The sequence below is a fragment of the Solea solea genome, chromosome 17, assembly GCF_958295425.1.
Source record: "Solea solea chromosome 17, fSolSol10.1, whole genome shotgun sequence".
Classification (NCBI taxonomy): domain Eukaryota; kingdom Metazoa; phylum Chordata; class Actinopteri; order Pleuronectiformes; family Soleidae; genus Solea; species Solea solea.
The window spans coordinates 669,820-799,240 of record NC_081150.1 but is presented as its reverse complement, the minus strand read 5'-3'; the positions used below and the strand labels follow the sequence as shown (position 1 = coordinate 799,240).

Here is a 129,421-nt window from a genome sequence, read left to right as displayed (position 1 = left end):
TTCATGAGTAAAAGTTTTAAATAATCTGCAGTAACCTATCTTCCACATAGAGGCAAACAATCATCCACCCTCTCTCTCACACCTATGGTCAATTTACTTACTGCTCTCAATAACTATATTGCATGTTTTTGGACTGTGGGAGGAGTCTCCATGCAGGATGGCCCTTGTTTTCAATTATTATTTGATTATTAAAAATTGTCGACATGGAATTTCCTCTCGACTTAAAATATTACATCTGTCAACTACATTCAACGACTGTAATCCACTACAGGAAGTAGTGGAGGCAGTAGGCATGTTTATACTACTGCACACCAACTGCTTTCTGAACCAACCAAGAATGAAAAAAAAGGAGGTTTATGTGACACATATGAACACCAATTCAGGCCCAGTTTCTTCTTTGTGAATTGCCTTGCACTAATTTATGCTCAGCCTTGTCCTACGATTGACTTCATGTGTAATTGGACCACCTCAAAAATCACTTTGCCACTTTGGCACCAAATGTATTATGAGCAAATAAAGGAAGAATGAAATGTAACATCGCAGATAAAATCCTCATACATTTGCATAAACAGTATTTATGACTCAGTATGTGGCTGTGATCTTTGCAGAATCCACTTCTAGTGTCAGAATCCATCAACTTTATAGTCCTTCCAGAGGAAAAGGATATGCTGCTATTACGTCAGGCCACTAGAAAGATGACTTAAAAGACATAATCTCACCCACTGCTGCTGCTTGCAAATCATTTGGCCCTTTGAGCGCTTCACAGTAATGAAATCAAATAAAACGCTATCAATCCCCATAAATGTGTTCCAGCTCTATCAATCCATGTTATGACACCCTTGTTGAACACTAACAGTGTCCAATATGCCATTAAATGAACATGACAGATATGTTTCTTTTAATCTAATTGATTTATCATGGCCACCCACGACATTCCAGGAGAAATGATAAAAGTCAGCAGGTTTAAACGGCTCGCTGATCCTCAGAGCTGGTCTGCAGAGTCCAGGTGAGCAGTGAACGAGCAGCCTCATAGAAACCCTGACTGACCTGACACCATCCCTCTGCTCCTACTGCTCACAGTCACAGAGGAACGCAATTTTATTCACATTTAGTGTTTCTGTGCACTTAATGACAGAAAACAGCCGAGTGCAGTCCATCCATGCATCTATCTCTTAATTACAACAAAACTATTTTGGAGAAATAAAGGTAGGTTTGGGACCATTATGGACCAAAACCTTTAACCCTGTAATCCCTAAACCTATTTTGTAGGCTTAGGGATTAAAGGGTTAAAGGTCTCAATCCAAATTATTTCTCAGTGTACTTGTAAATATGTTCAGTGCCCTCAATATAAGAGTCAGTGTTTTCAATTTTCAGTAGATCAAATCTGAACAATAATGCCAGTAGAAGCACCTTCCTATAGCTCAGGGAGAAAAGATCAAAATAAGAGATCAAATAAGAAATTAAACCTATCCTGTCAATTAACCGGGCAAATAAAATGAAAGCTAAAAATGGCTAACTATAAAAGGCAGAACCCACTCCAGATCTGGACCGAGACACTTGATCTGTGACCATATATGATTTATAATTTTCACGTTTTGACACGGTATTTATATTCCTGTTTTGCCTTTAATGGTCTGTGCAAATACGTTTGTAAAGAAATATTTAGCAGTCCATGTCATTCGGAATTAACCTTTCCTTTTTTAACGTGAGCCGACATTTTTAGGGGGTCATGGGTAACTGGCTAGCGTCACCTGTCGCTGTGCAGACTGGCGCAGATACGTGCGTCCATACGTCAGGCTTTTCAAAATAAAAGCAACACAGGGTATCTGGACAGGGATGCCCAAAGGGCCGTATGTGGCCCACGGGCCGTAAAATGCCCAGGTCTGCTCCAGGGAGATAAAAAGTCAGGTTTTCCATTACATTTAAATTTATAAATAAAAAGAACTTGCACATTTTTGTGATCAATGTTTGTAAAAGTGAATATTTGTCGTTAGTTCACTGCAATTATCAGCAGGTGCTAAATTCCGTGTCATCACCGAATGGTAAAATGGGGCAAATTGGCTCCCTGTGTGTTTAAGGGTTGAGTTTTAGTTCCTTTTATGGTTTTAATGGTTTGTGGTGTTGCACCTTCTTATCTCGCAGACTTCCTTTTAACCATTTGAACTGTGAGATCCTCCGGCACCAGCCTTTTAACCACTGCCACTACTGAGACTAGAACCCACGCTGAGGCAGCTTTCCAGCAACATGCCCCACGTTAACCCCAAGTACATGAATGAATACACTTGATTTGATTGAATTTCTTGCATTAACGTTAGTCTACATTAGACATGATGGTGTTGCATTTTCTGTTGTCTAGTAAAATGTTTGTGAGATGCTGAGAGCACAAAGCAAACGTAAAACCAGAAAGTCTAAGAAAAGAACACACTGAACCTTCTTCAGAAACTATCTCTGTCTGCTGAGGAAGTTGGAGCTGGAGTCGCCGCTGTGTAGTGTTCCATATGTAATGACAGCAACAGTGTCTCTCCGGTGTCAGTGGGCCACTAGGAGACCCACTATCATTCTTAGTCTGCAACCGCTGGTCGTTCTTGACACGAGATCCCGCCCCGGACACTATCCTCGCACACTATTGATCCACCAGACCAAGAGTTGGAGGAATGCTCCCGTCATACATCAATGCTCTGTCTGAGACCAGCTGATGAGAAACACGCTCTCTCACACCCACCCCCCAATCTGTGTCCATCTGTGAAGACGCGAGCTTGGACACCGGCCTGTCCGCCCCAGCAGTCCTCTGGGCTCCGGCACAGAGAGCGTGTTACTCCTCATCTGTCTTTGTTGGTCGTGCTGCAGAGATCAGGCATTGATTTCACTCATCCATCTTGATCTATCAAGTCCGATGGTAACAGCTGGTAAGTAACCTTCACGCCTCTCAGAGCGGGTGTGAGGCATGATGGCGCCAGATTAAGTTCACCAGTTCCCAGATGAGGCTTGATGTCCAGTCTGCAGACTCCAGCTCGGCCGTCGGGGAATAAAATCTGTAATGAAAACCTTACAGGAGGAATTTCATATAACGTCCGATTGACTTTAGATCAAATTAAACTGATAGTTCAGGTTTGTTGAAGGTGCTTTTATGAAGTATTGACCGAGTCAGCGTCTTACAGCCACAGTTGATTGCACCGTGCAAATTGACGTTTGTGTCACTTTGCAAACCACTTGCTCTTCTGAACCAAATTCCATTGAGAAAATCTCAGTTTACACACAGCAGCTGCTGTTTTACTGCTGACTTGTCTGGTTTGTTTGTCTCATTCAGGGACGACCAGGCAGAGGATCTCAAACATGAATATATAAATGGAGATTTATTTGAATTTTATTGTTGCATACTATTTCCATGTATTTCCTTGTAGTTCCTTCCATTTGCTTTTTTGCCGTTGTTTCTTCCTTGTGGTCTTGGTCTCCCTCAACACTCGTCTAGTGTATTTAGTCTCAGTGCTGTCCAGTCAGTCGTCTTTTGTTTTTTCCTAGTTTCTCTTTTAGTCTTTCTTTAAATTATTAAAAAATAGAAGGACAAGGAAATAGAACAAGGAAATATCCATTTTTACTTTTTCGGTCCTAGATACAAAGCCATAACTGGTTTGAAGGTTGTGTTTCTTATTTTCAGGCTTTTTAAAAGACATGAACACAGGATGTTGTGAGCTCGGTTTCTGGGATGGGTGTAGCATAACGGTAGCTATCTGAAGCCATGTAAATAAAAGTGAAACGTGCTGCTGCCAACTTTCTATTTTGAAAAGGAACTCTGTTGATTCCAGCAGAACAACGGTGCCCAACGTTAAAACTGTTCATGGAGAAAAGAAGCTCAAAGTCAAAAAGAATGAGCGTTAAACGCTTCATGACATGTATTTGTGACCCAAGTGGAAATAACTGAGTCGCCATCTTTAAACATGATCTCCAGTATCAACTTCTCAATAATGCACCTTTGCTTGTTAGAGGACGGAGCATCTCTCAGACTTGATTGATTTCCTTGGCGTCCCGAGTGTCACAACTGGTACTAGTGCAGACACAAGGACGGGCTTTTATGACGAACACACTTTCATAGTAAAATGGTGAAGATCACAGTGACGGGAAGAGAGGAGGCACGTGACCGATAACAGGAGCTTAAATACTGGCAACAAGAACGAGGGTTCACGGAATACACATAAAGAACATGTATTCGACATATAGAATTCATTCTAGAAACAATAAAATAGGCTATAAATATTGTCAAATTCTGCTATAACACAAATAATGAGTGACTTTTTTTAAGTCCAAACAACAATGTGAGAATAAAATGGTCAACAGATGGAGGGAATTTAATGTCGTCCCAGTGAAGGCCAGAAAGTGTCACATTACCAGCACAAAGACGCCTTGCCAAGTGACACTCTCTTCCTATTATTGGAGGAGACAAGAGAGTGTAATTCTATACTTGTTTATACCCACCATTCCAAACCTCGTCTCACATTAGAACAAAATGATTTCACTCCTCCTCAAATTGCCCCGAACCTCCAGTTTCCTCCACTCGACGCTGAAATTAATCAAGGTAATGTCCTCTCTAAGTGAAAAAGAAAATTAATTTCCACCGCCGTACTCATCTAACTAATCACGGGCTACAAGTGAGGAGAAAATGGGAAATCATTACTCAGCGAACATTATCTTCATGATTCGTACCCACTGCTGTGGAGAAATGACGGGGGCAGCCGTGGAGGAAGTGGAGGCCGGAAGCTCCAAGTGTGTCTGACTTTCAATAAGCTCTCAGAGAAGGAATTAAAAAAGGCAAATGACAATTGATTGCTTGCTAACAGCGAAGAAGAGAGGGGGAAAAATGAATGCAACAAATGTTGTTCTTTAAGAGAAAAATGCTGATTCATTCATGCACGTTATTAAAGTCGCCCAACGGAACAGGATATGGAAAGATGGGCTTTTGGCAACTTGAAATCATCACATCTGTGACTTATTAATGTGTGTTTGACGTCCATATATCAAAATGACATGCTATGACAAAGAAAAAAAAAATCTCTCTCCGTGATCAAATATCCCTCAGAGTCACACAGTGAGCATCTGCTCCTCATTGTTCTTTCATTGTTTTCCTCTCACTTTCCGTTCAAACACCATCCGATTGTTTCATAAGGACGTCGTGGCTGCAGCAGCAAACACAGACCTCTCACGTGTGAGGTCTCACGTGTGAGGTCTCACGTGTGAGGTCAACATTTCAGGTCAAATCTGTAAACCATCTGATTCCAAGTATCACAGATACTGATACTCCACACGGAAACAGAATGAAACTAAGAACAAAGAATTCGTTTTTTCCGTAATCATGACATTGTATCAGAAAATATCGTCATCCACACAAAACATCCTCTAAGCGCTGTAGTGTGTATGCCAGGCCTGTAAATGGCGCTGTAGCGCTAATGTGGCATGTACGCCGTGTACATTATTTATTGTTTAGATAAAGCTTTATTCAAATAAGTATACAATCACAGGACAATAAAATATAAGTTATCATAAAGCCACCAGACCAAACAATCTCAAAACACGTGAAGTAGAAAACTACAAGAGCAAGAGAGAAGTAGAATTATGACATCGTTAAACACCAGAGTGGCATTTTCTGCTGATCTGATAAAAACTTTACCGAGATTCACTGAGACTGTTTTTTTTATGTGGACAGTCTCTAAATCTGATGACACTCACTGTCAGTGAGTGAATGATTATATGATTTTTCTATATATTGCATCTTAAAAGCACTTTTACTGTAATTTACTGAACTTGAGCCTGGAATTTGTACATTATTCATAAAATGATTAGTGGGAAACTATGAACTGTATTAAAGCGTGCACTGAAGTTTGCAATGTTTCCATTTAAAGCTGTGAAAGAATTCCCCATGAGCTTCTCTTGCTCTCTGTCATCATGCTGTCACTCACTGCAGCTGTCGGCACGCCCCCGCGGAGTCACATGACATGACAACAACACAGTGTACTGCTTTTGATTCACCCTTTCATGACCATCAAGTAGTATTGTGAGTGCTTCTGCTCCTTTCTGCTTCGTTTTCCAAGACAACATTCACTTTGAATATCTGGCAGTTATTCAACCGTTTAGGAATAAGCTGACGTCACAAACGTGTGACGCGCTGGTGAATCTTAAACATAACAACTACTTAGCTCACCCCAACATTAACCTAACCTTACTGTACAGCTGTTTTTTCACTTGACTGACCAGAATAGAGGCTCAGTGGCTGCGCACTGGTGTATGTTATATTAATGCAGCGGCACTTATTATGACACAACACCAACTCTGAGGAAAAGTCCTTGTGTTCTGATGGAAGTTGTTAGTTTCTCTTCGTCAGCAGCAGGAATAGAAGTGTGTAAAACCAATGATTGATTTATTATTAGCAGTTTGGTGCATGAACAAGGTAAAAGAGCACATTGTTTGAGTGTGCACGTTGTCAGTGAACGGACTTTCAGCTGCTGAATGTCAACACGGACGCTGATGACTCTCTCCAGACTGAATGATGCTCGTGTTTTATGCACAGACCGGTGGAGTGTGTGATATGTCAGGCTTTTAAAGAGCGGTGCAAAAATGAGTGCTCACATTACATTACTAACAGAACGCGGATATATTTACACATTAACATAATGCTCAAAGTGTTTTTAACATTATTCTTCACTTCACTGATTCAAACTTACTTTAACGACAATGTTGGCCTTTTTTACTCTGGAGGGTTTTCCAGCTCTGCTGACGTCCACCTGGACCGACTCAGCATTTCCATCACACACCGTTTGTGTACACTGCAGTCCGTAAGTCTAAGAACGTCTATATCTACTTAATCCCTGAAGTTCAGCGTGTCATCAGCGCAGCAGTTTCCTGCAGGATTATCAGATGTGTTCTTTAATCTACTGCAGACTCTGCTTTGACTTCCTCAGTGCTTCTCTTAATCTGTGTTTAGAGTGTGTGTGTGTGTGTGTGGGGGGGGGGGGTTGTTACATAGCAATATGCTAACCCTACATCTACCTTTTACTCATTATGTCTTTTATTTATAAGTGTTTAACAAATAAAGTTGGATTGGATTGGATTAGCACACAGATATATAGACACTAACATTTCTTTAAAACAATTATTCAACTTCTAAGCCTCTGTTCCCTTTGACCCCATTCAGACCTGGTTTAGATTTTTATCGTGATATATACCGATATATAATGATACTGTATAAAATATATATCATGATAAGAACATTGAAACCAGACTAATCAAACATAAGGTTTGTTCTCATTCTTGTGTGTGCAGTGACTTGTGTGCACTGTATGCCTTATGGACTTGGGATGCATCTTAAAGCCAGGTGTGAACACTTGTACTCCAACTAAACCCCCTTTTTTTTTAACTACGTCCGCCCAATGCCTGATTTCGAAAAATGCCAAGAAGTGGGCTGAGAGCTGAGTGAGGGAGAGTCAAAGTGGTGAAGGGGGCGTGGTCTGATAGTGAAACCTGACTCCGAGTTGCAGCTGTGTGAGGTGCTCAGTGAGGTTAGCCCCTCAACTGAGGCTTATTTAAAAAGGTGACAAATATCATGAGCTGTATTGTAGGTTTCTACCAGATAGTGCAGATAGATAGATAGATAAATGGATAGATAGATAGATAGATAGATAGATAGATAGATAGATAGATAGATAGATAGGTAGATAGATAGATAGATAGATAGATAGATAGATAGATAGATAGATAGATAAATAGATAGATAGATAGATAGATAGATAGATAGATAGATAGATAAATAGATAGATGAATTATAAATCAGAAAGTTAAGAAAATAATGGGATTAGTTTACAGCACAGTGCCACAGTCACAATCTGGCCCTAAAATAACAACACGTCTTGGGAAATGCTTTCATATTTGTTTCACAAGGAAAAAAACATTTGTGCTAAGGCTTATGGAAGTGGATCGATGCTCCCACTGTTTTCTGTTTGGAAGAATTCTTGGGGCAATTAGCAGTCAAGTCTCGGGCAGCGTGAGGAGAATGTCTCACTGAGGATAATGACAGATTTCTTCATCCTCTCAGCAAACAGGCCGTGACCCCCTGCCTGCCAGCGAGCCTCCTCTCTGAGATCCACCTGTATGTCGGCCAGGATTCATGAAACATGACCACAACAAGGCCAGAGGACGCTGGCGCTGCTGCTGCTTTCCATCAAAGTCTTTTAATATCAGTAAATACAGGGTTTCTCATAACTATCGATTGTTCTGTTGAATACGTGTTGAAAAAAAAGGGGATTTATGGAAATAATGAAGAGGACCTGGGGCTTTTCAGTGAGGAAGGGTGATTATTACCATGCACAGGAAATCTATGATCATATATGTGATGAAAGGCAATTACACACAACATGGATATTAAAAGCGCAGCTGTTTGGATTTCAGAACGTGTGACGGTTATCTTGCTGTGCCGCGGCTACAGTGAGTGGAAATGTTCAAAAGACATGAACCAATGAGGTTTAAACTTCACTGTCTCTCTTTCTCTGCAGTTTGTCTTTATTTACGGCACAAGATCGAACAGATCACAGAGGCAATAAGAGGTGACGTTGTTGCCTCAGGTTTCCTTATAGTGCGTGTACTAACAGATGATATTGGGTTGTGTACACTGTGAGGAACAGTCCCAGTTGACACGCCTAACACCTGTTGTGCGTGGCATTTAAATGAAAACTATAGATTATTACGACTTGGCTTCAGATCTGAGAGGCAGAATAAAGAAACACAGGATTACAGAGAAGCCAGGAATAGGAGATTTGACTGAGTCAAGTCAGGCTTGAATCATTCAGCTATAGGGCATGTTTGCAGCGCTCTAATGAACGGGTGAGAGCAAGTAAAGCTTTGAATCTCCAGTTTTCTTTGATTTGTCCCTTGTTTTATGACGTGTATCCACTACACAGTTCTAGCTCAGCTCATTATTATTTTCCATCAGGGATTGTATCTGATAAGAACCTGTACCTGATGCTCTTCTGCTACCTGAGCTGAGTCGACTGCAGACTGCCGGCCACTGAGCGTGACATCGGACACAAGAATCAAACCAAACAATGGTGAACTGCGGATCAGTTAAAATGCCTGAAAACTCTGTTTATCTCCAACATTTAGGAAGGACATTTCTAAAATCTCATGTTAAATGTTCTATCGTCCATGTCATTTTATTGTGAAATTCCCTCTTATTTTGAAGTCTTTTTTTTCCCTTGTCTGTGTGCACTTTACTCTTCCCAACCCGTTTCACCTGTGTCTTGTTGGTCGTCTCCCTGATTCGTCAGTGTATATAACCGCTTCCTCTTCCTTTGTCTGATCGTGAGTTTGTCTTCGTCCGTCGTCAGTGTGACACGTACGTGTCCGTTCTCTCACCGTCCTTTTGGATTATAATTCTGTGGATTATTCTCTGTGCTTTTGTGCTTTTGTTTGAACATGCAGAGGTTAATCAGACGCTCTAAACTGACCATGAGCGTGAGAGTGAATTGTTGCCCCGATGGACAGGTTGTATCCCACCTTTTGCTCCATGTCAGCTGGGATTGGCACCGGCGACCCCATGAGGAGGATAATGAATGAATGAATGAATGAACTTCTAGAACATCTTTGACTTGAGTTATACAAAGATTAAGAGTAGGTTTAAATGTTATCCTATCTGACCAGGTTTTTACCCCTGTGAGTCAGTGTGTCTGAGCAGGTGGGAAAACAGAAGCGTCATGTGCTATGAGAGCAGTCATGGCCTCGTCACTGACAAATGATGAATTCTGAAGTGTGAAGGTTTCAAACAGACAAAGAGCTCCATGGCTCATCTTTGGCTTTTATTGAAGGGTCTTCTGGGGAAACAGGAAATCACAAACATGTGGTTAAGGTAGATTTCAAGGACAATAAAAAACTCTTCTGACACTTGAATACAAAGCATCTCAAATTGAAAAATGAATTGCATGCAAAGCAGGAAGCTGTTTTAGATTCTCCAGCATGCATACCATCATGATAAGCAGGATGCAGAGGTGTGGGATGAAGGGGGAGATCAGCAGGTTCTCCTGCAGGAGCGGACATCAAGCAGGTGAGGGAAAGGGCACGTCTTACCACATGATTGAGGTGAGGCTGGGCGGTCATCGCACGTGAAAGTCATGTATGAGAGATCAGTGGAGAGGCAAAGCACGCTGTCAGCGCCACTATGAATATTTACAGCTTGTTCTGTGTGTGTCTGCAGGAGCGCGGAGCTCCTTCTCCTTCTCCTTCTCCTTCTCCTTCTCCTTCTCCTTCTCCTGCCTGAACCCCACACATACAGCCTGTCATGTATGTGGCTGTGAATATGTGTCCCTAGCAGCGGCTTTAGAAAACACACACGGGTGTTTGATGTCCACGCTGCACGTGGGTGTGTTCACTAAAAGAAAAGAAATTCCTTTTTCATTTTTCAGTGCTGGTACATGATACATTTGCTAAAGATGTCCACAAGTGTAGGACACAACTCCCAGGACACAACTCCCAGGACGGGCTCAGGGAAAATTCATAGTGAATGAAAAGATGCAGAGTCACTGAGCTCAGGGAGGAGTCAATAAGAAAGCCAGCAGGTAATGGTAAAATGTTCTGGCAGCGAGTGGAAAACTGAGGCCTAATCCACATGCAGGATTAGGTGTTTGTTTGTTTGTTTGTTTGTTTGTTTGTTTGTTTTTCCTTCTTTGGTCTTAATAAAAATAATGAGAAGTTCTCAAAAACATTGTTTTTCTGAATTTCTTTCACAGTGAAATCATTTCAAAGGCGTGTGCTATGTCACCATTTTATTTAAGATCATACACTATGTGCAGTTACAAACATTTTATATTAGTTGATACTGCATAATGTGGTGGTGTGATGGCTAGTGTTGTTGTCTCACAGCAAGAAGGTTGCCAGTTTGGATCCCAGTTGGTTCTCTCTAGGTACTCCGGCTTCCTCCCACAGAACAAAGACATGCAGATTGAGGATTAGGTCACTGGACACCCCAAATTGACCAAAGGTGTTGATGTGAGAGTTTAAGGTTGGTTTGGCTTTTTATGCTGACCCTGCGATGTACTGCCGACCTGTCCACGGTGTAACTCCGCCTTTGTCCCTATGGGATGGCATTGGCACTGGGATTGGATCTACCTCCCCCGGCAACCTTTAATACAACCGCAACAATAGGAGGTGAAAAATGGATGGATATTACATAAGAGTCAAAAGAAGGATCACTTTAACCTTATAATTTATTATGATTATTATTATTCATTTTTCTGAATTTCCTTTGCCTCTAATGTTTCCTGATTTGCAAACTGCTGAGATTGTGTTTCCTCAACCTTTTATTTGTTTTCCTGTCTTAATTGTTCTATTGTGGCTTTAGTGTGTGTTTGTTATACGATGTGTTGATGTGTGTGACTGTGTGATGGGTTACACACTGTGTGTGTATGAAAATGACTTTACAAATAAAGTTGAAAACTAAGAGAAAAAACAGAAAAAACTACACAGGAAGAAAACTAAAGATAGAAAAACAGAAACGGAAAAAATCGAAGCCTAACACAAATAATGAAAATTAAAACATTTAAATGCTTCAAAGTCATTCAGGGCTCAGAGTTTATGGACATAACATTCTAATTCAATGGCATTCAATAAGAAATAACTGGACTCTATGGGAATGTGTAAATGTGTGGCTGGAATGTTACAGAAGATTGTTATTGTGTCATTATTATTACTATTATAATATCCTACAGCTCTTTAAAGCAGGACTAGCCAACTCTGGATCGGGTACTGCAGACTCACAGAAGATGTTTTTATTAATATAATTATATTTATTAAATAACACATGATACATCAAATTAATTTGTGATTAATTTATCAAACAAATGGCTGGTTTACCTTATAGTAAGTATAACAGAAAGTGTTTTTGTATGGACAGATTTGTCATCTGTAAAACGTGAGTCTCCATTTCAAACCTTTGGGGAAACACTCATCAACCCTATGCCGAAGAGTGGCCACCGCGGCTAAAAGACACAAATTGCAAGATAATGGCTTTTATTTTTCTTCATTTCCCAGGATTCTCATGACTCAGGTGCATTAAACTCGCCATCATTAGTTGAGCCAAGTGAGATCGAGCAGCAGGGGACCAGTTACTTCTCATTATGCCTCTACACCAGCAACAACTGGAGGCCGAGACCTTGGCCCTCATTTGTCAAACGTGCCTAAAACATTGTGTGTATTCTCATTTCCACGTAAAGATCTGCATTTATCAACGTGGATGTTGGCGTAGCGTACAATCAAATCTCACACCAGCTCTGACCATGTGCAGTGTCGGATTATTGCTATTAGATCATTCTAATGCAATGTTCGTTCACACAGAGGCTTCCAGACTTAGTTAAATAAGATATTGTATGTAAAATGTGGCGTTTTATTATTAATAAATTACATTTTTTTCTACATTCACTCATTCAGGACTATACAGTATATCACTATATATTCCCCAGGCTGTAAGATTAATTCCCCTTCCATTTTGAGACAGACCAGAATACAGGTGACATCATTACAAGCAGTTAACATTAATTCAGAGTAATGGCATCTGCAGTGTGAGGTCAGATGCTTATTATATCAGCTATTTAAACATAAGCTCTGACAGTCATCACACCTTAGCAATGGCTAAGAGTCCCTGCAGGTCTGTGAGACATGAGAACCATTTGAGTAGAGAGACCAGACCACAGGCCACTAGGACCTGATAGGGTCTGCATCTCACCGCCCTCCTTTAGCCAAACCATGCCAACAGTCTTGGCAGCAATCGAGTCCCTTTCCCATCAGTGTATTTAATCCCCATAAATGGATGCTCTGTAAACTGTGATTAAAGGAAATGTTGTGAGATTCCAAATGAGATAGATGTGATTGATGGGCTGAAAGGTTCAAAGGCTGACCATGATGCAATGGGCAAATTTGACCAAATGTGGTTAGTCTCCCCTGTCGTCGACATACTTTTTCCATCAGTGTTGCAGCACTCCGATGCCCTTGAGGGGCATTTATCTCTTTCATTGTGTTGTTTATTTCGACCATTGACCAACACATTTCTTCACCTGTTTTTCCAGGACCTCTTTAGTGATGATCCAGGGTGGAGATGATGGACGAGCATAGGAAACAGAAGACACGGCGCTCGCTCACAGCTGGTGGTCACCTGGCTCTAATGTTATAGAATGTTACTTTGTTCTTCTTTAGGATTCCCTGTAAAATAATGCAATTTTACAATGAAAGTAAAATCAGCAGATGACACATTTAAAGTTATCTCCACAATGATGCCTCATATTTTACAGACATAATGATGATGTCCATGTTGTAGAAACAGAGGGGCGAGGTCTGTAAACGTTCCACCCTTCCATGAATCACACTTGAGATGTGTTTGATAAATGAGGGCCATTGTGTTTTTGGATTACAAATGTCTGGATTACAAATTACAACTCAGGAATGCTGAGAGTGAACGTCTTTAAATTTTAAACTTGGTCTCAAGGTAGGAATGATTAAGATTTGATGGTCAAAGGTTGCTTTTTTGAAATTCTGGCCAGAGTGTCTCGGGAAGACCTTGAGAGAATCCTTCCAAATTTGGAGGACGTGGTCAAACGGCGAGCACATTTTGTGACTAGTGGGTCGTAGCTCAACTTCACTGTTTAATTGGACAACTGTCCTTGCCTCAGTCTATAAGGACTCACGGTCAATCAATTTTTCATTGAAGTGTGTCCACCACGGCTACACTAGGTGGCGACATGCTCCGGTCGACGTATTATGTCGCAGACCAAAACAGCTTTGGCTTAAGAGTGCCAATCTGTGTCTCTCCATCCATTAACTTCAAAATATTGAATTATTTAAGATGACAGCATGAATTCAGTCTCTTTCTCAGTTCAAAAATGCACCAGTCTGCATTTCTCAATGTTTTCTTGCTGTTGTCTCACTCTTTTGTGTTAAAGCCCTGGTTAAGAACTGTAACGTGCTCAGAGAAGCTTGCATGTTTGAATCAGACTAGTTCAGTAATAATTACACTTATTTTAAAAACACATACATGTACTGACTACTGTATGTACCACAACTCTACTTCAAAAACAGGAGAACACACTGTAAAACCGCCATTATTCATTAGTATAATGGCACTGTGTGCTGTGACCTTTTTCTCTTAAACGAACAAAAGGGGATTTGGAAACAACATGCACTGAGCATGTGCACATGTAAATATGCAATTACCAGACACTTGCAGTAAAGACCAAATGCAATTAGAGTGTAAGGCTCTCGGATTGGTTACATGTCCTTCACTCAGGTGGTTGTGGAGAACATAAGTACCTTGTTTCCCTCCTGCAGCGTGGCACTCGTGTGATTCTGAGCGGTGAGTGGTGCTGGCCTCTTGACTGAAGAGGTGGGGGTATTAACCCATTTCCTCCTCACAGATGTTGAGTGTGTTTTAGAGAAGGAGGTGAGTGCGACATCTTCACTGCATCGCCACTTAAATGGAGATCCGTTGTCGCAGTGGTGGTGTACGCCAAGGATGGAGGCGCTCTCGGGGCGATTACACCACAAAACACATACCGTAGCACCCACATTTCTTTATCTTGTTTTGAAAGGATTAGCCACCCCCCCTTCTCTCCCAGAACAAACAAAAAAATTCATCCGACACCACGTGTGATTCTCACAGTCACATCACTTCAACCTTGACAATGTGCAGCTTTGTCGCACGTGAGTGAGACACGGGGAGGAAAATGAAATGAGGAGCATACATCAACCCTAATGCGGGGGATATATTATACGGCAGTATTTGGTAATGGCGTGTATTCATAGCATCAATGGTTGTGCTAAAGCGACAGGAGTTATTCTGCTAAATGACGGCTTTAATCGTGACCCGTGCCATCAGTAAAGCCTCACTCTAATATCACTAATGGCCACGATGGGTAATTGTAGCACATTAAACATCCAAGGATCCACACGATGTCTTTATGACAATGTTTTGTTTTATGGCCTCACGCCGCTTCGTCTTGTCCAACTTTAGTCATTTTCATAATTGTATTTGACACACTCGCGTGTGTGTGTGTGTGTGTGTGTGTGTCTATTAAAATGCTTTAACTGCTTGTTTCTGGATGTGCCAGCAGCTGCTGTGTGCTCAGCATTCACACATAAAAGCTGGATCAGGTGAATAATTTATGATTCTCATCCCTCTCTGTGAAAGCATAACACACTCTGAGTCTGATCTGTAAAAAGGGATCATTTCACGGCTGCAGTAAATTGTGAGCTGGGGCCTGAATTGTGCATCGGTTAGATTCCAGTGTGAAGTTGCCTAACTTGGTGGCATCAGCTCATCCGCCGGCGTCTCTCCGGCACAGGAAGAGGCCGGCGACGTTGTCTTACACATGACAGCTTCAATCTGCTGTGGGACGCTTGAATAATTCAAAGTTCTTGTGCGTCGGACCATCTGGCAGTCAGTCATACGCAGGCAAGGCGGCACAGAGCGTCAGCAAGAGCCAGACAGGGAAGAAGCAGCAGGACGCTCGCACACCAGCAGCGAGACTGAGACTGAGACTGAGCTGCTTACCAGCAGCCTGAAATGTGCTGTGTCAGACTGACAGATATGACAAGAAATCCATTTCAATCCATGCACCGACGGTCAGTCAAGACCCTTATAGACACATTGTTTCATCAGGAGATCACACACCCACAGTTAATGAGACGATGAGTTCAAATTAAAAGAAATAACCAAAGATAAATCTTGAAGGGATAGTTGTAGGAAAACAACATGTAAGAGGATTAGAGCCACATGGGATTTTTTTTTGTAAATAAACAAAAAAATCCACAATTCTGAGATTAAAGTCAGAAAAAAAAAGAAATTCTTGAAAGATCTAAAATCTTCAAAATTCTTCATTATTCAGCAGATGTTTAATTTATGATATTATATCATATATATCCTGTCAAGAAGCCTCCAGATTATTTTGTCACAAGCAATTACTAGTTAAGATAACTTTAATAAGATTTTAAGTCAGTATTAATATTGTTTGTAAATAACTTCCATATAGACGGGACCCTTATCTGAAAAAGAAAAGTCCTAATATTACATTAAATCTCAGATGACGAACTGCAACCTGCAACAAGATGAGGGACATGGAAGTTCTACTTTGGTTTGGCCTTCACAAATAAGAAAATAGACATTTGGATCATCAGCATCAGAGCTTTGAAAAGATTGTGCTAGAAACCGAGGAAAGAATCACACATACTCATACTGCATGATACTTTGAATCTAGAAGGAGTGAAACCTTGGTGAGCGTGTCAGTAGTGGTACGACCCAATTGCAGTACACTGAACCACAGAAGGAGTTGGAAATGTCTTATTTTTGAAAGCAACAGCATGAGCCACACAAATGGCAAAGTTCAGTTCTCTAAACAGGTTCTGCCGCAGGGTTAGACCCAGCGAGCAGGGGAGTCCAGGGAGGTTAACATGCCAAGATCAGAGTCCGCAAACATGCAGGTAAACCAGCACTTGAGTTCATAGACGGAGAACGCTGAGCAGACGAGAAACAGTCGGGGCTGAGACGGAAGGCAGGAGCACGTTTACTGTGGAGCACGTCTGCAACAGGTCAACAATCGGTCCAAAATGTCATAATATAGTATGTTGACGATTAATTTAGTAATGATTAATCATCAACGATTAATCGCTGCAGCCCTGGTTATCATGACAGTTTTATATTAATAGTGCTGACTGTTTAAATGACTGTTGACCATAAAATTCCTAAATAATCAAGACAACGAATAACTGTGTAACCGTGTAGTTTATTATGTGTTTTTAATTTTAAGTATGGAATTTATGTTGTCACCATTAACATATGTTTTTATTATATTACATGTTATTGTTTGATTATGTGTTTAAGTTGTTTGTTAATCTTATTAATGATGTTATTTAGTCTATAATGTTTTATTATCACTTTTAGTCTTTTGTTTTCTTTGCATTGTTAGTTCCGCGTCCCCTTGTTGTGGTGGGGGACCAGGTAAAGGGACGGACATGTTACCTGTGAATTAGAAGACTTAACTTCCTCTTTGTAACACGCAAACCCACGCAAACCCACGGCCCTGGCGCTATCTCGAAGTCTGGATTACAAGTGCAAGTTAAACTAAACTGCTGTTAAGATGAGATGAGATTGTCTTGTAGTGAAGTGGACATCGTGATTTACAGTGGCGTGAAACTGTGAAACTGTGTCTTCATCTCTGTGGAACAAAGCTCCGTGATGTCTCCGTGAATCTGGACACCAACGACTCTGAGGCTTCTCTTGAAACTTCTTTATTTATTTTTATCTCGCCCTCGCGTTGAGCTGAGCATCTTTGCGCATCCCTCCTTCTCCCTCCTTCTCCCCCCTCTCCCCCTCCCTCCCTGCAGGAACACGCCCCAGCTCTCTCCTCTTCTCCTCTTCTCAGCCTCCTTCAGTCAGAGCTCCGCTCATTCACAGTCCGGTGCTGGAGGAGAAGGAGGAGGAGGACAAACGTGGACCTGAGACTGAGAGAGACGCGGTTCCGTCCACGCCGTCAACAGTGGAACCAGAGTCGCGCATTGATTTCTTTCTTTTTATTATTATTATTTTTGTTTCCGCACTTTTGCTGAGCGACAGTGGAGCTTTGGTCCAAACTGGGTCGAGGCTTCTTGACTTCCACACCACCACCATCACCACCTCCGCCGCCGCCGCCGCTGCTGCTGCTGCTGGAGAACCTGGAGAACCTGGAGAACCTGGAGAACCTGAACCCACGAGCTGAGATGAGGAGAGGCGGCGTGACCTCCTCTCCCTGAGCAGCGCGTCCTGCTGAGGATGCTGAACAGGTAAACACGAATGTTGCTTCTACTCTTCTTCTTCTTCTTCTTCTTCTTCTTCTTCTTCTTCTTCGAGAGAGTTGTATAAGATCCAGTCTTTTGCAGATTAGATTCATGGGTCAAAGGATCTGGATCAGTCACAGTTCACTTGTCTTTCCAGCACAGTGTTCAGGTGCTTTTATCTTTTCAATGGAAATCAGTGATTTCTTCAACTTTTTTTTCAATGGGAACATTTTTTTTAAAACATAATTTATGCTTCATTTAAGTAAAAACTAGGTTTACTGTTACATATAATAAGTTGAATAAGACAACCAGGTACTCATAAACAGAGGTACCCATGTGTACCTGAAAGGGTACAAAATGAATGCTTGTGGCTGTTTGTACGTTCACAATACTATGGAAGGCAGAAATGTACCCACTGAATTCTGAGACAAAAAACTTCATTGTCCATATAACTGTTCCATTTTGACCATTTTCTTTCAAATATACACATTAAATACACTTGTGTCACAAATGTTTTCTAAAGGAAGATTTTCTGTCTTTTTTTTACATTTTAAAAGGAAAGTGTGCATACAGTATGTAGCCTTAGGGTGGACAATGCCCAAATGTGTTCCTCCATTTAGTGATAGTCAAAATGAACATTAATCATAAGGAAGTTAAAGAAACCTGCTCTTAAACTTCTTAATGCACAGAAAACTGTGCTAAAAAGAGAAATATGTTACAAAACTGAGGCAAAACATTTAATAGCAACGATGTGCTGCGTCTCCAGGTGTTCTTGCACAGTGCACAAACATGATATTGACATACTGCTGAACCTGTTGTTGAATTGTTATCTAATCTTTAGTGAAAGGCTGGAATTTATTTCAGTATTTATTGACCTGTCACCAATTTATTATGTGTACGTCCCGACCCAGTCTCTGGGACTGACTTGTTTTGATCTACAGTAGATACGACAACAGTCGGCGTGAGATCGTCCTCGTGCTGCAACATCTGCTGCAGCTCAGAGATCAAACATCATGTATTTTTCAAAAGGAAAGAGAAATGTTTACCGGAGCATAGAGCAGTGTTGAATTATTCTCCCTGGATCATGAACTTGACTCCACATCCAGACTTTAATAACACTTTTACATGTTGGCACATTTACAGTCATCTCAATTTCCCTTCTTTGGTAGTTTCAAATGAATGAAGGAATGAAGGAATGGAGAAATGAACAATTGGAGACATTTGTCCTGGGCAGCTGAGAGAACCCACAGCAGTCTCAGTCCCCACAGTTGTGTTTTCTGCCTCTCTCTGTTTAAAGCTCCACTGTGTAACTTCTGTCACCATAACACTGTCACTGTCATGTGATCAGGAGTGTTTGTGCTGAGAATGATACTAGAGATGTGAATCTTTCAGAAACTCACGATTCAATTTCATTCTGATTTTTTCTGATATATATATATATATATATGTATACATTTTTTTATTGGCTTTAAAGTGTATTATGATATATCAGCAAACATGCCAAGATCCACCGATATGACTAATGACTATAAGGAGGAGATTGAATATTTATCTATTTATTTTTGCCCAATAAGGAAAATGTATCTACATCTGCTGTGACGTGATTTTGCTAAATGTTTATGTTAATTTCACTAAATAAGAGACTATATGACCCCTGCATTTGGGCACAGGAAAAAAAAAGAAGTTTATATTGGTATCAGTTATCGGCCCAAGCGCTCAGATATCAGCGAAAAAGTCCAATATCGTGCATCCCTAATATAAACATTTGTCCCTGTGCCCGACTGCAGAGGACAGTTAGTCTCTTATTTTGCATACTTGTGTCACAGCGGACACACTCTATGTGCAAGCATAGAAGTCAATAATAATAATAATAATGATGATTACATTTTATTTATGTAGCGTTTTCATAAACTCTTAAATAAACTCTATCTTGTTCTTATTGTAAAGCAACTTCAGCTTTACAATAAGAACAAGATAATTCATTTCGAGAAGGAGGATTTAAATGAAGAGTAGTCAGAATAGTCACAGACGGGTTGTGAGTTCCAGAGGGAGGGGGCTGCAGTGGAGAAGGTTCTGTCTCCCCAGGGTCTGTGCTTGGTCCTGGGTGGTGTCTGTAGCAGGTTGGAGACTGAGGACTGGAGGTGGTGGGATGGTGTGCAGGGGTGGAGCTGTTCTGTGAGGTAGGAGGGGCCTGGTTATGGAGGGCTCTGAACTGGATGTGTTGTGAGATGAGAAGCCAGTGCAGGTTCTGGAGGACAGCGGTGACGTGACCTCTGAAGCGGGAGCGAGCGAGCGAGCGAGCGAGCAGGCGTGCAGCAGAGTTCTGGAAGTGATGAATGCATGAATCAGGGTTTGAGCAGCAGAGAAGGAGAGTGATGGACGGAGGCGGGCAATTTGTTAGAGGTGTGATTTTCAAAAGTAAAGTGGATGTCTAAGATGACTTTGAGGTTTTAAGTTGAGTTTATTTATGTCATTTCATTCACATGAATGAAAAGGAGCAGAAAGAATAATAATCTTATATATTCTGCCCTTTTATCCCAAATAAAACAAGTAAATATAATAGTCATAGTCCAACACAGCCTCTCACTTTCCTGTTGTTAAGACTAACAAGCAAAAAACATCCATTTGTTAATATGCAAGTTATTCAAATTGAACACATTTCATTGCATTTCCTTAACATAGTGCTTTTAATTGCATTTTAAATGTAATGTTTGATGTAGATTCTTTGGTTTCTTTGTTCAGGTTGTTCCATAGACAGAAATGCAAATGCAAATTCAAATCTTTTCTGGATGTTGATTGGTGGATCTGGGTCCACTGGTGGAGAGTGAGGCAGAAGATTTGGTCCAATTTGGTCTAACATGTCAGATGTACTGTGCTACCCCACACCTCAGGTGATCCTGCACAGCTTTTCAAAAGGACGACTCAGCCGTCTCACTACGTCACCCATGTTTCAGAGAACTGGGATTCATTCTGTAACCTAAAGTCAGCTGCCACCTCCCTTTACTAACGGAGCTGTTATGCAACGACCTTCACGTCATCAGTCGTGTCACAATGTGAAAACACCACTATAGTGAGTCATGTGGAGGTGATTCACCAGGATCACTTGGAACTCGTTCATTAACACTGAGTTTGCCTCTCTGATGCTGTTCTCTGGTTTATGCATTTCATTTGTTCATCGTCTGTTGACCCTGGACAGGTCTCTGGACGGTCCATCGCAGGGTCAACACACAGAGACAAACAACTCTTTTATTCATTCATTTTTTTTGACTGTGGGAGGAAAGCAGGGCTCATGTGGAGAACATGGAAACACAGAAAGGTTCAATGAGCTGGCGACGATGCAACGGCAACAATGCTAGTCACTGTCCTGCCGCATAAGCCATACTACATTATTTATTATTTGATGAAAAATGCTTCCTCAGTCACTTCATCCTGGTGCCAGGTGGCGCTATGTTGCATATAAAACACATACAGTACAGTGTAAAACCTCACAGCTTTCTGGGATGTATACGATTAACCAGCCTTCAATCATATCGTCATATTAGCCAGATTAAAATATAACGCATTCCCCAAGAAATGTAGCAAGGGTTGGAGACGAACATGCTAATCGTAACGTATAATACATTTGATTATTCCATACCAAATACAAATGTAACACAGAAGTACTTTGTTAAGGTGATACGTGGTAATGCTCCAGCATCATGTTTTAAATCTGTCACTGTGACTTTTAAATTGAAGAGTGACCTAAAAATAATGCCGATGAAATTGCAGTAACAATTATAAGGAAAATGGCAGATCAGATATTTTCCCCAAATGGTTCAGGCCTAGTGGTTATCTGTGCTGTCTGCCTGACGGAGAGAATTCATAATCCCTAGTGATTCTGTCCCTGCCTATCTGTGAAGAAACAGGAATCCACATACGACCAAGTGCAATATCCAAATCTAAAGACATGACGTTTAGCTAAAATGATAGTGTGTCTAATGTCACAGTGTCTTCATCCACTCCATTGACTCTAATGCTTTACATTACATGTCATTTAGCAGACGCTTTTGTTTGAGTACAATCAGCCACGGGTCGAACTTGTGACCATTGCGACCATGATGTCTTTCGCACACAGGGTACCGGTCTTAACCACTGAGCCACTCCACCCCGTTCCATGCGTTCCATTTGTAGTCGGAACTTGGAATTTCCAAGGTCATTGGGCTTTCCATACGCAGGAATGTCCCCTGAACCCAGAATCTGAGCAACCTCTGTTTCCCAGAGTCAGGATTCCAAGATGTTTGCCACTGCACAAACAAACACCTCTTCTTTTACCTTTAATAGTCGTCGTACATAATACACAGAGTTTAATTTGTATCTGTAGACATGTCGCTGCACTGTTTGAGTCGAGCTTTGTTATCAACTGTTAGTGCTAACAATAGCTAACAGTGGCTAGCCCGAGATACATTTGAGTGCAGCGAACTCGGGGGTCACGTCGCTCCCAGTTGTGCCATCCGAGTTCCGATGTAAATGGAACGCTGACTTGCTTTGAACAAACATGAGCCCACCACTGTGAGGATCCGGCTGACAGATTCACCGCCTCAGTGCTTCGGCGTTTCTTAACCTCGTTCCCTGGCTTTGTGTCGGAGCACCGTCGGAGCGCCGTCGGAGCACCGTCGTCACTCTTGTCTCTGGGGATTTATCCTCGTCTCGGGCGACAGGTGCTATTTCCAGTGCCACTGCTGCCTGTCGTCATTACTCTGCGTTAACGATGTGAAAAGGGATTTTTGGTGTTGGTGTGTTTAGTAAAGTGCCCAGAGCTGTGTGGCAGAGAAAATGCTAAACGTGTGGAGCCATGAGCCTGATTAGGTGGAGCTGCATGTCACAGCAACATGATCATGTTACTTATGTATAATCCTGGTGATACTTTTGTGCTATACAATCCCTTTTACTTCATCATAAATCAAATATAACACAAGGACAGTTTCCAGGGTAGAGATAGACCGTTAAATGGTCTGACCCCTCATTAGATCCTCACTCGCTCATTGTTTATACACTTTATCCTCATTATGACGTGGGGGCTGTAGACAATCCCAACTGTAGAAAGGTGGTTTACATCCCATACTCACACCTATGGTCAATCTAGAGTCTCCAGTTAACTGTGGCAGGAAGTTAGAGTTCATGGAGAGAACCCAGGTACACCGACTCTAAAACACAGGATTCAGTCCGACCTTCTTGCTGGAAGGCAGAGGTCTCAAATTTGTGATTGCCTTGTTTGAGTTTGAGAGCCCTGCTGAAAGGCAACACGCCGCCATGTGGCCCTCGTTGGATCTTATACATGGCATTTTATTGATGATTGGAATTGTCAATTCCTGTAGCAGATTCAATTATTTGATTTGAAAACATCGACCATAGCACAAAGTGTTGCAATTAAGGAGTAATGGATCACCTGCTTGGGTTCATATGTCAAAATGCCAAATGTCAAACAATTAGTTTGTGTTATAACTTTTTTTCTTCACCTTTTCAGCCATTATTTTCTAACTTGTGTGAAGAAGAGAAACTCTACATACTATAGTATATTATATCATATCAGTATACTGCTGTATGTATCAAAAATCTGCCAAATATGCTACATATCCTTATTTGTAATACACAATACAGCCCAAATGTGCACCCACACCTAAACCCTCCACAAAGGCCCTTATACAAATTAATACTTTTCTTCAAACTTAATCAGTATGAGCTCAAATCCTTGACTTCATGTGTTTTCTTCTAATAACACATTTTTTTTCTGCTCCTGATAATTTACTACCTTAATCGCATAATATAAGTCGTGAGGGGGCTTCAGAATTCACCTCATACTTTAGCCACAATATTCACCTATAAATAAATTCACCTACACCAGGTGAAGCCTGTGACATCTTGATTCTTTCCTATGCGGAGACTTACTCTCCCACACCAAAGGTCTTAGAGAAAATCAGTGGGTTTTACATCACTGAACCAAGGAATGGTTGATCCACAGCTGCCTACATAAGTGAGTTCAAGTGTATTATAAGTCACACAAACAAACAAACAGCAGACGCGAGGCTTCTGTGTCCCCACAAGCTAAAAATGTTGATTTTCTTTATGGCCTTTGGTGCACACACTCCATTCTGTCATTAAGGTCATCTTTCCCCTCAGTTATCTCCTTTCACAATCCTTCACCTCAACCCAAAGACAACTTTTGCATCACCCCAGCATGACACCCATGCATCACAGTCTGTGTGTGTGTGTGTGGCGCTCATCAGACCATAGCAGCAGCAGTAGATGACTTCCTGAAGGACTAATTTGAGTTATCAGAGGTGATGATGGCTCACACCTTGCAGCCGCTGCAGCAGCGGCAGCCAGAAAATGCCATATTGTCCTATTCATCTTAATGACTCTTGTGGGCAGGGTGGAAGCGGACATTGAGGAAAGGGCCTAAAAAACGCTCTTCAGTGACCTTCTGGGATTAACAAATGGAGCGCCTTGTGCCTGGCAGACGGCACAGAACAGCTCGGTGGGGGAGGCTGCCAACTCCAGTAAAAGTGTGAAAAGAAATGAGAGAAGAGGAGAGAGAGAGTGAGTGAATCTACCAATCTGTTTTCACAGCAGCCTCTCCAGAGTGTCCTCATGCCTCAGCCGGCTACTGCATTTCCATCACGTTCGCCTTTGCTGAAGCACTAATTGAATGATTCCAGTATTCGTGTGAAGGCCCACCTCCACGACCTTGGTCGCTGCATCCTGATAACTTTACAGAGCGGGACACTGCCGTGGAAAGCGGTCGCCACGCTTTGTCATCACCTGCCCGCGATGTCTAATTCACAAAGACGTGTTTGGGTAGCGACGACGCGGATTAATTTCAATCTTAGCAAAGCAATCATGGAGGCAGGGGGAGACAGACGCGGCGAGGAGGAGGAGGAGGAGGAGGAGGGTGGCGGCGGCTCTGTGGGACTGAAATCTGAGGATGGTGCAGGAATTTGTCAGCCCCTCCGCGCCACTGACAGACACCCTTATCCAACTCATCTCCTCCGGGATGGTGATATATTACTAAGGTGACCGTAATCATTATTCACAGGCTCGTCTTCCTCTCTCTGCCTGGCACCACTTGCTCCTGTGTCTGATCATGTGCGTTCTATTATCCCACAGTAATGATTTGTGGAGGTCTGTGCGTGCTGCTGTAGCAGCTGAAGGACGACGTGTAGCGGAGCCTTCCAAAACAATACCATAACACACATCCATTAACCATATGGGCTCCATTCTCCAGATTTGCTTGATGCAATTTGGGCGTCCTCGCACAGCGGAGCCTCACAGCAGCCTGGGATTCATTTAATTAGATGCTGTTTCTCACTTCCTCTGTTTTCTACAGCGACACCTTTCCCAAAAACACTTGTTTCAATTAGATTTGCTCCGGGGTTCAGATAAAGGCTGCAGTGTAGTTTAGGTCAGGATTTCACAGCACTTTTGTGGAGTGGAAATGTAGAATAAACGTTACGGTTTACAGAGTTTATTCTTCTCTTTTACAACAAGGGGCTGACAGCCTTTCAATGGTATAATTACGATACAAGAAACCGACAAAATCCAGATATAACAGAAAAGCCAGTTTCTTGTAGTCAGGGCAGGAGCAGGTTGCAAGTCTCAGGCAGGCCACAAGGTGGTCGTCTGTCATTGTGGATCTGTCACAATGACCTGAAAGTTGAGTTCAGATCGGGCTCCAAAAAAACCCCAAGCCAAAAGCTGTAAGTATGAGCCCCAGCCCGATTTAAACCTAGGGGTGCAACGGATCACAAAACTCACAGATCGGATAATTTTTCGATTCAAAACAACACAAAAAGGCAAAGATAACAAGACAAATATAACTTTGCTTTCAGTTTCTTTTCTTATTTTATTTCAAACATGTCCACATCATTATGGATGCTAAATGTATCACATGTGCAAATCTGTGGCCCCAGTCCAGCTTCAATACTGCATTAACTTGGTGTCTCGTACTATCTGTGGTGACTGGGATGTTGCTTTTTGGGCCTCTGTAGCTTCCACTCTAGCTGCTACTGCTCCTGTCAGTACCTGCACCAGATTTGTGCCGGTGTGACTCTCACAGAGGGGGCGTGTCTGCAGCACTGACTCCTCCTCTCCCTCCGCTGTGATGAAGTGAGCTTGTGAGTCCTCCGATAATTCCTCGACAATTTGTATCTTTACTTTTGTGTAAAGTTCTGGTACGATCGTCATAATTAAGTGGTATTTCGTGCTGTGGCTCAAGCACCTTTACCATATTTATAAAGCCTTTGTTCTCCACAACAGAGTATGGACTCATGTTTGCAGCTGTAACCACCCCAATAGCGTCAGTAATGGCTTTAGCCCGGTCTATAGGTGCTAATTCTGGTCTGTGCCAGTGGGAAGAAATAAATGCTCAGACTCCTCTAGATCAAGTTGTGTCCTTGTGTTTATCATCTGCCAGCAAGAAGCAGCTTCATCAACCTGATTCATAACATTAAAAGAAAAGACATCAATTCTTTCAGCTTCTCCATTTAGGGGTCACCACAGTGGATCATCTGATCATCTTGTCCTGTCCCATGTGTCCTCTTCTGTTACACCAACTGTCCTCATGCCCTCCTTCAAAACATCCATAAACCTTATCTGTGGTCTTCCTCTTTTCCTCCTACCTAGTCACTATCCCTTCTCTGCATGCGACCAAACCATCTCAACCTTCACTCTCTTACTTTAACTCCAAACCCTCAAATATGCTAATTTCTAATCTGATCCCTCCTGGTCACTGCCAACTAAAATCTCAGCATCTTCAGCTCTGCCACCTCCAGCTCCACCTCCACCACCACCTGTCTCCAAGCCATACATCAGAGCAGGTCTGCGCTACCGTCTTGTAGACCTTCTCTTTCACTTTTGCTGCTCTCCTTCTGTCACACATCAGCCCTGACACTTGTCTCCACCCCCTCCACCTTGCCTGCACTCTTGCGCAGCGTCCATTGTTTTGAATGGTTGATTCCAGGCTGTCTCATTGTCATTCACACATACTGTACATAGGTTTTCTGTCTTGCTCCTACTGCCCTTCATTCCTCTTCTCTCCAGTGCAGACCTCCACCTCTGCAGGCTCTCTTCCACCTGTCCTGTACTCTTGTTACAGATATAATATCATCTGCAAACCACATAGTCTATGGAGACTCGTGTCTGACCTCATGTGTCAACCTGCCCATCACCATTCAGAGCTGATCCCTGATGTAATCCAACCTTCACCTTGAACCCATCCGTCACTCCACACCTCACCACTGTGTCACTGTCCTCAGTGAGACATTCATCCTCTTTAAGAAGTTTGAGTGGAATTGTTTTCAGTTGCTAAGTTTTGAGATGTAGACTAAGTTTTGTGTTGTTAGTTTTTTCACCAATCTGCTTTCATTCATCTGTAACGGCAAACTTTTTAAAAGGATTTTTGTCCAGAATTCTGTTGCATTGAAAACCCCACAGTTTGAGTCAAAGGTATCCAGCGTATTTGAAGGACTAAAAATGCTTCATAAGAATTTGGAGCTTGTTGTCTGCTGTCTTTTAATTTGTTTGCCTTCAGCGCAGGAGGATGAAATATGAGATCGTTCTCTCTGCAGCACTTGCATATTAAAGCCTTTGACCAAAGTTGTGTATGTGGAACCATATTTATCACCACTGCTGTTTACTCTGTAATTGACTTGTGGACACATAAATAACGATGGCAGTTATGGCTTCTCCTTCTCGTACCTCTTGTCTGTCCATCCTCTGTCCTCGGTCTCACCTCCACCTCCTGTCACAGCAGCCATGGCCTGACAAATGCTAGCAATACATTTGAAACATAGGAATAAACAAAGTCATGGTCCAGGTGGATGAGGTGTCTGGAAATAAAACATCATCTGTCATCTCTCGCATGAATGTTGTTTTCGGGTCTGTGAGACTCAGTGGATTGAGAATGGTGCAGACATGAATTCATTCCAGCAGGGGGTGCTAATGATGTAAACAGCAAGGGTATCAGGAGGTTCTTCTTCTAAGTTAATACTAGAGATGTGATATTGTCTCGTTTAAGGGATTTCTTTTTCTCCCTCTCTAAGGATCATTTGTCCGCATATTTGATTTGGCAGAGATTTTCATGCCGTATTTCCTTCCTGACGCAATCCCCCCATTTATCCGGGCTTCAGACCAGGTCATTTCAGGGTGTCCAATTAAGCAATGGAGATTGGGCACCTTGCTCATAGGTATCCCAGTCCGGATTTGACCTGCCAACCCTCTGGTTACAAGCCAAGTTCCCTTTACACTCTGGCCTTGCTGCCCCATTGTCTCTTTAAAGGGATAGTTAAGGTTCTTTTGAAGTGTGGTTGTGTGTGCACTTCACTAAAACATGGCTGCTCACAGGCAGAAAAGCCTGATGTAATAAAATCTACGGCAGCATTAGCGGCCGTCCAGGTGCAGGGTGTCTTTTTCACGCACAAATACAGTATATTACTTTCTAGGGAGCCACGTGCGCAATGAGAACCCTGGGTGTTCTGGGTGTGGCCAATTTAGATGAAGTGTGCAAGTGCATCTTGTGATACTTGATACCAAATAAGTAGATTCTAACTGGTCTTTGTTGACGCTGAATTAAACCCTGAACCTCACGTGCATCAAGCAGCAAACTGCTGTGGGGGAAATCTTATCATACATTTTGTGTTTATATCATTTTTCTTTTAATGTGTTTTATGTGTTAGTTCAATGATGTTGGTCATCTCAGCAGCTCCTAGATTTTGGTTGCTTAGTAACAATGTAGGTTATAGGAGCGCCTTGGTTAAACACTTCTGCTTCTTCCACAGGTTTAAATCTCGTTTCTTTAGATCGAATATGAATTCAAAGTGTATTGTGTTAAGCTGTGTTACTGAATGAGAGCCATTCAGTGGCGTGGCGTTTCTCTGGGTACTCCAGTTTCCTCCCACAGTCCAAAAACATGCAGTGGTAATTGGGCAATGACCGGAGGTGTGAATGTGAGAGTGAATGGTTGTTTGTTTCTGTGTGTTGGCCCCGCGATGGACTGCTGACCTGTCCAGGATGTCAGCTGGGAATGGCTCCACCGGATTGGCTCCTGCGGCCCAGCGACCCTCATGTGAAGGACAAAATAGTAGACAATGAATGAATGAATGAATGAAAAATACTTAAAGGATACTACACACATAGTCCACTTTTCATTTGGCCAGCTCTTTTACAAGCTAGAATGTCAGGAGTGGGACATTGTGGCTTTATGTCACTGTTGGACAGTCTTTTCTAACTGGAAACTGATGTTTGTGGTACTTTAAAAACACACACTCCCCCACACCAAAGTCCATGGAGAAAACCTGTGTTTTATTTTAGCTCACAGGGACAAAGGAGATAATGGTCTACTCCTGCTACATCTCTGTCTTACTGCTGGTGGCAGTGGATCAACAATTGCTGATTTTCTTTGGAGTGGATCAATATTTCAGCTATTTTCAGTCTATTTCAGCTTTAAGTTATGAATAATCAAACAGTAAACAACAGTAAAACACAGTCCACATAGTGAAAGCAGGTCATGTTAGAGTACAAGCAGCTTCAATTCCTCAGTCTGCGTCGACATAATAAGCTGCATTCAGGCACACAATGAAAACTCGAGATAAGATAAAATAACAATATTTTTCAGCTTGCGTTTAAGTGTATGTGAACTGTTATGTGGCCTGTGTCGGCTCTCCTGATTAAACTGAGCATATCTGCTCTGTCAGATGCAATTTAAACACATTATTAAAAGACGTGGCTGAAAAGTCTCCTGTGTGCACAGTGCATAGGCTTTTTGGCTTTAGATGCCCCAGGGTCCAGTGGCGGCATAACATCTCGGCCAGTTGATAATCCAGCTTTGTATATTCCAATATCTGTGATAAGCTCCAATCTACCACGGTTACATGGCTCAAATCAGTTTGTAGTGACAGGGCTGCAGTGTGGATTTCTCATCACTCTGGATTCAGTGTTGCATGAAGTGCAGCACTGTATTTTAAACATTTCATCACCATAATACCTATAATATCTAATATCGTTCATTTCTCCTGCTATGACTGTCATGTTCGTTAGAAGTCTGCTGTTTTCTTGAACATGTCCTAACCCAGGGTGAGTGTTGGGTCCACCACTTCAAGCCAGAGACAACAATTTAGTCCATGCAGTGGAAATTGTCTGTTGTTGAGGACTTTTTTTGACTATCAGGATGAGAACTCCTTTACCTAGAGCATTCAAGCGCTACAACAGCGATGGAAGAAGTATGTAGACTGCAGGGGAGACTATTTTAAAAGCTCATGGTCAGCATTTGAGCTTTTCAGCTCACCCTCGTATTTTGCATATATCACCATATAATAACTTGACAGATGACCGAGCAACCCCGTCTTCCTCAGTGGGAATTTTGGCTGTTGCTTCCCACCCCAGAGCTCCCTACTTCTGTTGTATCCTGGCTCTCTCTCTCTCTCTCTCTCTCTCTCTCTCTCTCTCTCCCTCTCCCCCTCTCTCTCTCTCTCTCTCTCTCCCTCTCCCTGAGCGTTAGCACGACTGCTGCTGAGACACCTGCAGCTGTTGAAGGGACCCCACCACTCAGGCTTTTATTGACATCCCTGAACATAATGCTGCCATGCTAAATGCAAAAAAGACTCATTCATAATTATATTTCTAGCAGCAGGCTGATTTACTCCAAGTCATTTCAGCAGAGTAATGAGATCTCTAACTAAATGAGAAGCAGGTCCATAAAATTTTGTGGCAAGTGCTTTCCCCTGGGATAATTCAGATTTGGAGCGGGGGGAAGAAGACAAAATGGGACTTTAGTCGGCTGAAATAAAGTCTAAAACAGGAGATAATTATACATGATATTATCTGATGTAAATGGGCCATAGACATGAAAAATGAATTTGGGTAAATATATATGTTTGAGGGGTGAATTTTGGCTTGAAATGCTTCAGGATTGTACCACCATTTGTCCCAGCAGGGCACCCCTACATCTGAGCCTCTGTCTGTCCTCACATGGCTTCTGTCTGACAGTCTGTGCACACACACGGGCGTGATACTTCATGGTCTACAGCTATCATTTAGAGCTTTTATGGGGCGGTACTGTCAGAGTTACCGTGGCAACCAAACGTCTTTGGCAGTGCGTCGCGTCCCCTGCAGAGCCTTGGATGGAGCGCTTGGGAGCAGAGTACATTTAAAAGATTCCAAATCTTGGGTGGTGCCCGGGGACAAAAACAATAAGCATGAAATACTCAGCAGTGTTGGCAGCCTCACGGCCCGTGGACCCACTTTCCTCCGCCTCGCGCAGCCTCACGGCCGTGCTCAAGCTGCAGCTGAGGCTATTTTCAATCTTAACGGATAGCTTTGACAATTTGAGAAAGTTGCAAAAGTGTCTTGCAGGCAGAAGCCGTCATTTACTGGAAGCAAGCCCAGAGTTATGCAGCGTGTACTTAAGAATTATCTCCTCACACACGTTTGCAAGCCGCTTTAGGATTCTGTCGAATAAAATGTCAGAGTTAACAACTTACTATTTCTCTGGGAGACACTTTATGACCAGTCATGACCTGCTCTCTGGAAATATTTGGATTTGGTGATTGTGAGTGAAGACGTGTTGAGACCGGAGCTGCTGAAGTCACGTATTTCTGGACCCAGAAGCACAATTGATTTACAGCAAATGTTGTACGAGGTATCGACACATTGTCAACACTGGCTTTGTGGAGTGTGACGCTGTTTTCTGTGAAGCAGCATGGGAGCCGAGCACTTGCTCTCACTGATGATATTATGGCTTCCAGCAAGAAAGAAAAGTTGAAGACAGATTTTAACATCTTAACAAAAGCTCGCTTAAAGGAACAATGTGTAAAATCTGGATTAGAATAGAACATATTTGCCTTTGGCAAATCATAAAAAAAAGTCATAAAAACCACACACAGTTACAATAAGATAAGCTATAATTAAGAGATACAAATACTACACTGACACGGACAGGGTTAAATGACATTAAAAGCTGGTCTTTACTGCAGGTTTGGTGGTCACTTTGTGAAGTTAAGAGTACATCTTACATGACTTGAGGGAATCCACATTTGGCACACAGACTTGTTCTCTTAAGGCACAAATTCATGGCCAAAGATCAAGGTCACAGGGGTGTGGCTTCTTGAACATTACAATGCTTTTTTTTTGCACATGTTGAGCCTGGAATAAACCTGTGAAGTCTGACATTGTAATTGTAGATGGTATCAGCTGATGAGCAGTGGTCAACCTCAGCCATCCTGTTAGAGGAAGGAAGCATTGAGGAGGTGTGTGGTCAGGACAGACGTCCAGCGGAGCTGATGAGCTGTAACTCGAGCGTCCTTCAGCAGCCTCCTCCTGAGTTATAGCTCTCATCTGATGGAGCACTTAGTCTCCAGTCCAGCTTTGTTTTTCAAGTATTCTTTTACACTTACATCCGATCGATCACTGTTGCCAAGTGTTAATGATGAGTCATACTATTACTTGGGACGACCCGTGGCAGTATTCTGTTACCGTGCTTTCTTGCACAGACCTCAGTTTGATTGAGGTTCAAGCAGATGCAGGTTTGATCTAAAGCTCAGTTCGAATTAAAGCAGTTTTGAGCAGGCGTTCATACTGCGGTGCACTGCTGTTGCACCACATCTCGACACCACATTAGCATTAGCAACGGGGCAAAGCACGATCCCATCAAGCTACCAGAGATGTGGCTTTGCCAAACCATCATGGTGATGCTACATATGTGTTGTTTTTACAAAGATTGATTGATGTCTAATGGCAAAAAAGATGCCATTTTCCAAATTTAAAGGGACAAATCTGAAACACTTCAGCAACAATGATTGTAAAATGGAAATTTTTCTTCTCTGAACATTAGAAGATTTATTCAAACCTGATGGATTGAGAAAAATTAAGTAATACATATTTTACAGTATATAAGTATAAATCTAGACTTCTCAACGAACAGGCTTGTGCATGATAGCACATGGACATGTAGTAGTACCGACATAACTGAATGTAATGCCTTCAGTATCCTTAAAGAGTACCTAATCATGACTAAGTGTTCCTCTTTGCACATGACAAAGTTAGTTATGGATAAACACTAGATCACATGGCAAGCAATGGTATGATCATCATAATCTGCACTAGATTAGCGGCCAAAACGTTCATCACAACAGTGGCTGCGTTGGAGTGAAAGTTACAAAGCTGTACTTCAAATGATTTGAGAGGAATTTTCAGAAAAATATCAGATGTCTGAAGTAGCCTGATATTGGTAGCACTCTCGGGACTACGGATGGGAACTGTTCATTTATTGACTCAGTAGATTTGAACCCAGAAGCACAACACGGAAGCAGGCAAGGTGCAGTTCAGTCAGTTTACGTGCAGCTGTCAGGTTCTCAGGAAGACACAGACAGTCCAAATACAACCGGCAAATCAAGAGGAGGTACACAGCTGGGGAGGAGGTACCGACGCCAGGCGAGGTGATTTCCATCCTCAGGATCAAGACAAGGTCTGAAATGACGACAGAGTTAATAAACCAGTCAACAAGCTGAACGGTTATAGATTGATTATAATTATATGATTATTTGAATGAACACAGTACCGATACAGAAGAAGAACTAAAACAAAACAAGAGACCCTAACCCTGCAGTAAGTTTGAGAGTGTTTGCTTTAGTCGGTGCTGTTGCCTGAGGTGATGAATGTTTCCTATAAACTGATGCTGAGATAAAATACTGCGCTTTGACTGCATGGCAAGATAATATTTTACAGAAATTAACAGTGTGCAGCAGCCATTTTTAATTCACACTGTTTTTTATGTCTTCTGGGAAAATGTGGGGGAAGATATAATGCAGAAGTCTCTGGTCTGACCAATGGGTTTTTACTCTCGTTAATAATAAGCTGTGACAGTATTACATAACAGGCTTCCTGTGCTATTAGTGGCCTTTTTTTAATTTGTCAACGGTGCAGATGAGTGATCTTTTTCAACCTGTATCAGCTGAATGCCAAAGGTCAGTGAAATTCTTCACACTGATGCCACAGGCGACAATAAAAGCTCAGGATGGAGTTGTTTCTGCTGCTGCTGCTGCTGCTGCTGCTGCTGCTCACATGTGGCTCATCTCAGCCACTTTCATTTAATGCCAGACTACATTATTCACGTGATAAGAGCAAATCAAACACTTTTATTGGAATTAGTACTGTCGGGCTGTTATCAGCGCTTGAGAGCCTGCGCGACGTGTTTTAAGGATCGCTTAATTACGGCTGTATTTCATCGTGTGACAGTGGAGTCAAAGAGATCAAGAGGGAGAGATTAAACATGGCAGACTGATGCAGGCAAACAGCAGAGGTCTCTGACCAGGTGTGGACATGGAATGTTGTGGTTCAGGGTCACAGCCAAAACCTGGTCCAGCATCAAAACACTTCTGTTATTTGGATTTTAACGAGCGCTTTTCTAATCGTGGTGACTCAGAGAACGATTTTTCACACACCTGTAATAACAAGGACACATCGGCATGGAACAGGGAATCGAACCCCCGGCCTTCCAACTGAACGACAACTCACTCTACCACTCGTCCACCGTTAAACCTGGTATTTCTGGGTTAAACACTTTAAATGAGGTTGTACATTTAAGTACAGGAAATACTTCATGAGGCAGCTATTTTATATTCCATATAAACCACATTACCCACAATGCTCCAGGAAGTAAACTGGAAGCTGAAATGTTGTGAAGTTAGCGGCCGTTGTTTTTGGTGCTAGCTGCATTTAAGAAGCCGTGTTTTTAAGTCTGTCGTTCTCGTCTCATTCTTGGAAGTATTGTACAACTTCTGTACTTTTCAATGATAGTAAAGTTGAATCTAATCTAATCTAATCTCATTACATTGTAAAAATTAGCATTTTGTGGCAATGCCCCATCATGTTTCTAACCTTTAACACAGTTATACTGAATTAAGTTGAACTTCAAAAAAGGATCAAACACTAAATGACGTTATCTGTCAGTAAAATCCCAGCTTCTGCTCCCAGATCTCCTGCTTTACCTCCCTTTTCTCTCCCTGCACACATAAAGGCGACACAATAATTGAATCATGTGGCTCACTTTGAATATTTGGATCACATTCTGACAATGAGGACAAATGCTTGGAGGAATAATTCACCATCTCTATCCCTGTGTGAGGGAAACACGTGGGTTTTGTTTTAAGATGAACACAGAAGTTGTAACGCAGCCTCCAAACCTCCGTCAAACTCAAGTCTCTCTGTGAGGCCAAACAAAGTTCAGTGAGCACTCAGTTGTATAGTTTATAGACTCTGCACAGTAATGACTGGAGATGCATCCATTATTTATTCACATCTCTGGATTTTTTTTGTGGGCTAGATATTAAAAGATGCTGTTTAAAAAGAATATAATGGATCAAACTGAACTTTTCTCTGTGCCTGTAGGAGGGTGGATAAAAACCTTATATCCATCCATCATCTGCACCCATTTATTCTGTAACTTAATGTGACGTGTATTTGTATGAGGTACTGACACATAGTCGGTACTGACCACCAAGCACTTCCTGAAATGTATAAACTGCTCACTCCCTGCACCAAAGTCCACAGAGAAAACCACCAATTTCACACCGTGGAACACAGGATTTGTTTACTGAGAACCACAATCCCACATCATTGTAATGTCTGTTATTGTGCCCACTTCACTCACAGTGTGAACATGTGCAAGTGCAACATCTGTGCGCACTTTTAAGTCCGTTTTCACGCCCCTCGACTGTCTTTGATTGGTTTTGACCCCCTGACGTCATCCTTGTGGACAGAGATGTTTAGGGAAGATGAAAGTCCTGTGAAATGTAAGATGTGTGCAACCTTAGAGAAAATGTTGTCGCGCTCTCGAGCTCTGTTACTAAACACAAACACAGAGCTGGTTTAGCTACAGTTCTGCTCTCTGTCTCCCTCTTTCTCTATCCGTGGTACTGCAGCCTCAGCGCAGGGGTCTGCTTTTCCTCTGGACTTGGTTTCCTCATCTTTAGGAATTTGAAATAGAGTGGCAGAGCTTTGTGTGTGTGTGTTGTTGCATCGAGGGAAGACATAAACCAAAGGCAGTGGAGAAGGAGCAGTTACTCGCGAGTGAACGGGGGAAACCACTGATAACGTAAACTTAGAGGTTTTCATCATTTTGTGTTAATTCTTGCCTAAAAAGTCCTGAACAAAGACTGGAGAGGAACAGTTTTTATTCTATAATTCAATTAAGTTGTCGGTTTTTTTCACATGTTCTCAGCCACTCAGTCTATCATGTATAAGAGAAGAAGAGGAGCATCTCTGCATTGATGCAGTCTGTGAAGAGGAAAATAATATATCAGAATCATTTCCTTTTGCAAGTGGATTTCTAAGCCTGCATTATTCTCCACCATGATGGTTTGACGGCAGTCCTCCCAGGTTTATTGCACTCCCAGGTCAGGTCTCCAACTCTGCATTCAATTCAGCTTTAAAAGGCTCTGAGGGATTTTAATAAAAGACGTGTCAGAGGCCACGAAGGCTGGAAAACAGCAAATATTCTGCAGTCAAAATATAAAAAAAACCCTTTTTAATATTTAATGTGTTCCACTTTATGGCAGCTGCCTGTGTCAGTAATAATGAGCCGAGCTGTGAGGTGACGGCAGGTTGTCGAGGATGATTGTTCCTAATAGATGTCAACCAGATAAAGGAAAAAAAACATATCAGTGAGTGAATGGAATTTTACTGCATCCAGCACACTGCTGCAATGTGGGTGGGACTAAAGGGGGAAGATATTAACATGTGACTGAACTGTAGACCCCATGTTGTGCTCAACTACTTCTGTGCAAAGAAAAAACTTCTGAAATCGAGTCAAGATGCAATGCATGATTTCAGTTGTCTCTTCACGTAGCTGTGAAGTCACTGTACATTTAAAACATGGGTGGAGTCTAGCTTTACCCCTGAAGCTAATCAGGAAGTAACAATTTATTCAATAGCCACCAGGAAGAAAAAGATCTCTGTTTGAATGGAAGTCTATGGGAAAATGTGCTTCTACTTCTAACTCCATCTGTAACATTAAGAAAACACTTTATTGATTTCAGATTGTCTTCAGTGGAATTATTTCAAATTTCTGTTCCCATTTACATGAAAATAGAGGCTAAAGTTCAGCATGAGCAGGTAACAGCTCGACGTGTGTTTGTGAACCGTCCACGCGACAAACTGCAAATCTCTAAGCTTCAAAATAGGAGTTCAGATTCGTATCAGTGACGTCATTTATGTCGTTACATCCATGTACCAACATAAATGTTTCAATATTTCACACGTCAGTAACAAGTTCATGTAAAAAAAGGACAAATCATGTGTTTATTGCATAATAAACAAGTGTTTGATCACACCCTTCAATAACAGGCAGTGTCTGTGTTCTGCTTTTTCTTGACAAGAGGAAATTGAAATACTTTTGAAGCTGCTACATTAGAACATGGATTTCTTGGGTAAAAGCACTGTGGTGTGTTTGTATGTATTTACCGTATCATTTTAGTATCGTGATGCATCCCTGTTAAGATCACATTTTTCATGCAATAGTGCGTTGTGTGGATGGGTAATACGAGCTCTGCTGCATCACACACACACACACACACACACACACACACACACACACACACACACACATCTGTTGTTCACACCTGGTTCATGTCTCTTGCTCACCTGCTGCTTCAGCTGCACTTTACATAGAATGTGCCTTTTTTTGTACATTTAAAACATTAAATGTACTTTTGAAATATTCCAAATGCTTCTGTGCACTTAAAAAAAAAGAGACCTGGGTTCTTCAGTATGAAGCCACAGATCCATCAGGATGGGGTGGAAAAAAAAGAATGAGGAGAGTGTTTTTACTGTGGACCACCCACAGTCTCATGTCATGCCATTTCCATTTGCCTCTCTTTGATTAATTTCTTTTATAATTCTTATCTTCTACGTTCTACATTTGTGTTCTTTGTAAACTGATGTTTTCGATTTGATGAGCTGAAATTGTTCCTTTACATGTGACACCAGCGTGAGTGAAAATTAGGTTTATTCCCAAATAGAAGAACAGAATCGAGTGACTTTGCTCTACTGTAGGTAGAATTAGGTTTTTTTTGACATTTGTTAAAGAACTTTTTCCCCCAAATTTATTCTCTCCAGAAGTTTTAAGTGCAAGAGGCTGAGACAAATTGAGACCTTGGTTTATAAAGTTGTGAGAAAGTGCAATTTCAAATGCCAGCACTTTCAGCGTTGCTTCTTTTCCTGTGTGAAAAAAAAAGTCAGAAATGTTCAAATAACTCACTCCATTTTCGAAAATCCAGCCAGCTCCAGCTGGATTCCTGTTATCTGGAACAATGAGAACCCAAAGCCTTCCACTGTCAGTCTCCTCCATAACAAGCTGTCAACATTCCACCAAAGAAACCTCCGGTAGGAAAATATTCAGCGTTATGCAGCCGGTAACAATTGAGATTGGAGAAAACAGGTGGGAAGCGTCTGTGTGTCCCCGCAGCGCCAGCTACTCTCCTCACAATCACATGCACATCTGAGTCTTTCTGTCACAGGACGGAATGAGGTGGAAATGTGTTTCAAGGGATGTAACCTAGATGTTTTATCTGCACGGTTCATATCTCTGACTCTCTGCCGCTGCACTCTTGACCTGAGGGAGAGCAAGAGAAGAAGATGGATAGACTGTACATTACTCTGCAGAAAGAAGTGCTGTTTGTTCACACGTGGGGAGGAAGATTTTCACAAGCACCTGGAGACTGATCTGTCCGGACGCTGCTCCTCTCGGGGAAGCTCTAGTTCCATGTTAGGTAGTTTAAAATCTCAGAGATGGCAATTACAACTGCAGAAGGAAACAAAGCTCGTTATTCAGCGCTGTTTTGCTGAGTCTCCCCTTTTGACTTTGCTCTCACCTGCGAAAAGTAAAGCAATGAGCCTCAGTTTTGCCTCCTCAGCACACACACACACACACACACACACACACACACACACACACCGCACTTCATCACCACGCTATAATTCACCACTAAATATATCTAATACACATGTTTTATAATAGTATCATTATTCATGTGTTCCTTGTGAGACAGTGCAGAAAACAAACAGGATTAAAGAAATGTATTTATAGACAAGAAGATGCCGCTTCCTAAAGGTCAAAAGGTCAACTCATGCGTCTGTTTGAGCTGCCATATCTTCATAAGTGTGTGTGTGGTGCACCTCTGGGGATTGAAGCGTCCTGAACTGCAGACCACTCGTTGTGTCAGAAACCATTCCACTCTGCCAACTTGTGATAGTTTAGGTTTTTTAAAAGTGTGGTTGCATGAGATATTGAAAACACAGTGTTCCCCCCAAGAGAGACATGGAGGCTGCCTTTCATTAAAAATATGGCTGCCATCAGTGACACATAGGGGAAAAAAAAGATTTGAAACATTCCACAAAACTCTCGCCTCATAAAATCTACACCTGCTTAACTCGACAATATCTTATTGCCACTTTATGATGCCATTAGACAACGTTTTGTGACTGGAAACTGAAGTTTGTTAATTCTGCTGAGTCTCTGCACCAAGGATTCCAAACACCAAAGTCACTAACTGACATATTGAAACTTGATGAAGGCTGTAGTGAACTCCTGTGTCCACGATGTGAAAAAGTCACTGATTTTCTCTATGGACTTTGGTGAAATAGTGGAACTGTGAGTTTTGTGGTCAGGGGTTTCACAGGGAAACAAGCAGGAGTAACATTGTTCCAGCAAGCATCAGCAAGTACTACTTTCTACTTTGTTATAATCTAAAACCTTGTACAAAAATGACTCATTTAGGAAAAAAGTGACTTGAATTTGTTATTACAGTCTTAATAAATCAACAAATAAACCCACGTCTGTTGCTGCTGCCTTCAGCTCACAATAGTCTGGGAATAATAGAAAATTCCTTATATGGACATCCTGGGTGTGTCTTTTTAGGTCAAATGTTCAGGCTTTACAAATGCATTTCTTCATCCTCTTGAGTAAAAGTTATATATTAATTGTGCAAAAGACCGTTTTTTAAATTTTTATTTCATAAAAACGAGCCAAACAAACTTTGAACTTTGACCTAATTTCACTTCAATTCAGTCCAAAAGTTTTGCTTTTTGCTCAGGTGTGTTTTTTTTTTTCTTCCACTTGCTTATAGGTTGTGCTGGAAAAAAAGAATATTAGGCACTATACTGCACATTCTTATCACTCTGTATATAAGTTTTCTCTGTGTTTTAAGGGTTAATCACCAACTTGTCATTTAAGATACATATGTGTGTAAAATGTAAAGAAAATCTAACAGTTGTAGCAACAGAAATCTCTTTGACTGGGTTCATATTTCTGCAGAATAACGGGCTGCATGTTCCTGACCACCAGTCTATGGTGACGTTGCTGCTTAGATGATAAAAGGGAGGAGATCGTGTTCATCGGGATGAAAGATAACAAACTCATGCAAACTTGCAAAGAAGAGGAAAAGTCATATTAAACATCAAGAAAACGAGGGTCTTTTTTGTCTCGCAGAGAGATAGACCTTCCTGTGTCTCACTTTATATTCAGAACCGGACAGAAAACCGTTGCTTGCTTCCGTTTCACTTCCCCGTTGTTCTACGATGTGATTAGTAAAGTGCTGCAGACGGACAGTTTGAGTCCAGTCCACTGTCCACACACTCAAAGCAAAACAAAGAGCAGTGTTGATACGTGTCATTGCACATCTTTTAGGGGTTCTTTACTCGTGTATGTGGCATAAACCTGGATTTAATGTTGACTTCACCTCTGATTGTTTGTTTATTTCAGGCTGTGTCCTATCGTTGTATCCTCCATACATCGAGTTTGCTGTCACTGTCTCTGAGAGCTTTACTACTGCGTTGGTTGTCATCAACAGCTAGTTTCTCTGGCAAGTTATCAAATTGACAATGACATGGTTAACGATCCTGTCAGATACAATAATATCAGCTCGCGAGTTCATTTGTTTCTGACAGTGACTGTGGCTCAGATTGATGTTTGTGAGTCTGTGTTCTTAATAACGCGTCCCTGCTCCATCCATGCATGCGTTACTGGACCACAGATGTTTTTACTGGGGCTGGGACAACACACAACACTTGTTATACATTAGTGTTTACACCAGTGATATCAAAATCAGTAGGTACAGCCCATGCTGTAGTGCAGGGGTGTCAAACTCAAATGACCTGGGGGCCAATCCGTGTCAAGATTGTGGTCAAGAGGGGGAAAAACACAAGTGTTCAGTAGCGAGTGGGCAAAACAAAAGATATTCATGATGATATTAGACAGCATTGCAAAGTCAAATTGTTTGTTTTGATATGGAATGACGTGTACTTCACAATAAAAACGTATTTATGATGCACAAAAACAGGGAAATAAATAGAAAATGTAGTAAATAATGACAAGGATCACTGTAGTTCATTTAATTTAAGCGAATTACAACTGAATGTCCTATTACTAGTGTAAATATATTGCTAGCAAATATATTTATTCTTATATTCTCTCTATATTCCATCCCCTCACTGGCATCTGTGCCTCAGCCCTGCTGTAGTGTATGTGTATGATCATGTGACAGGATTACAGTGGGCTACATAAAACTAAAGGTTTGGGGTTTTTTTCAAAGCTGAGCAGAATCTCTTCATTTATGTATTTACTGACTTATTTATTTGGCACCGTGATGGATGTGCTCCACCGTGAACACCGTGGTCCCAGTGGTATGATCATTTTCCACTCCACTGATCCGACTTGGGTTTAATGAGGCCGACACCTTCACATAATGAACCCACCTGTGACTTTACTGACTTATGCAGCTTCTGCCAGCAAATGTCTGTGGGAAACATGTGCATCCATCACACTGGACTCACTATTAGGGCTGCGATTAAGGATTATTTTGGTAGTTGACTAATCAGCAGATTATTTCTTTGGATTAGTCAGAATAAACAGTCGTGGCGTTATCAACACAAACAAACAGTAGGGAAAGCAGCTCCCTCTGTAATTCACTGCAAACACGACTTATTACACGGCTTGGTTGAATACTTGATTGGGTCTGTTGTGGAAATATAGGATTTTATGTTGCATCTCTATAAAAACATGTCAATTGTGGTCATTTTTCATTCTATAGCATCCGTCACGCAATTTCTCTCAAGTCTCAAGAAGGCAGTTTAACAATATCACCATGACAATCATGAGTCAAAGACAATTATCGCACAATTGAAAGAAATTAAACAAAATTGACTCAATTTACAGCACAATTGCAGAGAAAAAGAGTAAAAGAAGGGACAATAATTAAGAACAAATACAAAGAAACTCTAAGAGCATTTACATTGACCAAGAGTGCTTTTTTATTTATCTGATTTAAATTCGGTTGCAGCAGTAACGAGGGTCTTTCTGCGTGTTCTCCCCGTGTGTGCGTGGGTTTTCTCCAGGATCTCTGGTTTCCCACAGTTCCCACGGATTAGACAATTTGGACACTCTAAATTGAGTGTGTGTGGATGTTTGTCTCTATGTGTCCCTGTGATGGACTGGTGAACTGTCCAGGGTGTGATCCCGCCTTTCAACCCCTATCAGCTGAGATTGACACTCCCCCGCAACCCTCATGAAATGATAGAAAAAGGATGGATGGATGGAAAATTCCCCCAAACTGATACTTTATGAAAATGTAAACTTCTTTTTTAAACGAAACCGGAGCAGCACAGTTAAAGGCTTTCCTCCCGAGCTCTGACTCTGCAGACTGGGTCATTTGCAGGTTATCAGTGAAACTGTGAACAGACTCGTTGCTTCTGTTATTTAAAGACAACACAATCTACACTGAACACAACTATACTTCCTATAGCAAGGTTGCTGTGAACGCTGTATGAGTCTAGAAGTGTCTCCTGTACACCAGCTTCCCGGGATAATGGTTTTTGTAGAAGCAGAATAAAAACCATTTTGCATACAGCTGCTGTCCATGGTGCTGAATCAGCCTCTCCCTCTGGATTATGCCGAGCAATGAAACACAATGAGAGGATGAGAACTGAGGCCACTGTGCTCATTGTGCTTTCTTCCGCCATAATGGCCTTTCCTTTTAAAGAAAATGAGCGTAATGAGTATTTGTTTAACACTATTAACAGAAAGGTATTTGTACACTCAAGGGAAAATATATAGAAAACAGAGTATCTGTAAGAGTGCAGACAAATGTAGCATGTACAAAGACTAGGTTGGGACTCAACCTTCCACAGACAAATGGGCACAATCGTCCTGACCTTTTACTTAAGATCTTTAAATAAGTTGTAATTCATTTACAAAACATAATTCTTCTACTGTCTTCTATGGGTTTTTTATATATGACCGTAAATGAGTTGCTACCTTAAGCATGATATAGTTTGCAATGTGAGTTTCAATGTAGCTGACCATGTTACTGAGACACTCACTGTCTCTATTGTTCAATTAACTCTCTTCATTTAGCATATTAAGGTTTTTCCACAGATATTAGTATGTTATTGATGTTAATACCACTTATCAGTGTCAATACTGCTTATCACCTTCTGATCAGTGCTGTTATTGATACTGTTATTGGTGCTGAGAACACCGGTAACACCTTGTCTTCGATCAGTGTCTGAGTCTGAAGGATGCACAGAGGAAACTGTAGTTTTTAAATGTCTATTGTTACCCTGTTTACAAGCAACTGCCTATTTTTACACGATACAGGTCAGTGTATTTTAGAGCCCAAAGGTTTAAATGTCTGTCTGCCCTGATGGCTGAAGAGTAAATATCAGCATCACACATCGTCACATGTCATCATTAGAGATGGTTGGGAAGCAGAAACAGCTAAAAACACCTGCACTAGCATTTTCTGATTCCCAACCAGTGAAGTAGGATTGAATTGGGGGTCTGTAAGTGTGGATCTGGTTTTCCTGGCAAGCTCCTGCAAGGTTGGCAGAAGGCAGCCGACAATCCTTTGAACTGTGTGAATGACCCTCTGTGGTGCATTCTTGTCCTTGGCTGACCATGTGATTATGGTCTCTGTTGTGGAGCAGTAAGGTTTACATTACATAAATATTGATAGCTAGCAGACCTGTGAGGAACTGGTACCGATTCATAGCGGTTCTTGATACTGATCCCGACTGGTGCCTGGTGCTGGAGGCAGCATTGGGATCTGCTGTGACCAACTTTGTAGCAAGAGTTGTATGGAATTAGATTTGTGTCAATATTTTCAAACACTTTTCATGAAGCAGACAACACTTATTAAGAAGCTAATAAAATATCAATTCAATCATTAAAAAATATTGTATTTTATTGTTTGAAAATACACTTGTTCTTCGCGCCGTGGCTGATTGGCTACTGAGTTTTGAGTGACAGCTCAATGGACTGGGAGTTGTCATTTGACAACATAATTTACGTTTATATTGATGTTTATAATCTGACAAACGTCAGATACTTACAATTCCAGACGCACAGCGACTCTGGGCCATACTCACGGAAGCAGGCAGCTTCCTAAGGCCCGCCCATGTTCATGGTCTGAAATATTTGCTAAACGGCTTTGATTGGCTGCTACTTGTGCTGTAGAACAGTTCAGTTGAACCTCTGCTGCATCCATGTGACGCCACTCTGTGCGCCTATAATTCTGAGGAGCATGTTGTACACATATCTGTTAAGATGTGACATTGGCTGCACATATCAGGCTTCCACTGTAATATTGTATCTGCGGCGTAAAGCAAACACGTGACGATCAAGGCTGTGAGACAGAGATTATATGAGCTCTGTGATCGCGCCGATGCCCTTTAATTCCCATCTGTAAATAAAGTGCTGGCCTGAGTCGCTGAGGACGGATGAGCTTCTGTTAAAAAAGAACAGTTTCATTGTTTTTCTCCTTTATTTTGAAACAAAATGGCCATATTTCATGAGGCCAACTTGACTCAGGATTATTCTCATGGTCAGTAACTTGGCATTGGAATGTGAGAAAAGCAGGAGCCCGTTATGATGTGTGCAGCAAAGGTCTCCACTCGGCAATCACAAACCATACATCACACATGCTGGGCCCACACATGAAGGCTTCTATCAGCTCTGAGCCTCTTCCTCCTCTCATAATCAACACCTACAACACAAGGTAAAAGGCCCACCTTATAATATCTATGCCCGCTTAAATCTATATAATCTGTAGGGAATATGAGAATGTGTTTCCTGCTTGATGACCGTGTTTGACAGCCTCTTTTGCCTGGAAAATGAAGTTTGTGTTAGTTTGTGATCCACTCTGGCCAAATGGACCATAGAAAAAAAACAACACTTCACACATCACACAGGAGTTGTTGATCTACTGCTGATCGCCTCCTTCTGCAAAAGGAAATGTTATGAAATGTTAAAAAATAATTTGTTCAGATTTCCCCGAGTGACACAGACTTTCTGAGGAGGCAGCAGGCGACTTTGGTGCAGGGAGTGAGTGGATTGAGGTCATGCAGAGTTTGATTGGACACTGTTGGTTGTGGGTTTGTCCTGCAGTGGGCTGATGACTTGTCCAGAGTGTACCCCGCCTTTAGCCCTGTGTCTACTGGGAGTGGCTCTGGTGGCTCTGAAACCCTCATGTGGAGGATAAAGTGGTGTTTTCTTGGTCAACCATTGGTCGTCATTTGAGGTCATTTGTCTTTTTGGAGATTTAAATGTAAATATTAAAATGTTTCTTTTTTGCCCAGTTTGAGTTCCAGGTCTTTTCAACAGTTCTACACTACAGATATATACAAAACCTTAAAATCAACCCCTATTTCATTAATTAATGCAGCAAATGTCAGGTCAACTAGATAGTAGACTGAATATTTTTGTTAATTTTCAACACAGTATTTAATCAACCTGTAACACCACCACAATAAGTTAATAAGTGTTTCTTAACAAGGTATTTTGACGTTATTTATCAGAATCAGAATTCAGCTTTAACTGAATATCATCACCATCAGTCATCACTCAACACAAATGTCATTCAAAAGTGAGTAGAAAGTAACCAAACTTTGACCCGACACAATGTTTGATAAACATCAGCTGTAAATACTGAGGCGACGTCTGTCAAACTACACAGTGGGACCACACTTCCTGTGGCCGCTCTTTCAAATTAAAGCCATACATGGTTTTGGTTCTGGTCAAAGTGGACAGCCCTAGAGTGAATGAATGTAGACTTAAGATGGCATATTTATATTTTATATTTGATTTGTCACCATGGAACAAAAGCTGGAGAAAGTTCTATCAAAGTTCCCGGCTGATGACGTGGTGTGTGTCAGCCTTCTTAGACGATGCTTAGTAGATGTGCTCGCATCCATCTGGCAGATCCAGCATCAACTTTGGCTCACCTACCCGCCGCCATTTATCTTTCCTGCTGATGTCCCATTTATCGAGCTTCACGCCTGATGATTTCAGCAATCTAAAGTTATCACCACCTCACCAGCGAGGGCAGTTATGCCAAATGGGCCCGGGGCCTGCCAACAGGACCTCAGCTCCCCCCGCAGCTACTTATCATCAGGCCCTGGCGTCTGCATCGCCAAGACACACTGAACAGCAACACAGGGCAGATTTGATTTCACCTCGTCGTCTTGCGCTCACGCGTCGCCTGCGTGTGGCGTGATTGTTGCACCATCTCAGTTCAGATAATCAAACCAAGATAATTGGCACTCCCCAGACACGCTGCGCTGCAGGGGGATCCAGCCGCGCTTTACACTGTACAAATATTCTCTTTGAAATCATGCAGTGCTAAAGTTGGCACGGCTGTTCAGTGCATCTTTGACACAGGCTGTTAAAGAACCAAGTGATGAAATACAGGAACAAACAAAGGGACAAATGAGTGTCAACCAGAAGTACTTTGTTCTTTCATGTCAATCAACAGAACTTTGAACTCGTGCTTTTTTATGTCGATAACAACAACATTATATGTGTAAGTCAATTTATTGATTAGTCACAGCAGATAAGATTTACACAACATCTGGACGACGAATCCACTCTTGACAGGATCCAGACCCTGGAAGGAGACACGTCCACAGACACAGAGGAGAACCAGGTGTTTTTTTAGAAGGAATCAGAGGTTTTATTTTTAAACCCAGTCCTAACAAGCATTTCCATGTAAGTGCCTCATCTGCCATTCAAGACCGTTGTTTAGAAAGCACTTTAGTTGCAAACATAACTTCTTAAACTTTTTAATGAGCTTCAATGGGTCTAAATATCAGGGAACACGTCAGGCTGCTGCCACACTGCTAATAGATGACTGATGTACAGCATATGCAGCGTAACACAGGAGCTGGTTTACATGTGCAGACTCACTCATGTTTATCACAGGGAGGAGGATGATGATGGTGGAGGATGTGAAAAAGTGGAACATTCTTGACAAGCTGTTGCTACAAATGTCTTGGATTGTTTAAAAATTCATTTTTTTTTTTTCAAACCAATTTGTTTTTTTAAACAGGTCAGCCTGTTTGTTTTGATTGTGTGTAATTTTTTGTTCAAATACTTCATTAAAGTTGACAGATGTGGGTTTTTGTGTGGTCCGAATTTCCTTCTTCTAGTAAAATATAACAGTTCAAACATCTGAAATGATCCATAAAACTGCTTAACTTAAACATTTATCCAATAACAAGTCTGTGCATTTTGTGTCTGAACTGAAATCCACTAAAATACTTTTAATTCATTTTAATTTGAAATATTTTAAATATCTCAAATAAACTTTTGGATGGAAAAAATAAAGTTTTAGTTGTTTTTGCAGTATTTATTTTTAATTAATTAAAGAATAATAATCCATTGCCAATTGCTATCGCTGTCCATCGTGTAGCTTTAGTCACTCTACTGCCTCTACCTTTGACCTCAGAGGAGGTGCGCTCGATTTGCTTACCCAACAATTTGTATTTTATTTTTTTTACCATGTCATGTCCGGGGCTCCGTACAAAGGACATATAATTCACAGAATATAAATGATAATAATAATAAAACAATGATATTGCACTGGCACTAAAACACAAAATCATTTTTAAAACACTATTAAAAGATGGAAAAGTCTTGACATGCTGCTTTTTCATTTGCATCGGAAGTCGTAACATCACTCCCTGAGTTAAGCAAATCTTAAATGAGAAGTCCAAAATCCAAAATAATAGTTGATAACAACGTGTAGCAACGTGTCTACTGTTTTTAACATTTAACATTACCGCTGATTTACTGTGAAGCGAATATAACAGAAGTGTTTATTAACGGTAAAAGTAAAAATGTCTGTATGGCGGTTTCGAGTTTCAGAGCTGAAGAAACAAGCTCCGACTTCAAATCAAACCTTTGAAGAAGAAAGTTGTTCTAAACACAGATTGTAATTATCTGTGAGACTTCCAGGCTTGGCTGCGTGGCAGATGAGCTATTGATTTCTAACCACACCGCCTGTGTTCATTAATTCATCCACCACACACTGATTATGTCTTTTTTCCCTCTTAAAATCTCTAACTCTATCAAAAAAGACACTTGAGAATAGACTCTTGTCTTCAATATGTGTCTTAAAAATGACATCAGCCACCATAATAATAATAATAATAATAATAACATTGATTAAAAATGACCTAATGACCTTATACCTTATTATTAGAGCATCTACTGTATTTCAAGTGGCAGCAGCATTTGTTTAGTGGACTGGACGTGTGTTTGCAGAAGTGATCAAATTCACGAGTTTCCATGAATGCATCATCAGCAGACATTTGGTAAGTGACTTGATCACACACACACACACACAGAGTTTCACTTATAACTTCTACTAAAGTAGTTCAACAATGGGAAACTTGTTAAGGTTAAGGTAACGTTAGGGATTAGAGTAGTAGTAGTTTGCCCTGTGGGATTATACAGAGCCTAAATGGCCTACAGATGGTCCAGAACGCTGTCCTTAGCCTCGACTACTACTATTGCATCAGCTTTGATAGCGATGCCCTAAAGTGCAAAACTACTGGCTCAGCATCTTCTATTTATCATCTTAAATACTTTGCAAAAAAGCTGCTTCTCATGCACTGTGGAAAAAGAGGAGTGACCTCACCAACAACTTTGGTGTGATTTGGACTTTCTTACTCGTACAGCCAAAAATCAGACAACAAGACAAGAAATGCAGCTGAATGCAATCATTTTCTGTGTCATTGGCCTTGATTATGGAGTTATGTTTCAGGCCAACAACATGGGATAAATGTGTTTGTTCATTAGTGCATTCATTTTGTCATGTTTCTCTTGGACTATTTACGAAGGGGATAATCAAACCTGAGGTTCGCAGGCCACAGGCGGCCCACCACTTGATAAACTGGTCCATGATGTGTGTGTTTGTTTGTGCACAGTAGTTTTATAATAATAAGACATGTGGTTATATTTATACATTGTATAAATACTGTATATGTTAAATTCCCCAATGTGGAAAAATAGCCAGAAAAAATGCTATACATGGCTAATGTGTGCACTTTTAAACAGAAGTTAGTTAGTAGTGGAGCATAATAAGATGTTTCACACCAACATTGACAGTTGAAAATGACGTCTGTATTTGTCGCATATGTCACAAAAAAGAACACATCCTATTCCTGTTCCTGTTTCAAAGTAAAAGCATTCTAACGTTTAAGTTCCCTAAATTAATTCATTTTTAAACAAAGTGTTAATGTGAAATATCGATTTTATGCCTTTGAGTAGAGTAGAGTCGGCTTACTGAGGAGTATTTTGAGTAATTTAAAGTTTGGCATGACTTTCTGATTGTGAGTCAGAAAGGTCACTCTGATGAGACAGTGTATTGTTAAGTTGAGGTAGACTAAATATCCGATTCATATTGAGATTTAGATTAAGATCTTTTTATATAAATAATTGGCATCATAATGACATTATAGACGTTTATACATTAAGTTCTTACAAACTTGATAAATGCAGTAAAACATTATTTTGTATCTGGTGTAAAACACAGTGTGACCCCAAGAGAGGGAGAGGCCTAATTATTTTATATATTACTTGTGCTGCAGTGTTTGGTAGATTGACGACGATATCATCGTCCATCACGATGTTTTACTGTAAACATCATCGACTGCCAATTTAGGGGACATCGCCCAACCGTAATTGTTTGGGCTTCTAAACCTATAGATAGAGTATAGCAGTGTTTTAGTGTTAGTCACTGCTGCGCCTCATGGTTTGGTGTCCTTTAATGTTCCAGTCTAAATTAAAATGGATGTCTTTGTTCCATCTATACAGTAAATGGACTGTGAGTCTTAAAGGAGCTCACAGTAAAAACCATGTAAAGGTGCCAGACGAGAGCAAATTAATCAGTTAAACCTTTTAAGTCTTTATGGAAGCCGCTAAGTAATTGTCTGTCCTCCACAATGACTCTTCTGCAAGTGTGGATGGAGACTGGGCAACTTTTATTGGCCCGTCTTTAAAAGGCCTGCACATGGGACTGGGTCGTGGTTCTTCTTGAACCGGTCATCTAAGGGACAGACGTACACTTGCTCTCTGGATGAAGCCTGAGGACTGACTGAGGTCAACTCTGTAACTCACTGCAAATAATGTTTTCCTAGATCCACTGTCCATTTGCACTCAGGAATTATTATTCTATTCAATTATGAGAGGAGGGAAATAATACTTCAAAAAACAGTTATATGACTGACTTGAGGCTATAAGCACATCATGTATTTATCATGTGCCGGTGATGTCTTGTGCATTTCTGAGATGCATAACTGACCTTTTGTTATTTCTAGAAAACACTGGCAAAAAGTTTCAAAACGTGCTTTAATTGGGAATGACTGAATTTTGGATTTGAGGAAAAAAAAAAAACCTTAGGAATGATCAGAAATTCATTGTCAAATCAAATCAATATATTGCATGCTTCACTATGCACAGACCGTGACAGTTGGAAAATGCTGTTTTTGAAATAGCTTGGAATGGCTGTAGGTGGTGAATGCATGAGCATACATGTGTTGTGAACAGCTTCATAGTTTCAAATGTCTAAAGTGACTGAATCAGACTGACACAAGTGATATCCTGTCGTCCCGAGTTTAAACTTTAGGATAAACAAACGGCTCTTGTTGCTGACGAGTCTTCCACAAAACTGAGAAAACATGAAGCTCATCACAAACTCTGTCGTTCCATATTCTATTAATAAATGCCAATGGAAGTAAAGACAATTGAGTATTTAATGATGGAATGATTTAAAGACACAGTTTTTTGGCTTTTTAAAAAAAAAATGCATTAAGATGCAATTTTACAATCACTTTTCAATTGTTCGTAAAGAATGCCTGTTAGCGATTAAAAAAATAGATTAACGCGATTAAAAAACATAACGTGCTAAATATGACTGTAATGAATGGATCGCGATAATTTGACACCCCTAAACTGTACTAGCGTTTGCTAATGTCTGATTGTTCTACAGTGAAATGAGAATAACCTCAGATATAAGACAAAATGATTTCAACCAATGAATTCATCCTCTACCGCTATATCCTCCACATGGGTCGCAGGGGTTGCTGGTGCTAATCCCAGCAGACCCCATAGGGTGACAGGTGGGGTACACATATGACAGGTGGCCAGTTCATCGCAGGGCCACACAGAGACAATTCACTCTCACGTGTCCAATTATCCTCTGCATGTTTTTGGACTGTGGGAGGAAACCGGAGAACCCAGAGAAAATCCTCACATGGGAAAATAATGCAGAAAAGCCCTTGTTCCGACCAGGAGCACCAGATCTATTTAATAACCATCCATAGCAGGGTGGGCACCCTCTTTGGATTTAAATCACCAAGAAGTGCAGGGACTGTTGCCATGACTCACATCAACTGCCATATTAAATTTTGCTTATGAATTTCCAAAAAGAGACGACAGGCAGCTTTAAAACGGGGACAGATCCCACGCTGTAAAGCATTGGTACCCATAATACATCACTGTCTTCACAGAGGCCTCGTGATGCTTGATGACTGTAGTTTTCGAGCAGAAGCGGCATTTTAATGGCAATTGTAATTAATTTCAAACTTTTTTAATGAAAGACAAAACTTTAGTGACAGTTTTGCTGTCGACGGAAATGAGGCTGATGCCAAAAGCTCTTCATTTACAGGAAGATACAAGCAGGCTAAATGAGTTTCCGTCGCACTTGGCTGGGCACTGACTGTTTTCATCAGTCACGTGCATGTTGTACTGAAGCTGCTCCTGAAGCTAAATCTTAAGATTAACCAACACATTCGGATGATTTTGTGGGTACGAGCGCCTGACATGAGAGTTCTTCACAGTTAACTGGGCCTCAGCCTGAAGTGTCTCACACTGTCTGCTTTGTGTCAGCTGAATTTGAGGAAGTCGTGCAGGTGCAGATGTGGAGAGGAAAGAAATGATGCATGATAACGTCACACAGCTGCACAGATCAGTATCCACAGCAAGTCAAGACACCAGTGATTTAAAAAAATGACGGTTGTGGGCATTTGGACAACAAGGGGGTTGTTTTCAGGGCTGCAACGCGAATATTGCCACATTTCAACAGCTCTGGGGATATGAGCGGGTGTTTCCATGCTTTTTATACATCACAGGTGCATGTTGGGTACAGAGTTTTAGAGGTAATGAAAAGTCATTAGATTTGGTGTTAGATGGAGGAAGGATGCCTTGACTACCTGTTCAAATACTATTACTCTAAAGGCCTTTGAATCAACAGTGTGTATGTACAGACCCAGAAATGTTATTACATCTAGTACATCCTGTCTTTTCTCTATGGTCGTCATCGTTATATATATATATATGAGCTGGTGCATGACGCAGAGCACAGACAGACATCTGCCAACATCCCACAGGTGTTTATTAAAGAATGGCCAGTAAGGTTCAATGTGTTTTCAGCTTCTTTTATGTCTAATTGTCCCATGTTTTTGTTATTAGGTTTGCATTTTCACTGGTTTACATGATTCATGTCAGTGATTTGATTCAATTCCATGATGCATTGCATCCTTCAGCATCGTAGGTGTATGACCTGTGACATGAAACTTCCTTCCATTAGCCTCACCCTGGTACCAGAGGCTGGCTGTTCCTCCTACACACAGATGTTTGTGTTTCACTTAATGACTGTGTTTCAACCTACATATAAAGATGATGGTGATTAGCATCTGTCAATCAAACACCTGACTATAATCCTACAAAACCCTCAGCTTATAGGAATTGATGTTTTGTATTTTGAATCAGAATCAGAATACTTTATTGATCTCCGGGGGAAATTCTTGTGTTACAGCTGCACCCATTCAAAGAGCATGAAAAGAGGGATAGAAATATATAAGAATAATAAAAAAACTAACTAAACCAAACACAAGTAAACACAAAAGGAATAAAAGGAATATAAAATCTCCATAATAAGGAAACACATGCACTCTTATGTAAAAATAGAAATGTCAATATATACAGGAGAGATGTACACTGTATATATATACAGTATTGAATGGATGGTAATTTGAGTTATTGCACAGATTGTATAACTCAACTATATAGTCAAAGTCAGGATTTTCAGCTTTTTGTGTAAGCGAGCAAAGATGCGTTATCAGTATTCTTGGTCTTAAGTTGCCACGTCGATTCCTACTCTCTGTAAGTGAGATATCAAGGTCCTGCATGTGGCGCCACACAGCTCAAACTTTGAAGATACCACCAAGACTCAGCCATTAATAAACAATTGGGCACACATGGACATCTGCTCCCCGGGGCTGTATCAGCGCCTACAGTAACTCCATGCAAGACGGCTAAAAGTAGACCCATGTGGTGACAGTGCAATCTCTCTCTCTGTCTCTCTCTCTCTCTGTCTCTGTCTCTGTCTCTGTCTCTGTCTCTGTCTCTGTCTCTCTCTCTCTGTCTCTGTCTCTCTCTCTCTGTCTCTCTCTCTCTGTCTCTGTCTCTCTCTCTGTCTCTCTCTCTCTGTCTCTCTCTCTCTCTCTCTCTGTCTCTGTCTCTGTCTCTCTCTGTCTCTCTCTCTGTCTCTGTCTCTCTCTCTGTCTCTGTCTCTCTCTGTCTCAGCCAGATGCCAGGTCATGTTATAAATTAACACATTAGCAGTTTTGCTGTTCCCAACAGCTGTAGAGGAAGGATAAGAGCTGATGGACACAAATGTTATTTGTGGTTGTTAATTATTTTACCACAAAACTAATTAACAAACACAGAACTGGGGGAGCAGCAGGAAACACAGTGGACATGGTGAGACATGTGGGATTGGGAAAGAGTTTTGACTCCATGAACCTGAATGACTTTAGAAAGTTTCCTCCACTAATCAGTGTTTGTGTGACTTTTGAAATGCTTCTTTTCTGTATTTATGTATCTGTATGTTAGTATAATAGCACATGAGGAAATGTCAGCTCAAAGATGAGCCTTCTTCATTCAATTCAATTCAGTTCAGTTTGATTTGTATAGCACCAAATCACAACATACATTATCTCAAGACAACTGTCTCTACACAGTTAGACAGAAACTTTAACTGCTGACCTGAGGCCAGTGGTCTGCTGACCTGAGGCCAGTGGTCTGCTGACCTGAGGCCAGTGGACTGCCGACCTGAGGCCAGTGGACTGCTGACCTGGGGCCAGTGGACTGAGGCCAGTGGACTGCTGACCTGGGGCCAGTGGACTGCTGACCTGGGGCCAGTGGTCTGCTGACCTGGGGCCAGTGGACTGCTGCTGTTGCTGGACAATGGACAGTTAGCCAACAGATAACTGACAGCAGCTCATATTTGAACATGTCTCTGGATGATTTAAGTCTGGCTTGCACAAGGTCTTCTTGTCATCATGAATACAACTGTGACAAACAATGACTTGATTTCACTTAATTCTTATTAGAGGTTTTGCAGTGACCTCATAATAATTTGGGTCATCCAAAGAAAAAAAGACTTTATTACAAGTATCCTGAAAATGCTGCTCACTGTTTCATATCTCATCACATTATTTCTAAGCCTTGAACTTCATTGTCAGTGTCAGTGTGAACCACTGTGGCTGCAGAGATCTTTTTTCCACCTGTGGTTTTTATTATAGACTCTTATGAAGCAGTTGTGGGCTCTGCATCTTCCACCTCCAGACTAATTATCTGTACTGTGAGAAACTTGAAGCCTTGAAGATCTGTCAGTGATTAGTGGGCGTGTCCCAGAGAAACACAGTGTGAGGAAATCATCTTGGGATCCATGTTTTTTTTTTTTTGCATGTTTTAAGACTTTACAAACTAAAACTATTATTTCCTGTGAGTGTTTGTGCTCTGTCATCATGAAGGAGTGTTTTATATGCTTGGTGAGCCACATTCCTGAGATTTATCTTTTCATATAATTAAAAACGTGTTGTTCATTCATCAAACACCGTGTTTTTTGTAACTGTAACTGAACAAAACGTCCCATTAAACAATGGTGCGGCGGCGGATCAGTGGTAGAGCGAGTCATCTTTCAACCTGACACTTGTGGGTTTGATTCCCGGCTCCACTTGTCTACATGTCGATGTGTCCTATAGACAAAATTCTGTTTCTGTGTGGAAACAGCCTCACACTGCTTGAGTGACAGCAGACTAAAATTGATTGACTATTGATGCATTATTGATTAGTGATACGATCAATATGCTGCCTGCCCCAGCTTTGCTTAAAGAAAAGTTAAGTGACACAGGATGTGAGGGGAGAGACTTTGTTAAATCTTTATTGTCACATTTGTCTTAAATATCACTCTTTCATCTCTGAGACCGATGTCACAAACTCGAGTGTCTTCTGATGCCGATATCAGTCCGATACAGTCATTTTAGACCTTTCATTCTACTTTAAAGACATATTTCCTCCTACTGTGTAACAAATGCAGAAATAAACATGACTCAGCTAAAATGCTGTTGCTCATGTGTTTCACTGAGTGTCATTAGTTTACTTTTGTCCCAGCAGCCACAGAAATAACGCTGCTCTCTTCTTTTTTTCGCCCGTGTACAACGCTGCTGTTAATAATGAGAGAGGACATGTCAGATGCAGCCGAATTACCAGCAGAGCAATCTGTTGCACACACACACACACACACACACACACACACACACACACAGCCGCCCCCTTTTAATAATTAAAATGAGCCCACCCCTGTGCATATTTACATAAATTAAATGAATATTTGTTCTGGAAGGCTTGGCAAACACATGCCCCCGTCGCCTGAGTGTGTGAGCGCGGTCATGACTGGCAGAGTGTGGTGTCCTCCAGGAGCTGGATGATATTTTCATCCTGCTGTACATGTGTGACCCTCTTCCTGTGTGATATACTGGATTTCCTCTCTGTGCAGCTGCTCTGGTTACACAATTAAAGAGGCGCACATTTATCCTGGGGGCGTGGCAGCCTGTGGGGTTTGACCCCGCTGCCTTTGACCTCCAGCGCTGCAATCACAACAATCTCCTGGACGTCCTCCCCAGGGTCTGCACCTCCCAGTCCCATGTGAGGTGCTGAGTATAAGTCGTATTGATCGCCATGTGCACTGACTTCACAACTGATGTCATCATATTCTCATAATTGGTTATAGTTGCACGACATAACTCTACACGGGAGAACGTACAGCCTGATGTGAAGCAGGAAATCACAAAGAAGTGGTTTGCAGATTATTTATGTTTCGTGTTTTATAATTGAACATTTTTTTTCCCCCGAGGCAGAATGATTGTCTCTAACAAGTGGGGCAAGAAATCATTGATTCTCTCTCGCACTGTCTTTTCATGTCATTGACACTTGCAGTGATTGATGTTTGAAAGTAAAATCACATAATGTGACATTACACATATTTAAATTCACATACTTTTTGTGGCCACTTTATTAAATACACCTGTACATCTGTACATCTATGTACATATATATGTGTATATATAACAAATGCTGATTTAAGGCCACTGTTACCAGGCGTGCACACAATCAGTGAGCTGCCTCCAAATGAACCGAAGAGAGGAGCAATTTCACACCATCAAGTTGTGTTTTCTTCTCATCTGTGGATGTATTTGAACTATTTTAACTCACTGTTTTTCCCTCTGGATCCCATTTGTCGTGCAAACTAGAAACTGGATGAGCCCCCCCCCCCCCCCCCCCCCCCCCCCCCCCAGGCTGTGAGCTTGAAATCAGTCAGTGGGTTTGTTCAGACATTTCCACGGTGTGATTGTTTCTAATTCAGAACCGGACATTTTTTCATTTCATGTTCTGCTCTGTGTACTCGTTCTTTTGTAGCAGAGATGTAACATGTGTGATTATTCATGTGGATCCATTCTCATTTTCTCTCTTTTGTCATTATAGATACTGGATCTGTGCGTGTGCAGGTGCTAAACACCACCTCTGGCAGTCATGAGGAATAGAGGGTATGTGTTGAACACTCACTCACACACACCACATGCCACAGCCACAGCATGGTGAATATTAATACATAAATAAATAAATAGATAGGGTTTTATTGCATGGTTGAAGGCTAACGGGTTCATTTCAGTTCAGTCCTAAAGCATCTGGCTGCACCCAGAGGTCAACTCAGGTCAAATGTGCAGCGTCTTCATGACACACCATGTTTGTGGTTTAAAATGATCAATACTGTTAAAACTGATAGAAGCATAAACATTACTTACAGGTTCTGCAACTAAGAATTCTGTTCATAGTCGGTTAATATGGCAAGTACTAGTAAATCAAAATGATGATGATGTTCTCAAAAGTCTTGTTTCGTCCACAAACCAAAATGAATATTTTGTTTAATGATTTCTTTTCTTTATTGAGCAAAGAATCCAGAAAATATTCACATTTAAGGAGCCAATTCATTTTGTGATCGGTTAATAATTGATTAGTCTTTGCGGTGCCTGTTAATTTACTTATTTTTTACTGTTCACTACACATCATTGCAGTTATGGATGCACTGAAATGAAAATTTTTGGCCGAAAACCAAAATCGAAACACCAGAATGAATTATTATGCCAATTCTGTACCATTGTTTGTTTGTTTTTTTAAATCTAATTGTGTTGCTATGGCTGGGGCTGAGTGTGCTTACCTCACTAACGTCAAGGCATTGCAATTACAGTCTATTATATTATAGTAGTATAGATTAATATTCATGCTTCAAAGAATAAAGCAATTAAGAATCTATGAAAATATTTAGGAGGATCTCATGGAACATATCAGACAACGAGGATGCATGGATCATTTTTCTTCACGCAGTTTTATCCCCACATCCAAATAATGATCTTTATGACGAGGATGGAGAAGAGTCATGATGAAGTGCAGGAGATCCAATCAGATCTTTTCATGTTTTCACTCCGTGGTCCGTCTCTAATCTCTTTGTGTAGAAGACGCTTTAGTGCTGCAGTTAATGGAATAACACAGATGCATCAGATGAGCTGATCTCTTTAGTTAACTGCTCATAGAGAGAGAATGTTCTCTGGTGTGAAGTGAATGTCATAATCTGCACTGTATGCAGCCCAGTTTCACTTTCCAGCATTGAATCCTCACATCGTGTTGCAAACTGATCTTGGACAGACTCTGAGTGGGAATAGACAGGTGTGTGTTGGCTGCAGTTTTTGTGAGCGTCATCACAACATCCTGTTTGGGTCGTGTTGTTTCTGTGTTAAAAGTCTTGCAGCCGAAAACCAAAAATGCCTTTTTTGGCCATTTGCCGGCCAATAATTTTCAGACCATCTCTAATTGCAATCAATTTTTTAGGATAAGATTGTGAAAAGTTCCATTAATAACCTTTTACACTTAACAATTTACATAAATATGAAACAAATACAAATCACAAATTCAATCGGTCGTGTGTAACTTTTAAATACATGTACAGTATATTATAAAATAAGTTTACACGATGCTGTCCTGTATTTCCCTTTATACATAATTGACAACAGCAACATTCATTATGCTAGTTAACCCTTTAACAACTTTGTTGTGCTTATTTTAATCATAAATGGGCCAGAAAATGTCCTGTAAGTAAATGCTTTTGCCCATTTTTCCAGAATAACTTTCAGTATGTGGCAGTTATATTGTTATATGTACTGTCTGTTAAAATAGTGTATTAACGATTTAAAATGAAGTAAAACAAAAACTGTAGTTGTACATGAACACTAGATTTTGTGTGTTAAATTTAAAATTTGAACAGTTTGAACAATTTAAAATAACATTTGTTTCAATGTGTAAAAACAGGCCAAAACAATGGAAACCCTGTACAGGCGTTTTTCCAACTCTCTCCTCTCTGGTGACAGAGACGTTGATTTGCCGTCTTCTTGCAACAGCGTGAGTGAAATCATGGTGATAACCACATGTTGGTCGTCTGCGATACGCTCGGTGTATCAGACTCAGATGAAGTAAAAGCATATGATGTTACATCTATTCTGATAACAAAGACCAAACAGAGGCACAACCATAACATCGGCAACATAAAACTCAAGTTTCAACACCAACACACACTCCTCACAGCTCTGGCTTCAGGTGTAAATGACGCTGGAACTAACAGCTTAAGACTAACTTAACTTAACCACTTAACCACATTCATTCAGCAAAGACGTTCTGTGTTGTTCTGCTTTTTTATGACCTAAGGATGTCAAAGCCTCAGCCCCTGCCTCGCTTACACCTACTAGATTGCACCATTTGTAGACTGCAATAATGACAAGAGCTTCTTAGTATAAGTTTGTGAAACTGTCCTCAGCTCTGACAAAAAAGTACCTTAGAACTTCTAAAGACTAAGAATTAACAAGAACATTGTCTTTTGCCTCTTTAAATGATGAACTGTCTTTATACGTCAGTCTTCATCAACAGTTTCTATGGGTCTGATGATGTTTTCTTAAATGTAACTTTATTATTTAATTTAGTCTCTCATGGATACACAAATAAAGCTGCGTAGCATCTATATGTTTTTCAATGCTTTAATTGAGTTTGAAATGATACTGATAAAATAGAATATACTAGATATTAAAATCCTTGCTTTTCTGTATCACTAAGGCAAATTGGAACAGCAGCTAAAATACAGCCTATAAATATATAAGTAGAGTTTTTTGTTGTTTTGGGGGCTCATGAAATATCATATTTGCATCACTTCTTGGTTTCTGTATCTTTTCAAGCCAGATGTTCAAATGGAATAGCAACATTACACGCATGAGGTTTAGTTTCTGTCACAGCCCAGTTTTATCTGGATTGTGATCCCTGCAGCGCTGACTGCTCGCTGTCGCCCATACTTCAGTGATGGCGGCGATCTGTGAGCTGGTGGAGCTGCCAACTTATAGAGCCACGAGGAACAAGGTGATGCCAATGATGGAAATGAATCACCAAAGTTTGTGTTGGGATCTGGAAGCCTTTGTGTAGACACAGGTGAACGATAATCAACCCCTGACTTGCTGAACGTCATGGTCTCCTGTACCTCCACTCACTTTACCTGCACTAGAGTCCAAACATATTCCTAACATTACCTAGAGAAGACTGACAATGCTGAAATCACTGCCAACACTCTCTCGAACTTCTCCTCAGATATTGTCCATGTTATGTTATGACCATTATATTTCAATTTTGACTGCAATGAAACATTTAGTTGTTTTAATTATGCTTTAATCAATTCCATACTGTTCATACTGTTTTTGAAAATCCCCCTAAGTAGACATGGGTCTTTGAAAGTGCTTGGATTTTGTACAAGAAGTTAAGTTGATATTTAGGCAAATGTCTCCCTTGTTTGTTCTGACGCCACCTACTGCATTGCTTGATGTCTGTGGCCTCTTGGCCGAGACACTTAGCCATGCGTTGCTTGTGAATGTGTGAGTGAATGTGTGTGTGAATGGTGTGAATGTGTGAGTGAATGTGTGTGTGAATAGTGTGAACGTGTGAGTGAATGGTGTGAACGTGTGAGTGAATGGTGTGAATGGAAAAAGAAAAAGTGCAGTGTAAAGCAGTCATCAAGACTGGAAAAGCACACTTTTCCATTATACAGTTGTAGCACTTCTCGACTCGACTTCTCGACTTGGTATCTGAGACATCGTTTTCCTTTACTTCACAGTGTCTCCTCAACATGGGCACAAAACTGCCGCGACATCATTTATACACAGACCACACACACACACACTAGCGACGAGCAAGCAGTTGTTTTTGGTTTACTGAATCAGTGAAATCAGATCATTAAAAGGATTTTGTTCACAGAATCATTCAGGACTGAAGCACAGACTCTGTAACACAGTCACTGGAAAAGTCACTAAAGTCTCCCGACAGATCTGCAGTTCTGCAATGTTCACTTTGATTCTTGTGCTGCATGTACTGCATGTACTGCATGTACTGCATGTGCTGCATGTACTGCATGTGCTGCATGTACTGCATGTGCTGCATGTACTGCATGTGCTGCATGTACTGCATGTACTGCATGTGCTGCATGCTGCATGTCGCAGTCTTGAGTGACGACACTCTGTGACCAATCAGCGGCCAGCAGTCTGTTGATGTCCCATTTGAGTATTTTCAGGGTTTTTAACTTTTTAACTGATCTACATTTGGACATTGGCATGGTGCTCTTGACTCAGAGCCCAGCAGTGTGTTGATTTTAGTACCAGCTCAGCTCTCTTGGAGCCTCACCGGAGCAGGTACCAAAAAAAGCACCAGGTAAGTTCCTAATGGAAAAGCAAAAACGACCTGTAGAGTCGAGTCGAGGCTCACACGAGGAGACCTGCTACTACCTTAGTGTAGTACAAACCTCATGTGGCTGGATGTGATGGAAGTCGGCGGAGCAGTAAATCCAATCCATGCTCATCCATCAGTGTGTGAGTGTTTGCTTTCTCTCCCTCCCTTCCCCACCAGCTTAGCTGAGCTATGCTCTGACTTATACACGTTCTGTGGCACATGATTAATCCCACCGCTCATATCTCTTCTCATGTGTCAGCACCTTCGCTGCTTTATAGGCTTATTCTGAAATGAAGTGACAGTTCCGCATTGAAATATCATCAAATTAAGAATACTGGCATGTGTAAACAACGTAAATATACACCAAAAAGCCATGAATCACATTTGAGGGTGATGCCTAACTCTCCCATTAAAACTTTGTTGACCCGTAATATTATTTAAAGGTTGTTTTTCTGTGGCTGAGATTCTACATGAGTCGCAGCTCAGCCTCTCTCACCTGACGCTTTGTTATTGATGTGTTTGTGATGTCGTGTGCATTCGTCCCTGAAAACCTGTTTTTATCACTCACACGTGGATTTATTGTAACGCCGTCACACATAAATACAGTAGTGACGCTGTAAAATGATAACAGGCCGTTTCACTTAGTGATTACGTTCATGGAGCAGAGATCTCACATATTATATTACTTGCTATAAATGGTTCTGGGATGCCAGAATTCACTGTCAAGGCCTCCGGAGGCAACGCCACACAGATGATTATAACACCTGATCCTGGGTTCTGAAACCTGCACAGGTTCCAGCTCACGACACAGAAACACTGTTGCATGTGTGACGTTCTCTATGTAACAGTCTTACTGCATCGTGTATGTGCACATGCATCAGGAACAGTCTGTCGACATCACGCACGGAGATTTTTATATTTTATATTAAATATTTGTTAAACTGTGATCGTATAGTGGAGGGTGTTATTTCTAACCAAAGTATGACAACACATGTCTTACAATGATCATCATTGTCTCTTTCATATATAGATAAAATTAAATAATAAAACTCAGCTTCTAAGGCAACATTTCTCCTGTATAAAAATACAGTATATAAAAACATGTTTTTCATCATCTTTTTCTTCCGATGAAGTGTTTGGGGCGAGCCAATGAATTCTGCAGGAATTATACTTCAAAACACATTTTCACATTTCGTGTTCCCACTAGCCATGCAACAGACACCACTCACACCTTTCCTCTGCTCTGTACGTAAATTAACACAATCTCTATTCTTTTTCATCTTTTTCTTTTTTTTATAGCCATTTGATAAACATAGGTACAATTATTTTGACCTATGTCCATCACTCACACTCTGACCCCTGACCCTGGCTGGCCTGGGTGTGTCTCTGGGTACTGAGAGAGCCCAGGTGAGTACGGCACAACGGCAGAGAGTTAGCGAGGAGGAGGATAAGGAGGATGAAGACCCCACTGTTTATCTACCTCTGAAGGCAGAGAGTTTTGCAGATTCCCAGAATAAGTGTGACACTTGAATAGGGAGGTAAGAGTTAGAGGTAAATGCTTGTGAGATCTGTATGTGCAGCCTGCTGCTGTGATGAGAGAAAACCTCAACCAGCTCCTTCCCTCTGCAGCTGACTCACCTGCATATGCATGAAGTCAAAGGCTGGGAGTGAATAGAAGTGACTGAAAGGAAATATGACACACACACACACACACACACAGGCTATTCCACTTAGTTTAAATGATCACCTGTCAGTACAAATTTAGGTTTTCATGTTTCGGAACGGGGCTGGAATTGAAATAGTCCCATTAGCTGTAGAAATGACCTTCTCTCTCTCCTTCCCTTGTTATTTATTACAAAGGAACAGGCATTAGGAGCCTAAATTTCCCTTTATAATATTACAGAATTGACTTCAGTCTGATTGAGGCAGCTCTGCATAATATCAACTGAAGATGGTGAAGGAAAACGTTTTTCCTTCACAACCAGGGATGTGTGGTCAGGGGAGCCTCACCTGTCATCATGGTGTTTTCATGCTGCTGTCCCTCTGTATGTTTGCAGACACGTTTATTATACACATGAATTAGTCTTGCTGATTGGACGTGAAACAGCAGTGAAAAGGCACAAGGTGAGGCAGACAGTACCTTGCCACACTGAAAGGGGGCGCACATGAGTCCATAAGGAGCTTGTTGCTGCTGTGCTTGGAGGGTGCAAAGCAGATGTGCTCTGTCCTCTCTCTCTTTTAAATCTATACAATACCTTTATCTGTGTGTGAAGAATGCTGACGACATATGAAACATAACCAGCAGTCAAATGTCGCTACGATAGGCGAGCACACCCTGGAGAGAACCAGAGAAAAACACTCTCACGCTCAATGTCGTGGGTCCGTTTTACCCGTATTGCATGTTTTTGGACGATGAGAAAACCCAGAGACACACACACAGCAGAATAGTTCAATCCTTGTCTTAAACCAAGTGATTGTTTCCTTTTTTGGAGCAAGCAATTTTTGAAAGCGATTTCCTTCCAGTGAGGTGAAAATTGACCGGAGCCGAGAGCAGTAATCAGCAGAACGGTCTCACGTCTGTGAGCAATGAGTGGAAATTGACTCCCTTCACTCACTTGCTCTGTTAATCAATCAATAAGACTTTCTTTCATTTCCTTACAATTTTACATTTTTAGCTATCAATTGTCTTATTGGAATTGAATTGAATGACATTTCTTGATTTAAATATTTTTGTTTTGTGTTTATTTGTTATATGTGTTTATTTTTTATTCCCCCATCTGAACTTAACCCGGAAGTTCGAATGGATCTTAATCTTGAACAAAACAAACAACTTCGGCTACTCAGATAATCCTCTGAACTTGGGGTGAAAAGGTCATATTTGAACCTTAAAATTTCCCCTTTGAGTTAAAAATATACAGCCCAGAAGTGCAGTAGACTGTGTGGTCCAGCAGACAGTGATGTGGGTGCAGCTTGGCCTCAAATCCATCTTGAATGCCCTTTTGGGCCCATCACAGGACACTGTGCCCACGCTAAACCGTCACAACACAAAATCCAGTTTACTTTTCAGAATAAAATCCCGTGTGGACATCACATCGTCTTTCACTTAAATACGTCATAGAAAGAATCAGTGCAAGCCCGGCATGCTCCTGTTTATTCAGTCAGTAGAAACACAGCTCACTTTGCTGTGTTTACATGATACAGTCTTGTGACTCCAGCTTTCCAGCCGTGAGACACAAGCAGTGTAAATAACTGCAGACTCAGTCTTTCCTAAATAAATACAAATTCATTAAATAAAATATAAATTGAAATGAGCACAATTGCTAGTGGTTGTAGAGTGTGTCATTTGAAATATGAACTCAAATTATTGGGGAAGGGGAAAATGTGTGCGTGATCTTGGGTGATCTTGCCGTGCACAAGACTAATAGTAAGACATCTGAATGTCTTTTAAAGAATTGCAGAATATTCATTGAAACTTTTTGGGAAATCTTTGGGAAAAGTGAGAGCCCTTGTACAAACGAGTCCGAAGTCACAAACGATGTGACAAACATGTCCATTCAAGAGCAGTAAGAGTTAATGTCCGTGTGAGACCTAGAATTCTGCACCTTTTAAGCATCCTTGCTGTTTTCATTCTTTCTGAAGTGATAAAGTGCACAGGAGGAGTCAGGCGCTCGGTCTCTGTGTAGCTGTGTGGTGAGCGAGCTTTCAATCATTCTCCCAGCAGCCCCATAGATGAAAGCAGATCAATAGCGTTGTGTCCTCAGAGGAATCATCATTTTCCTCCTGGTTGTGACTCTGACTGCCTCCCTCACAGACACAGTTACCTGTGATTCAATGCAAATGCAGCAGCCTGGGAATCAGCAACACGGCTGCCATGTTGTGGCTGAAATGTGACTATAGACGGCTGATTGCCTGTCGCTCACACACCTGCAGATGTCGGGATATTTCACCCCAACACAATAGAGGAGGTGTCGTCGGCTGATTTATGGATTGATGCTGTTCCCTTTTAGCTTGCAGGGCAGAGCTCTGCTATGGTCTAATGAGTCAGAGGACAACCTGGAATCAATCGCTGCTCCCAGCACAATGCAGTGCCAACAGAGGATTCTAGTAATTAAACTTATTTTGCAGTATGTTACGACTGGCTGCTGCTTAAAGGTTGAATAGTTGTTTTGCAGAGTTAGTCTGAATGTAGGTCAGACCTTGGCGTTGTGCTTCTGCCAGCTGTGCAGTGCTTTTTGTTGTGCAAGATTATGCATCTTCTGCTCATGTTAGTCTCAAAACATGCAGGTTTAGTGCATTTCCTGTATCAGGCCCCACTGTTTACACCCACAGTGGACATGCAATCAATTTACTGATGGTGGTGATGCAAACTGATGAAGTCCTCACGGGAGCAGAAGCACAGATTAAATTGTGATTTAGTGACGTCTATTGCACATCTACTGATATATCTTGCATTTCTTATCCAAACAATGTCAAAGTTTGAAGCCTGTTGGACAGTTATATGATTACCTGACATACGCTCCTTGCATTTCTAGATAGATTAAAGTGCCGTCACTATACCAACCTGTCTTTGTGTCGTCACTTAGGTCCTAATGCCATTTGTGAGAAAATCATTTCAATCTGAACGATCCTCTGTCCGAGCACAGGTGCATTAAGGAGAAGTTGATACTGGAGATCATGTTCAAAGCTACACATTTATCCCCATGTTCATGACATGATGCAAACTGTGTGAGTGCATGAGGCCACACAGCGGAGTAATGGTTTGCACTGTTACCCGGGGTCCGACCTTCTGTATGGACCTTGCATGTTCTACCCATGTGTGCATGGGTTTTCTGTGGGTTCTACGATTTCCTCCCACAGTCCAAAAACATGCAGATGTTAATTGGACACTCAGGGGTGTCAAACTCATTTTTGTTCAGGGGCCACATACAGCACAATTTCATCTCGAGTGGACCGGTCCAGTAAAAATAGTAAAATAATAGCATAATAACATATGAACAACAAGAACTCTTTGGTTTTTCTCCTTATATTTTTTATAAAACATGATATTTTTATAAATATAGGTCTAATTTCAACAATATCATGCCTAGATTTACTATTTACACATCACACTGGATCTATAAAGGCACAAACATTTAGTCACACATATCTGGAAGTGAAACATATTACATTTGACATTACGTTTAGATTGTAATCGTAGTGTGAATTTTTAACAAATTCATCCTGTGGGCCGGATTGGACCCTCTGGCAGGCCGGTTCTGGCCCCCGGGCCGTATGTTTGACATCCCTGCTCTAAATTGACCGTAGGTGTGAATGTGAGAGTGAAGGGTTGTTGACCCTGTGGTGGACTGTGACCTGTCCAGGTTGTACCCAGCCTTTCACCCTGTGTCAGCTGGGAATGGCTGCAGCTTCCAGCGACCCCATATGGAGGTTAATGATAATGAATGAATGAATGAATGAATGAATGATACTGTGAGTGTCAATGGCATTGATGGTACTGGATCATCTAGAGATTAGAGAAAATCAAATTAACACAATAAAAGACAGAAAATGTTAAATTAGAGGACCCCAAACACCAAAATCTACCAATAAATCATATTTCAAATATTTGCTGATTTCAGTTGAAATGATGCTGATGGAAAGATTCCAAAGACAGGTGTGGAGTAACACTAAGGTTTCACACAGTCTTCATAAATAAGTTAGTAATTCAACATCAAAGCTCAGTAACTTTAGTCTCATATTTCTGGAGCATTATCTATGCACTTTTCTTTTTTGGTGCTACATCACCATCACGGTGCACTGACTCAGTCTATTCCTAGAAACATGTGCTCTAAGTCAGGTGGAGCCGGTTCACTGCAATCTGTCATAGTGGGCTACTAATGTCACCACATCCTGCTTCAGCAACACGACTCCCAAAGCTACTATGCACTGCACAATTCTGTTAATTGAATCTTGCAGTTTTTGAAATTGATTTTTTTCCATGAAAAAAACACGACTTCTCTCCAGTTTGAAGTTGTTTAATATGTTTATGCAACAACTTTCCCTTTTAAAGTTTCAGCACTTTATTGCAAATCAGATTAGAAGCCTGATTTTTTTTCAGTAGGTGGTTTTAAATGTGATTAAAGGCAAAGCTGCAGTTATATAACACATCTCAGACTGGCACATTTCTAAGAGTGCATGATGTTACTTCACAGCACTTAATTCTGATATCAGGTCTAGAGTCTAGTCGACCGAACATGACGTCATCAGCCTCCTCTGTTGCTGATACGGTGAAAGGCAAAGAGATTGAGGCCTATATTTGAATAATAGGACTGTAGAAGTAATTATTACAGAAAGAATGGCCAAAAATAAATATGCCTTTCAGGTTTTCTCCTGCTCTCACTTTGGGGAAAAAACTTTAAAGAGAAAATCATTCAGAGCCTTTTCCTCCCAAATTTCTGATGAGAGAAAAATTCAGACTAGAAGCCACTCCTTTGAGACGGGGTCTGTGGTTATCAGCATCTCCATAAAGTAGTAAAAGCAGTTTGGGCAACAGCTGGGCTTGATTCCCAGCTAGTCTACATACCGATGTGTCTTTGGGCAAGACACTTAAACCCGCGTTGCTCCTGATCCTTGGTTGGTTGGTTGGTTGGTTGGTTGGTTGGTTGGTTGGTTGGTTGGTTGGTTGGTTGGTTGGTTGGTTGGTTGGTTGGTTGGTTGGTTGGTTGGTAGTGGTGTTTAAAGGCAATTAGCATCTGTAATATTGGATTGGTTCCTTCTTTTGGGTTCATCTTCCTTCTAGATTCAGGTTTTTTTGACCAGTGGAAAATGAGTTTAAATGTACATCACTGCTTCACTTTGTCTCCTATGAGCTTCTGTCCACATTTGTCTTTAGCCTGAACAAAGTCTCTACAAAAATGAGATTAAAGTGTTCAACACATGATGTTTGGAAGCGTGGAGCATCTGTCACTGTCTCCTGCTCGTGTATGAGACCAGATGCTGTGGAGATTAAAAAAGCTCTGTGTTGATGCACAAAACAACACATTATACTTCGACATCAACATATCCCATCTATTATTCATGGCTTATGGACTTGCTGCGGTCTTCATTGGCTGTAACAATACGTTCCGGTCCTGTGCGTCCCTGCTCTGATGAGGGGGTGCCCGCCCCCTCCATTTGAAACTGTGGATTTTGCCCTACCAAATCCAGTGGTATGAATTATTAATTTTAATAAGTGAAGCTTCCAGGCTCTGTGTTTTATTGCGTCCTCCTTCACTGCCCTGTGACATTACACAAATGCCAAATGTGTTGGAGTCACACGGAGCCCATTAGTGACAGAGCCGGGCTTTGTTTCCGCCGTGACTCTGGACCTCTCTGCACTCATCTGAGTCTTCAAACGTCTGACTCTGTGAGACCTGGAGCTTTTTAATGGCTCGCGTCTGCATTATAATTTCATCAAGTGTTTATTTTCGGGGGCAAGAATGCTTTGCAGAGTCTAAAGGTTAGTCGCAGCAAGTAAAGCAACATAGTCGCGGGGATTACATTATACATTTCCACAAACAACAGATGCAAAATAATGTTGCATATTTCCTGATCTACAAATGGGCAGCCCATGGCCTAGTGGAAAGGGAAACTTGACTTGTAACCGCAAGGTTGCTGATCCGAATACCAACAAGCTCTGGGCAAGGTACCCAATCCACATTGCTCTCCATTGATTGGGTAAATTGGACAACACTTACCCTACCACAGCCAAAAAAAAGCAGGTGATCGGCTGTCGTGTTAGAGAGTCCCTAACAGTCAGTAATGTGTAGTTAGGTTGACGCATAAAACGTCTCTGGATAGGGTCAGAAAAAGGTCAGGAAAAGGTCATGGAGCATGAGTTACAACTTACAATTAGCTCCTTAACTTCAGTTGCCATGAAGAGGAAACTTGGACTTTTTAAGGTAACGTTAGCAAGCAGCATTTCCGATATAGATCAAAGACATTTGCATTGTATTTTAGTAGTTGTTTCAATCGTTAGCCCTGAAGGATTCAACATGGTGTAAAGTGAAAAAGGTCCATTTCAGCAAATTCTCACATTTGTCACTAAATACTCTCGGTAACTTCTTCTCATCTCAGCGTTGTCGGTTGGCGACTTAATCTTGGGTTTAAATAGGTTTTTGACCCATGTTTGTGTTTTGGTAATGTGTTTGTTTGGCATTCATGTAATACACACCAGTTGTTATTGGCTTTGGCTCTGATCAGCATCAGTGTGAATGCAAAGTGCATGGAAAACATTCTTCATCTTGTTTATTTTTGGCATCATTTTTTGTTCAATCTAATGACATGCATCGTTTTTTTTTAACCATTAGCATAGCTGTTATAGCCATGAGTGTTTGTAGCAAACCTTACTTTTTACAAAGTGCTCGGTATTTTAAATCAATCAGATCTATTGAAAGATTGATTCAAAGTAAAAGACATAAAATAGTAACAACTGTAACAGTATCACTGAGTTTCATGGTGTTGATAACGTTTGCTTCCTTCTCCAACTCATTTTGTTTCTGGTGCATTCATGATGTCACAGCTCACACACGGGTGACACGCGGGTGACACGCGGGTGACACACGGGGGAAACAACCACCGTCAATGGTTGAAGCTTTTTTAACAGGTTCACAAATCCTGGGATTACCCACAAATGTCATTGGGAAAGATGTTTCAGTATCAACATCCTCTCCATAAAAGCACACTGTGAAATCCATTGAACTATAATATGACTGATGTAGTGTTTGATCTCAAACTGTGACTCATTCTCTCTCGCCCCTTTTCCACTGGTCATAAAACCCACTAACACCCACTAACATTTGGCATTCACTCTGTAATAGACATGGTTTGGTTTTTTTCAGCTCTGCGAGGTGGTGATATAAATATGACACCCCGCTGAACTCAGTCGTTTCACAGAGTCACAGAGTCGGCATCTTTTCCAGCATGATGTTATTAGGCAAAGCGCTCAGGCAGTGATCTAAAATCTTTTGATTGCTGCAGAGTTAGAAAGGGGGATATGAAAGTGTAACCACTGTCAGTGCTCTCCATCGTGCTTCCCTTTAATGTGTGTTGCACCACAAAAAAAGTACCTAGTTAACGTGGGCGGAGTCGTCACTGCACGGCTGAGTGAAACTGCGGCGACTTCATTTTATACACCACACACACACACACACACACACGAGTGACTAGTGACTTTACACCAGACTCCTGTAGTTGTTGGAGATTAACCCACGTTTTAAGTCATTTTAAGTCATCTACAGTTTCAGACGTCTCTTCCTGTGACGGCAGTCTGACCAGTCATCGCATAGTATCTACTCAGCACACTTTTGGAACCTCGCCTGAGCAGTACCTGGTACCAGGTACTATTTTGGAAATGCACCATTAGTCAACTATAGGATAGTTGCTTATCATTTGACAGTCAACTATCTTATAGTTGACTGTCAAATGTGATGTGATCACATGCTGTGATCACATGGGTGGGATAGCAGAGTGGAGGGTGCTGTGGCTTAGTTGGTTAAAGCGCCTGTCTAGTAAACAGGAGATCCTGGGTTCAAATCCCAGCAGTGCCTTGAAAAGCAGATCTATAGGTAAATGGAAGGGATCCTCTTTGTTCCAAAAGCACAGGAAACAAATACTCACTAAGTGCTTTTGGTCAACAGTATAGTGTATCGTCTTTCTATTGGAAAGCTGTGAGTTCGATTCCGGGCTCCACTAGTCTACATGTCGATGTGTCCACAAGACACTTAACCGCCACATTGCTCGTGACGGCTGTGCCTGCAGTGTGTGGATTGGTATGAAAAATGCACTGCAACGCACTGCAACGCACTGCAACGCACTGCAACGCACTGCAACGCACTGCAACGCACTGCAACGCACTGCAACGCACTGCAACGCACTGCAACGCACTGCAACGCACTGCCAAACCAAAGGTCTTGCACAAAAATGATGGCAAACATTTCCTTAGTTTTTGCTGAAAATCGGGTCATTCAGTCATTTTGGAGTACAACCCAACCACTCCAGCACGGGTATGAAATCATTCAGAATATATTATAATTTTCCCATTGTTTCCCATGGTTTGCCGAGTTTTTTCCTGGAGACCAGGCTGACGAGTGCAGAGAATTTAAGATCCTTAAGATATTCTAATGTGGCACCATGTCGCCTCCAGCACTAACACATGGTGCATTAGCAGAGTCTTTCTTTGAGGATGAAACAAGGGCTAAATTTAGATGGATTCTTCCCACTTCTTATGATTTAGATAAATGGCTTCTCATAAGAAAGTACAATAACCACAGGGACCAACACCTTATGTCCCAACTAAGTAAAAAGCAGACCAGAAGTAGTATTTGTGATTTATTACCTCCCCTTCTGCTAAATGTGTGCAAAGCTCTCCTGAAGCGAATATAATCCTGAGTTAATATAATCCTGATTTAAAGAAATGAAAACTATTGACATTAACACAAAAATACAGTACTTTACATGAAATGTTTGTGTGCAAGTCTGGGTTCTATAAGTGGCAGCAAAACCAGCAGGATTAATTAGTATTTCATCACAGCATGAGTAGCATTATACACAATTATACACATTCCATACTGGTGTCTTTATTTGGATGTATTATTATCAGAGAATCAGTATTTAAAGCATGTATGAACTGAGCTGCAGACGTTATGTTTTTGAGAATGAATGCTGTGTCATTTTTTTGGATTTTTGGAAGACAGTACATTTGGGCGTGGGAAGATAATGTGTGAGTTCATAAATAAAGTATCTGTGAATGAATGCAATTTTAGAAACAAATCAAGTCATTGGTTATTACATATCTGCAATGATGGAATTCATTTGACAAGATGATTCACTGATTTATTTTAAAATGTAACCAAACCAATAATTTGCTTATTGCTGTGGCTCAAACATAGAATAGAACAGAATAGAAATCCTTTAGTGCCATTGTATAAGACACCAAATTAATTCAAAAGCTTACTAATAATGCTTTTATGAATTTAATATTTTTAATTTAACACAAAGTAGGATTTTCTTTTGTAAATGCCTCTTTGTGTTTTCTGTAAAGTGTAGTTAAATTGAATATTGTTTTTAAATAGATTCTACCGAGATGTTTTCCCTACCTGTCTCACTGAATCAACATACAACTCATTTAACCAAAACCACAACATTCATTTGTACAGTGTCACTTCCTTAGCGTACGTTTTATAGCAATATAGTTTAGGTATTTTGAAGGGATGCCAACTCTACCATTTGCATCTTCAACCTCTCTTTTTTCCACCTCAAAACCTACAGACATTATAGGTAAATCAATGTTTGAACAAAACTGAATAGTCAAGATTAACTTAATAATTTGTTTTTAATGTCCAAAAATTGCCAAATGGTTCACCTAGGTTTACTGGCTTAAATTTAGGCTTCGGTGGTAAAGAACATTTACATCAAGGCAGTGTAAGTGGCATGACCCTAATATTGAACTAAGAATAGATCCTATGACCTGGATGACTGAAGCTGTTTTCACACTAATGCCTTATCTACATTGAAACAGGACTTTAATGGATTCTCCAGAACTTGTTTTCATGTCTACACCCCTAAAATGAGTCGGTGCAACAAGGATTTGTGAACCAGGATGAACCCACGGATAAAAGGCAATAAACACCCACCTTCTCATGATCAGTGGTTGTTCTGCCGGTGGTGTTTGTTTGAACGTATTCATCGTCTGTGCAAGAACTGCAACGTCACAAATGTGCCGGGAACCAACGAGACTGGGAAAGATGAAAACACCAACGCTATGGAGCTCAGTGACCATGTTACGGGATTTTGTATCTTTTTTAATCCCTTTTTAGTCTTTTCTTTTTCCTTTCTGATGCAACCCTTCCCATTTATTCAGACTTGGGACCAGCACTGGGAGCAGACTGGATGTGGCTGGGGTCAATTTGGAGTTTTCAAATTACAATGAGCAATTAGGTATTGGGTACCTGGCAGGGATATAAACCAGCAACCTTCCAGGTTACAAGCCCAATTCCTTTCCACATAAAATAAAAAATACAGTGCTATCCTGAGTTGTAAAAAAGTATATATATAAGCTATACTAACAGCTAGAAGGTGAAGTTGCACAGGAAATGAAGCTGGAGTGAACATCACAGATGATATTTAAGCAGACAAAGAAGAAATTGGCATGTTCACTCATGTCCTGCTAACAAACTGATATATATACTATAAAATATACTCATACTCGACAGATGCCAGGTTCAGGCTTTGGAGAGAGACATAGTGAAATGGAAGTGTGAGGAAGAGGAGTGTGTCTAACCAAGTAAAGCTTTTTGCTCTGACTGGAAACAATTGACTGGCTCCTTGAGCAGATGATGCTCATTGCTGTTTCCTCCACTTTACCGAAGTGGAATCCTGCAGAGTTTTTATTCAAAGAATTCTCTGTGTTTTCTCTGCCTCTTAAAACATTTCGACATAGAGTATACTTCTACAGCCCGCTCATCTTTCAGGGATGTTTTCAAGAACTTTATGGACGGATAAAGTGAACAACACAAAGCCGCTTGTGTCCGTCTGTGTTTTTACCATTATTTCTTTTCAAACACTTTCAGTATATTTATGGCATTTTTCCATTCTAGTGCCACTCAGTGATACATTTTCTACTCACTGATGCAGAGTGGAAACTGGCAGTGTAGCCTACACACACACATCCTCCTGATTTTGAGTGTCATTCTTCCAAGTGTGCCTTTAAAAGTCTACATGCCGCTTTGCTCCACCAAAATTGTGACGCTTGCTGCCTTTTTATCCTGCACAAAAGTGTTCCAGAGAAATTGGCACAATGCTCTTACTGTTATTCAACCACTTACCCAAAGATCACACTGATTCTGTCACACCTTTCTACAATAAATTATAGTCAAGGACTTGATAGTTACACACATTTTTAGCTGAAAATCACTTCGTAATCATCGGCCACATTTCAAACTTTTCATTGCAAGTCTATCTGTCTGTCTGTCTGTCTGTCTGTCTATCTATCTATCTATCTATCTATCTATCTATCTATCTATCTATCTATCTATCTATCTATCTATCCATAATGAATTAATAAACGTGGACGAAGTGTGGTGGTGTGAGGTTCTGATACATAGTTAGAGCTGATGGTCCTGTTTGTTTCCACTGTACCTACAAAACAGATTCTCGTTTCCAAACAGAAAAGATTAAAAAATATTCCCCCTTCAGTGCGCACAATTTTAAGAGTATGTTTGCCATGTTTGTGTCACCTCTGAATCTGCATGGACATCTTCTTTTTTCACTGAGAGCCTGCCTCACACAAACACACTTCAAGAAATCTCCCTTTATTGTTTGAAAAAAGAACAAAATAAACCTCAGATAAACAGCAATCGAAATACAACTTCCCCAATGTAAGAAGTACGGGACCAGCTCAGCCATATGTGAAAGGGTTGATGGACTAACAAAGACAGCAAAAGTACGTCTGGCTGAGTTTGAGAGAGAGAGTCTAACAGAGAACGTATGCTGGGCAGTGGCAGGCCTCTGCTGAGAGAGGTGGATGAATTTTTAAACACTCTAGCTGTCATCGTTATGCTAAGCAGAGCAGGAGAGAATCACAAGATGCTTGATGGTTGGAAACAGTTGAAAGGGTTTTTGCTGAAGCGCTGTGTGGCTAATTAGCTGCATGCATATGTCGGGTGCCAGTGCTTGGCTGCATCTGTCCACAAAGGGCCACCCTTGTTAGGGTCAGGACCCTAAGGCAGACTCTCAAGCCAACAGCAACAGCCTATCTGTGACAGTGTCACGTGTACAGTAGTTTAGCACACCTTCACTTTTTATATGATTTCCAAAGGTGGGCTAAAGCAGACCTAAGGTGGGTCTGCTTTAGCCTGTTGATGTGCACATTTTCCATTTCTGAAGTGCTGGGTGGTATACTGGTCCATACCAAAAACCCATCTTCATTTATTTATTTTATGGTTTGAATTTTTCATATACTGCAAAACCAGTATATGGAAAAACTGCAGAGGGGACGCTTTTCATTGCCGCACCACCCACATGCATGCTAAGGGTGTAGCTGAATAGGAAACTGAGGTGGAAATAGCAGGTGTTGAATGGCAAAAATGATTTGATTAAGTCCAAAACTGAAATGGAAGAACAGGATGACTCAGAAGACTTTGCACCAAAAACAGGAGCCATGTCTCTTATCTATTTCACGACTGTAGAAGAAAACACATCTTGGCGTAACAAGAATGTACACAGTTCTTTTCACACACACACACACACACAAACACAAAACTGCACCCCTTTGTGAGCTGGAATGAAATGGTGGTGTCAATAAAAGCTAAGTGTGAATTAGTGCAATGGAAACAGATTCAGTGAATAAAATATGATGTTTAGAAATCCCAAGAATTAAACTGAATACTTTATTTATCCACTTAGATCAGTGTATTTGTACATAGATCAACAAATACATGAAATATTTGAGCCTGATGAATCCTGGCATTGTCATCTTTGAATATGCCCATGTCATCAGGGAAGAAACGAATGCATTGATGGAATCATCTGGTCATTCATTATATTCAGGTAGTCAGCTGACCTCATTCTTTGGGCACATGATGTTACTGAACCTAGACCTGACCAAATGCAGCAACCCCTTACCTATTTGCTTAGTTAAATCCAGGGGGCAACTTTTATTTTGGCCAGGCAGTGTATAACTACAATAATAGTCAGGCTTCCCACGGGTCCTTGAAGTCATTGAAAGTTTGTGAATTTATTTTAAAAAGTTCAAGGCCCTTGAAGTCATTGAAAGTGGTTGAATTTTGTGCAAGAAAGAAGTTCAGTTTGTTTGTTACGACGCCACCTACGGTTTCATGCCCTGCACTGCTTGATTGTACGTAAACCAGGTCTATGCAGAACAAACGTCGAGTTGTAATTACTAGCGGTGTTGTGGACACTGTTCACTGTCTCTCTCCGTCGTGGGCAATGACCGAGTGACATTAAGCAAGAGAGAGCAAATCACGTCCGGCCTGGGAAATGCAAATTCCAAGATCTCAAATCACAAAGACCGACTTGCCCAAGACCTAAAGAATAATGTTAATAATTGTCCAGATGCAGAGCGTGCTACAAATCAATAAAAGTGGACGCCATGGGCGAAGCCACTCGGACAAGTTGTCCTCTCATCTTAAGCTGTGTCAACACATTCAGTCCTTGAATTTGATGTCAACCAAAGTTTGGGAACCCTGAATAGTAATGTGGAAGCGAAACGTGTTGAACTCATTACCATTATCAATATTTGCTTAACAACAGCGGACTGAATGACATCATTGTGTGGCTTTCTTTTATGTAATTCCTTTGGATTTGTTTAAAATTTCCAATAGAAGATTATAATAATGATATAATATAAATGAAATAATAATTTTGCTGGAAACAGTCCAGGGCTGAGTTTTCTCTCAGAGGATGATACAAAGTTGCTGAATCATGTCTCACCAGCAAAGAGGAGCTGATCAGAGTCTTGGCTGCCAAACATGGCGTTGATTGGCGTGAGCTGGCTGTTCAGCGGGGAGATATCTCAACAGTCCCTGCAGTGTTTTCACGACTCAGAGCCTCACGTACACATTGCTCAGCTTTAATCTTTGCCTGCTGCCTTGCTCCCTCTGCTCTCCCCCGGGGCCTTTGCTACTCCAGCTATGAAATGAGGTGACGAGATTCTGTGCACTGTGTGGACAAGCTGTCTCTACTTCAGCTGTGAAAGAATGATGGTGGCCTAGTTTTACTACATTCCTGGTAAAACTGGAGTGCCCCACTCTTCATTGCCTTGTGGCAACCAGAGTGCTGGAAAACTTTGACATTATACTGTATCTTAAAGCTTTACCATTTTCTATTTTGTTCACTTGATCAACAGGTGCATCAAGTAGAACAATCCCGGCGCAAACCACAACGCAACTGTCACTGCCAGTTTCCAACTGGGCATAATTATTTTTAAATACAGGTAAATTAAGAAAAAAGAAAACTTTGTCAAATAACCTTTTGGATAAACATTTCATTTTGTGACTGTGCAGCAAATCTATGAAAACAAAACTGTCTAATGCTTAGAAAATAAACATCATCATTGGAAATTCATCCAATGTTTTTTGCTTGTTATTCAATCAGGACAATTCTTTTCAAGTGACTGGATTTTTGTCCTGAAACACCAGATTCTCGTATTCCTGAGCTGTGATGACCTTCATGCAAAACCTAAAAGGTTAAACTATCATGACAAGCACCAGGGGCTAATGTCTTTCCCATAGGTGTAAACAGTCATGACATCATTTGCCACTCAAACTTTACACCTAATGTTTGTTCTTTCAAGTCAATAAAAGCCCTCAAGCATAAGATAAGCTTGGGTTACCAAGTGACTGCTGAAGGTGCAGGAGAGCAGCAGTAGGGGGCTGGTGTCCTGCTGTGACTGTTAGTTAACCTCTAAAACTTTATTTCAACACACGTGAAACTGCACACACAAGAATATCAAGACAGCAGCAAAAAGAACAGAAGCCAACATCAATGTTAAAGATGACAGAAGCCAGGAGGGAGCTGTCAGGACATACTGTGTTCCTATAGACAGACCTCTATGTCAACTCACTCTCACTGTCTGTCTTGCTCTTATATTCTCCAAAGAAACTTATTTCAAAGGACATTCTTTTTTACACCGGATGCCCTTCCTGTCGCAACCCTCCCATTTATCCAGGCTTAGGAGCGGCACAAGGAGTACACTCTGCTCCTAAAATGTTAGTGTCATTACTTCATTACATCACAACTTCATTTTCCTTAACTGATAGGTAAACGGGTTGATAAACAATAGTTGATTAATCATTAACAGTAAAGGACAGAAATATAATGGATAGATATAAAGGACCATGAAAGCATGAAAGTACCAATGGCTCCTGGTCAAAGTGTGAGAGAGTCGTTAAATTGAACAAAGCAGATCGTTCAGATCAACTTAACGACTCTCGAGGCAGGTTTAAGCCTCAGAGGTTAAATACCTGTTTTTTTCTCTCAGTTATTCAGAACTGAAGAAGCCTTATGAACGGGAGGTAAAATGTCTTCAACTTAACTCAAGCAACAACAGAAGAAGATGGTGGATAGCTGTGGGGCAGTCGGACACAGGCTAATGGGATCAGATCCCTACAGACCCACAGAGACGGTGGTGCTCACAGAGTGATGGGAACCCACAAGCAACAGATTGTGTGGTTAGCTCTTGGTAAATCATGGACTTAGACTAGATTTACCATGAGCTAGTCTATATAATAATGTTAACACAGCTATTTACATTACACTGCCCATTGCTTATACATTATGCCACATTATGCTAACACAGCACTTACCCTACCAATGACAACACTATCTTTAGCCAGTAGACTCCAGAGACAAATCTTTCTCACGGAGCCCTTTGTTTCCCTCCAGACTCATGTAAACTTTCAGTCAGTATGTTTACATGCACAGTTTCATCGAGCTAACGCCTTACTCTAACTAAGACAGGTAATTGGACAGCTGGCTGAGTATATGTGTACGTCAGACTCTATAAGCCAGTGCATATTGAATCAGTTCCCTGTTGACCTTCATGTGACAGGATCGGGCTGAGGCTCTTTATGTTTCATACCTGATGTTCATGTTAGTCCTGAGACAAATTAGATCCATCGTGGCTCTTGTGGTTGCTCTGTTGTCCAAGAAAGACGCCGCTGCCATATGATTTCCGTAAAAAAAAAAATTTTTGGCATTATGTGCAGAACGCCAAGTCCGACTCCAGTTCGACTAAGCATAAAAATGCAGCAGTAATCGGACTATGGTATTATCCAGGTATGATAGTCCAACTGAGACTAGCTCGATTTTAGTCAGACTAGTGTATTTACATGCCATTAAATCAAATGATTGTCTTAGTCTGATTATAATCAGACTTTTAACATTCATATCTCATATGTTATGACCCCAGGGTTGGGACTGCTTTTTTCCTTACATGTACAATATGTGTCTGCATTTGAGAGTGATAGATATGGGTTACAGGTGTGCATGCTTGATTAAATGACATGAGCCGGCACAGGAGGTTTCCGAGGCCTGATCATCCCAGCTGCAGTGGACTTCCTTGAACCTTCCTGAATAAACCTTTAAAATGGTTTGCTTTATGTGTTGCTGGTGGCTTCTTGGGAGTTGGGAAGAGGAGCCTCCTTGTTCATTTTTTCCGAGGCCTGGTCATAACACCGGGGCCATTATAAGGATCAGATTTATTCAGTCTGTCAAGTTCTGTTATAAATCCATGGGTGTTAAGTGGGCAGTGAACTCTGACAGGTTGCATCCAGCGATGGTCGCTTTCATTTTGCTCCATCTCAGGCCAATGGGGGTCCGACACAGGGCTTTATATGGGCTCTATAGCAACCCGAAAAGTAGGGTCATGGTTTTCAGAAATGTCACCGGATCTGGACGAACCTCAATCCCTCACTCAAATGTTTATTCATTTTAAATTTGGACCCAAGAGGAATTTGACCATACGAACAGTGTTTGAGACTCTTATGAAACTCACCACAAAAAGTCAAAATATGAATTTCCCAGAGGGAATTTCTCAAAGGGATTAATAAAGCTTCTATCGGCTCTAAAAGTTTAAGCTCCAGTGCGTAACTTCTGTCATTTGCCCTGAGGTATTCTGAGTAATTTACAAAACACTAGTTAGAAGAGAAATAATTTATTAAAGAGCTTAATGCTACATTTACCCAAATGTAACTTGTTTTACTGACATCTCACTGTGTGTTATTGAAAATACCACACCTCAACACTCAAATTAACAAAAATAAGTGTTAGAAACTGACTAAACTAACAGTTCCTCAAGTTGGTAGCTGTGTATAGTATTTGTATTAGTATATAGTATTTATGTCATGCTGATTAAAGCAGGGAAGCTCCCACTGTCTGCACATGGTGAGGAGACGCTGTGGTGCCCAGCAAGTATAATAGCATGATAGAGGCAAGTTTCTGCGAGGAGCTAAGACACGGCAGAGCTTAGAGACGAGATGGTACGGTATGTCTCGTCTGTCTCTGGGGTCAGAACCAGGCTGTAGCAGCTCCATGCTCTATCCAGAGCTGTAAGAACAACTTCACCAGCTGTTACATGCAAACAGCTGCTTCAGAGACCTCACTGCTAGCAGGTGTTTGTACCAGATGTGATATATGAATTCCCAAGAGGTGAGGAGCGAGTCCCTCCTATCACACACACGCACACACACACACACACACAGGTTTGGGCAGCTTCTTTGGAATCTGCATTGACTTGAATTTTGTAGTCAGTCAATTTAGAGTGTCCAATTTACCTAATCCCATATTGCATGTTTTTAGACTGTGGGAGGAAGCCGGAGAACCCGGAGAAAACCCACGCACACACGGGGAGAACATGCAAACTCCATGCAGGAAGACCCTTGTTCTAGCCCGGTTGCGAACCCGGGTCTTGTGCTGACTACTACATCAACTGTGTGGCCCAGAAAAAATCTATTTACAAAAATAACAGGAAACAATAGTACTGCATTAACCTTTCGCTTTTCCCAACAGAGCTGTTGCCTTCCTCACAACCAACTTCCAACTGACACCCACACACCTCCAATAGGAGGTAGACCCTACTTATATGGGCCCCATGTAGGGTGTAGCTGCAGGCTTGCAGATTTAGAGATGGAGATTAACAAGCAGTTTCAGTGCAGCATAATCTGCACATCTGAGGCAGAAACACATATTGTACAACTCATACCCCCAATAATGGCGTATGCTGACATTGTTTACCAGAATTAGAATTGGTTTTATTACCAATTCAAAAAAACACTCACCAGTAATGAACACACATAAACCAGCTGCAGGAGCAGTGGGCAGCTCTTGTCTGTGGCCAGGGAGTAGTGGGGGTTGGGTACCTTAATTGCTCACAGGCACCCTGGTTCTTGACCTATACAGGGATTTGAACTGGCAACCCTCCAGTTTCAAGCCCAATTCCCTTCCCCTTGGCCATGAGCTATCCACTGCCAACTATAGGTCACGCTGTTCCTTTTTTACACATCAATGAACAACTCAACCTTTTTTTAGTTCCTTCTGTGTCTACGGAAGTTGGAAACAATTATTTAATGTTTTCTGTTCTTTCTGATTTGTATCAGTTATCTTTAAATACTAATGTTTTCAGTAATGCTGTGATCTGCCTTCTGTTTTCCTGTGTTATCTTGCTGATAATATTGAATACCCGTACTGGTTGTGGTCTAATGTTGTGTTTTGCCTGTTCTTTTGGTTGTTTTTGTTTTGCATGAGATATGAATGTGTAAGAATGAGATTTACTCCTTCAAAAAGAAGGCTCTTAAAAGACCGTATCTTGACAGCCATCAGAACCTCTTATAGGAGCATCTTTGTGTTTGTGTTTGTGTTTGTGCGTACAGTGCGTGTGCATGCTGTTAAAATGGGAGAAGCTTCACACTTCGCACAGAACCTTCAGATAAAACAGCAGGAACCTTGTGGGGAGATGTCCTCCTGTTTGTCTCCCCGGCTCAAAGTTTATGACTGACACTTTATTTGGTGTCTGAAGGTCACACGGCAGGCAGAAGGAAAGCCAGGCTCTCTGAGTCTGACACTCACTCCCTGTGTTGTAAATCTTTGCTGTGCTCGTGTGTTGTCATGTCAGAGCTGAAGCAGACTCGTATCTTACCTTACTGAGCTGAAACCTTGTTCACACTACATGACTTTCAGAGTAGGAGGATCGCTGTGCATCCCACACTACACAACGTGCAGTCATGTGCTTGAGAGTCAGCTGTATCCCAGGTAGTACAGTGGGTCCTCTTCCAACCAGAAGAGAGCCCAGGCTCTTCTAGTCTGCATTCACTTGGATATTTCACAATTAGCAACTGCTGCTGATCATGTGCTAATTAGGGGTAATTGGCTGCAAGATGCAAAAACTTTATGGCTCAGGTTGTTGGGCTGAAAAGTGTGTATGAACTAGGCATAAGAGGCCACACAACAGGAACGTGACCACGTGTTGGTGATAAATAGCTTGATAAATTGAAAGGTGGCCCAAACAAATGATAGTTTTTATTTGGGTGATACTGACTTCTGATTATCCAGTAGAGTGTCTGATTGGGATGTAGAAATTATTAACCTTATTAACCTCACAAATTCAGAGCAGTCAAAGCTCTGCGCCCCCCCATGTGATCTCTGGCGCCCCCCTAAGGGAGGCTTGGACCCCAGGTTGGGAACTATGGGTGTAGGGCATGGTGAGCAGTTGCCTCGTATTAAAAGGCACCATTTAAATACAGATCTTTTACCACTGATTGCATTTTTTGTATAGCAAGTATACGCTAATGCTAACTTTCCTACACTTACGATGCCTGGCTTTAATGAGACACTGTAAGACAACAGCCACACTTTACAGGCTGATATGAGTGTCATGACAATGCTGTTACCATGCTGTGCAAGTTTGTAATTGACTCTGCAGACAACAGAGGCTTTGAAGTCTAAAGCAGTATGAAGCATGTCTCATAACTCATCTCCAGTGAACTGTTCCCCAGACATTTGTGTGTTCCAACTTAAGACTTTAATCTTCCCTGGGTAGAAATTCACAACACAAGCTCCTGTTGTTGTTTTCTGATGTTGTGTCAGTGAAGTAGTTTACTGGAGAAGTATGAGGCAGAAGAAAAACTGAAAATATGCTGCATTTCTATGTTTTTATTGCAAAACTTTGATGATCATGATGTTCTTTGGTATATGCAGCATTTATGGTGCTATTGTACTTCTTTTGATGGATGACTGCGTATAGACCACAAAGGTTTGGGAGATAAATTGTGTTATACTAAACTTGGAAGGTTGTGTGATTTGTTTGTTGGACTTTGTCATTTTATTATCAGAAGTTTCAAGGCAGGACGAAACTGTCTCTTCTTTCTTGTCCTTGTATGCTACTGCCCTCTTCACTTCTCCTATTTCCCACTAACCCCATCATTGAGCAGCCATTTTATGTGTTTCTTTATGTAGTGATGATGGTGTAGCGGTGAGCATAGCTGCCTTTGAAAGAGTTGAAGAGTCTTCCCTGCCATCGCTGTTGTGTTTAATCTCTAACTGGAAAGAGTGTAGTAACCTCCCACTTCCAACAGGCACAGCCATTAAAGTGTGTTGGTATGCAATTGCATAGATAGCCATTACTTAATGGCTATCTAGTAATGGCGTATTCTAATGGCGAGTAATGGCGAGCAAGGAACAAATTCTGTTCCTTGCTCAGAGGTACCCAGCCCTTGACCTGTCAGGATTTGAACCTGGCAACCCTCCGGTTATGCTTATACATACATATACAATTTATTTTGTATTTCTGTTGCTTGCTTACTGAGGTAGTGACGTTTTGTCTATTTGTCTTCTGATTGGCCAATAAGACTTGGTATGCTTCTGACAGCACTCAACAGCGGGTGTGGAAACATGGGGGATCTGTCCTTGTCTTTATTCATTCATTTATATTGTTATATACTGCATTATTCTGTTTTCTGATTCTGTTGCTTGAGGGGACTTTCATGTGTGCTTCCCAATGCACTTGCTTTACTTTGTATTAATTCAATAAAACAAATGTTTAAAAAAATAATAATGGCACATAGTGGTGAATTATTCATCAATGTCCTCAGCTGACTCATCCTCACAACGTACTCCAGTGGCTGTCTGTCTCCAGCTGACTTTGGAGAATTTATTTTCACTAACAAAGAGCCCAATGTTACCATATTATCTCCTTTGTGTCTGTTCTTACATGTAAATGTGTCTGATGACTGAACAACAGCATCTTTGATTCCCTCACAGTGTGAACCAGTTCTGTCATATAAGTAAAGACTGTGTGAAGTCGATTGCAGCGGCTGCCATTTATAGTCTCCACAGTTAAATGCAGAGGGATCCAGACGTTGCCGTTGAAGGAAGAATGTGTTTTAGCCTTACTTTGAACAACTTTGTTCATCACTGATAACTCTGCACCCACAGACTCTGTTGTTGAGAGAAATAAACTCTTGACATAAAGAAGAACACAGACACTGCCAACACCTTTCTACGTTCATCTTTCTCGAGTTTAATAGAAACCACCTCAATCACCTAGAAACTGTGGCTACGTCCGTAGCAATATGTTTTCAGAGGGAGATCATTGTCCAGATCAACTTGGGGCTGATATGATATAATATAGTTTTGTCCTTTATTACATCCACCAAGGAGGTTTTGTTTTGGCTGTGTTTGTCTGCTTTTGTGCAGCACAACTCAAAAAGTAAAGGATGTATTTTAATAAAATGTTCTGGGAATGTATAGGTTATGGTCAACACTATATTTACGATGTAATTTATATGAGCAGTAAAAAGTACTGATCAATTTTAATAATTGCCTCATAACTGGATCTGGATCCTACAGTTGAGGTAAGTTAATGAGTACGTGCAGAGCGAGCACAATCACAATAATAATTGTGTGAACAACAAGAAAAATAGCATCAGGACTGGATCTGGATCCTGCAATCCAGTCATGAGGAAGGTTTTGTGTGTACTGTGTGACAGAGACACTTTTCAGATGAAGAACAAAGCATACAAATAATGTTTCATCATTTCTGTTCACGAAGACCAAACTAAGGCACAATAATGACATCAACAACAACAAAACATTACCAAAGGTTAAGCACCGGAGCTGCCTACTCGTCTAATGCAGGTCCATGCATAGTTAGAAGTAAGCCAAAACTTCATCTACAGTTTTTTATGTTTCTCAGCACAAAATATCACACATGCAACAGCTATTAACTGACGCCGCCAACGGTCGGCCTCTATATCTATTCTGAAGTCACGTTAAATTGCACAAGTTTCTGTGAGATCCCAAATCCCTTGAATCTCCTCCCTGAAATCGTTTAATTAAACGCCAAGTGTGTGGTCCTTGACTGGATCGTCTAGTCTGTGCTTTCTCAGGATTAAAACGTTGAAAATCGCTCACAAAGTCTGTTGTGTCTGTGGTCTCCCACGATTTAAAAATAAAGTCAGATTTCAAAATCCTCTAGTGTAGCGCAGGCTTAGTATGCCAACTGTGTCAGTATTGCTGACAAGCACACTTCAAAAATCCTGAACCATCGCTTTAAGTCAGGGTTGCATCCTAGAAATGTTACATGCATATTGGGAATTTCTTTCTTTCTGAACGAACAAAAATGTTCCAAAGATGTGATTTTGAGTTCAGCTTTTGTGGAATGATCAATGACAAAACAGGAACTTTGAGCCTTCTGACATGAACACCATTTCTGTAGGTCTCTGGTGTGCCTTTGTAAAAGTAAGGACGCAGTCTATTGTTAGAAAGAAAAGCAACGGCACATCCTGAGTGAGTGAGTTATGTGGATTGTTTGAAATGGCATTGATCTGGGCACAATATGGAGGCAATCCCTTTGAAGGTCTTCCTGCCACACCACCCAGTTCTTAATGTTGTTTCTGTCTTTATGACTGCTCACCCAGGCCCCAGTTTATTGTATCAAAGTGTGTGAATGTGTGTGTGTGTGTGTGTGTGAGACTGAAGTTACTGATGGTCCAACGACAACAATATTTTCAGTAATACAATAAATCCACGGGTGGGATGGAATCAAAGCTGCACTATAGTCTATTGTTACATGTGCAATGCAGCAAGTACCTTAATATCCAAATCATATCCACGTCCCAGTATTTGGAACTAATTATAACAAGGGCATGTTCCTGGGTTTTAATTACACACCAAACGGCCAGTCAGCATTTGTTCTGATTGCTAATGTTTCCCTAATTATTTCCTGTTGCACTCCTTCTCAGCCCATTAGCCCAGAACACTGTGATCTCACATGTGGTTGATGAGTCACGACACGCGAGTCCCACACTTTTTTTTTGTGTGTGGGCAAAGTAAGGGAAACCAGGGTGATGTGAGATGGGCAGAGGTCGGGAGCTGAGATTAGACAAGAGTGTGTGTAGACTTGAATTTAAAAATACAAGTCATTTCAGGCCCAGTTATTAAGACATAAATTCTGCCCTCAGCCCAGCATCCGTGACTCCCAGAGATGCTGATGATTTTGCCACATTTGTCCAATCACTGCATCACTCACTGCAGTTCTGTCTCATAAAGATCAATCAACGCTGAGCTTCCACTGGTTTTAATGTGCCGTCAAACGATCTGTGATTAACAGCTGATTCTGAACGTCATATAGTTGAACGTTTTCTAACACACTTTTTATAATCAAATAAAAAAACAACAGCACATTTGACATTTTAGGGGAAGCGCTTCCCTTTCTGCCTTATGGCACTTTTCCATTATATTGTTCTAGCACCACTTGGCTCTAATCTATTCAACTCTACTATCAGGCACGTTATTCTCCATCATTTCACAGGTCCTCCTCAACGTGGCCGAGGTTGTCAGAGCACGGCTGCTGTGATGCTTTATACACAACACAACACAATATAATATAATATATACTTTTTGAATGTGAGAAAGAATTTGAACATTTTATCACATCAATTTAAATCAATGACATAAGAACGTGTCACATCAGAATAGTTTCTTTGAAAAGAAAGAACGCACATGAAACCACTGCACTTATGGAATAAAAAACTTTCCAAATTTAACAACAACAGTTTCCAAATGCAGCTCTTACAAAACCAGACTGGCCTCTGGCTTTTCTGACTTTATTTTTCTGCCCCGTCACACTGATGAAATTGCAGATGCTCTGCTGCTGGTCTCCCTTCAGAAGTCACCATGAGGCAATATGAATGAAATGTTTTCCAGTCACAGTGGGGTCACAACCTCTCTCTACTTATTTATGAGATGGTCTAGTGAATCCTGCTATCTATTTGGAATGGTAGGCAGTTTTAAAGGCTGGATTAGAGTTGAAGCCGGCCCTTTAGTTACAGTGCTATGACTTTTGTATGGATCAGTTATTGCATGATGTGGTTTTTCCCAGTCACACAAGGCTGTTCTTGAAGTAGAGGACAGAACCTGTCACTGTGTCTGTTATCTGAAGACTTTTTTATGTTTATTTTTATTAGAGTCAAAAGAAAACAACAAAAATAAACACAGAACATTAAGGCTGAGACCAAGAGTTACACATTCTCCTCTGGAGATGGTTTCAAAAAGCTTAAAAGTTTTCATTTTCAATTGTCAGTCTGAAAAAAGAAGCATGGTGTTGTTGGGAGTGTAAATATGGTTTGCCATATTATTATATTATTATATTATTTAATCTTTACTTAACTTGGAATAAAACTCATTCAGATTAAACATCCCTTGCAAGGTTGTCCTGGCCAAGACAGGCAGCAGGTCATATAGGTTAGGTCATGGATACAACCAATACATTCATACAGCACATTCAATACAATGTAAAAAATAATAAAATATAGTTAAGTGCAGTATAAAATCACATAATCTGTATGTTTTCAATAAAAACAAATTAAAGCACATGGCCCAGGCAAAACATCTACAGTCAGATGTTTCTACCTTCAAATCATTTAACAATACTTTAAGACCAAATCCTTAAGTTTCTGACCAGGTAGAGAGAGCCACATATTTAAATGCATTTTCCTTATTCAGAAAACAAGTCAGTGATGCATACATAACATTAGTGATGCATTCTCGATACTCATCCCTATCAGGGGTAAAAAACAAGACATGAATCATATGTGCAGAAAAAAACTGCACATACAAACATCTGCTGCCACCATGGTATTTGGCAATGTTGCACTGATCAATGTCATTTCATGTTACATTATTATTGACTAATAAGTTGACATAGGTCACAGGAGCACACACTCACCAATCGCCAAAATGATCGTAGTCCATCTTTGATCGCAATACCATGACAACAACCATCTTTGACATTCTCATAGTACAACATTTTAGGATCTACAATCAAAGAATGTGTGATGATAGTTTCATCTTTGTCACCTGGAACAGTCCAAAAATGTTTCCACTGAAATTCTTGCAAATGTTTAATTCCACACATTACTCCTTCTTCTTTCAAAGGTCCTCACAACACATTTGCACTTTTGGCTCTAATCAATTCCCAAGTTGTCAGAAAGAAACAAACAAATGAATGTAACAAAGTGGAGGTTGGCAGCCGAGCCTTTTCTCTAAATGGCTTTGCAGCACTTTTCAGGCGCGTGCGAGCGAGGCCTAATCACTTGTAAGACTTGATTGAGTGTGTGTTAATAAACATTAGGCTGTCTCTCCTCCCCTGGTGATTAGTGGTTTATGTGCTCCGCTCTGTGCAGGCTGAAGACGCAGTCCTGAAGATTGATGGAGGGCCATGCTATTCAAACAGCAGGCATTGCTGAGACAGAAGCTCTTCGTACTGGGCAGCCTCGCTATTGGAAGTGTCCTTTATCTCGTGGCCAGGGTTGGGACCTTGGATAGGTGAGTCATCTCTGTCACGTCCTGAGCTATAATACATTTCAAGTACATGTAGCATACTGTTTTGAATTCACACTATATTATAGGGCTGCAATGTAAAACGTGACAGTGTTTCTTCAACATAAACATGACAAAGTTCAAAAATTTGGAGAACTTAAAAAAACAATAGTTAGGGATAGTTGGGCAGCCCATGGACTAGTGGAAAGGGAACTTGGCTTGTAACTGGAGGGCCGAGGGCTGGGATACCTCTAAGCATGTGTGTTTTCTCTGGGTACTCCAGTTTCCTCTGACAGTCCATAGACCTTAGTTTAAACAGAGGCTCATTGACTCCAGTACACAGCAGCTACATTCTCATTGCAAGGCAGAAGTGACTTATACACAATTTTTTCTGGGCTATTTAGACACAGAAATCTGATCGCCTATTCCGATTTTCAAATCAAATCTATGTCATATCAGTGATTTAGAAAGGTCATATATGAGAATGCATCTGCATGCGCTGAGCGTTGATGTCATCGACCTGCACCATGGAAGCCTGGCAAAAAATCAATCAGCAATGGAGGAGAGTGCTGTCCTCTGGAGTTAAATCTCACCCACAAATTTGCCTCAATAGCTTCATTTTCTGAATTCGCCTTACAGGGGATCAATAAACATCTACGGAACACCTAATCTATCTCATCTTAAATATCTCCCGCTTCAACACAGACTGATAAATATGAGGTTTTTCAGTTGTTGAAGACAAATACCAAAAGATATTGGTGCAAATGCGTGCCACTGGAGAGGCAGCAAGGCACTTGCTTGTAGTTAAGCATGTGAACTGTCATCTGTAATGAATCTAATTTGAGTGTCAGCAGGGATAAGATGGATGGATGGAAGTGAACTGTAGTAGTAGTTTAAATGGTTGTTGTCTTCGAAGAAGCTGAATTGGAAACTACAGTATCTGTATAATAATAATAATGAATAAATAAATGAATAAAACAATTGCTGCAGATTTTCCCCCAGTACAAGAAAACGTTTTGGGTTTGACAAACACAACTTGATAATCTAAATAGTGCACATCATAATTTACAGCTAAATGGTGAAATCCCAATGAGACTTTCCTGATTTATGAGTGTTATAATGAATATTAAAAAAATTATCTAATTAAAGTAAGATATTTTATGCAAATAATTATGAAGTTGTTGGGTAAAGAAGACAACTAGAATCTCAGTCCTGAAAATCATTTTTTAAACATTTCTTTCTCTCTGTTTTTCTTGTTTTAGGCTACAGCCCATTTGCCCCATTGAGAACAGACTGACCCCTCCTGAGCCAGAGCAAATCCCACTCCGTACCTTGCAGTTTAAGCGTGGCCTGCTTCATGAATTACGTAAGGGCAATGCCACCAAAGAGCAAATACGCCTGCACAACCTGGTCCAGCAGCTGCCACGTGCCATCATCATTGGTGTGCGCAAGGGCGGCACTCGTGCCCTGCTGGAGATGCTCAACCTACATCCAGCCGTGGTCAAGGCTTCACAGGAGATTCACTTCTTTGACAATGACCAAAACTACGCCCGTGGAATCGACTGGTACAGAGGGAAAATGCCCTTCTCCTTCCCTCATCAGATCACCATTGAGAAGAGCCCCGCCTACTTCATCACAGAGGAAGTCCCTGAGCGCATCTTCAAGATGAACTCCTCCATCAAGCTGCTGATCATCGTCCGTGAGCCCACCACCAGAGCAGTGTCGGACTACACGCAAGTTCTGGAGGGCAAGGAGCGTAAGAACAAGACCTACCACAAGTTTGAGAAGCTGGCCATTGACACCAACACCTGCGAGGTGAACACGAAGTACAAAGCAGTGCGGACCAGCATCTACACCAAACACCTTGAGCGATGGCTCAAGTACTTTCCTGTGAAGCAGTTCCATATCGTGGACGGGGACCGCCTTATCACGGACCCGCTGCCAGAGTTGCAGCTCGTCGAGCGCTTCCTCAACCTACCCTCAAGGATCAGCCAATATAATCTGTACTTCAATGCCACCAGGGGATTTTACTGTCTGCGATTTAACATTGTCTTTAATAAGTGCCTGGCAGGCAGCAAGGGACGCATCCATCCAGAGGTGGACCTATCAGTCGTGACAAAACTGCAGAAGTTCTTTCACCCCTTCAATCAGAAGTTTTACCAGATCACCGGCAGAACATTCAACTGGCCATGAAGAACTTTAAACTTCCATAAAATGAGAATCCTGGATTGGTGTTTTACTAAAACAAAAAATGGCGCTCTATAAGAGCTCAAAAGAAAATAAGAACAGCACTTTGACTGAATATAAACGGATATTTTAAGGTTTTATTAAGTGTGGTTGTTGTGAAGCTGACACGTAGTCAGCACTGCCCATAGTGCAGAGAACCAGTCTGCGACATCAAACTATGTCTCAGGCTCACTTTCGCTGAAAACACGACTGCCTTTCAGTGTTGCCCACTACTTTCAATGGGAAGTAGCTAAAGCTAGTGTGAAAAGCCATAGGTGTAAGATCTACCCTTTCACTTTCACTCTCTTAAAGCAGGAGTGGAACCTTAATTACTGTTGCTGTCCATTACACCAGGCTTTTGTTATTTCTAGATTATTTTGCATCATAAATGTGTATCCTTGTGAACTATATAGCATTCTATATCAAAACAAACACTTTTATTTGTGAACTATCATCATGATGTCATGATGGAATATCAAGATATCATTTTGAGCCTTACTCACCCACCACGACTGAACAGGCTGAACAGCCACTTCTGGACCACACTAGAAGTTAGTTTGCCCCCTTAGGTCATTTTCTAAGTTCTAAATTTGAGGCCCCTGGTTTAGGGGGACATTGGGATTAGGCCCTAGCCTCCATGTCCCAGTCAGTCAGCTCTGACAACCACACTTCAAAAAAAACTGAAATATCCCTTTAGTGCAAGAACAATAGTGTGACCAATATAAAAGGAACTTGATGTAAGTTTGTTTCTACGTGTGTGAAAATGAAATGACATAAGGTGGAATGGTTTGATCTTGCAGATTAATGTGTGTGTCAGTTTTCCCTATTAAGAAAAAACAAGTGCTGAGCTGTGATTAACGAAAGAGATTATTTTTTGTTGAGTATCAAACAATGACATTCATGTTGTTAAGATAAGCTTTAAGTGTGATGATTTCCTTTCATGATAAAAGCCCTTTGAGGACGACAAAATGACAAGTCACAAACAGCTAAATTGTTCTTTTGTTCTCTGTCATGTTTATTTGACCAAAGCTGCATGTGCAATCAAGGATCTTGTAACAGTTTGATGTTTTCTGTTGTTTGCTCATACTTATTTCCACCACAGTTTTGAATTGACTCTGTGATCAGTCCATTGAAAGGTCTCATCCCAAAATCGTCAGTGTAGAACTTTGATTCCAAAGCATTTTAGACTTGAACTTGTGTTTTATTGTAACTATGTTGTTTCTTCTCCAACAGCTCTCTCATTGGTTTACGGGATATCTGGCAAAAAGCCATAGTGAAAAAACAATATCCTCTGATTACTCTTGTCAAACCAACACTTTGTTCTAAGATGAATATTGAAAATCTGTCTCATTCTGTAACATGTGTGTTGTTTCAAAATAAAAAACCTGTACATTTGTCAACTTATTTTTTGTGCGGACATGTTTTGTTACTGAAAGACATAAATGAGAAATTGAATAAAGCACTGACAATTAAGAGTCAGTAGGAGGTTATGTTCTAAGATGTTTCTGTTATCTAAAAATGCATTTAAATAACCACATATTTCAACCAAAGTGTGTATTAGACAAATAAACTGCAAGACCTACAAGACCACTGTTCATGTAAAAAAAAAACCTACACATCCAACTGAATATAAAACAAAAAAAACGATCATGCTGACATCTAGTGTTGTCAGAGCAGTACGTCAAGTGAAATTATTTTAGTTGAGCTCTTTGGAAAGTGAACATTATTATTATTATAATTAGTATTGCTATTATTATTATTATTATTATTATTAATAATAATAATAATAATAATAATATTAGTATTATAATTTTGTGACACCACATTCTGTCACTTCCAATAACAATGTGTAACATAATTCTAATAACATTTATATGATAGTACTTACACATACCTGTGCATTTCCTCACATAGTATTAAAACCTATAAAGCCACGATGTTGAAGCAGCATCATTGGATTGTTTGTATAACAGGCGCCACATTCAGGCCCCGCCCCTCCACAGTAACCCCTCCCACCATAGAGCTCAGCTTGGCTCCTCTATGATGAGACGCTTGAGTCTTTTCCAACCAACTTAAAACAAGAGAAAACAACAGAGTGCTCCTAACATCATGGCCTACACGGCTGCGGGTGGGACGAAGAAGAAGGTCTGCTACTTCTATGACGGTACGGGACACTCAAAGCCGAGGCACGGCTAACGCTAGCCGCTTAGCTGCTGCTGCTGCTGCCGCTGAATGAATGGTGTTTTTTAGCTAACGAGCAGGCAGCGTTAATGAGCGTCGATTAACCGGCCTCCGTGCTGATGCTAAACGTTGTCACGCTGTGTCAACTGGTTTAAAAAGCACGCAAATCAAAGCAAAGATTAACTTTGCACTTTGCGTTCACACACAACTTATATACGTAATAGACGTTAAGAAGTGTGTTAACTACACGTAACTGTGTGACGGCTGTGAAACCACAATTTAAACACACAATACGTATAGTATTGTATCAATAGTGTGTTGCTAATCTTTACTCGCCTTTAATGTAAAGTAAACCAGGTGTTTTCAGATGAATCGGATCTGCATCCTCGTGAGCGTCCCATGTCTGTCACGTGAGCATTTGGAAACGCTTGTTGTGTAAACAGGAAACTGATTCTCTGCTTTGCATGTGTTTGCTTCAGTTTCAGAAAGTAGTGGTGCACAATAATGGATTTTTGGCAGATATCCAATATGCCAATTAGAGCTGAAACAATGAATCAATTATTAATCGATTACTAAATTATTTGACAATTAATCAGTTTTTTTCATGATTAAAACAAGATTTCCAATTGTTTAAGCTTCTTAAATGTGAGTATTTTCTTCATTTCTTTACTCTTGATAACAAATAAATCATTACAAGTTAATAATTTTGGTTTGTGGACAAAATGGTTAGGGTTAGAGAATATTATAATTTCCAGGTTTGACGAACACCAATCAACATTGTTTAAGGTTTTCTGATATTTTATCGACCAAACAATTAATCGATTAATCGAGAAAATAACTAACAGATTAATCGATGATGAACGTAATCGGTAGTTGCAGCTCTAATGCCAATATATCAGGAGTGCTTTAGCCGATATACATTTAGTCTCTTCTGTAGTGAAATTAACAGAGTATTTTAATTACTCCTGTCGCAGCATAAACATAAAAAAAAATAATAGTAGCAGAGGGCGCAAGCATAGACGTCAAGGGGGTAACAGCCTATTCATCCTGCTGTTGTAGTCATTAGTCATATTGGTGGATGTTGTTGTCTTTACCAATATATGATAATACATTATAATAATGCAGCAAAAAGACCTGGGTTCACGACCTGGTCGGAACAACTGCCTTTCTGCCTTTCTGCGTGGAGTTTGGGTTTTCTGTTACCAAACCATTTGTTTTATACTCTCTTTGATTCTCTTGAACACTGTAATTAAAGTTATCACGTCTGTTCACTTTGCACATGGCACATACACATATTAGTGTGTATTGAAGTGTTTCCCTGTTTTTCTTCTTGCAGGTGACGTTGGAAATTATTACTATGGACAGGGGCATCCCATGAAACCACATCGGATCCGGATGACTCACAACCTGCTCTTAAACTATGGACTGTACAAGAAAATGGAAATATATGTATGTTTATTAGCTCACAATATATCGTAAAATAAAGTGTTTGTGCCTGAAAGAACAAGGCTAATAAATGTGTGTTTTCAGAGACCAAACAAAGCCACAGGAGACGACATGACAAAGTACCACAGTGATGACTACATCAAGTTCCTGCGTTCCATACGGCCTGACAACATGTGTGAGTTCAGCAAGCAGATGAAGCGCTGTAAGTAGTTGAAGGCTTTGTGAGGTGTCCTTACGTCGAGTCATTGTCAAACCATAGGTTCACAGTTCAGAGAGACAAATAAAATAAATAAAATATCTTCAAATAAGTCCAAATAAATTCAGATTATAAAAGTAAGTTAAAAAACAATGTAGAAGTTGGAATTAGTGATTGTTGGAATGTATTGTTGGAAAATTGACTGCCAAGTAATGTGCATATGGTTTGATAATAGTGGTGTCACAATCTCGATTGTAAATTGAATAGCGATCAAAACGAAGCCACGATCTTGACCTTTGGGAGCAAAGGTGGAATCGATGATTAAATCGTGCCAGAGGGGAAAAAACGGTGGTGTGGTTGTAGCCATTGTAACATGACTACATGTTACCTCCTCCTGCTAACATCAAGCTGCTGCCAACTAATAGTAACCATGGCAACTGCTTAGTATTTGGGCGACACATTGACAAACTCACTTAGTTAGGGTTAGGGTTGTGTTGGGTTAGTGTGGTAGTAAGAATGTTTGTACTGTAAAAGGTTTGAGCAGAAAATGGTCTCAGATGGCAAAACAGAATTTAGTCACGTTAACATAAGGCTCACACAATAAAATATATACGAAGAATTTACTCATCGCGTTATCTTGCCTTTTCTAAGTAGATACTGAATTTTGTAAACTGCTCACTCTCTCGCTTCAAAGTCCAAAATCTTGTATGGTTAATGAGAGCTGCTGGTCTACTGCTGCCTCAACTGCTAAGTTTATGTTACTGAGGTCAATCCCAACAAAGTAGTTCAAACACCAAAGTCACAAAATAAAACATTTGAACTTACTGATGGAGACAGGAGGTGATCAGCAAAGGGAAAATGACATATATTCTCTATGGAACTTGGTGCAGGAGAGTGAGTTGTTTACAAATGAATACCAGCTTCAGGTCTGAGTCAGAAGAGGCTGTCTAATGGCAAGATAAAGTGGCAAACATCCGCCACAACACACCTGACGTTCATGTGCCTCTTTGTCTCGTGAGGCTGACGACAGGTCAGAACCTCATACTATTCATATTAGAAATATGTTTACTGATTCAGCTGCTTTTGGACTGCAAACAAAAGTTTGTGTCAGATTTGTTAACTGCTTACTCCCCGCAGCAAAGGCCGTTGACAAAAGCAATGATTTTACCTCAGACTCTGCCTCTGTCAGTAAGTTCAACTGTGTTATTTTGTAACGTCGGTGTTTGAAATACGCAACGTTACTGATCAAAGCCCAGGTGGACCACAAACTAAAATGCAGAGCTATTTGAATATTCAATATTCAAACATTTGTATATTCTAAAATCCAGCTCATGAGAGCGAGTGAAAGAAATGCAAGGTTCACAGTGCGTTCAGCTAAAGGGAGCAGCTAACGAGATGCATTCAAGGACCTGGTAAATCATTTACATTTTATCACATGAAGTCCACTAACTAAACGCTTGCTGCCACCAGGCATGGGTCAATTACACAATACCATAATTATCCTGACCCAAAAAAAAAATCAAGATTCACAACGTTATTGCGATGACTGAAAAAAAATAAATGAACAAAACATTTTAGATTTTTAAACTTAAACAGTCACAGTCTTCTGTCGGCATTGATTTAATGCGATGATTATAAGTCATGATGAAAGACGCAGCTCGCCATTGTGGCACATAAAAAAGACTTTATGTTCGCGAGTTAAACAGGATTTTCAAGTCACATTCACGATTATCACAATAATAGAGATCATGTGCGGTTGTACTGTGTCTCGTCTTCCTCTGCGATAGTCTCGTTCATACTGCTGCATTTTATTTTTGAGATTATTGTGACATCACACATGGTGACATCACACAATGCAGCAACCGATCAAAGCACTGGGTTACAGATGTCTTATATTATTATGTGAAATTGTGGATTCTCTCACCATTCTTGTCTTGCAGTCAACGTCGGAGAGGACTGTCCTGTGTTTGATGGGTTGTTTGAGTTCTGCCAACTCTCTGCCGGAGGCTCTGCAGGTCAGTCCCAAAAAACCCATTAGAAAGTAGTCTTGAAAGTAGTCTCTAGAAAGTCTTGCACTGAGTGGTATTCATGTATGTGTAGGTAAGTAACTGCACTACTTATTCCCTGCTGACAAAGTCGTTATTATACTTCTATAATATCATAAGTACTACATTGCAAAACTGACCAGGTTGAGTCACATCCTTTTTTAAAACAGTCCCTATAGATAAAAGTTCTAGTGTTCTCGAGCTCCAGGTGGTGTCACAATAATAGTGTGAAGTAGTGCTGGGCGATTAATCGATTTTAAATCCAAATCGGATTTTTTATTTGGATGATTTAAAAAATAAAAATCTATTTTTTTCTTTAACTTGGGTAAAAACGTCTACTGCTCTCTCTCAGCTTTTTCAGCCCTAAGTGTGAGTAATTTTGGTTAAATACATATTCATTCCAAATATCAGTCACTGGTCTCATTAACTAGTAATAAACTGTATCAGTATCAGCCGGGAAAAAACAACATCAGTCGACCTGTAGTTAGGATCATCTTAACCTGAACGTTTGTTTGTTTGTTTGTTTGTGTGTTTGTTTGTTTGTGTCTTTGTGTGTTTGTGTGTTTGTTTTATGGTCAGCTGGCTCAGTGAAGCTGAACCGACAACAGACCGACATCGTGGTGAACTGGGCTGGAGGACTTCACCACGCAAAGAAATCTGAAGCGTCCGGATTCTGTTACGTCAATGACATCGTGCTGGCCATTCTGGAGCTGCTCAAGTGAGTATCCCAACGACAACGACAGGAAATGAAAGGAATTCACATCCAGATCATAAATATCGCCCAACCTTACCTTTAAGCTTGATGAGATTTTTTGTGTTCCCCAAACCATCTCTGCTATATATGTGTTGTCCATTCCTCTCAGGAACCACCAGAGGGTGCTGTACGTTGATATAGACATCCACCATGGGGATGGAGTGGAGGAGGCCTTCTACACCACAGACAGGGTCATGACTGTGTCTTTCCATAAATATGGGGAGTACTTCCCTGGAACTGGAGACCTTAGGGTGAGTCTCAGCCTTTGTCCTCACTCACTCACCCACAGATCATGATTTATATATGAATACATGAGCGTGGTCTTTGTGGGCTTTTAAATGTTAAGATTTGAGTGTTATATAACAAACTGATGATGAAATGGAAATGGAAATGGAAATGCACTGTTGTCCTGTGCGATGCATCTGACCTTCTCTGTTTGTAGGATATTGGAGCTGGAAAAGGCAAATACTACGCCGTCAACTTCCCTCTGCGGGACGGTATTGATGATGAGTCGTATGAGCAACTCTTCAAGCCTGTGAGTATGACTTTTATAAATAATTAAATATGAGAAAGACGTTGTTTGACAATGCAACGGCAAATATTACTGACTTCTTCAGGATTTACAATTTCATTGTAGATATCTGTCATGAAGACAATCTGTTACATTTGATCATATTGTGACAATAAACATATTCGTTTTACGTTATTTCAAGGTTATGACACGTAAACAATGTAAGTTTATGTGAAATGTGACTTACATGATATCTGTATTGAAATGTAAATGTAAAATGTGTTATTGGATGTTGACAAACAAGTTATGGCTGGGACTGAGAGTACTTACCTCACTAAAGTCAAGGCATTGCAATTATAGTATAGATTAATATTCATGTTTCAAAGAATAAATCAATTGAGATTCTATGAAAATATTGAGGAGGATCTCATCTAACATATCAGACAGACGAGCCTTTTTTTTCTGTCACTGCTCCGTCTCCAGCCCAGTTTCCCTTCTGCTCAAAGAGACTTTAAAGCATTTAATATGTGCTGTTCCACCGTGTCCTCACATCTTGTTGGAGCCGTTTTATTGGTGTTCCAAACTGATCTTGGACAGACTCTAAGTGGGGATAGACAGACGCGTGCTGGTCCCAGTTTTCGCATGCATCATCACAACATCCTGTTTCAGTCGCGTTGTTTCGGTCTTAAGTCTTAAGCAGAACCGAAAATGCCTTTTTTTGGACATTTTTGTGGGCTGAGTTTTCGGTGCATCACTACAAAGCAACATAATCTGTGTTTTTTGACAGTCAAGACAAAGGATCGTAACTTCCAGTCATTGTCAATAAGTTGTGCCGTGACACCCAGGAAGTATAAAACTTTTGTTTTATAGATGGTTCCGTTGGTCAGATCCTTAAAATGAAACCTTCCGCCCAACAATCCCTCACCTCTCTCCACTTTCAGCTACTCTCTCTGTCTCTCCCATCTGACTGAGTTTCACACGGATAACTTCCGGCTTTCATTTCAGAGGTCAGCGCGCACAAGAAGTAAACAAACTTGTGTTAATGGGAGAGAGGAGCATATTTCATGTTTGAAAAGAGGCAGGTGAAATAAGAACTTTTTAAATCCTACCCCTTGAACTGTATAATATTCTGTCTTGGACTCTATATTATTATTATTATTATTATGCTGATTTTTGTATTATTATATTATTATTATTATTACAAATCAGATGGAAGCAATTAACATAGTTTCGATATCATAGTTCATAAAACACGTTTTGACTGAAAACATACCAACCTCAACGTTTGGATATTTTTTTTACTTGAAAAAAAGAACAAATGATGAATCCACCACGTTTTTCACAGCTGACACAAAATAAACAGTTAAAAGCTACATATACTGTAAGTGTACATTAGTATTTTTGACCACTACGTGAGTGTGAGTCCTCTGCTGTGAACCTCCAGGTGATGGCAAAGGTGATGGAGATGTACCAGCCCAGTGCTGTGGTGCTTCAGTGTGGTGCTGACTCTCTCTCAGGAGACCGCCTTGGCTGCTTTAACCTCACTATTCGGGGTATGGACACACTGACATGAGTGTGAAACATTGAATGCATCACCTGCCGTGTTATCTGACAGTGTTGCATTGTGTTTGTTGGTTGACCCAGGACACGCCCGGTGTGTGGAGTACATAAAGTCCTTCAACCTGCCACTGCTCATGCTCGGTGGGGGAGGATATACGATCCGTAATGTGGCCCGCTGCTGGACCTATGAAACAGCTGTGGCTCTGGACACGGAAATCCCTGACGGTGCGTCTCTTATCAATGAAATGAAGGTTGATGTTCATGTTTGAGCCTTTTTTAAAGCCACTGTAGAGATCTTTAGTCCGACAGCTGTCACTGATGTCGAGTGTTTGCTCTGCAACATTGTTTTCTGGGGTCTGATAGAAAAATGCCTCTGTTTGCACACAGCTCAATGTCCATATGCAAGCTGACCAAAAGTATATTTATTACTAAGGCATTCTTATGTCATATGCAATTATGTAATTGACTGTGTTGCAAATCCCTTTAGTTTTTGCAGTTCAAAATCAGTGGATTTTGCACAGAATGTATAGAGTTTGTATAAAAACAAACTAGATAGTGACTGTATGTTCAGTGCTGTTGCTGACTAAATTCATTTTAAACTATGAAAAAGCAATAAAGGTACAGTACTTAATTTGATATCTGATATTCACAAAACCAGACTGGTTCTGTTTATTGAATACTAGAGAGAAGAGTTTGTAAATTCCAGACATGGAGGGGAAAAAAACACCACTTCTGCGTCATCTACAAGTGTGTTGAGCTTAGAGGAGCAGCTTCAAGATGCATTCAGGAAATCTCTTAAATTTGGGCACTTCTGCTGCTGCCACTTTTATTTGCATTCTTTGAATAATTGAATACTCATGCCCATCCAGTTTTGACAAGTACCTCACTTCTGGAAAGGGTCAGCCTGCCTGCTACCTTTCCTTACAGGTTGCTTAGTCAGCACTCTGTCCACTGAGCGCGTGCAACATAAAGAGTAGGGATATAATCACAGGCTGTTGAATGGACCAGCGGTCTTCTTAATGGAATTTCAGGACATTAACTGAACTCCCTCCACCGTTTCATTTCATCCTCCCTTCAGTCAGGATCACAGTAGATTATAAAGCTTCAGTAAATCATATTAACTGGTTTGTTCATTCCAGACCACCGGTCATTGGAGGCTTTATCTGCGGCATATTTCACCTCCTACAGTTGTGTGTGTTGGCTCACTTCCTGCTGTGGACTCACTTTTGTCACTGGTTCTTTCTGTTGCAGAATTGCCCTACAATGACTACTTTGAATATTTTAGCCCTAACTTCAAGCTGCACATCAGCCCCTCCAACATGACCAACCAGAACACACGGGAGTACACGGACAAGATCAAGTATGTCATTGTAGTAGTGGTTATGCAAATTGTTGTGGTTATAAGGATTCTGACTTTCACAAAGGTTTTAGATGAGTGCAAAATTAAAAATACATATATTATAAGATTGTTCAAACCAAATTCAGTATTAAATAAGGTCAAATACTTGTTAACATAAGACATTTAATGTTTCTAATCAGGATTAATTGAATAACACATCATAGGAAACAAATACAGGTTACTTATTTTTCATTAGTCATAGTAGAAAGAAAAAAAACAAGCAATTATTTATAGTCGAGGAGGAGGAGGTAATGTTGGTCGAGAAACCTGCACGCTCTAACTAAGATAGTATGTGTGCTTTATAGCGAGGGATGTCACGATTATAGATTATACAATTATTGTCAGAGAATGAATCACGATATTATGATTATCACGATTATTATGAGTTAATTGATTTCACAACACTATGAATGTGTAAAATCACACGAACACTGCTTATAGGTCTTAAAGTTTCATTTATCTTTTGATGCTAACATAACAAAATAATGTAGAAACAAAGTAAAGTTACCAAAAATTACAAGAAATATGATAATAATCCCAAAATAAAAATCACCACTATTATAAAGCACCAATTATTAATCCCCCAGGGGAAATGTTTCAATTATTTAACTCATCAATTGTCATGTATACCTAATTTTTAAGTTTATTTTAATCCTTTTAATAATGTATGTATTTTTATGTGGCCAGATATGAAACGTATCTATTATTGTGGTTTGTTTATTAAATGTTTAAATTACGACACAAATCATTTTGTAATAAATGAAACGAACATCACATTACGTATGACGTAACGTATATATGTATATGTATAAATATATGTATGTATATATATATATATATATATATATATGTACATATACATGTATATTTATTTAGTCCAAAAACTTGGGGATAAGGTAAGGCGGTAGAAGATGGATGGATGGATATTGTCATTTGACGGTCAGTGATTGAAACTGCAGCAGTGACCTGAATGCATTGGTGTGTGTGTCTCTCACTGTTCAGACAGCGGCTGTTTGAGAACCTGCGGATGCTTCCACATGCCCCCGGTGTTCAGATGCTGGCCATCCCAGAGGACGCTGTCCCAGACGACACCGTGGACGAGGACATGGACGACCCTGACAAACGCTTGTCCAGTAAGACGGACTTTCATTTTTTCACTCAGTAAATATGACACATGTTGATAATCAGACCTTTGGCCTGTGGTGATGTGATGGGACCTGACCTGGATGCAGGCTCCATGGTGCCACCTGCCACATGGTTAACTGGTGTGTGTTGTTGTGTGGTTGCAGTCCGTGCCACAGATAAGAGGATAGCCTGTGATGAGGAGTTCTCCGACTCCGAGGACGAGGGCGAAGGTGGCAGGAGGAACGTGTCCAGTCCCAAGAAGGGAATGAAAAGACCCAGAGTCGATGACGAGAGGAAGGAAACAGAAGAGAAGAAATCTGGTGAGTGGATGTTTATACAAAAACAAATGTTTTTAGACTGGAATTATAGTACGTTACATATTTATTCTTCTCCCATTCACAGAGATAAAAGAGGAAGAGAAAACCTGACTCTGAAAGGTGACGACACCATCTGTGTTTATATATGTTCAACAACTATTCTTTAATCACAGTTGTTTTTTCTCTGCTGTTGTGTTTTAGTTTAGTTTGAGTTTAATGCTCACGCCTGACTGGCCTGGAGCGCCTCCACTGCTCACAGTTTTAATTATGTTGTAGATTTAATTAAAAATGTCATTTTCCTCACTCTGCAGAAATGTTCTCAAACTCTTTCAGCCAGAATAATTAGACTGATGCAAACAAAAGAGGCTTCACAATTCTCTGTTGCACTAAAAGCCTGTTTTTCAAAAGCGAGCACTAACTTTTTGTGAGAATTTGACTCTGATTCCAAAGCAGATCTTTTTGGTAAATACAAGTAAATGTAACAACAGTCCTGGTCTAATGTGAGTCATTTTATGACCCCAGCGGTCTGACCGATCACACGTGTCACTCCCTGTCCGACTCACGATGGAACACAGTGAGGAAAATAAATAATCAAATAAATGATGGCTGAGTTCCATTTAGCTTCCCCACTTTTAGGGTCTTACTTACTTACTGGACAAAGCCATTGTCAGGGTTCCCACACCTTGATTGGCACCAAATTCAGGGACTTTCCAGGACCAATTTCTCCAAATTCAAGGACGAAATGTGCTGTAACAGCTTAAGATGAGAGGGCAACTTATAAGAGCCACTTCGCCCATGGCGTCCACTTTTATTGTCCTTGGAATTTGTATTTCCCAGGCATCGCGTCGTCATTTGCTCTCTTTTGCTTAACGTCACTCGCTCGTTGTTCTGCGTCAACGGCAGAGAGACATCAAGCAATGCAGGGTGTGAAACAGTAGGTGGCGTCGTAACAAACAAGGGAGACATTTACCTAAATATCAACTTCACTTCTTTCTTGCACAAAATTCAAGTACTTTCAATGACCCATGTCTATTCAGGGCTATTTTCACAAGCTTTCAAGGATTGCAATGACCCATGGGAACCAGCACCACCTGTGAATCTCCTGCTAAAACTTGTCAAAATGGCCCCCGTTGGTATTTTGCTGTGCTTTAAATTCTCCCCATCATGCATTGCACCTTTTTTTTTCTTTCTTTTTTTTATTAGTAAAATTCACATGAACTCACCCATGTCATTTGTGTTGCACACAGTGTGAAGACGGAGGAGATGAGCAGCGTCTAAATTTGCTCTTCCACCATGAATTGCTTCATCCGTCCTCCAGGATCTTACCCTGCCGTTCATCACCATCAGAAGCATTCTATTTATTATGACTTTGTAAATCTCCAGTGGATGTCCTCAGTCCACCACCTGAATGTGACACACCTCGTCCATGAACACTCAAATGTGCTTAATCTTCTGAAGGAAGCTCTTGTTGTTTTTAAAGAAGCTGTGGGTTTTCTGAAGATCGGCCCACAATGGCTTCATGTTTAAATGTTTGATATTTTTGCATTTGTTAATAAAACTTTTTTATACAGATCTTCTTAAATGTATGTGTGTGTGTGACTCTTGTGACCTGAGATGTGTGTAATGGAATTGTACAGCCACATGGGGGAGCTCTGAACCAAGAGATGGCATCTAAAAGGAGCAACGTTACAGACTCAAACAGGATAGAAGTTTTTACAAGAATAAATTACAAAGAAGAACAAGGTTGAACAGAATTCCTATGTTTCTGTGAACCTTTTCAAACAAGTCAAACTGATAATTGTCCCCTAATCATTTTTGAAATGTCAGCAAAGTTTCCCTCATAACGACCACAGAAGTTTAAAATGGTCTGATTGTTGAATGTTAGTCTGTGGATTCATGATCCAGTCATCATGATGATGTTGGAACACAGAGTAAACGACCCGTGCTGTGGGTCACCATGGTCATACATGATTACTCTATCGCTTATCCGTTCATCGGCGAGTGGTTTGATCCATATATTGTTCTGAAACAAAATGGGTTGCAGTCATAGACGAGTAGAGAAGCTAAAACTTAAATGTGATTATTGATCAGTTGTTTAATGCATCGTTGCAGCACTAGTTTGACTGTATATTGATTTCCATGTTACAGGATAAATGTTAAGGTCAGTGGAACCCTGACTTTTCACCTGGTTTTTACTCGTTGATAAAACAGTGAGGGAAAATAAAGAGTATAAAATCACACAGTGGCTATCCCTGTTGCTTCACAGCAAGAAGGTTGCCAGTTAGAATACCAGTTAGACAGACCAGAATACCCAGGTTTTCTTCAATTTAATGAATCATCCACCCGCAATATCACTATAGTTAACCTGTGTATATTTCCATAACTATGGCTATGCCAATGCATGAATGAAAAACATTCAGATCTCGTGTGAACCACTGTTGATGTCACTGGCCTTTTCATTGACGTCAGGGACACTTCAAAGTTTTATGTTTGACCATTTGCACATTCCTGAATTATTTGTGTCACTGTTGTTGGTGAAGAATAAGATGTAATTAGTGCCTGCTGCTGCAAGGCATACTAGTCAGAATGCCATAGAGTTCTGACTAGTATGTCATCCAAAAACGGTCAAAAAAGTCATAGTTTAGTATGTCGTCCAAAATTTAACAAAAATGTCATAGTTTAGTATGTCGTCCAAAATCGGTCAAAAACGTCATAGTATAGTATGTCGTTCAAAATTGGTCAAAAAAATCATAGTATAGTATGTCGTCCAAAATTGGTCAAAAAAGTCATAGTATAGTATGTCGTCCAAAATTGGTCAAAAAAAATCATAGTATAGTATGTCGTCCAAAATTGGTCAAAAAATCATAGTATAGTATGTCGTTCAAAATCACCTAAAAAAGTCATAGAATAGTATGTCGTCCTAAATCACCGAAAAAAGTCATAGTACAGTTTATCGTCCAAAATCGGTCAAAAAAGTCATAGTTTAGTATGTTGTCCAAAATTAGACAAAAATGTCATAGTTTAGTATCTCGTCCAAAATGTAACAAAAATGTCATAGTTTAGTATGTCGTCCAAAATGTGACAAAAATGTCATAGTTTAGTATGTCGTCCGAAATTTGACAAAAATGTCATAGTTTGGTATGTCGTCCAAAATGTAACAAAACTGTCATACTTTAGTATGTCGTCCAAAATGTGACAAAAATGTCATAGTTTAGTATGTCCTCCAAAATATGACAAAAATGTCATAGTTTAATATGTCGTCCGAAATTTGAGAAAAATGTCATAGTTTAGTATGTCGTCCGAAATGTGACAAAAATGTCATAGTTTAGTATGTCGTCCGAAATTTGAGAAAAATGTCATAGTTTAGTATGTCGTCCAAAATGTGACAAAAATGTCATAGTTTAGTATGTCGTCCGAAATTTGAGAAAATGTCATAGTTTAGTATGTCGTCCAAAATGTGACAAAAATGTCATAGTTTAATATGTCGTCCGAAATTTGAGAAAAATGTCATAGTTTAATGTCGTCCGAAATTTGACAAAAATGTCATAGTTTAGTATGTCGTCCGAAATGTGACAAAAATGTCAAAGTTTAGTATGTCGTCCGAAATGTGACAAAAATGTCATAGTTTAGAATGTCGTCCGAAATGTGACAAAAATGTCATAGTTTAGTATGTCGTCCGAAATGTGACAAAAATGTCATAGTTTAGTATGTCGTCCGAAATGTGACAAAAATGTCATAGTTTAGTATGTCGTCCAAAATGTGACAAAAATGTCAAAGTTTAATGTCGTCCGAAATTTGACAAAAATGTCAAAGTTTAATATGTCGTCCGAAATTTGAGAAAAATGTCGTAGTTTAGTATGTCGTCCAAAATGTGACAAAAATGTCATAGTTTAGTATGTCGTCCAAAATGTGACAAAAATGTCATAGTTTAGTATGTCGTCCAAAATGTGACAAAAATGTCAAAGTTTAATATGTCGTCCGAAATTTGAGAAAAATGTCGTAGTTTAGTATGTCGTCCAAAATGTGACAAAAATGTCAAAGTTTAGTATGTCGTCCGAAATTTGACAAAAATGTCATAGTTTAGTATGTCGTCCAAAATGTGACAAAAATGTCAAAGTTTAATATGTCGTCCGAAATTTGAGAAAAATGTCATAGTTTAGGATGTCGTCCAAAATTTGACAAAAATGTCATAGTTTAGTATGTCGTCCGAAATGTGACAAAAATGTCATAGTTTAGTATGTCGTCCGAAATGTGACAAAAATGTCATAGTTTAGTATGTCGTCCGAAATATAACAAAAATGTCATAGTTTAGTATCTCGTCCAAAATGTAACAAAAATGTCATAGTTTAGTATGTCGTCCAAAATGTGACAAAAATGTCATAGTTTAGTATGTCGTCCAAAATTTGACAAAAATGTCATAGTTTGGTATGTCGTCCGAAATGTGACAAAAATGTCATAGTTTAGTATGTCGTCCAAAATGTGACAAAAATGTCAAAGTTTAGTATGTCGTCCGAAATGTGACAAAAATGTCATAGTTTAGTATGTCGTCCGAAATGTGACAAAAATGTCAAAGTTTATTATGTCGTCCGAAATTTGAGAAAAATGTCGTAGTTTAGTATGTCGTCCGAAATGTGACAAAAATGTCATAGTTTAGTATGTCGTCCGAAATGTGACAAAAATGTCATAGTTTAGTATGTCGTCCAAAATGTGACAAAAATGTCATAGTTTAGTATGTCCTCCAAAATATGACAAAAATGTCATAGTTTAATATGTCGTCCGAAATTTGAGAAAAATGTCATAGTTTAGTATGTCGTCCGAAATGTGAGAAAAATGTCATAGTTTAGTATGTCGTCCGAAATTTGAGAAAAATGTCATAGTTTAGTATGTCGTCCAAAATGTGACAAAAATGTCATAGTTTAGTATGTCGTCCGAAATTTGAGAAAATGTCATAGTTTAGTATGTCGTCCAAAATGTGACAAAAATGTCATAGTTTAATATGTCGTCCGAAATTTGAGAAAAATGTCATAGTTTAATGTCGTCCGAAATTTGACAAAAATGTCATAGTTTAGTATGTCGTCCGAAATGTGACAAAAATGTCAAAGTTTAGTATGTCGTCCGAAATGTGACAAAAATGTCATAGTTTAGAATGTCGTCCGAAATGTGACAAAAATGTCATAGTTTAGTATGTCGTCCGAAATGTGACAAAAATGTCATAGTTTAGTATGTCGTCCGAAATGTGACAAAAATGTCATAGTTTAGTATGTCGTCCAAAATGTGACAAAAATGTCAAAGTTTAATGTCGTCCGAAATTTGACAAAAATGTCAAAGTTTAATATGTCGTCCGAAATTTGAGAAAAATGTCGTAGTTTAGTATGTCGTCCAAAATGTGACAAAAATGTCATAGTTTAGTATGTCGTCCAAAATGTGACAAAAATGTCATAGTTTAGTATGTCGTCCAAAATGTGACAAAAATGTCAAAGTTTAATATGTCGTCCGAAATTTGAGAAAAATGTCGTAGTTTAGTATGTCGTCCAAAATGTGACAAAAATGTCAAAGTTTAGTATGTCGTCCGAAATTTGACAAAAATGTCATAGTTTAGTATGTCGTCCAAAATGTGACAAAAATGTCAAAGTTTAATATGTCGTCCGAAATTTGAGAAAAATGTCATAGTTTAGGATGTCGTCCAAAATTTGACAAAAATGTCATAGTTTAGTATGTCGTCCGAAATGTGACAAAAATGTCATAGTTTAGTATGTCGTCCGAAATGTGACAAAAATGTCATAGTTTAGTATGTCGTCCGAAATATAACAAAAATGTCATAGTTTAGTATCTCGTCCAAAATGTAACAAAAATGTCATAGTTTAGTATGTCGTCCAAAATGTGACAAAAATGTCATAGTTTAGTATGTCGTCCAAAATTTGACAAAAATGTCATAGTTTGGTATGTCGTCCGAAATGTGACAAAAATGTCATAGTTTAGTATGTCGTCCAAAATGTGACAAAAATGTCAAAGTTTAGTATGTCGTCCGAAATGTGACAAAAATGTCATAGTTTAGTATGTCGTCCGAAATGTGACAAAAATGTCAAAGTTTATTATGTCGTCCGAAATTTGAGAAAAATGTCGTAGTTTAGTATGTCGTCCGAAATGTGACAAAAATGTCATAGTTTAGTATGTCGTCCGAAATGTGACAAAAATGTCATAGTTTAGTATGTCGTCAGAAATGTGACAAAAATGTCATAGTTTAGTATGTCGTCCGAAATGTGACAAAAATGTCATAGTTTAATATGTCGTCCGAAATTTGAGAAAAATGTCATAGTTTAGTATGTCGTCCGAAATGTGACAAAAATGTCATAGTTTAGTATGTCGTCCAAAATGTGACAAAAATGTCATAGTTTAGTATGTCGTCCAAAATGTGACAAAAATGTCATAGTTTAGTATGTCGTCAGAAATGTGACAAAAATGTCATAGTTTAGTATGCCGTCCGAAATGTGACAAAAATGTCATAGTTTAATATGTCGTCCGAAATTTGAGAAAAATGTCATAGTTTAGTATGTCGTCCGAAATGTGACAAAAATGTCATAGTTTAGTATGTCGTCCGAAATGTGACAAAAATGTCATAGTTTAGTATGTCGTCCGAAATGTGACAAAAATGTCATAGTTTAGTATGTCGTCCAAAATGTGACAAAAATGTCAAAGTTTAATGTCGTCCGAAATTTGACAAAAATGTCAAAGTTTAATATGTCGTCCGAAATTTGAGAAAAATGTCGTACTTTAGTATGTCGTCCAAAATGTGACAAAAATGTCATAGTTTAGTATGTCGTCCGAAATGTGACAAAAATGTCATAGTTTAGTATGTCGTCCGAAATGTGACAAAAATGTCATAGTTTAGTATGTCGTCCAAAATGTGACAAAAATGTCATAGTTTAGTATGTCGTCCAAAATGTGACAAAAATGTCAAAGTTTAATATGTCGTCCGAAATTTGAGAAAAATGTCGTAGTTTAGTATGTCGTCCAAAATGTGACAAAAATGTCAAAGTTTAGTATGTCGTCCGAAATTTGACAAAAATGTCATAGTTTAGTATGTCGTCCAAAATGTGACAAAAATGTCAAAGTTTAATATGTTGTCCGAAATTTGAGAAAAATGTCATAGTTTAGGATGTCGTCCAAAATTTGACAAAAATGTCATAGTTTAGTATGTCGTCCGAAATGTGACAAAAATGTCATAGTTTAGTATGTCGTCCGAAATGTGACAAAAATGTCATAGTTTAGTATGTCGTCCGAAATATAACAAAAATGTCATAGTTTAGTATCTCGTCCAAAATGTAACAAAAATGTCATAGTTTAGTATGTCGTCCGAAATTTGACAAAAATGTCATAGTTTGGTATGTCGTCCGAAATGTGACAAAAATGTCATAGTTTAGTATGTCGTCCAAAATGTGACAAAAATGTCAAAGTTTAGTATGTCGTCCGAAATGTGACAAAAATGTCATAGTTTAGTATGTCGTCCAAAATGTGACAAAAATGTCAAAGTTTAATGTCTTCCGAAATTTGAGAAAAATGTCGTAGTTTAGTATGTCGCCCGAAATGTAACAAAAATGTCATAGTTTAGAATGTCGTCCGAAATATGAAAAAAATGTCATAGTTTAGTATGTCGTCCGAAATGTGACAAAAATTTCATAGTTTGGTATGTCGTCCGAAATGTGACAAAAATGTCATAGTTTAGTATGTCGTCCAAAATGTGACAAAAATGTCATAGTTTAGTATCTCGTCCAAAATGTAACAAAAATGTCAAAGTTTAATATGTCGTCCAAAATGTGACAAAAATGTCATAGTTTAGTATGTCGTCCGAAATGTGACAAAAATGTCATAGTTTAATATGTTGTCCGAAATTTGAGAAAAATGTCATAGTTTAGTATGTCGTCCGAAATGTGACAAAAATGTCATAGTTTAGTATGTCGTCCAAAATGTGACAAAAATGTCATAGTTTAGTATGTCGTGCAAAATGTGACAAAAATGTCATAGTTTAGTATGTCGTCCAAAATTTGACAAAAATGTCATAGTTTGGTATGTCGTCCGAAATGTGACAAAAATGTCATAGTTTAGTATGTCGTCCAAAATGTGACAAAAATGTCAAAGTTTAGTATGTCGTCCGAAATGTGACAAAAATGTCATAGTTTAGTATGTCGTCCGAAATGTGACAAAAATGTCAAAGTTTATTATGTCGTCCGAAATTTGAGAAAAATGTCGTAGTTTAGTATGTCGTCCGAAATGTGACAAAAATGTCATAGTTTAGTATGTCGTCCGAAATGTGACAAAAATGTCATAGTTTAGTATGTCGTCCGAAATGTGACAAAAATGTCATAGTTTAGTATGTCGTCCAAAATGTGACAAAAATGTCATAGTTTAGTATGTCGTCCAAAATGTGACAAAAATGTCATAGTTTAGTATGTCGTCCGAAATGTGACAAAAATGTCATAGTTTAGTATGTCGTCCGAAATGTGACAAAAATGTCATAGTTTAGTATGTCGTCCGAAATATAACAAAAATGTCATAGTTTAGTATCTCGTCCAAAATGTAACAAAAATGTCATAGTTTAGTATGTCGTCCGAAATTTGACAAAAATGTCATAGTTTGGTATGTCGTCCGAAATGTGACAAAAATGTCATAGTTTAGTATGTCGTCCAAAATGTGACAAAAATGTCAAAGTTTAGTATGTCGTCCGAAATGTGACAAAAATGTCATAGTTTAGTATGTCGTCCGAAATGTGACAAAAATGTCATAGTTAAGTATGTCGTCCGAAATGTGACAAAAATGTCATAGTTTAGTATGTCGTCCAAAATGTGACAAAAATGTCATAGTTTAGTATGTCGTCCGAAATATGACAAAAATGTCATATTTCGTCCGAAATTTGAGAAAAATGTCATAGTTTAGTATGTCGTCCGAAATGTGAAAAAAATTTCATAGTTTAGTATGTCGTCCAAAATGTGACAAAAATGTCATAGTTTAGTATGTCGTCAGAAATGTGACAAAAATGTCATAGTTTAGTATGTCGTCCGAAATGTGACAAAAATGTCATAGTTTAATATGTTGTCCGAAATTTGAGAAAAATGTCATAGTTTAGTATGTCGTCCGAAATGTGACAAAAATGTCAAAGTTTAATATGTCGTCCGAAATTTGAGAAAAATGTCATAGTTTAGGATGTCGTCCAAAATTTGACAAAAATGTCATAGTTAAGTATGTCGTCCGAAATGTGACAAAAATGTCATAGTTTAGTATGTCGTCCGAAATGTGACAAAAATGTCATAGTTTAGTATGTCGTCCAAAATATAACAAAAATGTCATAGTTTAGTATCTCGTCCGAAATGTGACAAAAATGTCATAGTTTAGTATGTCGTCAGAAATGTGACAAAAATGTCATAGTTTAGTATGTCGTCCGAAATGTGACAAAAATGTCATAGTTTAATATGTCGTCCGAAATTTGAGAAAAATGTCATAGTTTAGTATGTCGTCCGAAATGTGACAAAAATGTCATAGTTTAGTATGTCGTCCAAAATGTGACAAAAATGTCATAGTTTAGTATGTCGTCCAAAATGTGACAAAAATGTCATAGTTTAGTATGTCGTCCAAAATGTGACAAAAATGTCATAGTTTAGTATGTCGTCCAAAATGTGACAAAAATGTCATAGTTTATTATGCCGTCCAAAATGTGACAAAAATGTCATAGTTAAATAAGTCGTCCGAAATTTGAGAAAAATGTCATAGTTTAGGATGTCGTCCAAAATGTGACAAAAATGTCATAGTTTAGGATGTCGTCCAAAATGTGACAAAAATGTCATAGTTTATTATGCCGTCCAAAATGTGACAAAAATGTCATAGTTAAATAAGTCGTCCGAAATTTGAGAAAAATGTCATAGTTTAGGATGTCGTCCAAAATGTGACAAAAATGTCATAGTTTAGTATGTCGTCCAAATGTGACAAAAATTTCATAGTTTGGTATGTCGTCCGAAATGTGACAAAAATGTCATAGTTTAGTATGTCGTCCAAAATGTGACAAAAATGTCATAGTTTTATATGTCGTCCGAAATGTAACAAAAATGTCATAGTTTAGTATGTCGTCCGAAATGTGACAAAAATGTCATAGTTTAATAAGTCGTCCGAAATTTGACAAAAATGTCAAAGTTGAATATGTCGTCCGAAATTTGAGAAAAATGTCATAGTTTAGTATGTCGTCCAAAATGTGACAAAAATGTCATAGTTCAAGTATGTCGTCCGAAATGTGACAAAAATGTCATAGTTTAGTATGTCGCCCGAAATGTAACAAAATGTCATAGTTTAGTATGTCGTCCGAATTTGACAAAAATGTCATAGTTTAGTATGTCGTCCAAAATGTGACAAAAATGTCATAGTTCAAGTATGTCGTCCGAAATGTGACAAAAATGTCATAGTTTAGTATGTCACCCGAAATGTAACAAAATGTCATAGTTTAGTATGTCGTCCGAATTTGACAAAAATGTCATAGTTTAGTATGTCGTCCGAATTTGACAAAAATGTCACAGTTTAGTATGTGGTCCGAAATTTGACAAAAATGTCATAGTTTATTTAGTATGTCGTCCGAAATGTGACAAAAATGTCATAGTTTAGTATGTCGTCCAAAATGTGACAAAAATGTCATAGTTTATTATGCCGTCCAAAATGTGACAAAAATGTCATAGTTAAATAAGTCGTCCGAAATTTGAGAAAAATGTCATAGTTTAGGATGTCGTCCAAAATGTGACAAAAATGTCATAGTTTAGTATGTCGTCCAAATGTGACAAAAATTTCATAGTTTGGTATGTCGTCCGAAATGTAACAAAAATGTCATAGTTTAGTATGTCGTCCGAAATGTGACAAAAATGTCATAGTTTAATAAGTCGTCCGAAATTTGACAAAAATGTCAAAGTTTAATATGTCGTCCGAAATTTGAGAAAAATGTCATAGTTTAGTATGTCGTCCAAAATGTGACAAAAATGTCATAGTTCAAGTATGTCGTCCGAAATGTGACAAAAATGTCATAGTTTAGTATGTCGCCCGAAATGTAACAAAATGTCATAGTTTAGTATGTCGTCCGAATTTGACAAAAATGTCATAGTTTAGTATGTCGTCCAAAATGTGACAAAAATGTCATAGTTCAAGTATGTCGTCCGAAATGTGACAAAAATGTCGTAGTTTAGTATGTCGTCCGAAATGTGACAAAAATGTCAAAGTTTATTATTTCGTCCGAAATTTGAGAAAAATGTCGTAGTTTAGTATGTCGTCCAAAATGTGACAAAAATGTCATAGTTTAGTATGTCGTCCGAAATGTGACAAAAATGTCATAGTTTAGTATGTCGTCCAAAATGTGACAAAAATGTCATAGTTTAGTATGTCGTCCGAAATTTGACAAAAATGTCATAGTTTAGTATGTCGTCCAAAATGTGACAAAAATGTCAAAGTTTAGTATGTCGTCCGAAATGTGACAAAAATGTCATAGTTTAGTATGTCGTCCAAAATGTGACAAAAATGTCAAAGTTTAATATGTCTTCCGAAATGTGACAAAAATGTCATAGTTTAGTATGTCGTCCAAAATATAACAAAAATGTCATAGTTTAGTATCTCGTCCAAAATGTAACAAAAATGTCATAGTTTAGTATGTCGTCCAAAATTTGACAAAAATGTCATAGTTTAGTATGTCGCCCGAAATGTAACAAAATGTCATAGTTTAGTATGTCGTCCGAGATTTGACAAATATGTCATAGTTTGGTATGTCGTCCGAAATGTGACAAAAATGTCATAGTTTAATAAGTCGTCCGAAATTTGAGAAAAATGTCATAGTTTAGTATGTCGTCCGAAATGTGACAAAAATGTCATAGTTTAGTATGTCGTCCAAAATGTGACAAAAATGTCAAAGTTTAGTATGTCGTCCGAAATGTGACAAAAATGTCATAGTTTAGTATGTCGTCCGAAATTTGACAAAAATGTCATACTTTAGTATGTCGTCCGAAATGTGACAAAAATGTCATAGTTTAGTATGTCGTCCAAAATGTGACAAAAATGTCATAGTTTATTATGCCGTCCAAAATGTGACAAAAATGTCATAGTTAAATAAGTCGTCCGAAATTTGAGAAAAATGTCATAGTTTAGGATGTCGTCCAAAATGTGACAAAAATGTCATAGTTTAGTATGTCGCCCGAAATGTAACAAAATGTCATAGTTTAGTATGTCGTCCGAATTTGACAAAAATGTCATAGTTTAGTATGTCGTCCGAATTTGACAAAAATGTCACAGTTTAGTATGTGGTCCGAAATTTGACAAAAATGTCATAGTTTATTTAGTATGTCGTCCGAAATGTGACAAAAATGTCATAGTTTAGTATGTCATCCAAAATGTGACAAAAATGTCATAGTTTATTATGCCGTCCAAAATGTGACAAAAATGTCATAGTTAAATAAGTCGTCCGAAATTTGAGAAAAATGTCATAGTTTAGGATGTCGTCCAAAATGTGACAAAAATGTCATAGTTTAGTATGTCGTCCAAATGTGACAAAAATTTCATAGTTTGGTATGTCGTCCGAAATGTGACAAAAATGTCATAGTTTAGTATGTCGTCCAAAATGTGACAAAAATGTCATAGTTTTATATGTCGTCCGAAATGTAACAAAAATGTCATAGTTTAGAATGTCGTCCGAAATGTGACAAAAATGTCATAGTTTAATAAGTCGTCCGAAATTTGACAAAAATGTCAAAGTTTAATATGTCGTCCGAAATTTGAGAAAAATGTCATAGTTTAGTATGTCGTCCAAAATGTGACAAAAATGTCATAGTTCAAGTATGTCGTCCGAAATGTGACAAAAATGTCATAGTTTAGTATGTCGCCCGAAATGTAACAAAATGTCATAGTTTAGTATGTCGTCCGAATTTGACAAAAATGTCATAGTTTGGTATGTCGTCCGAAATGTGACAAAAATGTCACAGTTTAGTATGTGGTCCGAAATTTGACAAAAATGTCATAGTTTAGTATGTCGTCCAAAATATAACAAAAATGTCATAGTTTAGTATGTCGTCCAAAATTTGACAAAAATGTCATAGTTTAGTATGTCGCCCGAAATGTAACAAAATGTCATAGTTTAGTATGTCGTCCGAAATTTGACAAAAATGTCATAGTTTGGTATGTCGTCCGAAATGTGACAGAAATGTCATAGTTTAATAAGTCGTCCGAAATTTGAGAAAAATGTCATAGTTTAGTATGTCGTCCGAAATGTGACAAAAATGTCATAGTTTAGTATGTCGTCCAAAATGTGACAAAAATGTCAAAGTTTAGTATGTCGTCCGAAATGTGACAAAAATGTCATAGTTTAGTATGTCGTCCGAAATTTGACAAAAATGTCATACTTTAGTATGTCGTCCGAAATGTGACAAAAATGTCATAGTTTAGTATGTCGTCCAAAATGTGACAAAAATGTCATAGTTTATTATGCCGTCCAAAATGTGACAAAAATGTCATAGTTAAATAAGTCGTCCGAAATTTGAGAAAAATGTCATAGTTTAGGATGTCGTCCAAAATGTGACAAAAATGTCATAGTTTAGTATGTCGTCCAAATGTGACAAAAATTTCATAGTTTGGTATGTCGTCCGAAATGTGACAAAAATGTCATAGTTTAGTATGTCGTCCAAAATGTGACAAAAATGTCATAGTTTAGTATGTCGTCCAAAATGTGACAAAAATATCAAAGTTTAGTATGTCGTCCGAAATGTGACAAAAATGTCATAGTTTAGTATGTCGTCCAAAATGTGACAAAAATGTCAAAGTTTAATATGTCTTCCGAAATTTGAGAAAAATGTCGTAGTTTAGTATGTAGTCCAAAATGTGACAAAATGTCATAGTTTAGTATGTCGTCCGAAATGTGACAAAAATGTCATAGTTTAGTATGTCGTCCAAATGTGACAAAAATGTCATAGTATAGTATGTCGTCCAAAATTAACTAACAAAGTCATAGTATAGTATGTCGTCTAAAATCGGTCAAAAATGTCACAGTATAGTATGTCGTCCAAGAATCATACTCTTACCTAAACTTTTCTTAGTCACTGTCAAGGGTGGGATTCGAACCAGTGTCCACTGGGGGAGGCTGGCACCCAAAAGGCAGCATGATAAACCACTCAGCCAACGGACATGTGAATACGTGGTCACACACCATTTAATCCACACAAGAAACACAATGTTGTCAAAAAAGTCATAGTTAAGTAAGTCGTCCAAAATCAGTCAAAAAAGTCATAGTTAAGTAAGTCGTCCAAAATCAGTCAAAAAAGTCATAGTATAGTATGTCGTTCAAAATCGGTCAAAAAAGTCATAGTATAGTATGTCATTCAAAATCGGTCAAAAAAGTCATAGTATAGTATGTCGTTCAAAATCTGTCTAAAAAGTCATAGTATAGTATGTCGTCCAAAATCTGTCAAAAAAGTCATAGTATATTATGTCGCCCAAAATCGGTCAAAAAAGTCATAGTATAGTATGTCGTCCAAAATCAGTCAAAAAAGTCATAGTATAGTATGGCGTTGAAAATTAGTCAAAAAAGTCATAGTATAGTATGTCGTTCAAAATCGGTCAAAAAAGTCATAGTATAGTATGTCGTCCAAAATCGGTCAAAAAAGTCATAGTATAGTAAGTCGTCCAAAATCGGTCAAAAAAGTCATAGTATAGTATGTCGTCCAAAATCGATCAAAAAAGTGATAGTATAGTATGTCGTCCAAAATCGGTCAAAAAAGTCATAGTATAGTATGGCGTTGAAAATTAGTCAAAAAAGTCATAGTATAGTATGTCGTTCAAAATCACTAAAAAAGTCATAGTATAGTATGTCGTTGAGAATCGGTCAAAAAAGTCATAGTATAGTATGTCGTCCAAAATCGGTCAAAAAAGTCATAGTTAAGTAAGTCGTTCAAAATCGGTCAAAAAAGTCATAGTATAGTATGTCGATCAAAATCACTCAAAAAAGTCATAGTATGTTATGTCGTTCAAAATCGGTCAAAAAAGTCATAGTATAGTATGTCGTCCAAAATCTGTCAAAAAAGTCATAGTATAGTATGGCGTTGAAAATTAGTCAAAAAAGTCATAGTATAGTATGTCTTCCAAAATCAGTCAAAAAAGTCATAGTATAGTATGTCGTCCAAAATCGGTCAAAAAAGTCATAGTATAGTATGTCGTTCAAAATCGGTCAAAAAAGTCATAGTATAGTATGTCGTTCAAAATCGGTCAAAAAAGTCATAGTATAGTATGTCGTCCAAAATCGGTCAAAAAAGTCATAGTATAGTATGTCGTCCAAAATCGGTCAAAAAAGTCATAGTATAGTATGTCGATCAAAATCAGTCAAAAAAGTCATAGTATAGTATGTCGTTCAAAATCTGTCAAAAAAGTCATAGTATAGTATGTCGTTCAAAATCGGTCAAAAAAGACATAGTATAGTATGTCGTTCAAAATTAGTCAAAAAAGTCATAGTATAGTATGTCTTCCAAAATCAGTCAAAAAAGTCATAGTATAGTATGTCGTCCAAAATCAGTCAAAAAAGTCATAGTATAGTATGTCGTTCAAAATCGGTCAAAAAAGTCATAGTATAGTATGTCGTCCAAAATCGGTCAAAAAAGTCATAGTATAGTATGTCGTCCAAAATCGGTCAAAAAAGTCATAGTATAGTATGTCATCCAAAATCGGTCAAAAAAGTCATAGTATAGTATGTCGATCAAAATCAGTCAAAAAAGTCATAGTATAGTATGTCGATCAAAATCGGTCAAAAAAGTCATAGTATAGTATGTCGTTCAAAATCAGTCAAAAAAGTCATAGTATAGTATGTCGTCCAAAATCGGTCAAAAAAGTCATAGTATATTATGTCGTCCAAAATCGGTCAAAAAAGTCATAGTATATTATGTCGTCCAAAATCGGTCAAAAAAGTCATAGTATAGTATGTCGTCCAAAATCTGTCAAAAAAGTCATAGTATAGTATGTAAAGATTTCTCTCAAAATCCTCTATTTTAGTGAAAACTTCAGAGCTTAGGGAATAGTTGTTGGCGGCAGCTTTTCATTGGCAGTCGGCCCTCAGTACGTCACCACAGCCGAAGAATCCTCAGCCGTGGGAGCAGAGTGAGGAATATGAAGCTGCAACTTCACTTATTCATGTTTTCCAAAAAAACAAAAACATTCACTGAGGTTTTCTGCTCATGTGTTTCTGAGATGTCCGTCTCAGTAACAAGTGGTTATTTCCTATCATTCTCTCCTCTGACATCAGGAAACTGCTGCTCACTGTATTTTCTCTCTCAGGTCAACAACCACTCCACATTCTACAGAGTCACTTAAATCCATTCTTCCTCATTCTGCAGTATGCATGGAGTTGCTGTCATGTGCGTGGTTGATTGATTGGACATTTGTGTGTCTTTTAGACTTTTCTCTATAACCCCCCCGATGACCCCCACCCCACTCCAATTTCCCTTCCTGCAAACACCAGTTTCCCTCAGTTTTAATTTTGAATAGTTTCAATTTTTTAGTATTATTTGTTGAAACTATGAAACGTGTTTTTTTAAATGGCTGACCTCCTGCAGTACCTGTATGGACCAGCAGAGGGGGCTGCGGCCATGTTTGGTAATAACAGCTATTTTTAGGCTTTCATGGTGGGAATGTTATCAGGTGTTTATGATCACAACATTAATAATGACATTCTGTACAGTTAATACAAGTCAGCACCGTGTGTCTGTGAACCTGAGCAAACTAAATGGAATCCAACCATCGTTCATTGGATGGTTCACGCCCGTTTCCTTCTGTGAGCTGACAAAATGGCTGCTGTAAAACACACACACACACACACACACACACACACACACACCTTTAAGGCCCAGAGAGCACAGGAAAAAAAACGACAGACGACAGGCTCAAATTTTATTCACATTTATTTTTTTTTGCTTTTAGTGTGCTCACAGAAAATTAGAACACCTTGAGCAGAGGAGTTTAATAGCATTTGTCGTCGTTGTTGTTGTTGTTGTAAGCAAAGTTACATTCCATCTCTAAGTCAAATTGGCCAAAGCTTGTCCAGTATTTACAAAAGAAATGAAAAGAAAAAGAGAGAGAGAGCGAGACAAGATGCGACACAAACATTTGCATCTGATAGGTTCTTTAAATGATGACCACGGGGAAAAAAGCATTGTTTGCTGTAATCAAAAAAGAAACATACCACAGTAAAGAAACAGTTAACCATTCCACTTATCACAGCTTGGTTGTTGAGTCCAGAATTAAGGTCTACCAGGATGATGATGATGATGGGGTTTTTCTTCTTCTCTTGTATGGGTGTGTGTGTTTTCTGCGTCTTGGTTGTTATCTTACAAAAATGAGCGGGTGGGGAAAAATAAAGAAAAAAGAGAGAGCTGCAAATGTCATGTGCTTCTTGAGCTCTGGATTTCATTTTGTACAATAATCACAGTTAAAAACACCCCGCCTATACATTACTTACATTTTTTTTTTCAATAATAAGGTCGTAAAACCAACAATAAACAATAAAAGCCTATACAACTCGTATTTCTACTGAATCACTGACTGGCAACAGCTAATGAGAAGTGAAAAAAAAGCTCCTATGAGTTTATATGGCGTCCTAAAAAAATAGCTAAAGGATCTGGGACTGGCGTCTCGTCGTGTTGTGGGAATGAATGACGTAGTGTTTGTAAAAACCGCATGTATTTGTTGGTCTCATCGCTATTTCATCTTTTAAAATATAGGCTCCTCCCTCCCTGAACTCACCCCACCCCCCCTTTCTTTACAGCTCCGCCCCCTCCTCCTTCATACAATGGGCATGTCCATGACCATCTTTTTGTTTACATTTTGTATAAAAATTCAATAATGAAAAAAAAAACCGTAATACTGATGAAAAAAAAGATGTGGCAGAGTGTGGATGGTGTTGGTGGGACGTGTTGAAGCCACCCGCCTTCTGAGCCCGTTGGAATGGAAGTAACAATGGACTGAGATGGGTTTTGTGTCGAGGGGGGAAATGGGAACCAAAAACATTTTTGAAAAATAAAATAAAGAAAAAGCTTTAAAATATCCCTGCTTGTCAACAAGTTCTTCAAAAGCCAGACTCTGGCATTGCTCCCACACACAAGCAGGGAAAAGTTCTTTGATTATCTTTTTTCCCCCTCCTTTAAAATTTCTCTTTTCTTTTTCTCTTCAGGTTTATTCTGCAGCCTCTGCAGCTGCGGCCGCCGGAGCCTCGGCTGACACCGCTTCCTGTGAGGTCGGGGCCGCCGCCTCCTCTGTTTTTGGCGCCTCTTCCACTTTGGGCTCGGCCGGCTTCTCCTCCACCTTTGGCTCCTCTGCAGGTGTGGACTCCTTAGCCTCCTCGGCAGGTTTCTCCTCCACTGCTGCTGCTGCTGCCGCCGCTGCCTCTGGCTTGGCCTCTACTTCCTCCTTGGCCTGCTCCACAGCAGGTGCCGCTGCCTCTGCCTCAGCAGGTTTGGCCTCCTCGCTGGCAGCTGCTTCCTCTGTGCCCTCAGACTTGGCCTCCTCTGTGGGTGCCGCCTCAGTAGCAGCAGCGGCTGCCTCCTCGGTGTTCTCCGCCCCATCTCCCGTCTCCTTCTTGGTCTTCTTGAATGAAAACCCGCTTAGCTTGAAGGACTTCTTGAAGGAGAACCTCTTCTTCTTCTTCTTGGGGGTCTCGTTGCTGGTAGAAGGTGTGGCGCTGTCCTCCGCCTTTGCTACCTCTCCCTCAGCAGGAGCAGGAGATGCAGCCTCTGCCTTCTCTCCTTCGGCAGCCTCTGCCTTTTCCTCGGCAGGGGCAGCCTCGGCCTCCACCTTCTCTGCCTCTTCCTTGGGGCTCTCCTCGGCGGCGGCGCTGCCGTTGGCCTGCACCTCCTCTTTGCCGTTCTCGGCTGCAGCAGGAGAAGCGTCCCCGTTCACTTTGACATGACCATTCTCCTAAAAAGAGAGACACAGTTTATTTTAATGTCATGTACAGGCAGCAGATACCATCAAATCAGCAAGAGAGTCATTGCAGCCTGGAGTCAGCAACATTCAGAGCTTGGATTGGGGACCGATTCTTTACACAGTGCCAACCGAATTGTCATTCATGGATTATTGCAGATTAGTGATGCACAAGAAAGTTTTTTGTTTGCCTCACTTCATTTTCTCAGTTAAACTTTAGAAAATGTACTTTTCTCACACATTTACCTACAAATGTGTTATTGCAGAGTAAAGTAAACTCAAAGCACCAGCGCTAATATCTGCATCGATTCAAATGTCAAGTACCCAAAACCTGTGGATACGAGGGCTGTGCTAAAAGATGGCACATCACCATGAGGTTTTAAATGTTGCATAATCGATGTGACAGCAGATGCTGTGATGGTAGTCTTCAGATATAAACATCGCCCTAAGGTGCAGCATGAAATAAGGCCAGTAGGTGGCAGTTCAAATGACAAGACACAAACCTAAAAACATGACTCATCCGATCTGCTGAAAGGCAAACAGCGAAACTTGGCACCTCATAAGGTACCAACAAATTAACGGATGATAATTGTGAGTAGCATTAGTAACCAACACGTTTAATTATACTTTTCATTTTCAAATTCTTAATAAATCTATTATATGTTCATATATTAAATGCCAATTTGAAAAAAAAACATTTTATTTCAAGTCTAATCTACATGTATTTCAGAACTGTTCCAATACATTTTGAGTTTTCTACTATTTGAACACGTTTTTGACGTTTGTACAAGTAATATGAATATGATAATGGTGACGTATATGGCCACGACGCTCTCAGACTCAGTTTAGGGACAATTGTGTCATGTGTTGCATTTCAGTATTGGGATCTGATGAATTCTATATAAAGTGCACTAAATTTACTCTGTCGTTAAACGTTATTTCTGGTGAAAGAGCGAATGCTCGTGTCCGCTGTAATGAGTGCAAAGAAAGGCACCGGTGGATATCGGTATCAGCAGCGGTATCAGTATCGATTCAAACGTGAACGATACCCAACCCTAGTTCTGCCCAAATTTCTTTCCTTTCACTCTCTGGATGAGTGCAGTGCCCCCTCTGGACCGCAGGGGGCAGTGTGAGGCCGCAGCAGCAAGCAGCTGCTCATTAAAGCAGCAGATGCTCATTAGTCCTGCACAACAGAGTTCACACTACAACATTTATCAAAAACATCTAAACGAGGATTTGAGTTTATCTTTTTTAAAACATCAAGCAGAACCTGGTTTTTTATTTATTTAAAAAAACAGAAAAAAAAACAGGTTCTGTTGCTCACAGGAGCTCCAGGTTCCCCGGGGCCAGCAGTGGCTCTGAGCCCGCCGCTCCTCCTGCCTGCTCCGGCTGCCCATCTCCACTTTCAGACCCAGGGAGCATCTGAAACAAAAGGCGTGGAGCTCCAGCTTAAAGCCCACTGTCCTTTTGTTGATCGTATAACGAAAACCGTGCATGCTTAACTCACGTTATCCCAACAAATGACACATTTTAAAAAAGGAGGAGGAAATGCACAAATCAGCCGCTCAGCGCGTGGCGAGTTCAGAGGGGAAACAAGTACAAACAAAAGCTTCTGCTTCTTCTTTTTCTTCTTCCTCTGAAAGGAGAAAAAACCAAAGTACTCTGCTCTCGTTTCCTCTGCACCTCCTGCTCAACATCTCACGCACACACTCATCATCTGTTGCTCATTTAGTGAAAATAGTATTATTTAAAAAAACAAAGAGTAACCATTTTGTTCCCCATTCAATCTCCACAATTACGCACGGATTGCGCCCTGAGTGCGCAGCGACCCCCTCCCTCCCTCCCTCCCTCCTTTCACCGGTGCTGGATGGATGGATGGATGGATGTTTAAATTTCATTTACCTGTCCGTTGGTCTTGGCGGGTGAAGCAACAGCCTCCCCGGGCTTCTCCGCCGCGGTCTCAGCCTTCCCGGGTGCCTTGGACAGTTGCGCTCCCATAGCTTCTTTTTTCTTTTTTCTCCTCCGCTCCAACAAAGAGAACTGCGATCCCCCCCAAAAACAGCGAACAAAGACCCACGAGCCTCTTTGTTGAAACGCGCTGCTCTTCTCCGCCGCTTCTCTCCCGCTGCGCACAAAGGGAAAAAAGTTGACAGAGAAAATGTAAAGCAAAGTCCACTTCCGAGCAGGACGCTGTTGTTGTTTGTCTTTCTTTAAGAACAGGTGAAGAAGTAGCGGTAAAATCCCAGAGTGTGGCCGCGTCGCTGTAGGCAGCCTCCTGCAAAATGGAGAAATCTCCCTCGTTGCTAATAAGATGCGGAGTCCAACGCCCAAGTGCAGAGATGAATGGGCGCTGCGTACCGATGACGGCACCGCTCTCACTCTCAGCCAATCACAGGCGCCGGTCAGCGAGTGGGCGGGGTTTGGAGGGAAAAGGGAGTGAACAATAGATTGTAGCGTTGCGTTCATGGTACGTAGGACAAATGATACTCCGACTGGCAATATTTGACCAAAAAGTAAAAGAAATAATTATTATTAATAATAATAATTGCTTCTGTAATGACTTCTAAAAACGTGTAGTATTTGTATGTAGTGTTGTGACTCCACAAGTAACATGTTTATGTGTCACACACACACACAAATGTTTCCTATCACATGTGATCACATGTTTCTTGAATTTTACAATTCAATGGATTCTTCAACTTTCACCTGGTGTCACAATTCAGTGTCTATTGACTCATTTGAAAACATTGTAGTGTATTAATGTTTTGGGAAGTTGAGATGCTAAAACAAAAATTCCAAAATCAGTCATTTCTTGGCAGCGTTGCATTCATAGTGTGCAGAAATAAATCTCCATGTGACAACATGCAAATAAATCAAAAGCAATGCCTTCTAAAAAAAAAATGATGATTTATTTTCATCACCCCATCAAAGTACAATAGAAATAATAGTAATATACTATATATACATAAATATATAGTTTTTTCCTTCAAATCATCCATTCATTCATTCATGTTATCAGAGGTGCTCTTTTAAAGTTTGTGGCGCTGTATTTTAAAATCTCTGCAAGCTGCTAGAGCCAGGTGAACATTTAAAAAAAATAATATATCTGAATAAACAAAACAGTGACAACCCTACACTTAAAAGACCCAAGACCTGAAACCTGAATTCTCTTGAATGTTCACCACTCTGTGTGTACGTTTAGGAGAAAACAGGAAAAATATTATCCTGAACGGGTTTATTTCATATGTTATGGTGCAATTTAGAGTAAAATAGACCACAAAGCACATGGATGTGCATCCAAAAACTATGTTGATGTAAACACTGACACCAATTAGAGACACACTTCACCTCAGTGTGATGCAACATGTGATCAGATCAAAGCTGACAGTGTGTCCACTCTGCAGTCATTAGAAACAAGTGAAATACAATAAACACAATATAATTCTCTGGTGTGGAATAACAAACGAAACCTGTGACGTAATCGCTCATTTGCAATTCAACAGCACGCAGTTGAATTTCTTTTCATTTCTGTATCTTTTGGAAGCTCCAGACTGGTTTTGGCCTCTCTTTTACATTACATTACACATCCCAGAATATCAGCAACATGAGAGAGAAAATGAGAAAGTTATATTTGTTTCACATGTGTGTCTCCACTCATCACAGTCCTAATTTCCCATCTGCCCCTCTACTTCCCTTTAATGCAACACTTTGCTGGGTCAACATGGTCCCCAGTATCTTTCTTTACCAGCCGCATATTTAAATGAAATAACAGTTTTTTTTATGCAGTGAGACATTTTTCATGATGTTGAATATAAATGATTTATTACACAACCGTCACTGACTTAATGGGAGTTTAAATCATGACAATATACTGCTTTAACAGTCCCGTTAAGCTCGCTAAGTTCTAAAAAATAATAATAAAGTTGCTGTCAGTGGATAGATACATATCAGCTAAAAATAACAGAAATGGAATAGTGCCATCAGATACAGTTGCTGTTAAAAGATGATGATCAAGTTTGGTGGGTTTTGTGAACTTCCTCAGTCAAACAACAGTTGACGAGCGGCGCTACTGTATTCATAAAAAGTGTCAGAGAGGTTGGAGAGGTAAGAGGGCTGCAGTGTACCCGGTGTGGGCTGGTTGGCGAACATGTGATGTGCCCCATGGGGAAGGTTGTGTGTTCAAACAAGTCCCCCAGCTCACATTTGCAATGCAAATCCATCACAGACGCAGAGTCAACTGTCCTCTGCTGCTCTGAGACCAACAGAGCTACAGGAACCAGTTCAGCAGCAGCAGCAGCAGCAGCAGCAGCAGCAGCAGCAGCAGCAGCAGCTGAGGTTTCACTCTGCTGCTTTTTCAACATCATCTATTGCAATGCAAAACACCCTGAGATGCAACCTGTATCACTTCCCTCTCTTTTCATGACCCTTCATGCAATCTACTCTTACAGAAACCTGTGAGTGTGAGGCCGCAGCGTCATAAACGACCCAATACCTTGAAAAGTTGATATCAAATTGTCCACTTTTTATTTTGGCTCTTTTCCACTCTACAGTCGTAGCACAGCCTTTTGCTTTTTCCATTAGTGATAGTTCCTGGTTCCTGGTTAGTATGTTTGTTCCGTGTCTGCTTCAGTTTTGGCAGCAATGCAAATGACACCTAAATGAGCAGGTATTACCCATGGTCTCTACACCCTGGGTTAAGCTGCTAAAAAGGGCAATTAACGTCATTCCCACTGTTTCTTGTAACCCTCATTTGTGCCGTACAGAAGTTATTTTACAGATTTGACTTCATGTCACAGTTAAAATGGCCTGATTGATGAAATAAATAATATGGAGTGCTGTCCAAAGTGTTAAAAAGAAAGGATCTACAGATATTAATGCTGATATTAATGCTATAATATTGACCAGAGAATGAACACACGGGATTGAATCACACTGGAAATGGAGCATCAGTGGCAACAATAGAGCGGATGAAGGAGAAATGGTAACACTTTGCAATAAGGGTGCATTAATTATCATTACTTAATGTTTTTATAAGCATTTACTAATTTAACAAAGTTTAATTAACCATTTATTAACATTATCCAGGTTAATGAATGTTAATAATGTTCTTCAAGGTCTATAAAGCTCCTGATAATGTCAGTTCCTGTTAACTGAGTGTTTGAGCGCACAGTTATCAAAGGTTTCTGTGTCTGTGAAGCTGAAACTCTGACCGTCTTTGTATGGTGTAAAACATGCATCACTTAACTAAAACTTCATTCATGTATGGAGGTACACAACAAGCATTAGGTAACTGTAACTAAGCATTTATTAACCTTATTTAGCATGCTTATGTAGCCATGAAATCTCTGTTAAAGTATACAGGACACACAAGGAGCATTAATAAAGTTTAACTACGGTTAATAAATGCTTAATTATAGTTAAGTAACGGTTATTTAGTCCCATAAACAGTTATTACTGTGTTAACTAACATTGCCAGTAGCTTTATAAACCCATGAATACTGTATGAACCTTATATAACCCCAATAACTTTTCTAAATCTGTATTTAAACAGTTAGTAAATGCTTATTACAGCCTATAATGTTCATCTGTGTTGGTGTCAACACAGTAAACAGCTGTCAATAAACAAGGCAGACGTGATGTTCTTTTCTGTGTTATCAATGATCATCAGTCACTGATTTCACTGTGTTCACAACAGGACGCACGTTTCTTGTAAACACACCTTTGTTCTAGTCTTGAGTGATCATCACTCTAGAAAAGCACTATAAATACAAACCATTTACAGATAGAAGAAAATAATAAGCTGATTAAACAGAATATTTGTGGCTAGCACTGTTGCCTCTTGGCAAGAGGGTCGTTGGTTCGAATCTCAGTTCGGCTGGGTACTCCAGTTTCCTTCCACAACCCAAAATCATGCAGAGGTTCATTGGAGACACTAACGGCACAGCACGTTTGTTCGTCTCTGTATGTTGGACCTGTGATGGACTGGCAACCTGTCAGCTGGGATTGGCTCCAGCTCCCCGTGACCTTCATGTGGAGGATAAAGTGGTGGACAATGAGTGACAGAGTCTTGAAAGAGTCTGTGGTGCTTGGACAAAAGAGGTGAGACTGGGAAACCCCCTGACGTCCAGACACTGGTGGTGATGGTGGCTGGTGAACTATTGAGACTGATGAGGGATGAAAAATGATCGGTGCCAATTTACTTCCTCAAATACGCAGCGTTACGCAGACCAGTGAATGTGTTTCAGTTCCGATGCTGGATCAGAGTCGCAAACGCAACCATAACCATTGAAATCATGTCCCGATGGTGCTTTACCTTTAGGGCTTTCTCACACCCACAGTGGGAAAATCTCAAAACGTCACGCTTGCGGTTTTGTGTATACAACTAATCTGCTGCTTTGGGAAAACTATTATGTCATAGCCCCACCTTTCTCTGGTGCTTGCATCCGCGAGTTTGAAGATAACCTTTATTTTATTCCCTTTGTCGCCTTGGCTTGGTTCATTCTGTCTCTTTTTCTGTGATTCTTTACATTATAATTTATAATTATATTTTATATTTTTTGTTGTTTTTGTGTGGATTTGTGTTTACGGAAATCGCTTTTCTTAAAGATTGCATTGGGAAGTTTCTGTGTGACTCAGGAAACAAAGCAAAGACATGACAGGCTAAGTAAGGAGTTGAGAACATTGCTGATGAACAGGGAAATCACAGCGTCATTCACACTTTTGCAGCTGGTCAGAAGACGCAGATTCAGATGTTCATGCACGTTCATGCATCTACAAACCAATTAACTGGATCTGAGGATGCAGTCAGGATGGATTGGGAATGTTCATACCTGTACTCAACACCAGCTCTGAATGGGGTCATAGAGAGTACTGTATCTCTAACATGAGCATACTACATATTAGACATGGCACAATATCACAAGATGTCATATCTACCGTTATCAGTTTAGACATTTTAATCTATGAAGACTTAAAGACCACATTTGAGACTGGGATCAATGTCATAGTTAGTTTGTCCTGGGTCACGGATCAGAGCGTTGGAGACACTGCGTGATGGAGAGCTTTGAATGGCATTGTACAAAAACACTGCTCTTTAAAACTCACTCTGCTCAAGCGTAAATGTTTGTCCTCAGCTTTTCTGCTGCCATTACAGGAATGCTATTAGCCTGGGCCTATTGTGCCTGGTGGGAATAGGCTGAGTCAACCTGGCCACTAAGACTGGAGATTTGTCTTCGTGCTTCGTATACAAAAGGTATAGGAACCGAACACTCGGGCCGTGCACAAAAGCTGGAGAAACACGATCTTGTTTCTCACAAGCTGAAGTTTTGTGTGAAGGAGGGAGAGGTTGCTGCTTCCGCTGGCTCGGATAATTGCAGGTCTCCACTCCCCACTGTGGATCTGGCCCCTGGTTCCTGCTCCCGCCGCTTTGTTTCTTCCTCGGCCCGGGTCCCCCACCCTGACTGTAAGCATTCAGGGAATATCTCCGTCTGTTTTGGGTGTGCCTCTGTACTCACGACACAGATGGCGATCTGCGCACCCGGCAAGTCAAACACCACGCAGGGCTTATCAGTGACTTCATGGCCCACATGGCAGCCTTTTATTTACATACACCACGTGGTTTAATGAAACAGAAGCTGTGGAGTCTTCCTGCTGTACCTGTCTGCTGTGACCGCCGTCACAGACATCTGACATCTGTGCAGTCTCACTGTGTTATTACACCAACATGTAACTTTACATGTGTCTTTACTGAACCTCAATCATTTATATATCTCATATATTGTCAGTTTGACGAAATATGCAACTCATTTATTTAAGTTTTTGTTCTATAGCTATTCAAGTAGTGAATTATCTCTTACTATTGTCATAAACTGAATAGCTTTGGTTTAAATCTGTTGCCTGGACAAGGCCCACGATTTAAAATGTCTCCTTCAAATTAACACATTTTTCTTAATCCTGTGATTCATCAGGTACTGTTTTAATCATATAATCCTCCACATAAACATCACATGAT

The 129,421-nt window shown here is 40.0% G+C and overlaps 3 protein-coding genes and 1 non-coding gene across 6 annotated transcripts; 3 read left to right on the top strand and 1 right to left on the bottom strand.

Annotated features, from left to right (window-relative positions):
* The first annotated feature begins 17,730 nt into the window (after nt 1-17,730).
* LOC131443199 (heparan sulfate glucosamine 3-O-sulfotransferase 5) lies at nt 17,731-92,320 on the top strand. The gene is made up of 4 exons (XM_058612621.1): nt 17,731-17,832; nt 57,017-57,078; nt 88,555-88,696; nt 89,953-92,320. The coding sequence occupies exons 3-4, from the start codon at nt 88,590-88,592 to the stop codon at nt 90,881-90,883; spliced, it is 1,038 nt and encodes a 345-aa protein (XP_058468604.1). The 5' UTR covers nt 17,731-17,832; nt 57,017-57,078; nt 88,555-88,589; the 3' UTR covers nt 90,884-92,320.
* Nucleotides 70,832-70,905, top strand: trnat-agu (transfer RNA threonine (anticodon AGU)). Its single transcript has one exon. It is a non-coding gene; the product is annotated as a tRNA-Thr (tRNA).
* A 604-nt stretch (nt 92,321-92,924) lies between the features above and the next one.
* On the top strand, nt 92,925-104,032 carry LOC131444222 (histone deacetylase 2). Of its 3 annotated transcripts, none has more exons than XM_058614459.1 (14): nt 92,925-93,080; nt 94,434-94,546; nt 94,628-94,718; nt 96,680-96,754; nt 97,364-97,502; nt 97,648-97,789; nt 97,981-98,073; nt 99,494-99,602; nt 99,694-99,834; nt 100,861-100,969; nt 102,011-102,141; nt 102,298-102,453; nt 102,536-102,570; nt 103,698-104,032. In XM_058614459.1, the coding sequence occupies exons 1-13, from the start codon at nt 93,026-93,028 to the stop codon at nt 102,559-102,561; spliced, it is 1,380 nt and encodes a 459-aa protein (XP_058470442.1). In that variant the 5' UTR covers nt 92,925-93,025; the 3' UTR covers nt 102,562-102,570; nt 103,698-104,032. The 3 variants fall into 3 exon arrangements, with proteins under 3 accessions (XP_058470442.1, XP_058470440.1, XP_058470441.1); XM_058614457.1 differs by having other exon boundaries at nt 94,628-94,745; XM_058614458.1 differs by lacking the exon at nt 102,536-102,570 and having other exon boundaries at nt 94,628-94,745.
* Nucleotides 104,033-119,375: 15,343 nt separating this feature from the next.
* On the bottom strand, nt 119,376-123,748 carry marcksa (myristoylated alanine-rich protein kinase C substrate a). The gene is made up of 2 exons (XM_058614282.1): nt 123,313-123,748; nt 119,376-121,404 (listed from the first exon to the last, which is right to left on the bottom strand). The coding sequence occupies exons 1-2, from the start codon at nt 123,406-123,408 to the stop codon at nt 120,664-120,666; spliced, it is 837 nt and encodes a 278-aa protein (XP_058470265.1). The 5' UTR covers nt 123,409-123,748; the 3' UTR covers nt 119,376-120,663.
* Between the last annotated feature and the right edge of the window lie 5,673 nt (nt 123,749-129,421).

Excerpts from the sequence above, each read along its gene's own strand:
- LOC131443199 (XM_058612621.1), top strand. The coding sequence starts at position 88,590 with ATGCTATTCAAACAGCAGGCATTGCTGAGACAGAAGCTCTTCGTACTG. Across the intron at positions 88,697-89,952 it reads AGGGTTGGGACCTTGGATAG|GCTACAGCCCATTTGCCCCA; the intron begins GTGAGTCATCTC and ends TTCTTGTTTTAG.
- LOC131444222 (XM_058614457.1), top strand. The coding sequence starts at position 93,026 with ATGGCCTACACGGCTGCGGGTGGGACGAAGAAGAAGGTCTGCTACTTC. Across the intron at positions 96,755-97,363 it reads CTCTGCCGGAGGCTCTGCAG|CTGGCTCAGTGAAGCTGAAC; the intron begins GTCAGTCCCAAA and ends TTTTATGGTCAG. Across the intron at positions 99,603-99,693 it reads CTTTAACCTCACTATTCGGG|GACACGCCCGGTGTGTGGAG; the intron begins GTATGGACACAC and ends TGGTTGACCCAG.
- marcksa (XM_058614282.1), bottom strand. The coding sequence starts at position 123,408 with ATGGGAGCGCAACTGTCCAAGGCACCCGGGAAGGCTGAGACCGCGGCG. Across the intron at positions 121,405-123,312 it reads CCGCCAAGACCAACGGACAG|GAGAATGGTCATGTCAAAGT; the intron begins GTAAATGAAATT and ends CTCTCTTTTTAG.